At 47.5% G+C, this 142,470-nt stretch overlaps 1 protein-coding gene across 1 annotated transcript; it reads left to right on the forward strand.

Moving 5' to 3' along the window:
• The first annotated feature begins 45,104 nt into the window (after positions 1-45,104).
• TSPAN9 (tetraspanin 9) lies at positions 45,105-118,851 on the forward strand. Its single transcript, XM_056855600.1, has 7 exons — positions 45,105-45,489; positions 109,650-109,841; positions 111,463-111,537; positions 114,219-114,320; positions 115,085-115,222; positions 117,034-117,117; positions 118,715-118,851. Exons 1-7 carry the CDS (start codon positions 45,130-45,132, stop codon positions 118,784-118,786), a joined length of 1,023 nt encoding a protein of 340 aa, XP_056711578.1. The 5' UTR covers positions 45,105-45,129; the 3' UTR covers positions 118,787-118,851.
• Positions 118,852-142,470: the final 23,619 nt, after the last annotated feature.

Genomic DNA, 142,470 nt, shown 5'->3' on the forward strand with positions numbered 1-142,470 from the left:
GCCTCCGACTGAGTCCCATTCGGAGACCAGGTCTACCCATTGGCTTTCTTGGCAGTAGACCTGGCCTCTGGAGGCCCATAGAAGCCAATTGGTAGACCTGGCCTCTGAAGGGGGACTTTTCCCCCTCCTCGGAGTCCAGGTCTACCGCCAAGAAAGCCAGTGGGTAGACATGGCCTCCCAATGGGACTCAGCCGGAGGCCAGGTCTACCAAAGGAAGCCCGCCCCGCCCAACAGCTGATAGGCGGGGGGGCCAGGAACTGCCGAGCCACCCGCCCATCAATCGCGCTGCTAGAGGGGAGGGGAGGCTTTAGCCTCCCAACCATTGAGGGCAAGGAAAAGGGGGACCCGGCCATTGTCCACGGCGGGGGTGGGGGGAGAGAGACAGCTCGCCCACTCTCTCTCTCTCTCTCTCTCTCAGGTGCGCCGGCTCCGCAGCCTGGCTGCCGGCGCGAGCGGGCGCAAGAGCAGGGGCTCCGAACCAAGTTCGGAGAGCCGCACTCAACGGGCCAAAGAGCCGCATGCGGCTCTGGAGCCGCAGTTTTGAGACCCCTGCTCTAGGGAGTGCAAACTGGAGCTCCGGAGGAGGAGGAGTTCTCTGAAGCCTCCTTGCTTGAGAGTGGCTGCAGTTCCCCTCCAGAATGGACAAGGACCAAAGGCTTGAATTTCCCAGACAGGAAGAGTGAGGACTGGAAGGAAAGGAGTGCCGCCTTCTCCCCGAAGAAAATGCTCCTTTAAACACACGACCCCTGTCAAAGAGCCCAAGAGGGAGAGAAGCTGTTCTGACTGCCCTAAAAGGTACCCCAATGAAAGAAAAGCTGCAGGGGGCCAGGGAACAGAACAGAAAAAATCACACATTCTTGGCACCCAAACCCCACGATTCATTGCAAGAGTGCATCATGTTAAGCCCAACGTCATCAGGCCGTAAAAAATTGCAGCCAGGTCTTTCCTTTCCAAAGCTGATGGAAAGCACTGGATTCTATGATCCAAGACAAGGCCAAATCTAAAAGTTCCTCCAAACTATGCTTGTGATCCTCTCAGGAGATCTCTCGGGAAGGGCCGTAGCTCAGTGGTGGAGCACCTGCTTGGCATGCAGAAGGTCCCAGGTTCCATCCCCGGCATCTCCAGTTAAAAGGACTAGGCAAGTAGGTGATGTGAAAGACCCCTGCCTGAGACCCTGGAGAGCCGCTGCCGGTCTGAGTAGACAATACTGACTTTGATGGACCCAGGAGGGTCTGATTCAGTATAAGGCAGCTTCATGTGTTCATGTGAGATCACTACCCTGTCGAGGACAGGTGACGAGAGCACTTCTTGGTTGGAAGAGCACCTCGCTAATAGCACTTCCATCTTGTCTGGATTAAGTTTGATCATTCCACCCTCTAGTACGTTCAGGCATCTGCTTAGTACTTCCGTCATCTCATTTGACTGAAGTAGAGTAGACTTGAGTAGATACTGATGGCATATTGCCCCACATCTCTGGATAACCTTAGCCAGTTGTTCATCATCATGGTACCTGTACACATGGGTACTGCGCAAACACAGGCCTAAAACAGAGAGGTTTTGAAGCTCAACAACTCCTGACAGCGCTCTGCCCCCTTCCTCCACAATGTTTCCCCACCTGTTGCAGCATGATAAGGGGGCAGAGCGCCCTTCCCTCAGTTCTGTCTCTGCCACCCATTCTTCGACAATTGGCAGCTAGTGGCTGATAGCAAGGCAAAACTTCAGACACATGTATGCCTCAGATTGCGAGTACTGGAAGCACTATACAGGATTCCCAACTAGGGCAAAAGCAGCAAAGAAGAAATTTTGCCACATTATGTCCATCGTTAGATTCTCTGTGCCAGATTTAATACTCTTATTGTTACGATTACGAGAATTTCCTGTGTGTATAATGATAAATTGGTAAAACAACAAGATCTCTATTGCTTTACTTATTAATGCTTCCAGTTACTAATTCTGTTTTCCCCACACCTCTCTACACAAAGAGGTTATATGAGACCAAGCCTGGGAGGAAGCTGGGTGCGGCGCCTCTCGGAGATCCGCCATGCCCCCCACCTTTTGTCTTTTGGAAGTGGCAGAAATAGAAAGGAAAATGTGCCAGCAGATTTTGTCCGGAGTCTTGGGGAAGGACGGGGAAACTTGCAGGAAGCTGTAGCTGAATTGGTTTTCCCTTCCCGACGGCTTCATTCTCTTCTGCTCTGTTCCATCACCTTTTCTCCCCGGGCCTCTTGGATCTTTCTTGATTTTATATGTCCTCCTCAGTAGTATTGGTACTATTTTGGCCTTGCCTCATCTGTTTGCAGTGCAAAAGGTGCCTCAGCGATGGGGGGGGGGGTTATGGGAGGGGGATAGGAGCAGAAAAATGAATGCCTAGCTTCACCCAGCCTGGTGTCTGGTTTTAATCATTAATTGCAAACCACCTTGTAACTTGCCTGTGTGAAGAAATGCATGCTTTTGAGCATGTGTAGAAAGCCTTTGATTAACCACTGTCAAGCTCCTATCACTCCCCCCTCCCCCCACAACAAATCTGAGATTAGAGCTAAAGGATTGAAGAGGCATAATGCTCAGGCAGGTTTACGGCCCATTCCTGAGGTTCTGGGCTGAAAGTCCTCAGGAGGCACGCAAGTGGCTGCGCCAGTGTCTGTATCACTTGCGCCAGTGCCCGTGCCACTTCTGTCGCCAAGACTGGCACGGACACCGGCGTTGGAGCGCTCATGCCCACCTCCCTGGACTGCCATGGTAGCGTGGCCCTGGGACACCGGCTTGGCCTCCTGCCAGCATCCCATCGGCACAAGTCCATGTGCCAGCATCCCGGGGGTGTTCTGTGGGGTGGAGATGCTGGCAGGCAGCTTCCTGACCCCTTTCAGGCTGGGAACGCCCCCTCACGCCTCAGCCGTGTTGCGCCAGGTTTTTGCTTTTTTCTAGGTGGCTGTTTTCCCCATTTTCTATTTTTTGTTTTAAAAAAGGCTTTTTAAAGCCTTGCAGCGGCCATGAAACCTCTGTGGAGGCGCCATGGCGGCGCCTCAGCTACTCTATTCCCGACTGCCACAAGGCTCAGGAATGGGCTGTCAAACCCAGAACTTAAAAAAAGAAGTACTTCAGAAGGCCAAAGAGCAGAGGGAGCAATAATACCCAGGCAGTCATAAGTGCCACTGCACAAAAATACGGCACAGGGTGGGAAGCTGCAGTACTGCTCTGCTCAAGACCTGAGTTCGATCACGATGGAAACCGGCTCAAGGTTCTCAGCCTTCCATCCTTCTGAGGTTGGTAAAATGAGTACCCAGCCTACTGGGGTTAAAGTGTAGACGGCTGGGGAAGGCACAGGCAAACTGCCCCGTAAACAGAGTCTGCCTAGGAAACGTTGTGATGTGAGGTCACCCCATGGGTCAGGAATGACCCGGAACTTGGAATAACTACCTGTGGTAATCTAGCCAACTAGTCAAAATAAATACTAGTCAAAATGATTATTAGTCAGGATGCACACGTATCCTTTCCAGTATTAGAGGAGCATGCCTATCATATGAGGTGTTGTGGAGCACAGGCAGGATGCTGCTGCAGTCGTCTTGTTTGTGGCCTTCCTGGTTGGCCACTGTGTGAACAGACTGCTGGACTTGATGGACCTGGGTCTGACCCAGCAGGGCTTTTCGGATGTTTCCGTGTTCTTTACCTTTAAGAATACTCCGTCCTATGAAGGCTGAGACAGCAAGCGCTATGCACATGTGCAGCGTGCTTTTACTACACACACCTATCTACTTGTTATTAGGGGATGAATTTCTAGGTTGGAGGAAGTGATTTGCAGGCAGGTGTGGATTTGGGGGCCGTGTGTGTTCCCGCTTACCCCACTCCTGCCTCCTTCCCATACCTGAGGAATTTCTTAGAGTCAGCACAGGCTCCAGCAGAGGAGAAGCCCAAGGGCTCGCTGGAAAGCAGCAGCAGGGAAAGATGGAGGCCAGCTGGTACATTTTTAAAAGTAATTACCATGCAGAGTATCCCAGAACTACCTGCATTATTCTTAAAGTATTGTAGTATAAAAATTCTTTCAAGTCTTTTATTTTGAATGCCACTTCTCTATTTAAACATATCTAGTAGGGTGTGCTGACTTTGCTGCACACTTCAATAGCACGAATGCCTGAATATGTGTGTTGTCTTTTGTTCAAGGGAGAACTTTGGTTCTTAAAAGAATTCAAAAAGCTTTTATCCGGCCTACGAGCTAGCGGGGGCAGCCACCCCCCAGTCCCGATCTGGGCTGGCAAGACCGCTGTGGACTCCCCAGCAGGGGCAGAGCCGCCGCCCAGACACACCGCCTGAGAACACACAGACTGGAGGGTGGGGCTGGGACAGGGCGGTCACTCACCTTGCGGTGGACCGTCAGCTCCCTTGATTGAGTCAGTCCATCTCACGTTGGGTCTTCCTCTTTTCCTACTGCCTTTAACTTTTGCTAGCATTATTGCCTTCTCAATGTCGTCATTATTGAGTCTTGTCTTCTCATGATGTAACCAACGTATGATAGCCTCAGCTTCTAGGGAGAATTCAGTCTTGATCTGATCTAGTATTCACTTACTTGTCTTTTTGGCAGTCTGTGGTATTCAACAACACATTTGAAATGAATCATTTTCTTCCTGTCAGCTTTCTTCATTGTCCAACTTCCACACTCCAGACATAGTGATGGGGGATACCAAAGTATGAAATATCTTGATCTTGATTTCTTTCAACACCTTCTTACACTTGAAGATCTTTTCTAGTTCCCTCATGGGTTTGGTCTCCTGATTTCTTGGTTGCAGTCTTTCTTTTGGTTGATGATTGAGCCAAGGAATGGAAAATCTTAATTGGTGGAGTGTGGTTTGCCTCCTCCTTGAAAGGGCTGGCAGTGGATGAGAACTGTTTTTCTTTGAACAGCTGGATTCTAGTCCAGGAGTACCCTAGAGACCAACAAGATTTTTAGGGTGAAGCTGCTCAAGCTACTGTGATCAGTGACTAAAATTGTAGGATTTATACCTCACTGAAAGGTATGGTTCCTTATTAATGATGGTCACCCCAAGTAGTGATGCAACCTAATTGAATTAGTTTAATTCTTTTTATTGCTATGCTTTGTCAGGCATGGGTCTGAGAAAGGAATGTTGTGGTTTCCCCAGGTGCAGGCCAAGGCCAGCTCCATGCCTTGTAAATAGTGTGTTTAGACTCCCAGTGTCTGGGAACTCTCCTAACGCCTCCTGACACCTCCTGACAGCTCCAAGGAGGGGGGTTGCCATGGTAACCAGATCTCCCCGATTTGCCCTTTTGCTTTTCTATATATGCTCTATGCTGTACCCATAGCTTTTACTAGTGTCCATTTGACTCCTGGCCTCTGTTACCTGTGGATTTTCTAATAAATCAAGCTTTCTTTGGATTGTTTGTCTGCTGAAGTCTGTTTATGGGATTATCACGGGACTAGAGCTTACATGCTTCAGAATTATTAGTATAAAATCAGTATATATGCAATAAATGTAAGAAAAGCAAAACAAGCTAGTTTACAAAGTTTCACACATCTAAATATCACAATAAAAAATATAACAGTTTTACATACCCATGAAGAACATACTGCACGGGAAGCTCGGACTGAGACTTCCAATGTCTTACAGTTTTTACCCCCTTATATACTCTTTCTCCATGAGAACTTAAATCTGTTCCCATCTATTACAACTTTCTAATCAAATCTTTCCCAAGGATCAAAGACATTCTCATATATTAAAAATACAAATCAGACAAAATTTTCCCCAATAAGCATTCATTCTGATTTTCCCATCCGTTGTAACCCTTCTCAGATTAATTATGTTGTGTAGAAATTTGATAAGAGTGTGCAGTTTCAAAGTATGTTCTCAAAATCTAAAATTTCATCTTCAGCAGTTTCACACAGTAACTCAGATAATTTGATCTGAATGTTAACCACAAGACATAAACATCTATTATAATAATGTAGTTAAGAATACTTTGATTTACACTTGAAAGACTAAGAAATATGTTTATATGCTGAAATAATGCAACCCAATTCCCCCCCCACCCCCAGAATGTAAAACGACATGAATTTTTCGCTGTTATCTCTTCTGTTGGGGTTTACAGAATTCTGTTTGGCCGCATTCCTGGATTTTAGCTGACTCCACTGTTGCAAATCTCTTTAGCCTTCCACCAGTGATAACAACTTGCCCTTACCAAGTTTCAGCCAGGAGTTAGCCTTAATACCTTAATTGTCGCAATTTGCAACTGAATTTGATGTTTTTCTTAACCTAAAATTTGCATAAAACCATAACAGGGGCATCAGTTTTTGAGAGTCCAAGCTCCCTTTGTCAGACTTGAATCTGCCATTTTTCCACTGCAGACCACCATGGCCCTACCCTCTGAATGTGCTTTTCTACGGATGGGCACAGTCTGGGCTGGTGGATCAGGAAGGGAGTGGGGCACGGGGAGCCCTCTTGCAGGGCAGGGCAGGCTTTGGACATGGAGGTCTGCATCACGGCCCTCGGCTCCCTAACTGCACCTTCTCCTCATTCCATCTCTACATGAGGTAGAAGTTCTAAGCTGTAATTATTCTAGAATCCAGTTCAAGGGATGTCTTTGATTTTGCTGCATTGTGGGCATTTTGATTTTTTTCTTTAAAAACAACAACATTGTTTGTGGTTGTTTGGTTTCCAGGATAGAACAACTGAGATATAAGCAGATGATGTGCATCTCTAGTGGCTAACCTTTGGAAGAAAACAACTTTGGAAGAGCCAGGGTGACTGTCAAAAGTAAGAATTTCTTCTTTGCTGCTTTTGTCCTAGTTGTCTGGTGGGTGAACCTGAAAGATGTTCTTAATAGACAATTGTGTTGATTTTATCATTTAAAAAGCCTAAGCAATTTAATAAAAAGAAGAGGGAATAAAAAAGAGTGTTACTTCATTCATAATTGGAGATTTTTGTTTTGATTTTAAAGCAGCCGTACAAAGTTGACCATCAGGGTAAGTGCAGGAGTGGCTGTCTTTGGCTGTCCCTCCCCCTGTAGCCTTTTCCTGATTCCTTTTGCTGCACGTCTGTTTATTTGTATTCACGTAGAATATTTACATTCAGCTTTTCTCCCCAGTGGGGACCCAATTTTGCCAACAGTACACAGAGAAGGAAATGCAGTAACGAACAAGAAAGGGAAGGGAGGCTTCTGACTGCCCAGCGGGTTTTTTCTCTTTCCACTCACCGATCTTCTGCCCAGTTCTAGGCCCTGACAATCAGGCTAAGGGCTGAAGGACCAGAGCGTCTTTGCCAGGCATCTCTGGGCACACTCAGGCCTCGAATATCACTGTGCAGAAAGGAAAGGAAACTCAGCTGCTGCCAACTTCCCCAGTTCCTCCCCTGCCGGTCTACTGGTGCGAAGGGGAGTGAAGTAGATTGGGAAAAACTACGTGAAGAGGAGGTGAAATACCCCTTCCCCAAGCACCATAGCTCTGAGTAAACATGGAATCACCCAGGTATGTTTTACAATACAAACATAAACACTGGAAGAACCAGCCAGCAGTGTGTCCCTTTTTGTAAATCATGTCACCCCCCCTCCCCCATTATTCATTCTCTAGTGGTGAGGATTGGCTTGACCAGCCAAAAGGATTCTTGTCAAATATTTGCCAGTAATTCTCAAGTATCTAAAGCATTAATTTATTAGAAGAGCAAGTGAGAAGAGAAAGAACCATTCCTCTGGAAACCAGAAGAAGCCCCATTGAGCCAGTGTGACGGACAGGGTAGGCTCCGCCTCTCTCTGGGAGCAACCAATGAGAGCAGAGGGAATGTTGGTGAGTGGACTGTTGGAAAACAGCATTTGGGATTTGGCAGCCAGCGGGCGAGAGGGTCAACAGTAGGGCTGGCTGAGTGAAGCAAAGATCGGCCTAAAGCAGGACTTTTTTCAAAGAAGAGCCTTTGGGGACTTCAGACATGCTAGAGAAGCTCAAAACAAGCAGCAAACATTCGTTCCGTGGCACAATCACTTCTGAAAATGGGCTCTTGTCCTTAAGCTAGAATTGCATGCAGTTATTCTTGCAACAGAATCCTTGATCACAAAGCCTGTAGTGAACTTTTGGGTGTCTTTTGCAAAAGTTCCATTTGTCCAGAAGTTAATTAGTTTATTTTTTTAAAAAACAACAAACAAACAAAGACAGGAGGGTTTTTTTAGCTACCAAACCCAGCTTGTGGGACTCCCTGACAAGGTGAAATCGATGCTGTCTCTGATAGTTGCAGGGGAGTATATGGGGGCTGTGCCCCTCCAGAAATATGTCATGGCTCCCCTCTGAATTCTTAGCCTTCATTTAAAAAGTAAAATATCTGGCCCTTTTCATTGTGGAGACAAAAGGGGGAACATGCAAGCAGTTTTTTTCTGCATTGCTTGGGAAGGAGTAGAGGAGGGGAAGCTGCAGGAGGTGGGACCTAATCCGGTTAACCCCTTCCTAACCAAATCCATCCCTTCCTGGGCCCTTTACCTCTTTCTTGTTTGTGTTGGCCCTTTTCAATGTCCACAGGTAAGAACCATGGGCAGAAAAATAGTATAAAATAGTATTATACTATTTTGGGGTTGCCTTACATGTTTGCAGTGGGAAATTTGCCTCAGATGTAGGTAGTGCGATTGGAGCAGAAAACAATGAATGCTTGGTATCTGGCTTTAATAATTAATTGCAAGCCACCGTGCTGTTATACGGTATTAGAGAAGAGCCATCTTCAGGCAGGTTTAAGCACCAGAATCTCTTTCTACAGAAAAAGAAATATGTGAGGATCTAAGTAAATTTGTGCCAAGAATAATCAATTCTCTGAATGCCAAGATTGCCAACGTTCTGCATGTTTGCAAAGTAATTTTCCCTTGGAACCACACACAGCTACCTGTGTGATGTTAGGGGATAATTGCTTAGTTGCAGGAAATGATTTACAGATAGGTGTAACTTAGGAACACCCCCGTTTTTAAATTAAGGAAATGATTAATTTCTATCCCCTCCCCCACATCACTGTTTCAACACAATTTTGAATCTTACCCCACACTCCATTTTTTTTTTCAGTCTTCAAAACAACATTTGTGACTAAACACAGGTTCGGTACTTACCTGGTGTCATAATCTATTTCTGTGGAGTTGAGGGTGGAGTGAGGCCAGGGCAGAGGAGAAACAAGGCCAGAGAAGTCCCTCGGTAGCAAGAGCAGTTCTCCTCGTAGCTCAGACCGTGCAGCAAGCCCCAGGGTCTCTGAGTTTAGTGCCGCTGCTATTAAAATCCAGCAAAATTTTCTATTAAAATCCAGCAAAAACTTAACGATAGACTAAAAACAGATTTTTCATAGCAAGTGTTTTAAGGCACAATTGGTGTAGCATTGTTGTAGGATCACTCTTGTTTTATTACATTTTTATTTGTTTGAGCTGTTGGAAATTGTGTTTTGTATATGCTTTTGTATATGTATTTTTTTAAATAAAAAAGAAACCCGTAAGTTGAGCCAATAAGAATTCTTTGTGAGCATCCTACCTACCTAGCTGTTGAGAGGTGGATTCAGTTCTTTTCAAATTTTGCTGGTTATGATAGGAATCAAATGGGTGGGGCTGGCACTGCTTTATCAAGTCACACAACAAAGACAAGAGTGTGTGTGTGGAGCTTGGCTGTGGTGGTTGGAAGCTTATTTAATTAGAAACTCTGTGTGTATGTAAAGTGCTGTCAAGTTGCAGCCAACTTATGGTGACCCTTTACCAGGCATAGAATCATAGAGTTGGGCCATAACAGGCCATCTAGTCCAACCCCCCTGTTCAGTGCAGGATCATCCTAGATCATCCCTGACAAGTGTTTGTCCAGCCTCTGCTTGAAGACCGCCAGTGAGGGGGAGCTCACCACCTCCCTAGGCAGCAGATTCCATGGCTGAACTACTCTTAGTGTAAAACAAATCCTAATTTCCAGCCGGTATTTTTCTGCCCTTTTGGGGTTTTCAAGGCAAGAGACTAACAGGTGGTTTGGCCACTGCCTCCCTCTGCACAGCCACCCTGGCATTCCTTGGTGGTCTCCCATCCAAATACTAACCAGGGCTGACCCTGCTTAGCTTCCAAGATCTGACGAGATCGGGCTCTGCTGTGCTGCCTTCCCTCCTGGCCTTAAATATACCTTGACTACGCGGAGGCGTATTGCCATAGAGTCCACCTTCCAAACTTGCTATTCCCTCCATCGTGACTGATTGCTACAGTCTGAAGATCAGTTGTAGTTCTCTGGGGGAACTCTAGCTCCCACCGGGAGGTCGGCAGTCTCAGGCCTGATGGAGAGGCACAGATGTGAAGGAAACGATCTGAGGCCCTCAGCAGAAGCTGACTGGACAAAACACTCTCATAATCGGGTGGGATGGGGGGAGCTGACTGTGGAGGGGGGAAATGCTGGCATTTAATGAAAAGTAGAACTGAACCAAACGGGTACGGGAGAGTTTGTGCTGGAAACTCCTGTGGTTTTGGTTATTAGCTGAATGCCTCTCATGGACAGGCAAGATTGGAGGGAGGGGCTCCCCTTCCTGACCCCAACGAGAAGGCATGCCGCTCAAGGGCAGGGGGCACCTTTAGGCTTCACCGCCGGTTTCCCCCCAGGGTATCTTTCCCCCAGGTGCCTTTTCACAGAGCAGTGTGTCTCACGCGTTCCCGTGGTGTTTGGAGCTGATCCTTAGCTGTCCTGCCAGCATCTCTCTGCTCCTGCTTATTCCTGGGTTCTCTCTCTTTTCCTCAGAGGCATATGAGGGAACGTTTGGGAAGGGGACAGAATGTGCAGACCTGACCTTTTGTACAACAAAATGCTGTTTCTATGTTTTTGATATTTTATTGTTAAATGTGAGGTTACATTTAGAAATTTATAAGCCACATTTATTTACTTGATTTATAGTTTGCCTTTCACACTGAGACTTAAGGTAGATTACAAAATGTTTTTAAGAAATACGGTGGGTAGCCGTGTTTGTCTGTAGTAGTAGAAAAGAGCCAAGAGTCCACTGGACTCTTTAGCACCTTAAAGACTAACCAAATTTCTGGCAGAATATGAGCTTTTGTGAGTCACAGCTCACATCTTTAGGTTCCTCACTTCTTCAGGAATCTGAAGAAGTGAGCTGTGACTCACAAAAGCTCATAACCCTGCTCCTTTCAAAAACACTCAGACAGCATAAGACGTCCAATGAATCAGAGTTGGAAAGGACCATAAAGGCTATCTAGTCCATCCCCCTGATCAATGGCAGGATTAGCCTAAGGCAACCCTGAGAAGTGCTTGTATTTAACTTATGGTCCACCTGTACCCCAAGATCCTATTCACACACCCTGCTCCCCAGAAGTGTATCCCCCCTATCCAGTATATGTGTTCCTCATGCTTGTTACCCAGATGTAGAACTCGGCACTTATCCTTGTTGAACTGCATCTTGCTCACATCTGCCCACTTTTCCAGTGTGTTCAGATCTCATTGAATTCTATCTCCGGAGAGGCCAGTAGAGCTAGTAAAGTGGACGGGTCAGATTTTTTTGTATCCTTCCTCTTGTCTGTTCTGCTGCTGTCTCTTTGATTACCCAGAATGCTAATCTCAGGGACTTCCTTCTGTTTCTGTGCTTGTGCTTTTTCTCTTTCTGCAGCCCCTAAGGGTGCTGTCAGAACCTCTCTCCATCAGGACTACCAGGTCTTCTGCCTCCACCGCCTCTGTCCACTGCCACTCAGCTGGGTGGAGGGAGGAAAATGCTGCATGAAATGGGGTGACCAGGATCACCTTGGCACAATGATGTCACTTCCTGCATGATCCGGAAGTGACATCATCGCATTGGCCAGTGCTCTAGCAGTCGCCCTTGTGTGAGGGCCATCTGGTTTTGGCTCTTATCTGTTTCTATCTCTACCCCTTTGAACTCGTACAAGCAGTTCGCACCTCTATGTGTCTTCCTGAGTCTTGCCCAGGTGCCACCTCTCCTCCCCTGCTGTGCTTTCTGCCTTCACTCCCTCGGGCCGAGTCCGGCCTTGAAATGCAGATAGCCCTCACTGTCTCTCTGGGACTGTTTGATGTTTTATGCTGCACCGGTTTGCCTTGTACCCTCCCATGCCTCCCATGCGTGTGAACCTTCGTGCCCTGTAGTAGATAAATACTGTAACCCCGATAAGCTAGTCACTCGCAACTTTGAATCCATGAGCCTGTCTTCTCTATCTGAAGCCTTCAATAAATCTTTTGTTTCTGCATCCAAGTCTGAGCAATTGATTTGGCGAAGTTTGCCCAGCTAGGTTGGGGACTCTCACATTAAGTTGCGAGTCTTTGCCTCTTCGTTCTGCACCTGTACCCTACGGGACAGCCATGTCAGCCGACGAGGAAAAAACTACCCCTCCGGCCTCGCCGGATGGAAGCGGTGCACCGGACAAGCCGGCCCCGAAGGACAAACCGGACCAGAAGGTGCCAGGCATGCCCCACCCGGGACCGGGTCCGGGCACGCGTCCCAAGACCACCTTTAACACTTGGCTGGATTCGCCGAAAGGTTGGTCGCTTTCCCGGACTGAGGCAAAGCACCGCCGCTTGGCCTTAACTGGTACGGGGTTCGAGGACGACCCCGCTCGTCGGGACGCTCTGATGGATGAGGAGCGGAGACAGTGGCAGGAGGAACGCCAAGCGATGGTGGAGCGCATAGATGCCATGCAGCTTGTGATGGAGGAGATGGCCGCTGCCATGGACGCGCTGAAGGTACAGCCCCCGCCGGGTAACCCTCCAGGTGGGACACCGGCGGCTCCCCCCGCGCCTCCTCCCAGCACCCCGGCCCGCCGGGACTTGAAAATCACGTATGATGGGTCGGGGGACCAGTTGACCTTTTTCATGGTCCAAGTGGACATTTTTATGCGGGAACAGGGCCGGACCTTTACCTCCGAGGAGTCCCAGGTCCAGTATGTGGCCTCCCTCCTGCAAGGCGAAGCGGCCGCGTGGATGGTGTTACAGTACGAGCTCCGCTCCCCTGTGCTACGGAGTTTGGATGACTTTATGATCGCACTCCGAAACCGGTTCGAGGACCCGAATCTGGGGGAGCGGGCCAAAGCCGCTCTGATGCAACTGCGCCAAGGGACCAAGTCGGTGGCGCAGTATGCGAGCGAGTTCCAGTCCTTATCGAGTCGGATTCTGGACTGGAGTGAGGCTACCCGGGTGCAGTTGTTCAGGGAAGGCCTAAACCCGGACCTGCAGCATTGGGCCTTTATGCAAGGTAACCCCCCTGACGTTGAGGGTTGGGTGCGCCATGCCGCTGATATCGAAAATAGGAAGCAGCTCCTGAACCTGTCCAAGCAACGTTCCGGCCGCGACTTTAAACCGAGAGGAGACAAGTCAAGTGGAGTCCGTGACCCTCGTACCCCAGGCGGTGGCGGCCCCACGTCAGCGGAGCGCCGCAAGCGCTTCGAGGCAGGGGTGTGCCTGGTCTGCGGAGGGAAGGGTCACTTCGCCTCCCAATGCCCATCCCGCTCCGGATGCCCGGCTTCCGTTCGTCCCGTTCCGAGCGAACCTGAGAGAGCCCCTGCAGAGGGTCAGCCGCGACGCAGAAGCAGCGCGCCAGGACAACGGAGCACTCCCTCGGCACTACACGCGCACGCCCTGGATGGGACCGCCAACTCGACCGGTCCATCGGGACCCCGGATTACCAGTGCAACCTCTGACTCTGCCGAGTCACGGATTACAAATACCTCGTCCCCCTCGTCCAGCGAGGAGGAAGAGTGGGATGTGCCGGCAAAAAACGCCGTCGGTCTGCTGTAAGGGGGGCTCCTCAGCAGACCGCACCGTCCGATGTGCAAGGAGCTCCACCGATGGTAAGCGCCCAGGAAGATAATGTTTATATCCGGGTTCACCTCTCCCTACCCAAGGGGGGCCCGGTTTTAGAGTTCCCCGCGCTCGTGGACTCGGGGTGCGCCCGCACTTTAATTAGTGAGGAGGCGGCCCGGAGATTGCAAGTCCGCCGCAAGCGCCTCCCGGGTCCCCTCCGCTTCTCCCAGATGGACGGGAGTGACTTTAAAAAGGGGCCGGTCACTCACCGAACTACCGCGGTAGTCATGACTGTAGGGGAGCATTGGGAACAGCTGTACTTTACCATTGCCCCCATAGTTGCCCCTGTAGTTCTGGGGATGAACTGGCTGTGGGGCCACAACCCTTCCATTGATTGGGTCAAGCGGACCCTTACCTTCCCTGAGGACCCCTGCGCCATGCATGACAGGGACCGCATGACCGGCACCCCGGCGGCCGCACTAGTGGGTTCCCCAGGACCCGTTTCCAATACCCCCAACCTGCCCTCGGAATACTCCCAATATTCGGATGTTTTTGATGTGCGGGAGTGTGACGAACTGCCACCGCACCGGGAGACCGACTGTGCGATTGAAATTGTTGGAGACGGCAAGTTGTCCAAGGGAAAGGTGTACCCCATGAGCCCCAGTGAAAAGGCAGTATTGCGGGACTATTTGGACACCAACCTGGCGAGGGGCTTCATCCGCCCCTCCAAAGCTCCGTACTCCGCCCCCGCCTTTTTTGTCAAAAAGAAAACGGGTGACTTAAGACTGTGTATTGACTTTCGGAGACTTAACGCTGTCACGCAGTCTAACGCTTACCCCCTCCCTCTCATTCCAGACCTACTAGCACAATTGAAGGAGGGCCGGATTTTCACCAAACTGGATTTGGTGGAAGCCTATCACCGCATCCGTATAAAAGAGGGGGACGAACCTAAGACGGCTTTTTCGAGCTGTTTTGGCATGTTTGAGTATTTAGTAATGCTGTTCGGACTTTCTGGGGCTCCGAGTGTGTTTATGCAGTTAATCAACGAAGTGTTACATGATTTGTTGTTTCGGGGGGTGGTGGTATTTTTGGACGATATACTCATTTATTCTGAAACCATGGAAGAGCATGTCCGGCTAGTGCGGGAGGTCCTTCAGCGGTTACGGGACCACAAGTTATATGCCAAAGTGTCCAAGTGTGAATTCCACCAGCCTTCCATTACCTTTTTAGGCTATGTAATCTCCCACCAGGGGTTGGAAATGGATCCCGGGAAAGTTCAGGCAGTGCGGGATTGGGAACCCCCTACTACGCGCAAGCAACTGCAGCAGTTCCTGGGGTTTGCCAATTTTTACCGCAACTTCATTCCCAACTTTGCGCAAGTGGCCCTTCCTCTCACTTCCCTCCTGCGCACTAAGGGAAAGGGTGCCAATGCCGCCTTGCCTTCGGCCCGGTTGCAGTGGTCCCCTCCCTGCCAACAGGCTTTTGAGGACTTGAAGCTGCTCTTCTCGTCCGAGCCGGTCCTGGCCCACCCGGACTGCACCAAACCGTTTGTGGTCCAGGTAGACGCCTCCGATGTGGCTATGGGTGGGGCCCTCCTGCAGCGGGACGAAAGCGGCGCTTTAAGGCCATGCGCCTATTTCTCCAAGAAGTTTACCCAGTCCGAAATCAACTGGGCCATCTGGGAGAAAGAAGCCGCGGCAGTTAAGCACGCCCTCACCGTGTGGAGGCATTTTCTAGAGGGGGCAGAATTCCCTTTTGAGGTGTGTACCGATCACAAGAATCTGGAGGCCCTCAAAGGGGCTAGAAAGCTCAACGCCAAGCAAATACGTTGGGCTCAATTCTTTGCCAAATTCCGGTTCACCCTCAAACACGTGCCCGGCAAGGAAAACGCCCTAGCGGACGCTCTATCCCGACTGCCCCAGTACCGCAACGATTTTGACCGTCCTGTGGACTCTCTATTCACTCCTGAACAAAGGGGAGAGATCCCTGGTTTGGCGGTCTCCACCCGGTCTCAAACCCGCCACCCCAGTGGTCCCTCGCTCAAGGGAATCCCGGAGGCTTTTCAGCAACGCCTCCGGGAAGCGTCCCTACAGGAAGCGGAGCAGCAGACGCTCCCATCCGGTATGGAACAGCAAGAGTCCTGGTGGATGCAGGGAGGGAAATTCTATGTCCCAGCCTCCCTTCGCAAGGAGGTTTTGGGACTGGTCCACGGAGCCAAGCTGGCCGGTCACTTTGGGTTTGTCAAGACGTTGCATTTGGTAAGACGGCAGTTCTGGTGGCCGGGCATGAGAGGGGATGTGGAATTGTACGTTCGCAGTTGTCCCATATGCGCCGCCGCCAAAAACAGGGGGGGCAAAACCCCAGGGCTTCTAAAACCTCTGGAGACCCCCACCCGGCCATGGGAGGTGATCGCCATGGATTTCATCACCGACCTATCCCCCAGCAGGGGCAAAACTGTACTGTGGGTTGTTACAGATCTCTTTTCCAAGCAGGTCCACTTTGTCCCCTGCACTGGACTCCCGTCAGCGCAGGGATTGGCCAAAATGTTTGTCACCCATGTCCTCAGGCTTCACTCGATCCCTAGGAAGGTCCTCTCCGACAGAGGGGCCCAGTTCGTTGCCAAATTCTGGCGGGCCTTCCTGAAACTTATGGGGGTGGGGGAACAGGGTCTCTCATCTGCCTACCACCCTCAAACTGATGGTCAAACCGAACGGGTGAATGCCGTGGTCGAGTGCTACCTCCGATGCTATGTTAATTACCATCAGGATGACTGGGTGGACCTGTTACCTTTCGCCGAATACGCATACAACAATGCCCCCCACTCCTCCACTGGGTTTAGTCCTTTTCGAGTGGTATACGGGACCGATTTCGGCCCTTTCGGTGCCGCCCCCGTCACTCCCGAACTCGAGGCAGTGCCCGAGATGCAGGAATGGGTACAAGCGGTCAGTTCCACTTGGCCCTGGCTACAGAAGAACCTTGAACGGGCCAAGCAGAAATACAAGGAACAAGCTGACAAACACCGGTCGCAGGGATGGGAACTCCGGGTGGGAGAACAGGTTTACCTTTCCACGAAAAACCTGCGTTCCCTCCGACCCTGTAAAAAACTCAATGACCGTTATGTGGGTCCCTTCCCCATTACCCGAGTGATAAACGAGGTAACTGCGGAGCTGGATCTGCCCAAAACTCTTCGGGGAGTACACCCCGTGTTTCACATTAGTTTACTCAAACCGTTCGTCTCCGCTCCCCAGTTCCACCCCCCCTCCAAGCCAGAAGTGCCCACTGTGGTGGGAGGGGATACCCACATGGAGGTGTCCAAGGTCTTGGACTCCAAGTGGAAAAAGGGAAAGCTGTTTTACTTTGTACGGTGGAAACATCTGGGTGCTGCACACGATGAATGGGTCGCGGCCCCCCATATGGCAGCCCCCCGGCTCGTACACGAATTCCATTGCGCTTATCCCGAGAAGCCTTGACCTCCCGAACTCGCGGGAGGGGGGCCTTAAGGGGGGCAGAATGTGAGGGCCATCTGGTTTTGGCTCTTATCTGTTTCTATCTCTACCCCTTTGAACTCGTACAAGCAGTTCGCACCTCTGTGTGTCTTCCTGAGTCTTGCCCAGGTGCCACCTCTCCTCCCCTGCTGTGCTTTCTGCCTTCACTCCCTCGGGCCGAGTCCGGCCTTGAAATGCAGATAGCCCTCACTGTCTCTCTGGGACTGTTTGATGTTTTATGCTGCACCGGTTTGCCTTGTACCCTCCCATGCCTCCCATGCGTGTGAACCTTCGTGCCCTGTAGTAGATAAATACTGTAACCCCGATAAGCTAGTCACTCGCAACTTTGAATCCATGAGCCTGTCTTCTCTATCTGAAGCCTTCAATAAATCTTTTGTTTCTGCATCCAAGTCTGAGCAATTGATTTGGCGAAGTTTGCCCAGCTAGGTTGGGGACTCTCACACCTTGGTTAAACCATGAAGTTTTGGGGTGAATCCCAGAGTGTTCCCCCTAGTGCAGTGATGTACTTCCAGTGCAACCCAGAAGTGACATCATTGCAGTAGGGATAATGCTGACGGCATAAGACCCTGCCTCCCCCATTTCCTGCCGCTGGCTCTTAAGCCTGTAGTTAGACAGATAGCTGGAATGCCTATATTGATTTTCCTATCACAGTATAGATTTATGTAACAAAGAACATCCATTTCTTTCTTAGGCTAACAAGCCTCCTGTAGACTTTATTCTAAGAGCAGAGCCTCTCCCTCCTGCTAGCATAGAGCCATCTCCTGCTAGTACAATAAAACCCCAAATTCTTTACATTATCTGTTACAGAGCACTGAACCATATCTAAACTAAGGAACAAATCCTCCTCAAAACCAGACACCTTTCTTTCTCAACCAGCATCTCATCAGAATTCACTTTTACTCAAACTTGAATGGAATTATTATTAGTATTAGTATTAATAGAAAAGTGGATCTCAACCAAAAAGAGCAACAAAAAAGAAGTTAATCTGTATTTGTGAAAGTGATTAAAAAAACCCCTGTTATTCTAAGACAACATCTGCAGTATGAATATGTATGTATATAAAGAGAAGGATAGCTTTATAGTCGTAATCACTGAGACAGAGGTGCTATGATGAAAACGAATTCTGTTAGTTTGTTAATCGTGGATGGCATATGGATGGATGAGCCTTCTTAGGGGTGGAGAGCTGGCTTTGCCTCCAGGTGGCCCCAGATTGATTCCTGTTGACATCCATTTAAAGGATTTCAGGCAGCAGTGATAACACACAAAGAGGAAACCTTCTAGACATCTTGGAGAGCGCCGGCCAATCAGAGCAGGCAGCTCGGAGCTACTTGATGGACCGATGGTGTAGGGCTGGTTGAGATGCATACTGGACCACAGTCCCATTTCACTCTATACCAGTGTGAGAGATCCCCCTCTCTGAGTTTGCTTCTCCAAATCAGTTGCTCAGACGTTGATACAGAAACAATAGATTTATTGAAGCCTTCAGGAGATGAGACAGGCACAGGTAGAAAGTTGCAAGTGAGGGGCTATACGGGTTTACAGAATATATTGACTCCAGGGCACTGGGGCACTGGGGTTCACACTTATTGTTATGGGAAGTTACAAGCTTGGCATAATACAAAACATCAGACGGATCCCAGGAAGTCTGGTGCGGCTATCACACTTCCAAGGCCGCACCGGCCTGAGGGAGTACTGGCAGGAAGAACAGCGGGGGGGAAGATACATGGGCCATCAGGCCTGGCGCCTGAGACCAGAAGGTGTGAACTGCTTTTACGAGTTCACTGATAACACCGCAGGTGATGGAAAGCAGAGACACAAAGACAGAGACCCTCACATTCTGCCCCCCTTAAGGCCCCCCTCCGAGAGGACGAGGCTTATCGGGATAAGCGAGGTGGAATTCTCGGACCAAGCGAGGAGCTGCCATGTGGGGTGCGGCCACCCATTCGTCATGAGCGGAGCCAAGGTTTTTCCAGCGAACAAAGTAAAACAGTTTCCCTTTCTTCCATTTGGAATCTAAAACCTTGGATATTTCCAAATGGGTATCCCCTCCTACTACGGTAGGAATCTCATGAGCGGGAGGGGGGTGGAACTGGGGAGCTGCTACATAAGGTTTGAGGAGGCTTATATGGAAGACTGGATGAACTCCCTTGAGGGTCTTAGGGAGACTCAGTTCCACGGTAACCTCGTTGATTACTCTGGTAATGGGGAAAGGTCCTACATAACGGTCGCTCAGTTTTTTGCAGGGGCGAAGAGAGCGGAGGTTTTTGGTGGACAGATAGACTTGCTCCCCCACCTTGAGTTCCCATCCCGGAGACCGGTGTTTGTCTGCTTGTTCCTTGTACTTGCTTTTTGCCCTTTCCAGATTTTTGAGCAACCATGGCCAGGTGGATTTAACCACCTGAATCCACTCCTGAAGATCAGGGGTAGACTGGAGCTCTGGCGAGACGGGGGCAGAACCGAAAGGGCCAAAATCCGTCCCGTATATAACTTGGAAGGGACTAAAGCCGGTAGAGGAATGAGGCGCATTGTTGTACGCATATTCGGCAAATGGCAGCAGGTCGACCCAGTCGTCCTGGTGGAAATTTACATAGCAACGCAAATAACATTCTACTACCGCATTTACTCGTTCCGTTTGACCATCCGTTTGGGGGTGATAGGCGGAAGAAAGGCCCTGTTCCTCCACTCCCATTAACTTTAGGAAAGCCCGCCAGAATTTGGCAACAAACTGGACCCCCCGGTCGGAGAGGACCTTCCTCGGGATCGAGTGTAGCCTGAGGACGTGCGTGACGAACAGTTTAGCTAACCCCTGGGCTGAAGGAAGACCTGCACATGGAACGAAATGAACCTGTTTGGAAAAGAGGTCTGTGATAACCCAGAGAACCGTTTTCCCCCGACTTGGAGGTAGGTCGGTGATAAAATCCATGGCGATGACTTCCCAGGGACGGGAGGGGTTCTCAAGCGGTTTGAGAAGCCCCGGGGGTTTTCCCATCCGTTTCTTGGCTGTGGCGCAGGTGGGGCAGCTGCGCACATACAACTCTACATCAGATCTCATACCGGGCCACCAGAATTGCCTTCGAACCAGGTGAAGCGTTTTTATGAAACCAAAATGACCCGCTAGCCTGGCTCCATGTACAAGTCCCAATACTTCTTTGCGAAGGGAAGATGGGACATAAAGTTTCCCCCCTTGCACCCACCAAGTGTTGGTTCGTTCCAAGCCAGTGGGGAGGAGATGGTGCTCCTCCTCCTGTAAGGAGGCGTTCCGGAGTCGCTGTTGGAACGCTTCCGGGATACCTTTGAGCGTAGGGGGGGTCTCCGGTTGGCGGGCTTGGGATCGGGTGGTGACGGCCAGGCCAGGGACTTCCCCTCGCTGTTCGGGAGTGAACAGGGAGTCGACGGGGCGATCGAAATCGTTGCGATACTGGGGAAGTCGTGACAAAGCATCAGCTAGGGCATTTTCTTTGCCAGGGACATGTTTGAGGGTGAACCGGAATTTTGCAAAAAATTGGGCCCACCGAATTTGTTTGGCATTGAGTTTTCTAGCTCCCTTGAGAGCCTCAAGATTCTTGTGATCTGTGCACACTTCGAACGGCAGCTCGGCCCCCTCCAAGAAGTGTCTCCATATGGTAAGGGCATGTTTGACCGCTGCTGCCTCCTTCTCCCAAATGGCCCAGTTGATTTCGGACTGGGAAAACTTCTTGGAGAAGTAGGCGCATGGCCTCAACCGTCCCCCCTCATCCCTCTGCAATAGGGCCCCGCCCATGGCTACATCCGAGGCATCCACCTGCACCACGAAGGGCTTGGTGCAATCCGGGTGAGCCAAAACGGGTTCGGATGAAAAAAGTAGCTTTAAACGTTCAAAAGCTTGCTGGCACTGGGGAGACCATTGCAGGCGGGCTGAGGGGAGTGCGGCGCTAGCCCCCCTGTCCTTGGTACGCAACAGGGCAGTGAGGGGAAGCGCAACTTGGGCAAAGTTGGGAATGAAATTCCGGTAAAAGTTGGCAAACCCCAAAAACTGTTGAAGTTGGCGGCGGGTAGTGGGGGTTTCCCAGTCCCGCACCGCCTGGACCTTGGCGGGGTCCATTTCCAACCCTTGGTGGGAAATCACATACCCCAGAAATGTAATAGAAGGTTGGTGGAATTCACACTTGGACACCTTAGCATACAGTTTGTGCTCCCGCAGCCGCTGGAGCACTTCTCGCACTAGGCGCACATGTTCTTCCATGGTCTCAGAGTAAATAAGAATGTCATCGAGAAATACCACCACCCCCCGAAACAGTAAATCATGCAAAACTTCATTAATTAATTGCATAAAGACACTCGGAGCCCCCGAAAGTCCGAACGGCATGACCAGGTACTCAAACATCCCAAAACAACTGGAAAATGCCGTTTTGGGTTCGTCTCCTTCTTTGATGCGAATGCGGTGGTAGGCTTCTACCAAGTCCAGTTTGGTGAAGATTCGGCCCTCCTTTAATTGTGCTAGAAGGTCAGGAATAAGAGGGAGGGGGTAAGCATTAGACTGGGTGACTGCGTTCAGTCTGCGAAAGTCAATACACAGTCTTAAATCTCCCGTCTTTTTCTTTACAAAGAAAGCTGGGGCTGAATAAGGAGCCTTGGAGGGGCGTATGAAACCCCTCGCCAGATTGACATCCAGATAGTCTCGCAATACAGTCTTTTCACTAGGGCTCATGGGGTAAACCTTTCCCTTAGACAGTTTGCCTTCCCCTACAATCTCGATGGCACAGTCCGTTTCTCTGTGGGGAGGCAGTTCGTCGCACTCTCTAACATCGAAAACATCAGTAAACTGCGAGTACTCAGAGGGTAATTGAGGAGAGACTGGGGCGGGGGACCCTACCAGTGCGGCGGCTGGAGTTCTGAGTACCCGTTCCTTGTCATGCAACCCACAGGGGTTTTCGGGGAAGGAAAGCACCCGTTTAACCCAATCAATGGAGGGATTGTGTCCCCTTAACCAGTTCATCCCTAACACCACAGGGGTTACAATAGGGGCGATGGTGAAATACAACCGTTCCCAATGTTCCCCCACGGACATAATCACGGCTGCAGTTCTGTGGGTCACAGGGCCCCGTTTAAAGTCACTCCCGTCCATTTGGGAAAAACGGAGGGGTCCCGGAAGCCGCTTGCGCCGGACACCCAACTTCTTGGCAGTTTCCTCATTTATCATGGTGCGGGCACACCCCGAGTCGACCAACGCGGGGACCTCTAACGGGGGACCCCCTTTGGGTAGGGACAGATGAACACGCACAAATACATTGTCCTCTTGGGCGCTTACCATCGGTGGAGCTCCTTGCACAACGATAGGGACGGTCTGCTGCGGAGCCCCCTCTACAGCAGACCGACGGCGTTTTTTGCCGGCTGTTCCCACTCTTCCTCCTCGCTGGAAGAGGGGGACGGGGTGGTGGCTTCCGGGGAGCCGTCCGAATCAAAGACGGTATTTGTAATCCGGGACCCCGATGGGACCGTAGAGTCGGATGCCCCATCCTGGGGGCGCGCGTGGAGAGCGGAGGGTGCGCCGGAGCGCCGGCTCAGTGGTCCACTTCTGCGGCGAGGCTGGCTGTCGGCGGCCGGTTTCGTCGGCTCGGCCTGGGTTTGGCGGGGGGGGGTCGGACGGCCTGAGCGAGAGGGGCATTGCGATGCAAAGTGACCCTTTCCCCCGCAAATCAGGCAGACGCCGGCCTCGAACCGCTTGCGGCGTTCCGCGGCCGAGAGACCCCCGCCACCCCCTTGCCGGAGTTCCCGGCCACGGTCACCTCGGGGCCTGGGGTCTCGCCCTAGCCGTTGCTTGGACAAGTTCAGGAGTTGTTTGCGATTCTCGATGTCAGCAGCATGGCGAACCCAACCTTCCACATCCGGGGGGTTCCCTTGCATGAAGGCCCAATGTTGGAGGTCTGGGTTGAGACCCTCCCTGAAACATTGTACCAAGGTAGCTTCACTCCAGTCCAGAATTCGGCTAGCCAGTGACTGGAACTCACTTGCATACTGCGCCACCGACTTAGTCCCTTGGCGCAGTTGCATCAGGGAGGCTTTAGCCCGCTCACCCAGAGTCGGGTCCTCAAAACGGTTTCGGAGTGCTACCATGAACTCGTCCAGGGTTCGCAGCACCGGCGAGCGGAGTTCATACTGCAACACCATCCAGGCAGCCGCCTCCCCTTGCAGTAAGGAAGCCACGTACTGCACCCGGGACTCCTCAGAAACGAAGGTTCGGCCTTGTTCCCGCATAAAAATGTCTACTTGGACCATAAAAAAGGTCAACTGGTCTCCCGACCCGTCATACGTGACTTTCAGGTCCCGACGGGCCGGGGGGGCAGGGGTTGCGGGCGGAACTACCGGCGCCCCGTCTGGGGGAGCACCGGCTGGAGGTTGCAACTTCAGCGCATCTAGGGTCGTGGCCATCTCACCCATTACGCGTTGCATGATCTCCATCTGCTCCTGCATAGCCCGGCGGTCTTCCTGCCACTGCTTTCGTTCTTCCTCCATGAGGGCCTCTTTGCGGGCCGGGTCCCCTTCGAGTCCCGTGCTGGGGAAGGCCAACCGGCGATCCTTCGCCGCAGTCCGCGAGAGCGACCAGCCCTTGGGAGAGTCCAGCCAATAAGTAAGCCCCCGGGGACGTTCGTCCCGATCTTGGTCGGGGGCGCGACCCTTCGGTTTCTTTGGCTTGGCTCCTTCCTCCTTCGGGTCCGGCTTCTCCGGCTCGTCCGGTTCCTTGGGGGCATCGGGGTTAGGGGTGGTGTCCTCGTCGGCTGACATTCTGTCCAAAGCGGTACAGCTGCAGTCCGAGAGGCAAGGACTTGCAACTTAATGTGAGAGATCCCCCTCTCTGAGTTTGCTTCTCCAAATCAGTTGCTCAGACGTTGATACAGAAACAATAGATTTATTGAAGCCTTCAGGAGATGAGACAGGCACAGGTAGAAAGTTGCAAGTGAGGGGCTATACGGGTTTACAGAATATATTGACTCCAGGGCACTGGGGCACTGGGGTTCACACTTATTGTTATGGGAAGTTACAAGCTTGGCATAATACAAAACATCAGACGGATCCCAGGAAGTCTGGTGCGGCTATCACACTTCCAAGGCCGCACCGGCCTGAGGGAGTACTGGCAGGAAGAACAGCGGGGGGGAAGATACATGGGCCATCAGGCCTGGCGCCTGAGACCAGAAGGTGTGAACTGCTTTTACGAGTTCACTGATAACACCGCAGGTGATGGAAAGCAGAGACACAAAGACAGAGACCCTCACAACCAGCAGTTCCCTGCCTTTTTGGTATGGTGACCCACAAGTCCAAATTTACTTGGTGTGGTGACCCATCCAGGGCTGGCCCAAGGTCTTTTGGCACCCAAGGCAAACTGTCATGCTGGCCTCCAACCTAGTTCAGCATTCCATTTTCTACAGTGGGTAACCGAATGTTTTTGAGAAACCAACAAACGTCACACCAAGGGTGCAGCTGCCCCCACTATGAACCTACACCAGCCGTGGCGCGTGGAGGTTACCCTCCAGCCTTTGACCCTCCCTCTCCTTCTCCATCGCTCCTTCTAACTCCCCCTTTAAGATTCTGAGAAACTCACTCTAGTCACCGTCAGGATGTGTTTTACTTAATCAATATGTATATGTAGTGAAGAGAAAAATACCAGCGAGTGTATGGCACGGAAGAGACTGCTTCCAGGGCCAGATCTTGGTTTCCAAAATACAAAAGAGAGCCATTAGGTAGGGATGGCCCTGTGACCCACTTTCAGAGACTGCGCGAACCACACTTTGGAAACTCTGCTCTATGCGCTTCTGTTCCCCAATAGCCTATTTATTTGCTTGCAACAGTAAAGGGAATACTATTTAATTATCCCTTTCCTGTATCTGTTCTTGCTGGATGCTTGTTAGAGCTTTGCTGTGCCCCCCCCCTCATCTGCCCTGTCTGCTAAGCCTCCTGGGCCAGATGGATTGCCCAAAGAATTTAGTAAAGCTTCTAATTACTAATCCCTATTTTGTTTTGCTGGGTTTCTTGGGGGGTGGCTGTGGGAGTGGTGGTTTGTTTTTGCAAATATGTTAGATTTATCCATTGAGGATAAGGTCCTGCATTTGTCTTGATTCCTTCCATCTTTCCTGGGTCTATTCTGTTGTAGTTAAGAGGATGGGAGTTTTATGCATACAGTTGGTTCATTCTCTGATTCTATTCCTTTTGTTAAATGCAAAACTGAAAATCCGGGGCAAGATTGCTGTTATCAGATTAGGAAGAATCATTACCAAATTAATTCACCAGATCAAATAGATTGTTGTTTAGGTGCTTACTTAAGAAGATAAAGAGGTTACTAATAACATTTCTGGTATGAGTCACCACTAAACATTTATTTTATTTTCCTAAAACCGTCTTGCTTGCGCTGCCTGCCACGGTGCCCTCTGTCTAATAAAACGGGGCCACGTGTGCCCTGCATTAAACTGGCATCTGCCTCCCTGATCCATCCTGCAAATCTCTTCAACTGCAGGGAATTACTGGCTGGCTCTTCAAGTAGGGGATGCTTTGATTCTTTCTGTTCCTAATTCTGAAAATGTGAAGGGCCTGGTTAATAATGAGGAGAGCTAGTATGAGTAATGGTTAGGGTTAGGGTGTTGTATTCCTAGCTGCTGCTTTGTTTCTGTTACATTGTTCAAGAAAAAAGACAGTCCTGAAAATGTCTGATGCGCTGATTTTAGCTCACCTAAAGACCTGCGTGTGGCACGTCATGGATGTGGTCATCTACTTATGCTTACCTCTCCTGCAGAGACCACAGAGGTACCACCACCACCACTGTCTGTGGCATCACTTGGCATTATTTACTAGCTCCCTGCCAAATTGCTTATTCCAATATCCCTTCCACCACGTGAGAGGAGACATATAAATAAGAATTCTAGCATTAGAATTTTGATTTGATCTGCTCAGCCAATCAGGTGAACTTGATTTTTTAAAATGTGGGTTATTATACTGTGCTTTTATTCCTCCCTCCACAACAGTGAAACATACATGCACTCTTGCGCACAATTTCTAGGTCTAATGACCTGAAAAACATTTAACTATAACTTTGAACTGGCCAAGCTTGACTGATATTGTGTTTGTGGTGGCGTCCATTCGTTTTCATGAATTTTATCAAACAAATGAATCTTTAGACATTGAAAACTTCCCACAAAAGAGTGAATCTCCGGGAAATGTTCTGCCCCACTTCTCTGCTACTGAAATGGGGCTCTGGCTCCATAGCAGATCCTACTTGACAAACTGTGATATATAGTAATCATTCTCAAACATCTTCAGCAAACATGAATGCCGTCCCCTACCCCCCCTCCTCCTCTGTGCGGAATGCAGGGCCCTGGCCAGGGGCATCTGTGCTGCTTCCCATGGAGCCAGAGGTGGGGAGGCTCGGAGACCTGTTCCTCTGTACAAAGCCCTGGGATGGGGTCTGGTGTCCTAGGATGACAACAAGCTGAGCTACTGCTGGGAGGCTTTGGGGATAGTGAGTGTTTAAGCTGCACTGTGTGGCAACCAACCGGAAAGAAGGGTGCATTGCGAGAAGAACGGGAGGGTGGCTAGCCCTCCTTGGGCCCAGAGCAGAGTGGGCCAACTTCTGCTACAAGGCCCCTGCCGTCTGCCAGAGTGAGGACCCGGATGAAAGAGGGAAAGGGGCTCCAGTTGAAGCAGGAGGCAGAGAACCCTAGGATGACGAAAGCTTTATAAGAGGACTGAGAGAAGATGTTGATAAGTCGGTAGTAATGTCATATGTTCAGTTATTAAAGGCATATTAATTAAAAGGGTAACTATGTTAGAGTAAATGGTAAATAGCAATAGTGATATGAGCAGTGCCTATAGATGGGAATCAGTGCCAGTTGCTTATAGAATAAATAAGTACCCCTGAGAAATAAGAATGATGGCTATGGCTGTTTCTGCTTTGAGTGTTCCCCTAAATATTATGTCTTGTATGTGAATGTTGATTTTTATATGTCAGTGATTTATGATGATGACAATGATTTATTTTATATATTAAATGGATCACATATAGGTTATTTCATTGAATGTAAATTGAATAAACAGCCCAATTAAACATAGGATTATGACTAATAACATAAAAAACTACATCCCAGTATAGCAATGTTGCAAGAGACATGTAATGATATAGATTGAAATAATGACTTCTAAATTAAATTAAATTTGTTTCTATGCTTCTAGCACAGATGTGAAGCAATTTTATGAGGCTTTCTTCAGTGACCTGCATGATTTTGTTGAATGAGAAATAGTATTCAGGGGAGATTTTAATGGAATACTTGGCCCCAATTTGGATTGAAATAGAATAGATAGGAAGCCATCTAATTTGATGCCAAAATTTTTATTGAAATTCAGTCCTTACATTTAATATAGTTAAAGGTATTTTCATTAAGATTATAAAGTATTCTTTCTATTCAAATCCGATTGAGGTGGGCAAATGTTGTCCCCATCTTCAAGAAGGGGAAAAAGGAGGATCCGAGTAATACCGACCCATCAGCTTGACGTCTATACCGGGAAAGGTTTTTGAACAACTCTGATCAAACAGTCAGTCCTTGAGCATTTAGAAAGGATGGATCTGATCACTAAGAGCCAGCACGGGTTTCTCAAGAACAAGTCATGTCAGACTAATCTTATCTCCTTTTTTGACAAAGTTACTACCTTGCTGGATCAGGGGAATGCTGTAGACATAGTTTATCTAGATTTCAGTAAGGCTTTTGATAAGGTTCCACGTAGTATTCTAGTTGACAAATTGGGAAAATGTGGTTTAGATCCTATTATTGTTAGGTGGATCTGCAACTGGTTAACAGATCATACCCAAAGAGTGCTAGGTAATGGTTCCTTATCCACTTGGAGAGAAGTGACTAGTGGAGTGCCTCAGGGATCTGTGCTGGGCCCTGTGTTGTTCAATATCTTTATAAATGGATGAAGGAATAGAGGGATGCTTATTAAATCTGCAGATGATACTAAATTGGGAGGGGTAGCAAATACGGTAGAAGACAGAGCCAAGATGCAGGATGATCTTGACAGGCTGGAGAACTGGGCTAAAACTAATAAAATGTACTTCAACAAAGACAGATGTAAAGTTCTGCATTTAGGTAGGAAAAATCAAATGCATAATTATAGGGTGGGGGAGGCTTGTCTTGGCAGTAGTGTGTGTGAAAAGGATCTTGGGGTCTTAGTAGACCAAACACTGAACATGAGTCAGCAGTGTGATGCAGTAACTAAAAAGGCAAATGCAGTCTTGGGCTGCATCAACAGAAGTATAGTGTCCGGATCACACGAAGTGATGGTATCGCTTTACTCTGCTCTGGTTAGACCTCACTTGGAGTACTGTGTTCAGTTTTGGGCACCACAGTTTAAGAAAGATGTAGACAAGCTGGAGCGTGTCCAGAGGAGGAAGGCAACACGCTCAAATTGATCTGATCTTTTTGTCCCAAGAAGATTCAGTAAAGATCTTAGATCATTGTTTGGTTGCATGTATTATAAATTTAGCATGGAATAAAAGTAAAACATCAATATTGACCTTAAATAATAATAATTCATTGAAATGAAAAACAAATGTGGTTCAACTGAAACAAAAACATAGGGATTTTTTTTAATCAATGACATCCCTGTTCTTAAGCAGCGTTGAAAGCACACATGAAGAGTCCGTTGATACAGCCAGACATTAATGTAAAAAGGACATATATGCAATCTAGAAGCCGAGGCACACGCTAATGGTTGGCTCACCTCACCAATCCCGTCAGCAGACTTGAGCGGCCTTAAGTTTGGATTCTAGAAAGAAATGGCAGGTAAGAAAGGGTGTACCAATTCTGGTCTTCTCTCCAAAGAAAGGAGCTTAATTTGGTTACTGGTCATAGGACTCTGGGGACAATCCTCTTCTGCAAAGGAAAATAGTCAGTCCGTTTTGGAGAAAATTCCTTTCCAGCTGTGGGGTTTGTCAGATCTGTTGCCAAGCGCCCGCAGTCATCCCAGACCCAGAGCTCCGTGGTCTTGGGTTTTACCTCCAAATAGGAGGATTTCTGATATTTCAGAGGAGAGAAAACACACTGTCCTGCAAATCCTTCCTGGCCTTTGCAGATAATTAATGAGGGATTCTAACCTATGTGTCAGTGAAAAATTATGCTGCTCAGTGGCTCCCAGGCCTTTGACCTCCGCCTGAGGGGAAGTGCGCCCGGCCCTGTCTGGAAATGCCCTCTCCCGTTCAAACTATTCTGTGCTGCTGCCCCAAGCGCCAAAGCTGTGTTCATGCTGGGCTCAGTAGGTCTGACTCTGTAGAAGACAACTTTCCATGTTCCCAGAAGAGGACTGAAGGGTCACTTGGAAAATTAAGACACCCTTTTTCGTGGGCCTGGGTGCCAATAGTTGCAGTGAGGATGCCCTGCTTGGTGTTCAGCAAGCTGCTGCTGCTAGCTCTCATTGTAATGCAGATTTCCCAACATATTGAAAGTTTGGGACACAGTGGGTTAACTAGCTTTAAAAGTACTTGCATTACCCTCCAAATTGTATTATTTGTATTTCTAATGGGCATCATGGGTGTCCCCCCCCCCACTTATGCTACAGTTGATGATAGATGTGTTTTAAAATGTCCAGCTGGAGTTCATTGACGATTGAGAGCGCCCTGGCTCCAGGCAGCCAGTGCCTCAGCTGGAGACTAAACTGTGGCATCAGTGTGGATTTGGCTAGAACTCCAGTGTGGGTGCTACCAGCACGGAGTGCTGCCCGTGAGGCCCGAGTGGGGTGGGTGATAAGCGGCAGGGAATGTTTTGCAGGGCCGATTGCAGCAGTATGCAAAGTAAGCTAGGAGACAGTGTGGTGTGAAAGAATGGCTCGTCAGTAAGACCTTTCTACTAGGGAGCATCACGGAATCGTAACAGGGTGTATTTTTTGATCAAATCTTTGCCTGTTTATTAGATCAGTACCTGCTGAGGACGCAGGGGCTGTTTCCACATGGATGATTTGCTCCACCCTGGCTTCCTTGCAGCCGCGGTGTTTTGGGAGGATCCGCATGACGTTGTCCTCGATTGGTCCTGTTTCCATGTTTCTTTGCTGCAATTCCCGCATGGTTTATCTGCCCCGGGCTCAATGCTGTGAAGAAGCTGGGGCGGGGGAGGCTGCTTCCATACCGCATCCTGCTTTCCCAGGCTTTGCTCTGATCTTTCTGAAACCTGCTGTGCTCTAAAGTTTTGGGAAAGATTGCAGTAAATCCTGGATGGCTGCTGTGTTGGTGGGAAAATTGGCAGCCATTTTCCGCGCAGCCTGTCTGCGCAGCAGCCATTTTTTCCCCCTGCTCCCACGGGGATTTTTTGTTTTGTTTAAATTGGCACTAGAATATCATTATATTGATATACTATTGTAACTATAGGTGTAATATTTGCTGCTACCCTCAAGATCTGCACTCACGGTGGCTCCACCCAGGCCCCCACACCCTAGGCTTCAAGGCCCGTGGCAGCGGCCCTCCTACTCGTTGCAGCGTAGCCCCCCGCGGCCTGCATCACCGCTGACAGCCGGGTGTGGGGCCTCCGGTGCTCCATCGCCATCCATTTTCAGGGCTGGTTGATTAGGGTGTAAATAGGGGGCTCTCTGAATTCACAGCTTTCATTCAAAAATTGTAAAGTCTCCGTCTAGCCCCCATATTCCCTTGCAGCCATGTAAAGATCTCTGTCATGTCTTTTAGTGCTTTTCAGTTGGCCGGTCAACATTCGCTTGGCCCTTTGAGCAAAAGGGCTGGCTTAGTCAGACTGTGACTAAGAAAAAAATCCTCCCTGTTGGATTGGAAAAAATGTCACTCAACTTTCTCCACTCCATCGAGACACATTACAAATTGACATAGGTAGCAGCATGACCCATAGTCTGGCATTCAAGATTTAATTGTCCTTTTTCAATGGTTTTGCTGGGTCCTATGCTAAAGATCCCTTTTTCAGACCAACTTTGTTTTAACAAATGGTCCACATCTTCTCAAGCACCTGGGAGCAAAAGGTTCAGTTCCTCTTAAGAGGACTCTGACATGCAGCGTACTTGTTTTGTTGCTCGGTTTTTGGAGGCTGCAGAGAAGAGAGGAAGGGAGGTGTTTTAAGAGATGGGTCATTTAAGTTTTATGGCTTTATTGTTCAAGGCCTCTGTCTAAGAACAGGGGGAAAGGAAAGGAAGACCCATAGTCTGGCCCATCATAAGAGCCTATCAAGGGTAGTTTTTAAAAAAACTTTTGCAAACTAACTGGAATGTTCCCATTCTTGTGTAGTACCATAAGTAGAAGATGCATGAAGGACCCAAACTAAAGGTTGTTCTTTCAACGTTTTCAAACTAGGGACTCCTCCCCTTTAGCCCCAGTTGTGCACTCTGTACATTATTGTACATTCACTTCCTCTGCCCGCCCCTCGTTTTCCAGTGTTCTATTTGTCTTGCCTGCTTTCCACATTCTTTCATTCCTTTTCATTTATGTTCTAAGGCGATCCCTGTGTAAAACAATTGTTGTGCTGTTGTGGCCCACTGCAGGGCGTATTCTGAGTCAGGAGGAAGATCCAGACTTTTTAAAGACTATCCAAGGCTGAAACAGCCACAGTCACAAACTTGTGGGTGGTTAATGGGTCACACGCAAAGACACAGAAGTGTACAAGCGAACCAAGGTCACAGTGAGAATACTTTGTACAGAGTGAGAGAATTACTGTACATTCCTCATCCCTCTCAGTGGTGAGAAGTTCCAGGGGAGATGCTGACCTGAACTGGTTCTCTCTGGATGGGGCAGCTCTTGAGACTTAAGGTGTTTAGATAATACCTGCTTTATTGAAAATGTACTCAAGAAGAACACAGGTAGAGGCAATGTTTCAGCCAGCATCCTCAAAACGTGGGCAAAACGCGCAGAAACGCACGGGGAGAGCGAGGTGACCCACTGACGGTCGGAAAAGGCATGCATAATCAAAGCAAAGCCCTGAAGCCGTGGGGTGTGTGTGTGACTGCGAGGTGAGTGGCAGAGTTGCAGGCCATCCCAGACAATAATATCTTTAAGGAGATATGCTTATTTGTGCTGAGCTCTCTTGTCTGAAGCTCCTGAGCAAAACTTCTTATGTTCATGCAGGGGAAGTTTGGGAAGAAGAATGAAGCAGGCGAGGGAGAGCTTTGGGTGAGACTAAACCTATATAAGGAAAGCTGGATTGGATTTAGATGAAGGTGGAGTGAAAATTTGTGGAAGCAACATTAACAGTTTGAGATATGCAGATGACACCACAACACTGGCAGAAAATAGCAAAGACTTGGAATGACTAATGATGGTTAAAGCAGAAATCTTGACAGACATTAGATTTTGCTGACTTCTAACAATTTGCACATTTCATCACACCATGGCTGGAATTTTATATCTTGGTCCTTTAAATAATAAATGTAAAATACTTATAAACCACTTTTCTAGGATTCCCTCCTCCTCTCCCAACATTCTGTCACAGTTCTGAGTGACCAAGAAACAAAAATCAGAATGGGGCTAAAGGTTGGGGGTCAGTTAGGTAGGGATCAGGTTTGCAAGTGTGCGCACAGAGGCACAAAGTAAAAACAAGAAAGTGAGACAACTTTCTGGACCCCCAGGGCTCCTCAGTGACCAGATCCAACTTGCCCGCTCTCAATCCCCGCAGTGTTGCTGTGCATAACTTGTCCAAGACAGTAGAGACAAAGGGGTGTGAATCCTAAGAAACAGGAGTAGAAATCACTCACGTAAAGCATTTCCCACCTCCCCCCGCTTTCTCCGGCCACCTCCAGAGACCCTCTCCAAAGCTGGTGCTGGAGCTGGTGGGACTCTGCTGAGCTGGAACTCGTGGGTTCGGCCACCATTTCTGGCTTTTCAGAGCCAGGCTTCCTTGAGCGGAAGTAAGAATTGCTGAGTCATATCTGAGCTGCCCGGTCCAAGTCCCCTTCAGCCCGAGTGGCCCCGTGGCCCTCAAAATGCTGCCCCCAGCATGCAGAAAGACAGTCGCCACTTTACCAAACCCCTCTTTATCTCTGCTCCCAGGACATTCATTCTCTGGGCCGCTTTAGCAGTCCTGCTGCAGATTAGGGATGTAAAACACTAAACGTTTAAACAATTAAGCAATAAGGATTAGTTTGCAGTTTACATATTGCTCTGGGCAAAATTGCTTTGTGGCCAGGCATTTCTCCCTTGGGCGCCCAGCCTGTAGGCCTCTGCGTGTTTCCTACTATGGAGATGCCGTTTCCAAATATCTCAGCAGCCGGCCTGACCGCGGTGTGAAGGTGGGTTCCACAGAGCCTGATGTGCTGCTGCTGTTGCGGCAGCCCAATAAAACCCCCAGTGCGAGACCGGCAAATAGGATGCTGTGAAACTGACACCACACTCTAGTAAGGCAGTTATGAATTATGTATTTTTATGCTGTTAAGGCAGTAAAGTTAGTTTATGCTTGATAAGAAAGAATTGCATTAATTTCCCCCCCCCCCAATATTTTTACTCACTCTCTTGGTTGCTTCAATCCCGTTGGTCTGTGGGAAGATGGGCGGCGTGTCTCAGCAGAGTTTGAGGAGGGGAGGGGGATCAGCAAGGGATGTGATGCACCCTAAGGTCCCCACACACACACACGCACACTGCCATTCTCTCCAGGGAAACTGCTCTCCATCATCTGGAGGTCAGTTGTAATCCGGAGAGATTTCCAGGCCCCACCTGGAGGTCGGAAACCTGGAGGCACCACGCTTTGTGTAGGGGAAGGAAAAACCTGGCCTTGTCTGAGCACCTCCAAATAGACTTGTATGGCGCTCTCAAGTAGCACTTGCAAATACACACACACTCCTCCGAATGATGGTCATTTTGCTAGAAATGAACTGTGTAACTCTTTGGAAAAGCAATGTTTTCACATTCAATCCCTGTGCGGAGTTTTAAAATGCAATTAACTGTCATTGAAAAGGTCCAAATACAGGACCAGAAACTTTTATGAACAGAAAATGAAAATATCTCAAGGCAGTTATCTGAAATAAGCCATGAAGATGTTTGAACCTTTTTTTAAAGGTGCCTTGTGCAGGCCACACGCATAACTGGCAGCAACTGAAAATCCATATTTAGGCACCTGCTTAGGTTTGCAGATTCTCTGGATCTCTGGGAGCCCTCTCATACCCAAATATGGGTGTAGGAGCCAATCTTCACGTTGCTCTTTTTAAAACAGAGTGACAGCTGCCGTGAAAACAGATGTCTGGTACTCAAATTTATATGGCAAAATTAAAAAGCTGTTATAAATTTTGAGGAGTTTACAATTAGTAGAGTGTTTTGGAAATAATTCAAAATATGATTCCAACATGCTGTCTAGTCTTTTCTACCCTCATGAGGGGATGGATCCAGTCTAGAACAGATCTGGCCCCTTTTCTGCCCCCCCCCGGGCTTCAGGACCTTTGCACCATCTCTGAGGGTCCGTGTCTGGGGATGGCCAGGGGTGGAGACCAGCATCAAGGGGACGGTGTGACACAGAGACAAATGGCTTGATACGTTTCATTGCTCATTTACACTCGTTTGCTGCGCTGCAGCTGCAGGGAACTCCTTCTTTTTAAGAGAGCCCAAGCAGCCCCCCCCCCGCAGGCAGTTTTCTTGTGCAAGAACTGCGCTGAGGGGGAGTTATTTTGCTGCTCCGTGTGGGGCATGGGGGGCCTGTGGAGCAGCAAAACTGGTGAAATAAGTCCCCCCCTCCGTGGAGCTTTTGCACAAGAAAACTGCCTGGGGGGAGGCAGGAGGCTTTCCTCCTCTCTGCAGCGCCATTCCAGTCCTATTTGGAGGTGGGGGAGGAGGTTATTTGTTTGTTTTTAGAAGCCATTCCCTGCAGCTGCTGTGTTGCTGCAGGGAGCAAGGGGGTGGGAAACTAGTATAAACAAGTGAGGAATGTATTGTGTACTTTGCCTCTCAGGGATGTGCTTGACTGGCATGGCATGGCATGGCATGCCACTCCACCTGAATACTGAGCCCATGCCACACAGCCCTAGGTGGGACTGGATTCAACTCTTCCTCGCTCTTCCATTATCCCGAAGGGCATTTCACTGGTATTTTAATATGACGGGTTGTACTAGAATGAAATAAAGATAACCTGATTAGCTAGAAAGCTGGTGCAGAAGTAATGCTAACCCAAATTACCTCTGAAAATGAGAGGGAGGGGCAAGTTTGCATACTGAAGAGGAGGAGGAAGGGTGAAGGAGTATGCCACTCCGTTTCCAGGTGCACTTTTTTGTTTGTGCGGGGCAGGGATGCTAAAAGGAATGCTGTTCTTTCCTGCCCTCTGCAGTCAGGCCCCGTAAGGTTACTGAATTAGGAGGGGTAGCAAATACAGTAGAAGACGGAGCCAGAATACAGGATGATCTTGACAGGCTGGAGAATTGGGCTACAACCAATACAATGCACTTCAACGAAGACAAATGTAAAGTTCTACATTTAGGTAGGAAAAATCAAATGCATAATTATAGGATGGGGGAGACTTGTCTGAGCAGTAGTGTGTGTGAAAAGGATCTTGGGGTCTTAGTAGACCAAACACTGAACATGAGTCAGCAGTGTGATGCGATAGCATCAAATGCGATCTTGGGCTGCATCAACAGAAGTATAGTGCCAGATCACGCGAAGTGCTGGTATCACTTTACTCTGCTCTGGTTAGACCTCACCTAGAGTACTGTGTTCAGTTTTGGGCACCATAATTTTAAAAAGATGTAGACAAGCTGGAACGTGTCCAGAGGAGGGCAGCAAAGATAGTGAGGGCTCTGGAGGCCAAATCCTATGAGGAAAGGTTGAAGGTGCTGGGTATGTTTAGCCTGAAGAGGAGAAGACTGAGAGGGGATAAGATAACCATCTTCAAGTACTTGAAGGGCTGTCATATAGAGGATGTGGTGCCGAGTTTTCTGTTGCACCAGAAGGTCGGACCAGAACCAATGGGATAGACAAGGAAAACAATGGCTGCAGCCCACCTCAGGTGGGGGAAGACTTGTGAACTTTGCCGGAGTCTGGAATCTTGCCCAACCAGATGCCTGGGTCTCATAAGTAAACCATGGCTACTCAATAGAATTCAGGTTCCTTCCACCAGACCGTTTTTTAGGCCATCCCCAGTCTCAACAAATCGGAAAAATGTCTTCGCAAATAATCAGCTATTCACCACCTGCTGGAAATCTAAGCCATAGAACCTTATACCATTACAGAGCGGCATGCCGGAGCGTACTCCAATTTCTTTACTGTTCCAAAAGGAAATGGAGACTGTTGAGCAATATTGGATCTGAAGTACATGAACCGCTTTGTAAGACAAAAAACAAAAACAAACGGTTCAGGAAGGAGGCACCCCAACCCATTGTCGAAGCTCTGAGCCCTCAGTCATTTCTAACGTCAATAGACCTGACTGAGGCTTATCTGCACATACCGATAAACCCATTGCACAGAGAGTATCTGCGGTTCACCCACGGTCAACGCCACTACCAATTCAGAGTGCCTCCCTTCGGACTTCATCAGCCCTGGTGTCTTTACAAAGATACTCATCCCACAGGTGGTGATATTAAGGGAATAGGGAATCCACATCTTCCCTTGTTTGACCGATATAATGGTAAGCGCTCCCTCGCAGCAGTCAGCATTCCAACATACACTAAAAGTTCCAAACCTTTTGGAACAACATGGCTTCCCTGTGAACTAAGCCAAAAGCAAGTTGACTCCATCACAGACCATCCTGCATCTGAGGGTGATGCTAGACACCGCACGGAACACGTTATCCCTGCCCCAAGGCATTGCCGGACATGTCAGTGAAGCCAAATCAGCTGGCTTCACGACCCTAGCCCATTTTTAAGGCCTGATGGTGTATTGTATAGGAACTGTTCCCTGGGCAAGACTGCATGCAAGACAACTTCAGTGGTTCCTGAAGCCACATCACCTACACATCATTCAAAAGAAAAATACTCAAATTACTCTGAACAACCAAGTCCAAAACAGTCTTCTTGGTGGACCAGACTAACCAATCTCCCCAAATGACAGACTTACTTCCAGACATCTACAACACATTAACAAGCTGGAACTGCGTGCCATCCAGAAAGCCTTTCAGAAGTTTCAATCAATAATAAACCATCATATGCGGATCAGGACAGACAACATCTCAGCAAAAACACTCGTAAACAAGCAAGGAGGAGCTCTCTCGCATTGTCCCTGCACGCAGAAGCAGAAACAATACTAAACTGAGCCAAAATACATCTGACCCCATTGAGGGCGGAACACATAAAGATCACTCTAAATTCACAGACTGACTGACTGAGCTGTCATCAGGTGGATGCAAGGGAGTGGTCCTTAAACCAGGAAGTATTCCAGCAAACCTATTGTTAAGTCCGTGGGGGGGGGGGAACACACGAGGTCACAGACGGAGTTCCAACAGCAACCGCTTTATTAGGTGAACAGGAACAGAACTAACTACAGTGCCCAGACCCCTGCTTATAAGCCTGCTTGGCCGCCTGCGGCCACTCCCCCCACGACCTTGATTGAGGGGGTAAACCCCAGTAGCCAATTGGAACATACCGGTCAGGAGCCTTGGGGAACTCCAAGCTGCCCAGGGTTTCCCCTGATGCAATTACAAGGAGCTCCTTCCCTTGATTCAATCACCCACACCCACATGCATACATAACACCTATAGTGGACCTTTTGCGTCTCCAAAGAACCACCAAACTCAGAGGTTCTTCTCGAGATTGGTCCATCCAACAGCAGAAAGGTGGATGCTCTGTTATCCCCATGGCCAAAGGAACTCTTATATGCATTCCTTCAGCTTCCAGTAATTCCAAAGGCCCTACGGAAGATAAGGATGGAGAAAGCCAGTGTCATCTTCATAGCTCCTCACTGGCCACAGAGACCTCGGTTTTTCAACACTACGAGAGTTGTCTGTCCGAGAACCACTACGTCTACCAGTATCAGCAGAACCTACTACCCCAGGGCCCTCTATTTCACCCGGACCCAGGATGGCTGCATCTGAACGCTTGGGCCTTGAGAGACAACGGATGTTAGACATGGGATACTCACCAGACACGGTGAACACCGTTCAGGAAGGGAAACCAAAAGGCCAGTGCCATGGGGCAGTCCCTGGAGAATGGGTCTTCCTCAGAGGAGTAACTCTACTAGGAGAATTCAGTCCCACTGGAACTGCCTCTGACCTCGCAGCCTGAAGTGGGGCCTGACTCAGCACAGCCTTGCAAGGAGGCTGACAGCCCTGAAGCTGGTGGCTCTCCAGAGCATGCACAGGACCTGCAGTCAGAAGTCATGGCAGAACCACCTCTGTCCTGCTCAGAGCCTGGACCCAGTGGCCCAGCTGTGAGCCCTCAAGCTACTGAGGCAGCATCAAAGGCTGACAAGTGGAGGCAACAGCAGAGAAAGGCACTGATGGCTAAAAGACATAGTGCCTGGTTGGAAGCCTACTGGCGTGTGCTGGAACAGCAGCAGAATAGCGAGTCCTTGCAGGAGGAGGACTGACGTGGAATCAATATGTCAGAAAAGCCGCAGCTGAACAACCCAGAGATGAGGAAGCAATGCAGTGCATACCTGGGTAATGTGCTGACTCCTATGCCTGAACGAATCTCTGTGATCTGAGACCTTGGACTGGCTACTTGGACCTCCGACTCTCCATGACCCTTGACCTTGGATGTACAACGAAGTGTGACGCTGATTTGGCAAGTACTGGACTCTGATTTGTGGCTTTGACGAACAGACCTAATTTCTGACGCTGCTCTAAACTCTCCCTGCTGCTTGTAGCTGTAATTCAGAGAGACTGTGGGCTGATACCCGGGAGTTGGCATCTAGCCAGCACAGCTCCCCACTAGGCGAATCTATACTTCACCTGGAAAACGTTTGTATGGTGGTACAAAGGAATTAGCTGGATCCAACTAACATGTCTAGGAGAATCCTGCTGGAGTTCCTACAGGTCGGTCTGAAACAAGATCTAAAGTCATCCACCCCACGTCATCAAGTGGCTGCTATAGCAACTGTAATACCACAAATGGAAGGCTACTCCACTACTAGACTTCCACATGTAATATCCTTTCTAAAGGGAGTCTCTGACCTGTCTCCACCAGTGATACGTAGATTCCCTACCTGACGACTTCACATGGTTCTGAACGGCTTGTCAAAACATCCACCATCAGATTACCTTCTGATGAAGGTTTTATTCTTTACGGAAGTTACTTCAGCCAGAAGGGTATCGGAGCTTGGGATGCTGTCAGCAAGAAAGGGTATATGTATATTCCATTGTGACAAAGTAGTACTCCACCTCAATCCACAGAAAACAGGAATTGAGCCTACCTACGTTGTGTCCTCAACCGGCGTATGCCAAGGGAAAAGACTGGCATACTCTAGACGTCAAGCGAGTGTCACATGTGTATCTGAAAAGAATGATTCCGTTCCGTTGTACAGATGCCCTATTCATATCAGCCTCCCCACCCAATAAGGGTGGCAAGATGTCCAATGAGATGATAAGCAAATGCATCCAACAGTGCATACAGATGGTGTACCAGCACAGCAACATTCCCATTCCAACAGGAATCACAACACATTCGGTAGGCAGTGTGGCCACACCGGCAGCATTCAACAAGAATGCCTCGATTGAAGAAATCCGTAAGGTGGCAGCATGGTCGTCCACATCTGCCTTTGTGCATCACTATGAACTCAACACCTACGCACTCGCCGATGCAGGCTTGGCAGAAGAGTGTTGCAGCAAGTGGTGAGCGACAACTGAGCCCACCCAAGAACAACAGCTTTTAAAAATCCCGCTGCTGAAGATGTCCTCCGCCCTCAGAGTGAGAACCGACCCTTGACTTACCTGTGAGGGGTCCTTCTACTCTAAGGAAGGAGGACATCTTGCCCACCCAGGGCGAAATACTCAATGTGAAAGTAAGAATACAGCACCAGAAGTGATAAAAGGTCACTAAGTGTTCAAGAGATTATGGAAGAATCCAGTTTCCCCCCTGTCTTAAAGTGGTTGTCGGGTTAGACTATGTTCAGTTAACACTAACAATTGTTACCCCCTTTATACGTGCACGTTACCTGTGTTATCTCTATTTGTTGTTCTTTCTGTCCAAGTTAGCTAGGGAAGTCCTCAAACTGGAACAGAGAGGGGACAGGGGACAGGAAGAGGAAGTTTTGAATCCTGCCTTCCTGAGCATGAGAAGGAAACCACCCGCTGCTGAAGATGTCCTCCTTCCTCAGAGTAGAAGGACCCCTCACAGGTAAGCCAGGGGTCCCTTTTCACATCTGACTTATTATTTTGTATACCCTTAAAAAAAGAGGAAGACCCAACAAGAGATGGATTGACTCTATAAAGGAAGCCACAGCCCTCAATTTGCAAGATCTGAGCAAGGCTGTGAAAGATAGGACATTTTGGAGGACTTTAATTCATAGAGTCGCCATGAGTCGGAGGCGACTTGTCGGCACTTAACATACATACACACACACATACCCTTAAAAGTTGCATCTTTACCGAGTCACTTCCTCCCCCTTTATTACGGTGTATTGTGTGTGTGTGTGTGTTAAGTGCTGTCAAGTTGTTTCTGACTCATGGCGACCCTATGGATCAACATCCTCCAAAACGTCCTATAGTTAACAGCCTTGCTCAGATCTTGCAAACTGACTGTATAAAGGAAGCCACAGCCCGCATAAGAACATAAGAAAGGCCCTGCTGGATCAGACCAAGGTCCATCAAGGCTAGCAGTCTGTTCACACAGTGACCAACCAGGTGCCTCTGGGAAGCCCACATACAAGACAGCTGCACTGCATCACATTTTGGGATTTCCACTTTTCCTGCTGCCTTCAACTTTTCCTAGCTTTGTTGTCTTTCCCAGTGACTCCAGCTTTCATACCCATACCTAGTAATAGGAAATACTATGGCATGAATTAACTTGTTCTTGGTTGCCAGTGACACATCCTTACACTTAAGAATCTTTTCTAGCTCCTTCATGGCTGTCCTGCCCAGTCTCAAATCTCCTTCTGATTTCTTGGTTGTAGTCTCCCTTTGGGTTGATGATGAAGCCAAATAATATAAAATCTTTTAACAATTGCAATTTCTTCATTGTCAGCCTTAAAGTTGTGTAATTCCCCAGTAGTCATTATATTCATTTTCTTGATATTGAGCTGTAGTCCTGCTTTGGCACTTTCTCTTTTAACCTTCATCAGTGGTCATTTCAGTAGTTGCTATTTTCTGCTAGTAATGTGGTATCGTTGGCATAGCTAAAATTGTTCATGTTCCTTCCATCAATTTTCACTCTGCCTTTTTTTTTTATAAATTTTATTGCATTTTTCATAATGAAAAACATACAAAGAAAACATAAAAGAAAAGAAAAAAAACATTTAATACAAAGTAAACAAAAAGAAAAAATACATATACAAAGCACTGATTAACTACTGTTACATTATTCAATATAAAACCCTATTAGTGCTTTGACTCCAAAACCCTTCCCCCACCATAGTGCCCTTCACCAAGGGACTTCCGATGGAGTGTTGTGGCAATATATAAAAATTCTATTATTATATATTAATTAAGAATCACTTTATACTATAATTCGTTAATAATATTTTTAAAATCCGTTTTTACCAATTTGTCCCAATATGCGGCAGCCTTTGACCATGTAGATTTAAATTCTTGCATATCTTTACCATGTAAAGAAACTGTAATTTTGGCCAATTTTCACTCTGCCTTCATCTAAATCTAATCCATCTTTCCTTTATATGTTCTGCATACAGATTGAAGAGATAGGGAGATGAAATGCATTCTTGTCTGAGACCTCTGCCAATTAGAAACCATTCTATTTCTGCCTATTCTGTCCTAACAGAAGCCTCTTGTCCAGAGTACAGATTGCACATCAAAACAATCAGATGCTGCACGTCCATGTCCTTTAAAACTAGCCGTAGCTTTTCATGATCCATACAGTAAAAAGCTTTGCTGTAATCTATGAAACACAAGCTGATTTTCTTCTGAAATTCTCTCGTATGCTCCAGTAACCAACATAAATTTGCAATATGAGCTCTAGTGCCTCTTCCTTTTCTGAATCCAGCTTGAATATCAGGCATTTCTCGTTCCATATAGCGTAACAGTCTTTGTTGTAAGATTTTGAGCGTCACTTTACTCACATGTTAAATTAATGCCTTGGTCCAATAGTTGCTGTAATCTTTGATGTCTCCTTTTTTGAGAATTTGAATGTAAATTGACCGTTTCCAGTCTGTGGGCCATTGTTTTATTTTCTGTATTTTTGGCATAGTCTTCTCAAGATTTTGATGGACGCTGTTTCTTCTGTGGCCTGGAATAGCTCTATTGATATCCCATCTGCTCCTGGTAATTTGTTTCTCCCAGTTCCTCTCAATGCAGTATTCACTTCACTTTCTAAAACTGTAGGTTCTTCTTCAAAAGATTCTCCTTGGAAGGAAACTGTCATCCTTTCACCTCTGTTCTTCAGTGTGTTGTTCCCATCTTTTCTTTATTTTGTCCTGTATTAGTAGTTTTACATTTATGGCTTTTCATCTGTGTTTTCACTGAAGATACGCAGAGGGGAGTGGTGCATCACTCCCACCAGCCCCACTCTCACATGTCCAGCTGAACATCTGCAGTGAGCCTGTGGTGCCGGCAAGAGTACACCAAGAGGCTGCTTCACTGGACCGGGAACGCTCCAGATAGCAGGGTTCTGATCACATGAAGGGGCTTAGGCATGTCCAGATGTGTGTGCAGAAGGGCTCACTGCAAACATTCACCTGAATGTGTGGTCATCTGGAGTGGGGCCGAGAGGCGCTGTCTCACTGTCTTCGCCGCATGTAAACACACAGGTAAATAGCTGAAGAGGTTCCCGGTCTTCACTTGATGTGGTGGTCCTCAAATAATGAACATGAATGTGTAAACCAGGCTGGTATATTCATGATTGCAAACATACGTTTGTCTACTACTTTCCATTTTCGAGTGTTCATTCTAAACATCTTGGGTGTATATCTTTAAAAAATGTGGTGCCTTCCATGGAGATAGATCACGATGGGTAGCTGAGTTAGTCTGTCACTAGCAGTAGAAAAGCGCAGGAGTCCAGTAGCACCTTAAAGACTAACAAAATTTCTGGCAGGGCATGAGCTTTCGTGAGCCACAGCTCACTTCTTCAGATACAGCTAGAATATGATTCCATCTGTCCTTAAGTAGAGATGAGTGAATTAAACACACAATGGCAATGTAAATATCAAAAGCAAGCAAATGACATTAGCAGGCATGATTGGATTAGGTGTGCTATGCAGAGGGGTAGTAGGTGTGGACAAATCAGCCTTGGTAATGAGACAGGAATCCCAGATCTCTATTAAGTCCCAGAGAATGCATAGTCTTGAGCTTCATTATTACTAGTTGTAATTCAGCAGTCTCTCTTTCTAATCTCCCTTTGAAACAGAACTGCTACTCTTAAATCAGTAACTGAATGTCCTGGAAGGTTAAAATGTTCCCCCACTGGTTTCTGATGTCAGACTTATGTCCATTCTGTGTCTCAGGGACTGGCCTGTTTGTCCAATGTAGAGGGTGGGAAGGGCATGGCTGGCTTGTGAAGGCATAAATCACGTTAGAAGATGAACAGGAGTGTGAACCTGAGATAGTATGGCTGAATTTCTGCTTTTAAAAAGTGTCAGCAGTCCTGCTTGTGTCCTGCTGCATTCTCTGATACACCCATCCAAGTGTGTAAATACTGATTGCTTGGTTTCTGTATGGGTTGTCGATCAGCATTTAAAATATGCGTGTTCGTGTGCATCCTTTATGCTTCATTGTGCTGTGCTGGATGGTGTCATTTCAGCAAGCACGGCAATCTGAAAACTGTTCCGCCTGCAAGCTCCACAGCTCCGGGTGAGCCTGCCTGCGGTCCCAGGTTCCTTGGTGTTTGTGTTAAGTGGCAAGAAATTTGAAAGGATGGGGTTACTGCCCGTTTGGTTTGGGTGTGGGTCAGAAGAATGCTTTGGTATCCGTTGCTGATTTTTACACTCATTCTTTTTTTACAGCAGAAGAATACAGGGTCACCCACCTTGTAGTTCAAATGCTTGAACAGCTAACAGCACTTGACATTTAAAAGAGATTTTCTTGTTATGTACTTGTATAGTCAAAAGAGTAACACTAATCCTATTAAAGATCTTATGTCATAGAGGAGGGGGGAAATCCTCTGTATGTGCCTGGGTGTGTGTGAGAAAGAGGGGGGGGGAAGGTTTCTCCTGATTGGCAGGATGCAATGCAGGAGGGGAGGGGCTTGTGAAAGGGGGGAGGATTTATGACCTGATATACCGTAGTTAGATCGAGGATTTCTGTGGGAAATGCCAGCGGTGGCTGCTGCTGATGATTTCACACTGGCGGCTGGCAGCAGCAGTGCGGTGCTGAGAGAGGGAGGGTGACCTAATAGCTGAATGAGATACAGCCGGGCAGGGGGTGGGGTGGGGGGGCGGCAGCGGCAGTCAGTGTTCAGAGGCGAGGAGAGAGAAGGGAAAGTGCGTGCCTTAAAGGCGTCCTCAGAAAAAATCAGGACCCCCGTGGAAATGGAGGCAAGGGCCAGCTGCTGCCTGTAGATCAGGGCTTGCAGACAGGGCAGGCAAAGGAACCTAATGGCTCTTCTGAATGAAACACTGAGTTATGCGTAACTGATTTGGCCAGGCGACTGGTGGGATGGTGCTGCGTGGAACTTGGGCATGTAGATCCCAGGCGCTGATGCCTCCTGGACAGGCTGCTGTGGCGTGAGGGTGGTGAAAGAGAGGCAATGCAGAGAGGAATATTGCAGTCGATGCCTGGTTTGGGTTGCCTGATCAAATAATTAGGTGAAGCCCAGAGAAGCCTGCCTGCCAGCCTCTCATGAGTGGCGGAGTTGACCCACAGTGTTGTGTTGAATGCAGAGAGATGCTAAACCTTCCACCTGACCACTGTGCAAATAGAGACCATGGAGAAATCAAGTAGCGAGGATTCCTCCATTCACCAGAGTCCATCTTTGGATAGCAAGGACTCCGACTTCGCAAAGCCTTCTACCTCGAGCAGGCAGTTCGGCCGAGGCTTCACTGCCGGAGCTTTCTACGGTACTGCTGGATCGCGCAAGCAGAGCCCCAATGCAGCCGGAGCTGGGACTGCCGCCGGGACTGGCGTAAAAAGTGGCAAGTGCCGTGCACCCAAAGGCAGCAAATACGTGGTCTTTTACCTGGATCTATCCTTTGTTTTCCTTCTAGAATTTCAGAAGTGCAGCATGGCAAGAGGCTGCTTGTGTTGTTTGAAATACATGATGTTCCTTTTCAATTTAATATTTTGGGTGAGTACTGCATTTTCTATTGTCTTCCTCCTTCCCTGCGGCATTCGTGAGCAGAGGGTCTCTTTTCAGCATGACGTTTAAGACACATGCAGGCCCACCACTGCTCCCGCTTGCTGTTTCTACCTGCATGGGATAAATGACGGGGCTAGATGGATGCTGGCGCGTGGGCCCCCGTCTCCCCCGCCTTTTGGCTCTCTCTGGCTGTACTTTGGCAAAAGACGAGGGGGGGGGGCGGCGCTGGGCCGGCTGCATTGAAGGAAACTCCCCTTTGGAGTGGCCAGAGTGCCCCTCATTAGTTCTGTGTTCTGCATTCCCTCTCCATCCCTCAGGAGCCGCATTCTCTGTTTTCGTCTCTCAGCTGTCCCTCTTAATCTGGCTGACTTGCCTAGAAAAGAAAAGAAAAAAGTGACAAGTGACTTTTCAGGTTTCAATTTTTCACCTGTATCAGTTGTTCTTAAACTAACCAGTCCCTTCCTATTGTCAGCCCAGATGACGGATGGTTTACCTCCATGGCTCGTGTTACCGTGTCGGGTTGGCAGGCAAGGGGGCTTGCTTTTCTGGGTGCGGGAGGGTCGCCATTGATTCAGCCAGTCAGGATGCTCCGGGGAGCAGAATTGGAAGCTCGGGAGACCACAATGACAAAATTAGGTAACATGCGCATGAAAAACCAGGCTGCCAATGTCAGTCAGCGAATGGTTGTAATTAAAAAAACACAAGGAAATTAATTTAAAATTTGCATGCTTGATGTATGGGTGCAACTGGCTGTTTTGTTGATTCAGAGCAAAAGCCAGCAGGTTTGAATGAACGGTGGAGGCTGTTCCTTCAAGGTCACCAGCAAGACATTAAAAATCCAAGTGGCCAATGATTATTTTCTTGTTTGTCGCGTGACCGTACAGTAGAGTTGCATCACTTACGCTTAAGTCAGCATTCAGAAGATACTTTATTCCTTGGTAGCTGCCTTTTTCTGTCTTTGAGGGGGGGGGACTTGATATGAGGGCAGAAGGATCTCTTCATTTTCAAAGCTAAGAGTGGCCGTGGGACGGAGGAGACAAACCCAAGCAGGTCTGTCGCATTTAAGGGGGTTCGGAGTCCCTGCACACTATTTCTGTGATTTAAATCTTGCCCCCTGGAGCTCTGTTTGCCCCCACAGGAAAAAACATGGAGGTGCCTTGTGGGGCACAAGCGTCCTCCTGCACTCGAGAGGCGAAATACTTCATGGACGGGAAGGAGGTGCAGAGATTTGCCTGACAGAGAATTCTCCAGATGGAGTTTTTTTTGTTTTTTTGTTTTACTCAGAACTGAACTCTGTCCGTGCGCATCAAGGGTGGTGTTTTCACAATCAGCAGAAATTTCTGCCACTTGCTCCTGGAGTAATTTCATAGTATAATCATTTTGGAGCCCTGATTTTACATGCTGACTGCATGAGTTTACCGTTACCCCTGTTAGCAGTTTCTGGCTGTTGTGTTTCACACTGCACGGGGCACACAGAGATCCAAGAAGGTCTCTGAACTGGAAGAGATTTTAAAATGGTTGGATCTAGTAATTTTCAATACTTTCTGAAGGACAGATGTTCCCCCTTCATGCTGTTTGGGGACAGCCAGGATTACTTACTTTATAGCCATCACGGGGCAGGCATGGGGGTGGGGTGAGAGGTGACATTTAAAATTTAAAATGCAGTTAGGGTGGGTGGGGCCCCACCCATGTGCAGAGCTTGAGCCACTTGCTCGGTTTGAATAAAAGGGGGGGGGCTTCTTCTTCCTTGGAACTTCTGCTTGTTTAGAATTTTCCTCTCCACCCAGCCCCAGTGTGGCTTCAGGGCCTGTGCCAGAGCTCCAAGGGCCGTGGGGGGGGGGCGTGCATCTCAGCTTAAGCATGACTGGTATAGACCAGCTATTTGAATTGGGGTTTATGCTGTATGCTCCAGATAGGTTAGTTTGGCTCATGGCAGCAATAATTTAAGAATCTCACAATCAGAATGCAGAATCTCATTGAAGAATCTCACAAACAGAATGCAGGCGCAAAGACCCCCAGGGAATGCTGCGGAGGAATAACCTCCCCCACCGCCATGCGTCTCTGGGGTCCCAGCAGCCCCTCTGACCCTAGACCACGCATGAACAGCAGTTTGCAAGAATTTTAACAGCTGGCTATATATTATGTAGACTGTCACAATGTTAAATATTTTATATTCTAATTTTTTTAAGTACACTCTGGATAAAGAGAAGAGGTAAGATGAAGGCACATGGCAATCATTCATTCTTTCATTCCAATATGGAAATATTGCATTAAAGGCAGTCAAATGTTTACTTCTGTGCCAGGAGAGCAATGCTGGCAGAGCACAGTTATGCATTTTGAGCTGGTGTCCATTATGGCATAGTCGCTCCTCTGACCATGTCCATTTGGTTCCCCCTCTCCATATTGGCATTGCTGTTGTAGCCATTCCTTCCAACGGACAGGCTATGTTAATAGTTTCAGGGTGGATCAGCTGGCTTAAACATTTACAAAGCGCTAAGGCTATGTTCACTATTGCACCCTCAACCTCCCAAGGGAGACAGTGGGGGGGGGGGACTGAGCAAACAAGTGAACGCGTAGGAGCGCAAGGCTTTACTCCTCATGCGGCTGGCACGAAACTGCCCCCTAGACAGCATCTGTACTGCTTACCAAATGACTCTCGGCTGGGCTCCGGGGCTCCTTCTCAGGTGTCCGGCCAGCAGGCTCAAATGGCAGGTGTCAGGATTTGTAGATCGTTGTCCTAGAATGTGCTTGCTCAGACTTCCTGAAGTCCTTGCTGTGAGATGAAGGTGTCCACTAACTTCACAAATGCATCCCAACTCGGGGGAAGGGGTGTTAGTTCTGTAGCTTCAAGCGAGCTGAACTCGCATCTCCCTGCCTTTCCTACAGCAGGGCATCTCTGGACAGAAGATCCGTTTTGCAGATCTCATTTACTTGTTTATTCTGTACCTCTGTGGAGCTGCGTTGCAGCCTGGGTGGCAAGAGTTGGCAGCTGACCAGGACGGCTTCTTAAAAATGCTCTCTGGGCTTTGGACTGAGGTTCTCCATCTTTCATAGCTGTTTTATGGCTTTGCCTCTAGCCTAAGAATTGCTTTATGGACATCATTGCAGGCTGCTGAATGTTGTCTTATGCTGTTTTTCTGCCCCTGGCTTTTTTTAATGGTGTGTTTTATCCTCGATAATTCTTGTATTGTTGTTTTTAGAATTTTATTGTATTTTTGTTTTCTTTGTGAGGTGCCTCAAATAGATTTCTGTATAGGCTACATATACATGTCCTAAACCAGTAAAAAAATAACCTTTCAGTGTACCACCATGGAGTCTACCTCAAAGAATCCCAGTCTAGAAATGTATGTGCCGTTTCCGTAAGCTCCACAGTTCCAGTGTGCTTTCGGGAATGTCGCAGATTTTTCTGAAAAGCAATTTGTTTTCCCAGGTTTTTGGTTGTACCCTTTTGGGTAGAGATCTTAGTTATAAAGGCTACAAGAGTTCACTGTGCTATTACGTTGCTGTTAACAAACCTAAAACTGTATTTTGTTCCATGCCAACTTGGACAAAAGATCTTATTTCAGAAATCTGCAGATACATCTTGGGTTTTGACAGAGTTACTTTCACCAAAACCCTGATCAGCACACGTTGCAAGCTCTCCCGTTGGGGAATCCCTGGAGATTTGGGCGTGGACCCTGGGAAGGCGCAGGGTTTGGGGAGGGGGGCAGCTCAGCAGGGATGTGATGCTGTGGAATCTGCCCTCTGAAGCTGCCGTTTCCTCCAGGGGATCCGAGCTCTGTAGTCTGGAGATCAGTTGTAATTCTGGGTGATCTCCGGGTTCCGCCTGGAGGCTGGCAAACCTAACTTCCACTCCTGCCTTGCAGTTTGGAGACAGCATATGGAATTCCGAGTCCACACCCCAAATGCACACTCTTCACTTGGAAGGTCTTGTGTAAAAAATGGGCTCCTCTTATCCTCCCTCTGATACAGTTGGTAGATAACTCACTTTGTCTTTTAATAATTCAGACACATACAAACAATATCAAAACGGGGAATCCGATTGTCTGGAAGTTCTCTTTCTGACCGAGAGAGCACATAGGGCAAGAGAGTTGCTCATTCCCTGAGGTTCCCGGCTTTGTGTGGGTTTGGATTCACTAATTGTCTTGTAGTTTTGCTCAGATATTTGTGTAATGATCTTCTGCTTCTGCTTGTATGCACGCTTTGTTTGGTGGCAGGGGACTTTTATTATTTATTTATTTGCTTGTCCTGCCTTTCCTCCAAGGAACTCAGGATAATATATGTTGTTCTCCCCTCTTCCGATTTATTCTCACAACAACCCTGTAAGGCAGGTCAGTGACTGGTCCAGGCTCACCCAGCAATGTTCCTGGCAGAATGAGAATTTGGATCTGGGTCTCCCTAATTCTAGACTGACTCTTTACCCCAGGGTTCCCCAGGGTAGCACCCGTGGTTGCCACGGTGCTCACCATTGCTTCTCCTGGCACCTGCCAAGCTTGTCAAAAAGCGGGCAGGGCCATTGACGGCAGGGCTTGCGGCTGGCAGACCTCATTCAAAGGAAGGGACCAGTCAGCACCTGGGCCTATGTTCCCCTCCCCCCTTCCATCCTTTTCGTTCTCTCTTTCCTTTCTCCCTTTCTTCCCTCCCGGACTTCCCCCCTTCCATTTCTTTTTATTCCTGCATCTCTTTCTCCCTCCTCTTTCCTCTCCTCAGGCTTTCCTTTATTGCAACTTTCTGCAAAGCGGTGAAGGAGATATAATATTTGGGCTCCACCTCCTGCAGAAGCCATTTTTGAGGGGTGTGGCCACACTCACCATCCTTTCTCCAAATTCCAAGATGACCACAGGCTCAAAAATGTTGGAAACCCCTGCTGTAACCACTTAATCAGCACCTGTTGGATGAACAATGCCTACTGCTGTGCCCCCTCCCCCCTTTACTGTAGCGTATTATAGAATCATATAGAGTTGGAAGGGACCACCAGGGTCATCTAGTCCAACCCCCTGCACAATGCAGGAAATTCACAACTACTTCTCCACCACGCCCCCGGTGACCCCTACTACATGCCCAGAAGATGGCCAAGATGCCCTCCCTCTTATCATCTGCCTAAGGTCATAGAATCAGCATTTCTGAAAGATGGCCATCTAGCCTCTGCTTAAAACCTCCAGGGAAGGAGCGCTCACCACCTCCCGAGGAAGCCTGTTCCATTGAGGAACCACTCTAACTGTTAGAAAATTCTTCCTAATGTCTAGATGGAAACTCTTGATTTAATTTCAACCCGTTGGTTCTGGTCCGACCCTCTGGGGCAACAGAAAACAACTCGGCACCCTCCTCTATGTGACAGCCCTTCAAGTACTTGGCGATGGTTATCCTATCCCCTCTCGGTCTTCTCCTCTTCAGGCTAAACATACCCAGCTCCTTCAACCTTTCCTCGTAGGACTTGGTCTCCAGACCCCTCACCATCTTTGTTGCCCTCCTCTGGACACGTTCCAGCTTGTCTAACCCCAGAGTATTACTTGTTGCCAAAATTAATTATATTTGGGGGGAAAACTTGTGTAGTATAAGAATTTTTTTTCCAGTGCTCCCCAAAAATTTCTGACATTTTCCATTGGAGAAATTGAGAAAGTCTTCAAACTGTTTCAGGCTGTGGATTTGGAATGAGTGAAATGCTTTGTAAGTCAAAAATTTTCTTAGTCAAAAAGAAAATATTTCATAGGAGGTTTGGTACAGGATTCCCCCAAATTCCCCACTTTTCCATTGGAAAAACTGAAAAAGCTGACAGACTAAAATATTTTGAATATGAAAAACGCTGCCTTAAGAAACATTTTACTCATTCTAGAAGAGAAAATGTTTCATAAGAGTGTTTTTTCAGTGTTCCCAAAAAATTTCTTTTAAGATTTTTCCCACTGAAAAAATTGGAAAAATCTTGACAGAAAATTTTTCCCATTCCCCAACCCCCACCCCCCCGAGCTCTCACTACGTCCCAGAACTGAACAAGAACTTAGGATTTCTTCATCACTATTGGAGTTAATTACCCTAGCAAAATCTTGGATTCCTCACCCTTTACAAGAAAAAGTAGTAAATGTACTTTTCTTTGTTAGATGTGAATTCTACACAATTACGTGTCACTCTGAGCTTCCTGTATTTCATGGCTCCTTTACCCTGTTGTTCTTTTTTTCCATTCAGATCTCCTACATAACAAGTCTGCATAGTGAGGAGGTAAAGATGTGGGCTCTAGTTCACAAAAGATTTTGCTGGAATGAAATTGCATTTGCCTTTAAGGAACTGCTAAACCCCTGTTTATTTTCGCTGCAGCGGACCCACACGACTACCCATATGGAACCATGCGGTAGATCAGGATTTGAGCCAAACTCCATGATGTTTTTTAAAGGAGTCTGATAAAGATTTCCCGTAATCAACTCCTTCCCCCAAGCATCACAGTGCCCAATTCAGATCAGGATCAGGGCATAGGGAAGGAGGGACCGTTCTCTTCCCCCCCCCCGCCTCCTCAGCCATTTTCCCAAGCCAAAACATGCAGCCCCACAACCAGGCAAGTAACAGCCCCTGAGACGACTCGTTCAAAGCCAGATTTGGCTCGCTGTGGGCCACGGGCCCCCTGGCCAAGGCAAAACAAACCAACAAACAAATCCTGAAGCTTAATCCAGACCATATGGAGATGAACTGGTTGGCAAGGCTGCTGGATATTTTGCTGCTTGTCCTCAAAGGGGGTAGTTTATAATTGATTCAGCTTAGGTGTTTTGTTGGACCTCGCAGTTCTGTTTGAAAAACAGTGAGTCTGATGGGTAAGGCTGATTTTTCCAGCTTTCCATCCTGGGGGAGGGGGTGCAGGGCTCTCGGCCTCTGTGTCCTGTTGTTGGCCCTCCAGAGGAACTGGTTGACCACTGTGTGAGGCAGGATGCTGGACTGGGTCGACCACGGCTCTCATCCAGCAGGGCTCTTCTGATGTAATAATGGGTATAAATCATTTGTACCCAATAACAAGAATAAATTATGGGCAGAAAGGTACCGGCTGGACATTAGGAAATTTTTTTTACAGTAAGAGTTCTCCGACAGTGGAATCTGCTGCCTAGGTAGGTGGTGAGCTCCCCCTCACCGGCAGTCCTTAAGCAGAGGCTGGACAAGCACTTGTCAAGGGTGCTCTAGGCTGATCCTGCATTGAGCAGGGGGTTGGACTAGATGGCCTCTATGGCCCCTTCCGACTCTATGATTCTATCTCACGCTGACTTAGCTGAGCTAGTGTCACTAGGCTGGTTAAATATGCCACTGCCCATCTCAAGCCTTCTAAGTTGTGGCGCCTGCATTGTAGAACGGCCTTCCTGAATGTGCCAGGATGGTAGCATTGTAAGGCCAAACAGTTCAAGAGGGCATTTGTTGTGCAGTTTCTGCCTGTGGCTGGCGTTGCATCTGTTTTTGAAGTGATGTGCATCTGCGATGTACTTTGTCAGTCATCATTAGGCACCCTTGAGTTCTTGCTGGGAGAAAGATGGTCTAAAATGACCACAATGAAACAAAAGGATGAAGGGATGGACTCTCTTGGATCCCGGTCACTCTCTTAACTTAGCTACCTGTATCTGCTGCCCGGGTGTAGTGTAGCGGTTAAAGTGTCGGACTGGGATCTGGGGAAACCAGGTTTGAATCCTCATTCTGCTATGGAAACTTGGTGGGTGACCTTGGGTTAGTCACACACTCTCAGCCTAACTTACCTCACAGGACTGATGTGAAGATAAAACTGAGGAACGGTGTATAGCCGCTTTGGGTCCCCACTGGTGAGAAAGGCGGAATTTAGATTAAAAAACCAAAACAAAATAGATAAATTAGCTGCTGTTCATTGCCTCAGCAAACCATTTGGCTTCATGCTCCTCACAACCCCATTTCTGGTTAGATGTTGTGTAAGTCTTGCTTAAAATTACCACCCTGCAAATCAAAGGAACAAGATAACATAACAACTGCAGCGTTCCCCAAACCCTGCCGTCTTTGGAGTCCTTTTGTTACCTAGATTGGGTGTGACAGCGGCATGTTACAGTGGGCATTACATTTTGTGGAAGTGTTTTTGTAAACTAGGGCCCAGTGAAGCCCCTCGCCGCCAGTTAGACCAACCCCCGTAACGCTGCGTTGCCGAGGCATTGCTTTCTTGAAGGGATTAGACACATCTGAGCTGAGGGGATAAGGAAGCGGGGAGGGGCGTATTGACTTGTGTACCTGTGGTGGTGATATACGTGGCATTGAGATGAAGCAGGTGAAAAGTTTTGAGCAGACAAAAAACCCAGCCCTCTTCCACTGCGTTCAGCTTGGTTTTAAGGCACTTTTTAGTCACGAAGCCAAAACTGCAATATCTCCAGGATTAAATTCTGCTTATGTATCTACCAACATTAACCTGACAATAGGAAACGGCTACCCTGTTAACACAGGGCCCTCCCCCTTCTGCCAGGCACATCCTGTTGTGTGCCCTACAACTAACCTCCAGTTGTGCGGCGATTCCATCTGTGCCCCCACCCCCCACCCCGCTTCATTTGTGAAGCGGAGACATAATACGAGAGAGGTTTCCATGTGGTTCGACTCCAGTGTGGATCCTTTGGTGTGAGGGGGACACACCACACCCCGGTTACCTTGACTGAGCCCTGGCCATGGGGAAAGTATGGACCAGGGGTCATCCAGTGGCTGTGGGTATGCAAGAATTTTTTCTGCAAAGAGGTGTGGGAAAAATACAATGTTGTTACCTGTTAACTGAGAGCTGGTGTAGCATAGGAACGGGCAAACCAGGAAATCTCCTCTTTGTCTCACCTTTGCCAACTCACCAGGTGGGCTTAGGGTCATGCTGCACGTCTGGTTTGCTCACAAATCCGGGGTCACTTTTCCCGCAGCCACACAGCTGCAGGGCCACGATTCAGTCCAGGGCTGCAGCAGGCGGGTGGGGAGGGCTCTCACCACCTCCCGAGGAAGCCTGTTCCACTGAGGAACCGCTCTAACTGTTAGGAAATTCTTCCTAATGTCTAGACGGAAACTCTTTTGAGTTCATTTCAACCCGTTGGTTCTGGTCCGACCTTCTGGGGCAACAGAAAACAACTCGGCACCACCCTCCATATGACAGCCCTTCAAGTACTCGAAGATAGTTCTCATGTCCCCTCCTCAGTCTTCTCTTCAGGCTGAACATAGCCATCTCCTTCAACTGGTTTGGGACTACGGGGCTGAGGGGTGCAGCCAGGCTGGGGTCTGGAGTCTCTGGCCCTTCTCTACCTGCTTGCAAGAGTCAGAGTTGGTTTCCTTCCTTCTCCCCCCTTGGCTGTTGGGGTGCGAGAGAAGGCCTGATCTCCAGGTGCAGTCCTGGCCTCATCCCAGCTACGGTCCTGGGAAGCGGCTAACAATCCCAGGCCCCTGGCAGGGCTGAAGGAGTCGGGGAACTGCTGACTCTGGAGCGGCCTGCCCGACAAGGAAGGGGACCAGACCCCCTGAGGTGACATCTCATATTTTTCTCATGTCTTTACTTGTTTTTATATTATTGATGTACAAAAAATATAAACACAACTATAACATCCATCAATTATCTCTGTTCTTCAGCATTTGGCAGCCACCTCTCAAACCGCTGTCCATATTTCTGTTGCTGAGAGCACATCAGGTTAACCATTTTGACAATGTCTCAAATCTTTAATAACCAGAGCAAAACTGCCTGTTGAGCAGGATTTTATCTCTCTTCTTTTCTGGGACTGTGATTCGAAGGGCATGACAAGCGCAGAAGGAGAAGGGCTATTTAACCTAAGAGCCCTGCTGGATCCAATCAGGGCTGTAACTATCTCCTTTTGCATGGGGGTGCAGAGCAGTGAAACCCCCACACCCCTTCACTGAACAATAGCCAGACTCACTGTTCAGTAAACAGAAATTGTTCTTGATGAAGCTGCTTCTTAATTTGAAAATTACAAATACTCTTATCTGTATATAATCTAGAACCACAAAGCAACAACTTTCATTAATGATCTTTAATAAAAAGCCGACAGGGAGAGACAGGCAAAAAGATCATTGAACTTTAGAGAAATGCATAGGGAGGGAAGCACAATTTTTGTTGTGCTCCTCCCTTGATTATCTGCCATCGTTCCAATTAAAGGAGCCACAGCTATGGTAAAATTTGGCTTCTGACAGAAGCATTTTCCCCACTTTTTGTTCACTGCGTGTGAGCAAGTGAGAAAAAAATTAGAATTCCCAAGCAAAATTAAGATTTTTATGTACCTTTCCTCCAAGGAGCTCAAGAAAGGTATACATGATTATCCTTTTACCATTTGATTCCAGCAACAACCCCATCAGAAAGGTTAAGTCGAGAGGTAGTGACTGGTTCAAAATAACCCAGTACGCGTCACGCTGAGTAGTTAAACTCGGGTTTCCCCCTCCTCCATTTGGCACCACATCCTATGGGCAATGGGCGAGGGGTGCATAGCCTACAATATGGAAACCTAGAGCTGAAAGGGACCTCAAGGGTCATCTAGTCCAACCCCCTGCACAACACATGAAATTCACAACTGCTTTCCCCCCACCCCCACTCTCTACCCAGAGGAACACAAAAAACTCCAGGATCCCTGGCCAATCTGGCCTGGAGAAAAACGCCTTCCTGACCCCAAAATGGCGATTGACATTACCCTGAGCATGTAAGAAAGGGCCATGAGAGCTGAGTAAGGACTCCTCCCTTCCTGCCCTCCCTCTCATGATCTGCCTAAGTTCACACAGAATAAGCTTTGCTTTGCAGTGGCCGTCTAGCCAATGGGCCCATCAGCCTTATTATAAGCCTTCCAGCACCATCAATCTCCTCCTCCTAGGACTCGCTGAAAGTGAAACGGAAATTGGGTTCACCTTCCTAACGCTGCCCTCCCCACTCCAGCTCATTTCCCCTAGCTTGGACTTTGGACCACTTTCAAAAGAACTGGAGTGTAAAATTCATCACTGAAAAAAATCAGTTTTTTTTAAACTCCCCAAATTCAAAGATTCTGAACTAGTGCCAGCTCCAGAAGAAGATTTGGGAAGTTTTTTAAAAAACGAAAATCGTTTTTTTCCGAATGATGAATGTTGCCCCCCTCCCCGGTCCTCTTCCTGGAGGCGCCCTTGCACCCCCTCCACCCCCTTATTTATGGCCACTGGTTAGTCCAGCGTCTTGTTTTGCACAACACCCAAATCAGTTGCTGTGGAGGGCCAGCAAGCAGGGCAGAGAGTCCTTCCTCTGATGTTGCCCAGCCACTGGCACCACACAGCCGGGCCCAGTCAGCAGTACTGTGTAGCTCAACCTGGACAGCACTCTGTAACTAGGCCAGTACTGGGCAGCAGGGCCTGGCCTGGCCGCTGCCCCTGGTTTCTGTCATTTGCCAGCTTTATAATATTTGTTAAAAATTTGCTTGGGCAATGCTGAAGCCCAACTAGAATTGGCAGTTGGCCAATTTTCTACTGGCATAACTGATTTTTCTGCCCTCTGGTCAACGGCCATTTGATTTTTAATGGTTTGGTGTCTTTTAACACAACGGAATTTGCTTTACTTTTAAAACCTTTTCAAGACTAGGCCTGCAGCTGATTTTAACATCCATTTTATATTCATTTTTTTAGTAGATAGATTGTTTATTTACGGCCCTTAGCCAGATGAAACAAGAAACATTTTTTTTAGTATCAAAAGCAGCTTGCCTGAACACCATCACACTGTCTCTGGTTGGCTTTTCTGATCCCCTTTACCCCTAGACTTCTGACCACTTATTTTCATCCTTTGATTCACAACTCCTGACCCTAAGTGGATACGCTCTGAGGTGGTCTCTACTCCTTGACAGATTTGTGCCTTCCATGGAGTTGGTTGGCTTGGCTAGGAGAAAAAGTTGTCAACAGCCAGACCGGTCCATTCAAAATCCGAAAACAAGCACAAAATCTTTATAAAGATGGAGGGATGGCTAATTTTTCATGCTGTGATGTTAGGACCTGATCTAACAAGCATCCTCTCTGAGATGCACACAGCTTAGCTTTGTCTGATAGTGTTTACTCTTTGTTCATTCACTGAAAATACAGAGATCAGCTGAAGTCCATCCAAAATCGGATCAAGTGCCAATTAAGATACACAGTTCCTTTGCATGCTGAGAGAAAAGGAAGCACCTGGTAGTGTTTTTATTAACAGTATTTGGGATAAATTTGAGGAGAGACACTTTCCTCTGCTTTGTGGTCAGTCTCCTTTCCCTGTGCTGGTGATGAGCACGGGCCACGAAAAGGGATGGGAATGTTGCAGCGGGGTGCGGGGGGGAGGGAGCTTGAATGGCTACCTCAGGCTACCCGGTGAATTCATGGCAGGAGTGAGATTCAAGCTGGTGGACTCCCTGACGTGCATTCCCTCTGTCAGCATCAAATGTGATGTTGAGGCGTTCTTGCTTGCTTGCTTGTGAATTCAGATCAGCGATGGCGTTTAGGGAGCAGAAGCGGATCCTGCTCCCACTTTATTCTCCTCTTCTCGCCCACCCACTCACCCACAGGCCCCGCCCCACTCTGGAGCAGAGGGGCCGAGTTGCCGTGGGTGCCCTCTTGGTCTGTGCATGTGTGAGACCCTCGGCAGAATTTAAAAACACAACAAATGTCATCTAAGGAAATGAAACCTCGGCTCTTCAGGGGCTGCCTCTTTCCAAGTTGTTCATCTGTTCTGACACGTGCCCTACTTTCAGCTCCTTTGTAGGCTTTAGCAGAATCGCTTGTCCCTGACATGGTGAATTAAGCCTGAGCCGGCATTGCTGCTGGGGAAGGGAGCCCGCTGCGCCTTCTCTGCTTTGGGGCGGTCAAAGCACCAGCCAGCTCTTTGGTCCGTCAGATGCCCCATGGGGCCTTTGTCCCCCCCCCGGGGGGGCTGAGATGCCCAGCTGTACTTGAGCCACACGAGGCAAGAGGGCAGAAGCCGCCAGGGGACCCTCGGGTGGGGCAGGTGCCCGGCCCCTCTTGCCCCTCGGTCATTGTGCTGTTGGCTGACCCGATCCTGCCTGACAACTTGTCGGGCGGATGGACGCAGACTCCGGAGAAACAGCTCTTTGCTGCCTCATGGATTCACGTCCCAACTCAGCATTCATGTGGGGTGAATAATAAATGAGCGAGTTAATGAATCTGCCTCTCCCCCCCTCCCCCAGCCCCTTCGAAACTGCGCACCCTGATTGGAGGAGAGCAGCTCTACAGAATGCAGGCAGGGAATTTGCTCAGCCATCAATCCAAGTTAGACTTGACTTCAGGGTATTTCTCATTTGTTCTGCAAATAGAAATCTCAGGGGAATTTGTGGGTGTTATTTTCTTTTGGCTGTTCCTGAGAACATGTTTCTGTACTGGACCTTTAGTCTTCAGATGTGTGTGTGTGTTTCACTGCCACTACGAGAGTCACGGGTTCAATGCAATAGAAATCTTCCACATTAGCAAAGGCTTTCTGACCCGCGATTTGGCACTCTTCTCCCCCCTTTCTTCTCTCTGCTTATTTCTCCTGTTCCCCCCCCTCTCCCCTCCCCCCCATCTCACATTAGTCAGAATGAGGCCAAGGACAGATCATCCAGGATGGGCAGATTCACCCACTTAATGTCCGGTGACCATTTTGCCAAACAGGTTACCCAGCTTCCACTCAGCCCTCACCTGTCTGCCCCCCTCGGCCAGAGGGCCATAGTCTTCTTCCTCTGGGCTGAGGGCTGCCTGGCCGCTTCAGGGCCGCCTTCCGATCACCTTGGCGGTGACCTTTGCAAGCTGGGGGGGGAGTGAGTGAGGGGGGGCTCTGCGGGAGCAGTGTCCAGGCAAGAGAGGCTGGGCCTGGTGGTTGCCTCCCTCCCATCTGGCATCCGACCACTGCAGTGTCCATCTGAAATGCAGCCCAGCAGATGCCATCTGCCTTCGTAGAGAACTCAGCGGAATACCTGGCCGTGGTCTTAGTTATCAAAAGAGGAATGAACGTGATAGTCATTATTACATTCTTATCCTGCTTTTCCCCAAAGGGTGCAGGGTGGTGCACACAGCTGTTCCTTCCTCCCGTTTTATCTTCACAACAACTCACAACAAGGTAGCTTAAAAAGAGAGAGAATGACTGGACTGAGCGCTGCCCCCCCCATGAGGTTCGTGGCAAATTGAAGCCTGATGCCCCTACAGTCCAATTCCAGCTACCCCACATTATTATGAACAACAATCTGTATAATATTCAGTTTTAATAACAAACATAATATTCAGTTTTAATATCAAAACTTGTCCCATTTACAAAACATTTACAGAAGACCATTTTAAAGTTCTTGAGAAAGTCTATTAAGATGGTATATAACCAATCGTAACATTACAGTAATTCTCAACAATGCAGGCTAAAACTGCACACCCGGATATTTCACCAGCCTCTTTGTCAAGTGATACCATAATGTTGGGCAGTCAGACTTTTAATGAGAGCCAGCGTGGTGAAGTGGTTAAGAGCATGGAGTAGTGGTTAAGAGCGGTGGTTTGGAGCGGTGGACTCTAATCTGGAGAACTGGGTTTGATTCCCCACTCCTCCACATGAGCGGCGGAGGCTAATCTGGTGAACTGGATTTGTTTTCCCACTTCTATACACGAAGCCAGCTGGGTGACCTTGGGCTAGTCACTCTCTCTCTGCACCACCTACTTCACAGGGTGGCTGTTGTGGGAAGAGAAAGGGAAGGTGATTTTAAGCTGGTTTGATTCTTCCTTAAGTGGTAGAGAAAGTGGGCATATATAAACCTTCTTCTAATATGTACATCTAAATTAATACCCCCATTTGTTCTATATTCAGAAAGGTCCACATATTTTGGAATATTTTAAATATTTTTTGTAAAGGACTCTCGGAACTCATGAGAGTAAGTAGCATGTCGTCAGCACAAAGTATAATTTTCATTACAATATTCTATTTTTATTACATTAATTTTATCATACATAGTAATTAAAATTGCTATAGACTTTATGAAAATTGCAAAGAGCAAAGCATAAAGGAGCCGATCCTGCCTTATATTCACCAGTGCAGGTGCAGTTTCTTCACAGTGTTGTCCATAAGACCATTGGTGATGGCTGCACACATGGTCTTTACAGGTAGTGATGCTTAGTGACCACTTTTACTTGACACATAAGTCCACATTTTCAAATCACGTTGAAATTTGATGGGGAAATTGCTTGTTATTTGGGGAGGGGTGTGTAGCTTAATTTTTTTAAAATATAAAGCTGCTGCTGCTGCCACACTGGCCTAGATGGTCCAGACTAGCCTGATCTCATCAGATCTCAGAAGCTAAGCAGGGTCGGCCCTGGTTAGTAATTGGATGGGAGACCACCAAGGAATGCCAGGGTTGTTGTGCAGAGGAAGGCAATGACAAACCACCTCTGATAGTCTCTTGCCTTGAAAACTCTGTGGGGTTGCAATAAGTCAGCTGTGACTTGAAGGCACTTTACAGACACACACAGCTGCTGCCTGACCATTCCTTTGTGTGGCATAGTGGTTAGGAGCGGTGAACTCTAAACTGGTGAAGTGGGTTGGTTTCGCCACTCCTACACTTGAAGCCAGCTGGGTGACCTTGGGCTAGTCACAGTTCTCTTAGAGCAGTGATGGCGAACCTTTTAGAGACCGAGTGCCCAAACTGCAACCCAAAACCCACTTATTTATCGCAAAGTGTCAACATGGCAATTTAACCTGAATACTGGGGTTTTAGTTTAGAAAAAACAACTCATACGTTAACATCTTTTGCCTTAAAAGAAAAACAAAATAACAGAGCTTTCAATGATACAAACAACTTTTTATTGAAAGGCATGCTTTTGAACAATTACTGTGATTTTTGCTGTTGTGTGCATGCTGATAATTTGTCTACCCTTGGCTCATACTTTGTAAGTTTGAGAGCAACACATGCAGCACTCAAGTCATCTGTTAGTCTGTTTCTGGTGTCAGGTTTGATATAATTCAAAGCTGAAAACAGCTGCTCACAAGCATAAGATGATCCAAACAAAGTAAGGAAAGCAATCCCAAGTGCTTTCATTGACTTAAAATTATTTGGCAGAGAATTCCACACTTTTAAGGATTTCATTTTCAGAACTAACTGTGCTATCCTTTGTCATCCATAAAATTAAATCATGACAATGACTGACAAACACTGTACATTTTCCCCATCTGCATTCTCAAAACTCTGCAGGGGGCTTATTGTTGAGTTGTGCATCTGAGTGGCAAATCCAAGGCAAAACCTCAATGGCCAATAACCCCCCATGCAGAGTTTTGAGAATCTAGATGGGGAAAATGTGCATCTGAGTGGCAAATCCAAGGCAAAACCTCCCATTCACAAATGGCCAATAACCCCCCAAAACCCGGCAGCGCTGTGAGGGAAGGGAAAGGGGGGGAGGAGGAGGGCACTTTACCTCACACACTGTCCTGCGACCGGCCCTTCCCGGGGCGGCGCAGGCTTTTCCCCGGTCCCACCTCTCACCTGGAAACCGGGAGAACCAGGAGGCGGCTGCAATGACCTGCAAAGAGGGAACGGGGGTGGGGCGTGGCGGCCAGGAGGGCGGCGGCGAAGGAAAAGGGCGCCGTAAGCCCACGGGAGCCGGGTTGGCGCACCTCCTCCTCAGGGGACCCTCCTCTTCCCTCTGCATGCTGGCGACCGGACCTGGGATCGGGCAGAGGTCCCGAGGAGACGCACCGCGCAGGGCCCAACAGCCCCCAAGAACGCAGCGGACCGCTGTAGGGGCGGGTGCCAGGAACCAGGCGCCGAGGGGGAGGCGAGGGGAGGTGGAGACACGCGCCACCAGCTTCTGAGCGGCCAGCTGGGCGTCGGACGAGCGCTGGCGGGGCAGAAGGCGAAGGGTCGGACTTCCCGGCCGTTTGTGGGGAGGTCCCTCGTTGTGCTCCTCTCTCGTGCCGGCCGCAGCTCAGCTGAGAGAGGGAGAGAGCTGCGTGCCGGCAGAGATGGCTATGCGTGCCGGAGTCGGCATGCATGCCATAGGTTCGCCAACACGGTCTTAGAGCTCTCTCAGCCCCACCTATTTCACAGGGTGTCTGTTGTGGGGAGGGGAAGGGAAAGGTGATTGTAAGCCAGTTTGATTCTCCTTAAAAGGTAGAGGAAATCAGCATATAAAAACCAACTCTTCTTCTTCTACTGCTGCTTCTTCTGTGTTGATGACTCAGAATGCTTGGCTGATGTTTCCTAGAGGAGTAGGTTAACTGTTGATCCCTGAGAACTTGGAGAAGGTGATCTCCCCCTACTGAATGGAGGGGACAGATGTGTGTGTGGAGAAACAGTTGAATGGACCCAAGACTGGGAAAGAGACATACAGCAACAGCTGTGAACATAAACATAAAAAAAAACATGGGGAGAACCCTGTTGGATCAGACCAGTTGAGGGTCCCTCTTGTCCTGCATCCTGTTTCACACAGTGGCCAAACAGATGCCACGGAGGGCCAGCAAACAAGGCATAGATATTATTGGCCACCACCTGATGCTTCCTCCCAGCACTGGTATTCAGAGGTTTGCCGCCTCTGTATATGGCGGTTCCCTTTAGTCACCATGGCTAGGGGCAATTGATAGACCTCCCTCCTCCATGAATCTAAATCCCTCTTAAAGCCATCTATGCTTGTGGTTGTCACTAAATCCACTGGCAGTGAATTCCACTTTTTAATTACTGAGTCAAGAAGTGTTTCCTTTTGTCTGTCCTGAAAGTATTACCCATCAATTTCATTGGGTGTCCCAAATTCTAGTATTGTGAAAGAAGGCAAAAAGTTTTATTTTACATTTCTCCACCCCATGTATAATTTTATATACCTCTATCATGTTCCCCCTTAGTCACCTTTTTTCCCCTAATGGCTAATTCCCAGACTCTTTAGCCTTTCCTCATACAAAAGATGCTCCGACCTCATACAAAAGGTGCTCCGAGGGTTTTTATACCTTGCTTTTCTCTCCCTTTAAAAAGGCTCAAAGCGGCTTACAATCGCCTTCCCCTCCCCACAGCAGACACCCAGTGAGGTAAGTGAGGCTGAGATAGTTCAGAGAGAACTGTGACTAGCCCAAGGTCACCCAGCAGGCTGCATTTGGAGGAGTGGTGAATCCAACCCAGCTCTCCAGATTAGAATCCACCAGCATGGTGTAGTGGTTAAGAGCGGTGGTTTGGAGCGGTGGACTCTAATGTGGAGAACTGGGTTGGATTCCCCACTCTTCCACAGGAGCAGTGGACACTAATCTGGTGAACCAGGTTGGTTCCCCCACTCCTACACATGAAACCAGCTGGGTGACCTTGGGCTAGTCACAGCTCTCTTAGAGCTCTCTCAGCCCCACCCACCTGAAAGGATGTCTGTTGGAAGGGGAAGGGAAGGTGATTGTTAGCTAGTTTGATTCTTCCTTAAGTGGTAGAGAAAGTTGGCATATAAAAACCAACTCCTCCTCCTCCTCTTCTCCTCCTCCTCTACGCCACCCAGATCAACAATTTCACCCCTGAGTTCCTTCCTCAAATGTATGCCATCTGAACTCAGAGGCTTCAGTTTGCTAGCCACCTTGAGCCATATGGAATGGTAGGGCATAAATGTTTTAATAGACAGACAGATAGTTAGCAGTCCTAGAACTTAATCTCTTGTTACCTCAGTTTGATTCTGTTTGTATATTTCTAATAAAACCAACATTGCACAAACACCATAAGAGTCCAGCGCTCTCTCTTCTTCCAAAGGGATCCACCTCCTGGTAAGTAGCCTTGCATATTTGGCTTCAGAAAGCCACGTTTTAGAGCTTCAAAGACAAAGCATATGTCATCTTTTTTGGAGCAAGGTACTAGTTGAGGTGACACAGAGGTTTGAATATTAAGAGTAATTGGATAAGAACAATAATAGGCAAAAGGAAAAAAAATCATAATTTGTCATTGATAAAATAATAAAACCTTACTCAGGTAGAAAGAATATGGACTTCCCAAATATGAAAGAAATCTAGAAGAACTGAAAATTAACACATTCGTATGTCTCTAAATTCACCTGAAGAAGGAATCCCCACAGTGATACTGTTCTAACAAAATTGAACAAAATTCCAGGGTCCAGACATTTGCTATATTGTGAGCATTAATTATACCTTTTCCACTCACAGCTTAGTTGATGAATTTGTAGTATTACTGAAGTCACACCTCTCCATTCATTGTTTAGAGAATTAAATCACACAAGGTTTTCCCATTGATTGCAGTCGTGGTCCTTAAGTGGCTGGTGTTTACTCCTTCCGTAGACTTGCCTGCCCAGCTCAGCCAAGGGAGCAGCCCTCCGTCCCTCCCTCCCTCGGCCACAGAAATCACCTGCAGTTTGTACTGCACCTGAGAGAGCCCGTGGAACCTTTTCTCTCTTGTTGGAACAAGGATGGTGTAAACTATGGGGTGAGGGACTGTTTGGCTACTGGGGGTGCTTAGGTTGACAGTTACTGCTCTGGGGGCAACTGGATGAAGTTTAGGCAGAACATCTGCTGTAGCAATAAAAGTACTGCTGAAACCCTGGCTCAGTCATGGCTTTGTTTCCCTGCTACCCAACACAATACCAGGAATGACCCTAAGTTGAGGGGTGTGTGTGTGAGAGAGACAGACAGACAAAGACAGACAGAAAGAGACCTTCTTGCTCATTGTTGGCCTGTTGGTACAGGAAGAAAGTCTAAGCCAAGAGTCATGGATAAGACACATTTTGAAAACAGCGTCATATGTGTGTATGGCAGCCTTTTGTGTTACATCTTTTCATCTGGGTGCCCTCAAAATATATCCTGTTTAGCTGACATCACTGTCTCTTAGCCGATAATGTGTGGGAAGGCAAATTATTCAGATGGTTCTATTGTTCAAGGAAGCACATTATCTGCTCGAGTGACTGCCTTTGTGAGTTCAGTTGTATTTCAGGTGGAGTACAAAAGGTATAATTATAGTTATGTTCAAATGCTGAATTCTGAAATCAAGTGTGTCAGTTTCTACTGGTGGGTGCATCCCAAAATGTTTCTTAATTTAATCTGACCTTGTATTCCGCTCCTCTGGGAGCCAGTCTCTGGAGGGAGGGTTTCAGCAGACATCATGTGCCATTCTACCATTGGGTTGGATCCAACCAGCTTTTTTTTTTGTTCATGAAAAGGGGAGGAGGAGGGTCCCCCTTAATCTCCAAAAAAAAGCTATGGTGGGGCTCACAGGATCTGCATAGACAAAAGACTTGGGGCTTGATGAAGATGCCTACTCAGTATGAGGCCACAGTGAAAGGCAAATTGCATGCTGTGCATTATTAGGATAGGGACTGAAAACTAGACAGCTTATATTATAATGCCCTTAGATAGATCTATGGTGTGGCTGTACTTGTAATCCTGTGTACAGTTCTCCTGTCCTCTTGAGAGGGAAGCAGGAGGTAGAGACACAAGTATCGCATCAAATGGAGGATCACCCAGCGCAGGAGGACGGCGCATGGAAGAATGTAAACCACAGGAGCAGGAAAATCAGGAGATATTCTGAGCCTCTGTTGCTAACCAGTCGGTTCCAGGATCTCCCCATAGATATTGATCCTGGACCACTGGAACAAGGGGTACCCCCCCCCCCAGCCTTCCCGTAGCTTGAAGGAAATTTCTCAGGCCTCTATGGATAAGAGGAATCGAGCCTCCGCTCCCCAATTTAGGAAGAGGCGTGTGCTGGTAATTGGGGATTCCCTACTGAGAGGAGTAGAGGCAGGAAAGAGCTACGCCTCCCTGAAGCATGCCCATCTCCCCCCAGGTGGAGCATGGGAATCAGAGTGTGTGTCCCCTTCCCCCATGTGAGCCAAGAAAGAAAGGGGGACACTTTTGCTGGGTGCCCCCCACCAATGGGGGGGGGCTTCTGCGCCTCCAAATTAGAAGCAGCCAGTGTGTGGCAGTTGGACGTTGGCTAAGAATGTCCCTGAGCACCAACCAGCCTTCGAGTAGCTGAGGCTGGTCGCTGAATCCCTTGGAACGTGCAGAATTTTTACAATATTGCCAGGGCCGAGAAAGGAATGAAACAGGAGGGAGGGGGGGGGAGTGCACGGAAGGATCATATTGTTTAGCCAGTATGTGGTACAAGCTAAAATCTAACTTTAGCCCATGCTTGTCGCCTCGAACATACATGTTTTGTAAGGAGCAATTATAAGGTATGTCACACTTGGGTAATGTTCCAAGATGGGTTGCTTCTGGATTACATATGATGAAAATCTGCTTAAAGAGCTAATTCTGACAGTGAATGGCTCTAACCCTCCTTTTTTCCAAACCCTCCAAATCAGACATAGGGTTGGATCTAAAAAGGAAGTAGAGGGGTCCCCTTTACTAAAAGGGCTCTTCTGAGATGATGGGGACTGCATGGACAAAAGCCACATGAAGTACGGTCTACAGTAAGAAAGGGAACTGAGTGAGATTGAGTAAAATAGCTTGCTGGATACAACCCATAATATCCATTAAAATCTGTAATAATATAAAGATGTCATAAGAAATTTAAGGAAATATTTTATAATAGCAATTTGCATGGAAACAGCACTTTTTATGCTCTGTGCTTCGATAAGGAAAGATCATCCTTACATTTTATTATAAAATGAAAATTTCATTGGAGAAACTATTGGATTTGGTGGTTTAAGATTCTTGTCGATATGATATTATCAGAGTTGAGGGAGAATTTTGTTGAAATTGTGTACCATTGGTAACTAGCAACACCAAATAAATTAATGAAATCAACTCACATTTATCATCCATTTCTCATACCCGTTGGACATATGACTCTTTAAGAGACGATTTATTGCATATATTCTGGTTTTGCCCACAAGAGTCAAAATCTGGGATGTCAGATTTAGGAAATGGTATGTGAAATGGGTATTATGTTTCCTGTAACCAGGTTAATACCCTTCTGTGTTTTTTAAAAGATACCTTTAAAGCCAAGTCCTCTCTGAAAGTCCTCAGGAGGCACACAAGGGTCCACACCGGCCTCCGTGTACTGTTGCAGCAGCATGGCCCTGGGACGTCAGCTCGGCCTCCCACTGTTGTCTGAGGGGGCCTTCCCTAGTCGTTCCAGGGGCAGAGCTGCCTTTAGGCCGCTTCCTAACCCCCTTCAGACTGGGAATGTCCCCTTTGCCCTTACCTCGATTTATGCCCCCTTTTTAGATGGCATAGCCTGGTGGAACGCTGTTGAGTGGTTCCACAGGGCTCAAAGGTAAGGGCAGAGCTCTGGCTTCAGTGTGTGGCGGGGGGCTGTCCTCCTTTTAGGGATGAGCAATTGGTATTTTATTTCATTTATCATATCTGATCCAAACAACATTTGAATCCCTCCACATTTGGAGAAACATCTTCCCTGTATGTCTCTGACCCCACTGTGTGAATTTTTAAATCTGCATTCTGGAACCAGGTTCAGAATTAGATATAGAAATATCCTAATAGTAAGAGCAGTTCAACAACAGAACCAGTTGGCCAGGGAGTGGGCAGGGGCTGCCCCTCGCCAGGGGTCCTGCAGTCTTTCTTTGATGAATCCTTCCATGCTTTTGTCTTCTCATGTTCTAACAACCTGACTGGCCAGATTCCCATTCCAAATATATTTTGAAAATGGATACCGTATTTTTCGCTCCATAGGACGCACCACTCCATAAGACGCACCTAGTTTTTAGAGGAGGAAAACAAGAAAAAATCTTGTTTTCCTCCTCTAAAAACTTGTCTTATGGAGCGATTGCCGGCTGGGCGCGTGCACGTGGGGATGGCGCAAGCCGGCGTTCCCCTTTCCTACGGCCAACTGGGAGGTGGGCGGGGCCCCACAGAGCCGGCTGGGCACGTGCGCGTCGGGACGGCGCAAGCTGGCACACGCACCCAGCCGGCTCTGTACTGCCCCGCCCGCCTCCCAGCTGGCTGTCGGGGCGGGGAACGCCAGCTTGAGCCATCCACGCATGCGCCCAGCCAGCTCTGTGCCGCCCGCCCGCCTCCCAGCTGGCTGTCGGGAAGGGAGCGGTGGGTCTTTAAAGTGCTCTGCGCTGCCTGCCCAGGCGGGTCCCGCCCAACAGCTGAGCATCGGACTGCCTGCCCAGGCAGCGCGGAGCATTCCCCCCCCCAGCTCAGCTGTTGGGCGGGAGCATCGGGACGGGAAGGGGGGGAAAGTGCTCCGCGCTGCCTGGGCAGGCAGCGCAGAGGAGTTTAAAGACCCACCGCCCCCGTCCCGGGAAGGGGGGCGGTGGGTCTTTAATTTACTCTGCGCTGCGCTGGGCGGCTGGGAGGGGCCTCCCGCCCCCAGCTGGCTGGCGGCATCCCAGCCGGCTCTCGGGGTGGCCCGGCTCCGCGCCCTTCTGCCACTGCATTCGCTCTATAACACGCACTGACATTTTTCCTCACTTTTGAGGAGGAAAAAAGTGCGTGTTATAGAGCGAAAAATACGGTACTTTTTAATCTTAATATTTTTAGCAGCATACTCTTCCAGTTCTCATTTTGCTTGCCTTAACGTCAACTTAAATTTGTTCTGCTAGAGCCTGCGCATCTTCTAATTCTCACCACAAAACCTTTTTAAGATGAGGCCTTCAGACTTTTAGTGGCTTCCTTGCCTTTGGGGATGAACCATGGAGGTGTCGCCGTAGTCTTGGTGGCTCCCCTTGCTATGTATGGTGGACGGGGTCTGGCTCAGCTTCCACCATAGTAGATGAAAACCATTTCCAAGCAGCCCAGACATCTCTTTGCATTTCTTCTGCCTAATCCCTTCAGTTTTGAGAGGTTTTCTCTTCTGGAACCCAGTGTGGACATTTTGGACAAATTTCCATTTATATGAATATTGAGCTCAACAGCATGGTGGTCACAATTCCCAGCGGAGCAAATGACACTGACTTCGTGTCCCGGATCCTGAGCTGCACTCCAGCCAAGTCCAGGGCTACCTCTGGGGAGGCTGTTTCTACAGCTCACTGTTCCAAGGAACAATCATTTATGGCCACTAGAAATTTACCGCTTTGATCACATTCCTTATTTTCTATCCTGCTGTGGAGGCTTGCTGGGTGACCTTGGGCCAGTCACACCTAACCTACATCACAGGATTGTTGTGAGGATAAAATGGAGGAGAGGAAAATGTTATCAGCTGCTTTAGGTCCTCATTAGGGAGAAAGGTGAGGTATAAATGAAGTCAATAAATAAGCATCTTTCTCCATCTCAAGATCACACTCAGAGGGATAGATTGCTTCCAGTTTTTTGGGCATGGTATCTATGTGTGTGCGTTAAGTGCCGTCAAGTCGCTTCTGACTCATGGTGACCCTATGAATCAATGTCCTCCAAAACGTCCTATCTTTAACAGCCTTGCTCAGGTCTTGCAAATTGAGGGCTGTGGCTTCCTTAAAAGAGTCAATCCATCTCTTGTTGCGCCTTCCTCTTTTCCTGCTGCCTTCAACTTTTCCTAGCATGACTGTCTTTTCCAGTGACTCTTGTCTTCTCATAATGTGACCAAAGTACGACAGTCTCAGTTTAGTCATTTTAGCTTCTAGGGTCAGTTCAGGCTTGATTTGATCTATATCCCACTGATTTGTTTTTTGGGCAGTCCACAGTATCCGCATTACTCTCCTCTAACACCACATTTCAAAGGAATCTACTTTCTTCCTATCAGCTTTCTTCATTGTCCAGCTTTCACTCCAGTACATAGTAATAGGGAATACGATGGCATGAGTTAACTTGATCTTGGTGGCCAGTGACACACCCTTACACTTCAGAATCTTTTCTAGCTCCTTCATGGCTGCCCTTCCCAGCCCCATCTCTTTCTGATTTCTTGACTGCAGTCTCCCTTTTGGTTGATGATGGAGCCAAGGAATAGAAAGTCTTGAACAATTTAAATTTCCTCATTGTCAACCTTAAAATTGAGTACTCCTGTAGTCATTACTTTTGTCTTTTTGATGTTCAGCTGTAGTCCTGCTTTGGCACTTTCTTTTTGAACTTTCAGCAGGAGTCGTTTCTTCTCTATTTTCTGCCACTAATGTAGTATCATCTGCATATCTCAAATTGTTAATGTTCCTTCCACCAGTTGTCATTCCACCTTCATCTAAATCTAATCCAGTTTTCCTAATTATATGTTCTACATACAGATTGAAGAGAGAGTGAGATAAAATGCATCCTTGTCTAACACCTTTGCCAATTGGAAACCATTCCGTTTCTCCATATTCTGTTCTAACTGTGGCCTCTTGTCCAGAGTACAGGTTGCGCATCAAAATGATCAGATGTTGTGGCACACTCATTTCCTTTAAAACCAGCCATAGCTTTTCGTGATCCACATAGTCAAAAGCTTTGCTGTAATCTATGAAACACAAGCTGGTTTCCTTCTGAAATTATCTCGTATGCTCCAGTAACCAACGTAAATTTGCAATATGATCTCCAGCGCCTCTTCCTTTTCTGAATCCAGTTTGAACATCAGGCATTTCTTGTTCCATATATGGTAATAGTTTCATAGCATACTCATAGCAATTCCAAGTGGGAGGTTCTTGTCATATTTTCTTGCTTATTTGACTTTGTGCCGCACCCCTTTCCTGCAGGTAATTTCCTAAAGCCTGGCCTTCCCAGAGAAGGGAACCTTTGGTATGAGCTGAAGGACAGGTGCCAACGGGCCTTTGTCTCTTAGCTTGTGGCCCTGCCATCCAATAGCGACCAAGAGATGTCCTGTCTTAAGAGGCTGCCTGAGGAGGAAGCCGTCGAGGCTGAGCAGACTGGTCCAACCCCCTCCTCCCAAACTTGGTTTTTTTCTCCTGATGGCTTCCTGTGATTGGGTTGTGAGACCTTGATGGCAACATTGCTTTTTGTGTCGCTGTGCCGGTCAGTCAGTGCTTACTGATGAGTAACAGCATTGGAGTGCAGCTGGCCATGGGAGGTGTGGCGGTGGGAGGAATGTGAACATTGAGAGCCAGGCAGAGAGATGGAATCGCGTTCGCAGTGAGTCCAGGCTACATCTATTCTTGGGAGATGAGGGCAGCTGATACCAATGTTTCCCACACTCTGACCTCGATGTTGTACAGTGCAGGATCAGTAAGAAACAAGGCCTCTTTGATCTGCTCTTCTTTTGGAGGAGATTGGAGAACATAGACCCGGCTTGCTTGATGTGGAAGATTCAGATTATGCCACGCTGATTCCAGCCTGGTATGTTGTCCTTCACAAGCCCTGATAGGTGGGGGTTCCTGTGACACATGACGAGTTTTCTCCTTGTTCAGAGTCCCAGTGCTCACTGCTGCTGGTCCTGACTCTGTGTAACCAAGGACAGCTGGGCCCAGTTGAACGGCTAACTGTTCCATGTCCGCGTTGGTGCTGGTGCTGGAGACCCCTTGAGTGCTGGCTCTGAGGGGCTTCCTCATCCATGGGGAAGGGGTGCTCTTGTCACATCCGGCTTAGAGAAATGAAGGCCCAAAAAGAGGTCTAGAGAAATTCAGGGGAAAGTGTTTTTGTCCAGTTTTTCCAATTAAAAAAAAAAACTTGGAAACTTTGGTGAGCCACTAAAAAAAAAACATATGAAATACTTTTTTTCATAGAATCATAGAGTTGGAAGGGGCCATATAGGCCTTTTCTTTGAAAGGAGTTAAAATGTATTTTAAAACAAGGAAATTATTCACTCAAAATGTATAGCATTCATTTTTTCTGATGAAAAGATTTGGAAATTTTGGGAGAACCTTGTAAAAAATCCCTATGGATTTTTTTTTTTTTTAGAATGAGTGAAATGCTTTCCAATGTGACATTTTACTATCTCAAAGTGTACAGCATTAAAAGATCTAACGATTTTTTTTTTCAATTTTCTTGGTGGAAACATTGGGAAATTTTGGGAAGACCTTAAAACAACTATGATTTTTTTCCCTTTTGTAAATGAGTGAAATGTGCTCAGTTAACAGGGTGCAACAGTTTGCAAACTCTGTTTTGCTTTAGTAGTGGATGTATTTATAAGGCATTTATACTTCTAAATCCCATAAATACAAGTGGGGACCCACAAGACTTGCAGGGGGGGATGCCTTCTTTCCCCTCCCCCAGGTTTTGCTAGCTTGGCCATCCATCATACTTTTGCAAAGATCTGACCCCCCCCCCCCCCATTTGTCCCCTTTGGAAGGGAGGTTCACGTTAAGGGTGGAATCCTACCCTATTTCTGTGGATTCAAATTTTAGCTGGTTTTAATGACATAAGGTGCTTTGAGTCCTGTTGATTTGGAGAAATCTTTCAAATAAATATAAGTAAATACCCTTTTGATGTACCAAACATCCACTACCCACAGTACATCCTTCCCTGTCCATTCCATAGGGTTTATATCCAAGGATAACCCTTTCCAAAGACTGTCCTCATTTCACCAGGTTTCTGAACAGCCCACTAAACTAGTTTTCTCATCGGTCCTTTATGCATGGGTACTTGGACTCATGCTCGCCTGTAAGCACTTGTCCCGTGACAATCCCATAAACAACATCCACAGATGAGGAGTCTAAAATAAGAGTTGATTTATTGGAAAAAATCTACAGGTTTACAGCAGCTATAGGTAAGTTAGCACGAATGAGAACTAAAGGCACGGCCTACGGCCTATATGGAAGAGCATTAGATAGCGGTGGCAGCCTTGGCAACCACCCTCCCCTACGAGGGCAGTTCCCACAGAGTTAGCGAGAGGAATTTGACAATTAACAGGCCCGACCTTGGGCCGCACCTGGCAAAATCAAAACATGCATAGTCTGGCTGTCTCAGCAATGAGCAGGCCTGACATCCTGCTCCCCTTAAGGCCCCCCTCCCACTGTCCTGTGCATGGGCGCTGGTTTGTGAGGGTAAGCCGTATGGAATTGACGGAGCAAACGAGGTGCAGAAATATCACGTACGCATACCCGTTCATCATGCGCAGAACTGAAGTGTTTCCAACGAACAAGATATTGGAGAGAACCATGACGGAAACGTGAGTCCAAGATTTTTGCAATTTCAAAATGTTCTCCCCCCCCCCCCCTACCATCACTGGTGGTTCAGGGAGAGGCCCAGGATGCCATTCCGGGGAAGGAACATGTGGCTTCAGCAAACTGATATGAAATACGGGGTGGATATCTAATGATTTCGGGAGCAAGAGTTCCATAGTTACTGGGTTGATGACTCGAGAAATGGGAAAAGGCCCCACGTATTTGGCACTGAGTTTGTTACACGGGCGGTTGGAACGTAGATTCTTGGTGGACAAATAAACCATGTCCCCCACTGTATAGTCCTTCCCAGGTGAGCAATGTTTGTCAGCTTGAGCCTTGTATTTACGTTTGGCTCGTTCCAAGTTCTTTACCAGCCAAGGCCAGGTTGTTTGAATTGTGTGAGCCCAGTCAGCAACATCTTCACCTCCCTCCACCCTGGAGACATCAGTATGGCCAATGGGGCCGAAGTCTTGACCATACACTGCCTGGAAGGGGCTATACCCTGTGGACTGATGTACAGCATTATTGTATGCATATTTAGCAAAGGGCAACAATTCAACCCAATCATCTTGATGATAGTTAACATAACAACGTAAGTAGCACTCTAATACAGCATTTACCCGTTCCGTTTGGCCGTCGGTTTGGGGATGGAAAGCACTTGGAAGACCTTGTTCCACCCCCACCAGTTTGAGGAAAGCTTTCCAGAACTTGGCTACATAGCTACTTCCGCGGTCACTGACCACCTTGCGCGGAAAGCTATGGAGTCGAAAGACATGTGACACAAAGAGGCGGGCCAGTTTTGGGGCGGACGGGATACCTGCGCAAGGGACGAGATGCACCTGTTTAGAGAACAGGTCAGTGATTACCCAGAGTACAGTTTTCCCTTCACTGAGGGGGAGATGAGTCATGAAATCCATTGCAATTACTTCCCAGGGTGTAGTGGGGGTCTCTAACGGTTGTAATAACCCGGGAGGTTTACCCTGGGACCTTTTGACAGTAGCACATACTGGGCAACTGCGGATGAACAAATCCACGTCGGTTCGCATGCCCGCCCACCAAAACTGTCTCCGTAACAAATGCAACATTTTTAGAAATCCAAAGTGCCCCGCGGTCATGGCTCCATGGACTAGCTGCAGAACTTCCCTTCGCAGTCCCTTAGGCACATACAGCTTAGAGTCTTTGTACCAGTAACCCCCATGTTCAATCAGAGAAGCGGGGAGGGTTTGCGCAGAGAGTTCGGCTTGGCATCTGGAACGAAGAGAGTTCATAAAGGAGTCTGTTAGACCCACCCCATCCGGCGTCGTGGGTACCGTGCTGGCGGGCTTCACTGCGGGAGGGGAAGCTGGTGTCTCTGAGGGGGGTTGGACAGCTGGATCACCCGGGCGGCCGGGCACAGGCAAAGCTGGCGAAGGAGGCAAGGGGGGTGGAACGGTCGGGTCGACCGACGTGGTCCGGCTTGGAGTCCCCCCCCCCACATGAAGACTGTGGCGGGAGCCAGGCTTGTGATCGGGTTTGAACCGCCAGAGTGGGCAGTAAACCTCTTTGAGCAGGAGTGAACAGGGACTCTGTGGGGCGCTCAACCTTGGTAGGGTATTGGGGTAGTCTGGATAGAGCATCCGCCAGGACATTCTGCTTCCCTGGTACATGTCTTAATACGAAGCGGAACTGAGCAAAGTCCACCCAGCGTACCTGTTTCGCGGACAGTTTACGGGCTCCCGGGACGGCGGCCACTTCTTTTCCCCAGATCGGCCAGTTGAGCTGAGACTGCACGAACTTCTTAGAGAAGTAAGCGCACGGATGCAGAAGACCGTCCCTCCCCCGCTGTAAAAGTGCACCCCCCATTGCCACGTCCAAGGCGTCAACCTGGACTATAAACATTTGCTCAGGATCAGGGTGTTTCAACACCGGTTTGGAGGTAAATAGTCACTTGAGAGTATCAAAAGCGGTTTGGCACTGGGGGGTCCAATTGATTTTAGTTGAAGGCAACGTGGCTGCACTTCCCTTTCCCTTAGTTTTAAGGAGATCAGTGATGGGGAGTGCGACTTGAGCGAAGTTGGGGATGAACCCTCTGTAGAAGTTAGCGAATCCAAGAAATTGTTGAATCTGTTTGCGAGTTGAGGGTGGCTCCCAACTGGTTACAGACTGCACCTTCTCAGGGTCCATAGTGAGACCGTGGTGTGAAATTATATAGCCCAAGAAAGTCAACTGTTTTTGGTGAAATTCGCACTTGGACACCTTAGCATAGAGCTGATTGTCTCCGAGACGTTGCAATACTTCCCTCACCAGGGCAACGTGTTCGTCCATAGTTTTAGAGTAAACGAGAATATCATCTAAATAAACCACCATTCCTTTATATAACAAGTCATGTAGGATCTCATTAATGAATTGCATGAAGACCCCCGGGGCCCCTTTTAATCCAAACAGCATCACTTAGAATTCATACATGCCAAAGCAACTGGAAAAGGCTGTTAGGGGTACATCCCCATCCCGGATCCTGATTCTGTAATAAGCTTCCACCAAATCTAATTTAGTAAAGATACGCCCCTCCTTTAGTTGCCCCAAGAGATCAGAGGAATGGGATAGGCATTGGACTGGGTGACTGCATTGCGTTTCCGAAAGTCAATGCATAACCGCAAGTCACCTGTCTTCTTGCGCACAAAGAAAGCAGGGGCCGAAGAAGGGGCGGTAGATGGTTGGATGAAACCTCGAGCCAAGTTCTTGTCCAAGAATTCACGTAGCGCTGTACGTTCGGAAGCGCTCGTGGGGTAAATCTTACTCTTAGGCAGTTTCACATCCCCCACCACCTGAATAGCACAGTCGGTTTTGCGGTATGTGTGTGGGGGTAGTACATCACATTCCTGTACGTCAAAAATGTCTGCAAAGTCCTGATATTCAGCAGGCAGTGGAGAGGAAGAGGGGGTGTTTGAGACTAAAGCCGAGGTTGATGGAGGTACAACAGCTACCTCGTGACGGTGTTGGTCGCAATCAGGACCAGAGAACTTTATAGTCCCAGCCCCCCAGTCAATATACGAGCTGTGTCCCTTGAGCCAGTTTATTCCCAACACCACTTCGTATTTGATAGGGGCTATGGTGAAGTTTATTTGCTCCCAATGGTGGCCAATGCCCATCGTGACCCCGCGAGTACGACGATCTACTGGCCCACCCTTAAAGTCACTGCCATCCATTTGGGCAAATTGAATGGGAGCTGACAGAGTCTCTGACTTGACTTTGAGCACTTTGAAAGTGGCCTCATTGATTGGGGAGCGGGCACACCCGGAATCTATTAGTGCTTTGACTTGTAATTGGGGGCCCTTTTTGTAGTGTTGTAACACTACGTCCACATACAGTATCTTCAATCTCACTCACCATTACAGGAGCCTTGGGTTTTTCAGGAACAGCTGCGAGGCTCCGCGGTGTCACTCCACTCACCGCAGATCCTGCCCGTTTTTTGACAGGTCAAAAGGAGACTCTAGATTTAAAGCTGGGGGGTCCCAGCTCCTGTCCTCATCCGAAGAAGGTGAGCTGTCCCCTCCCGGGGCACTTGTAATCCTGGACCCCGGTGGGTCCATCGATGCAGGCTCCCTGGGTGCATCTCCGCCGCGAAGCGCTGATGGCGCAGTCCGTTCCAGTGCAGCACTACAGTTGGCCACGGTGCCTCTTCGCTAAGTTCGCCCCCTATTCTGGGGCGGCCCATCAGGTCGAGGGGATTAACCGATCCGGTCGAAGCAGACAGGCGGCAGCAAAATGGCCCATGGCACCGCAAACGAGACAGGCTCCCCTTTGAAATCGAGACTCTCGGTCTTGGGGGGGTTGAGCCGGTCTCCGCGGAGTAGGAGCTGCAGCCTTAGATGGGGGTTTTGGGTGGCCCCCCTCCTTGGCTCGACGTCGGGCCAGCGAAATGAATTGGCTGCGGCTTTCCACTTCTTCAGCTAGTAAGATCTATTCTTCTAGAGTGTCTGGATCTCGTTGCATATAAGCCCAGTTCAATATTTCAGGGTGTAAGGCATCCCGGAAATAATGTATTCGGGTAGCTTCAGTCCAATCCACTATTTTACTGGCAAGTCTTTGAAATTCGTCTGCGAACTCTCGCACAGGTGTAGAGCCTTGTCGGAGCTGCAGAAGAGCTGCTTTGGCCTTCTCGCCCAGGAAGGGGTCCTCAAAACGTCGCCGCAATGCTCGCATAAAATCGTTGAGCGAGCGTATGGATCGGACCCGAGTGTCGAACTGGAGAACCATCCAGTCGGCGGCTTTTCCGATCATTAGTGAGGCAACGAAATGTACCCGGCTGTCTTCAGTGGGGAAGTGCTGCCCCTGTTCTCTCATGTAACTGTCCACTTGGTGTAGGAAGCAGGGCAAAGCCTCAATTGAGCCATCGTAAGTCACCCTTAACCGTGGTTGCTTCCACTGCATAAGAGGGGCGCTGGGGGTAGTGCTGGCGATTGCCCTAGGGGCGGCAGAACTGGTTGCCTAGGGGGTGGCAGAACTGGTGCTCCTGGGACCGGCTGGGCCGGATGTCCCAGAGGCGGTTGGCCTGGTTGGCCCGGAGGGGGCAGAATTGGCGGTCTCAGCGGTGGAAACTGTGGTTGTGGAGCCGGCTGAGTTGGACGCCCTGGCATCTGTTGAACTGGGGGAGTTTGAGCTCGCTGTAAATGTTCGTTTTCTCGCATTAGGAGCTCCATTTAGTCCTGCAGACGGGCCACAAGATCAGACAAGTCCAGGTTCAGGCCCCGTAAGGGACGCATTTCATCCCCAGTTCCCCCAGTGCGTTGGGCCTGGCTGACTCGGAGGCCAGTAGCCCAGTGAGACTTCTCACAGTACAATTCCTCCTCATCCGAGTAATCCGGTTCGATCAAGCGACCAGCGAGCCGACATGCGCGTTGCACGTCTCGAGGCGGGCCATAGGTCGGGGGAAATGAGGGGAACGATCCAAACCCTGTGCCTTCTTTGGGACGCACGTCTGCTGCCGTCGTTGCGCTGCTTCGAGCAGCGGCCGCTTTAGCCAAATGTATCTCCTCAGCCTTGTTTAGATCGGCCAGCGCCTGAGCTGCAGCCGCATCTGCAGCTCGCAACTGTTCTTCGGCTCGCTTCCAATCGGCGAGCACTTGGTCGGCCTCGAGCTTAACGGCGATCGCCGTTGTGACGATCGGGAGGGCCTCTTGCTCCAGAAGGAGCTCAGGAATTTTGGTCCAACAACGGTTGAACCCGGACTGCCAGAGCAACTGCGTCTGGTCCAAACTCCGGGGTTAATCATTTCGCGATCTCGGCCACCGTGGCCGTGGCCGAGGTCAGTCCCACAAATTGTAAAGCCGTCCGGGCCGCCACATCCTGTGCCTCCTTCAGGCACACGTTAGGATTGGGAACGGTTGACATCGGGACCTCCTCCTCCCATAATCCAGCCATGGGAGAGTCACACACGGGGTGGATCGGGTCTGCCGCCGGTTCCTGTTGCGCCTCACGTACTGTTAACCCCGCTAACAGGCGGGTCAACGTTGCTAAATCCTCCTGCGCCAGCCGAATTTCCTCCAACAGCCTGTCCAGTGTCCGGAGGTCGTGCTGGGCACTCTGATCAGCGTCGTGGGTCGTCCAGGGGGTCGTTTCAGCAAGGCGACACCACTGAACCCGAATAAGTACAACTAGGCGATTGATCTCCGCATCAGTCCGCAGCGCCTCAGTAAGAATGTCACTCAACAGGGTAGGGTCGTCGGGGAACTTGTCCGACGGTCCCAATGGAAGGTACCAATGTTCAGGACCCTCCAGGGCTCCAGCCAGGAACCCTCTCCCCGGGGAGCACTTTCCTTGTTCCCACCCGGGACTCAGGCGAACCCTCCGGGGCTCCAGCCACAGGCAACTCACTCGGAGAGCACGTCATCTGCTCCAATCCAAGATCCCGGCGATCCCTCCAGGGCTCCAGCCAGGCAGGTAAAAAATAGAGAGGGATTCGTGCCGAAATGTAAGCACTTGTCCCGTGACAATCCCATAAACAACATCCATAGGCAAGGAGTCTAAAATAGAGTTGATTTATTGGAAAAAATCTACAGGTTTACAGCAGCTATAGGTAAGTTGGCACAAATGAGAACTAAAGGCACGGCCTACGGCCTATATGGAAGAGCATTGGTCACATCAGATAGCGGTGGCAGCCATGGCAACCACCCTCCCCTACGAGGGCAGTTCCCACAGAGTTAGCGAGAGGAATTTGACAATTAATAGGCCCGACCTTGGGCCGCACCTGGCGAAACCAAAACATGCATAGTCTAGCTGTCTCAGCAACGAGCAGGCCTGACATCGCCCCAGGACTGACTTGGTTGTTCCTTGGAGTTATGCATGCGTTTTCAGTCTCTCAGAGATGACCTTGCAGCCAGCCCTCGCAAATCCCGGGTTTTCCTGTTGCTGTTAAATCCCGATTCTTCGATCTCCTGAGATCAGCCCAGGTCTCCATACATAAGCCAAAGCGCAGGATAGGGGAGCTGGGGGGGGTTTACAGTAAGTACTACAGCCAATTACAAAGTAGCATTTCAAGGGGCAGGGACTCAAAATGCTTCCTGATTTTTCATCTCCCAGCCAGAGTTCTTTTTGAGTAGATTTGTCACCCAAAAGTGGGTTTGAAAACAATGCTTGGGCTCCCCCCCCTGTTCTGTTCCTTTAAAATAGCTCCTTTTTGTGAAATGGTTTTTAACAAGGCAGTTGGATTTCTGCGGTGGAGGGGGAAGAGGGGAAGTGGACTTTTTCTCACAGTAAGCACTACAGCCAATTACTAAACAGTGTTTTCAAGGGGCGGGGTCTCGCGCTTCCGGAACTGAACTGGTGATTGTGCAGGTACATAGCATTTTTAGCATTTGCAACAGAAAAGTGTGGGACGAGCGAGCATTGAGCCCCAGGTAAAACTCCCATTCATCAACGATCATTGAGTGCCTGAGCACTCCAGCTTCCCCATCCATTAAAACTGGTCCCACATTACAATAAAGCTGTGAGACCTCAGTGCCCCCCGGTGACTTTTGGATTACAGAAAGGCCCAATTGCTGTATCCCCAACAATTACTAAAGGTTCTTCACATAGTTTACATACCATTGGATCTTTTATGACTTGAAAGTTACAATTTGAAAGTTACAACTATCCTTTGTATGGGTTATATGTGAGTTAACACTAAATGCTCTGTAGACATTCACATCTTCCAAAAAGTCAAAGCCTGGGACCCCTGAAAAAAATATTCTCTAGATATACATCTAAGTTACTTCCTTACTCTTTTCCTCCATCCTCCCTCCCTTCCTCCGTCCTTCCTCCTTCCTCCAGCATGGTATAGTGGTTAAGAGAGGTGGACTCTGATCCGGTGATCTGGGTTGGTTTTCCCACTCCTCCACTTGAAGCCTGCTGGGTGACCTTGGGCTAATCACAGTTCTCGCAGTAATCTCTCAGCCCCACCTACCTCACAAGGTGCCAGTTATGATTGTAAGCCATGTTGAGACTCCTTACAGTAAAGAAAAGCAGAATGTAAAAACCAACTCCTCCTCCTCCTCCCCTTTTATTTCTCTAATTTTTAATCTTGGTTGACTACTTTTATTATCAAGGTCCTTTATTTTTTCTTCTTGTTCCCTGGACATGTGGGTTGGACCAGCCAAGGGACAAGAAGGGCCTGAGCAGTGAAGGCCCCACCCAGCCAGGGGGGGCACGTGGCACCCAACCCATTCAATTCTGATCAGGCCCCCAGCATGCCTCACAGCATTTTTAAGTGACTTTAAAATAGCAGCATCCTTGTGGCAGCCACAAGGACTCCATCACGTCTAGTTTGGCCCTTAGTGCCAATTTGAACTGGATTTCCCTCATCCTGATACTCTAAATACTAAGTTTTACTGGATCTCAAATTCCTACAAGATTTACTTGATGTCAGGCAGCGCAATCTGGAGGGGGGGGGGGTTGCACTGCAGCTGGGGATGGCACAGCCACAGAGCAGCCAAGCCATCTCCTAAGCGGCTTGCTGCGCTGCAGCCAGCTTGCCAACAGGGATGCTCTCCTGACCCTATGGAACTGCTGTATGCAGCTCCATGGGGCTGTGCCAACTATTTTGCTGGAGTAAGTTTGTGCTGGCAAATGTGGGCATTCCTGGGGTGAGAGGGCTCAGGGATCCAAATAACTTTCACCCCTGCCCCTGGGAACACTCCATTTGGTGCCAGTGCGAGCCCCTGCATTGGAGGTGTGCTCTTGCTTCGCTCACTGGCATAAGTGCCTTGGTGCCGGTGCAAGTGGCATTTTTGCTGGCACCAGGGTCATGCTGCCTCCTCACCCCTTTGCCCCCCCCTTGTGGATTGTGCTATTAGAATAGGGAGATAACCATATTGTAAAAATCACTTTAGCTGATCCTAATGGATTTTGTGGCTGATGTCTTGTAGTAATGGATAGAATTTTTCGTTCGATTAATCTCACTGTCAGCTAACATATTCAAACGTAGTTTAGTTGATTTTATGAAGGTTTAGTATTTGACTGCTCATTCTCCTCCTTGCTGATTGTCAGTCAGTGCAAGTGGGATTTCACTGTTTGATATAGTGCGGATTATGTGCTGCAGGGTCAGGGTGCCTATTATTTGATTCCTAATCTCAAATTAATGTTGAAATTAATTTTGAAATGTCAAATTTTATTCTAACACAATGAAGCAATTGAGGTGGAAATGCATTAAAAACACCCAACTACTGTGAAGCACCCCTTGAGGCTGCCGTTGAAAATACCCTTTGTGATTCTTCCCTATGGCGATGTATTCTGTGAGGGTAAGAGTGTGCGACAGTCCTGTCACCTCAAAGGAAACAGAACATGAATTGAGGCTTGCATGTCTGTTCTGACATTTTCCAAAGTCCCTAGAGACTTGACAGAAACAAAGTGGGGATATTTCCTTGACCACGTCACCTTGTGTTTAACCTTTCTCAGGGACCAATAGTTCTTGTGGTCCCTGTGGCCTTCCTGACTTCAGAAACAACCCCCACCCCCGTGCAGAGGAAGCTTTCCTCTAGCTGGGCCTGCTTTGACGAAGGGAATGCCTTCCCCCCCTCAGGTCAACTCTCATCACCACACCAGTAGCCGCTTGGGAAGGCTCGCACCATTCATGCTCCTCTTGAACGGGAGTTTTGGCAAAGAGCGAAACCCTTTAGTGGAGCCCAGTATGATGCTGTCCCTCTTTGTTTCTCTTCTTGTCATCATCCCCCCCCCATGTGCTCATGGTGCAGCAGGTTCCTTTCTAAATGCCACGTGGTGCTTAGAGGGGAGAGCTTCCAAGCGCAGACAGTCAGCATCACTGTTTGATTTGCTTTTCAAGAACAGACATCGGACGTGGCGAGGCTTTGCACTCCCTGCGGCAGAAGACATAGATGGTTGGCATTTTGGACCAACTTAATGAAATCTAGTACTATGAAATCAACTTGACCATAATTCCAACATCAACATGCCCACTGTTGCCACGAGCACCTCAGGAACAACGTCTGTTGCCTCAGTTGGATTCCATCTCTAACCTCTAGGGTAAGTAGTTTGTGTTCCCAAGCAAATTTCTAAGAAGCAACCTAAGGATTTTCAGTCCTTTTGACCCCTAGTAAAGATATTGCCTAGACATCTGGGGGAAAGGCACAGAAACATCACCCTAGAACCGAGTCTCCCACGGTGCCTTCCACACTGCCCTCTGTGACTTCCGGTAGTCCTGTAGCTATGTCCACACCTCAGGCTCCAATCCCAACATCATTTGTCTCCACAGGCTTCACTGCTGGATTCTGGCATTTGTTCCCATTGAAACCATCATGCTAGAACCAGTCTTTGCTGGGATGAAGTAACTTCCTTGCCTGGAAGCAAGGAATGTCCTTCTTTGATGGTGTTATAAATATCACAGTCTTCTCTTATCAGTATGCTTGAAATCTTTATAGTGTGATTATGAATGACTCGCATATCTTTTTGTGGTGATCCCTCCAAATCCTTCATCTCTAGACTGGGCCAGAACACTTTGAATTGAGTGTTCTCTTGGGATCCAGCGGTGAATTGATCTGTGCTGACTCGGTGGTGCTCTGTGGGCTTCAGTGGTGAACCCCTTGGGCCTTATTGGAACAGACTTTCACGCTTTGCTGTTTCATAATCCCTTTCTGGGATTTGTTCTTAACTGATGGAGCCGCCACTGGCCGTATCACTCAGACAGATATTTGGATCATCGTCACCGACTGCGGGAGACCCAGAATTTCTCAGCCGTTACCTTTTGTCGCCTTTCCCCCCCTCCCCATGTTCAACCACTTCAACTACATCACATCTCATGACCCAAAGTCTTATGTCTTACAACCTCTTGGGGAGAAAATAGCAGCTTAAGGACTCTGTGGTATTACACCCCCTGAACTCCCTCCCCCATCCCCCAAGCCCTGCTGTCCCCGGGGTCTCCTGGAATTTTCCAGCATGAATGTGACAACCCTGAGTATGCCTAATAATATTAAAACTGGTCTATCATACAAGGCTGATGTAAAGCTATGAAGGGCTTTCAGCGCTTCAGAATGCTACGTGAATGCTATTATAGAACCACCGTTAGATTACTTTTCCACGCATGCTTCTTTCTCACCAATGAGAGGACGTGTCAGTTTCCTTTGGGGAAAAAAATGACAGTTATGATTTAAAAAACAACACCTTCAGTTTAGGGGGGGTCACGAAGGGGGGGGGGCTTTCTACCCCAGCCGCACAAAAGATTCTGTTCACCTGAACACCCACCCCCGCAAACCATCAATGGATGCCCAGGTCGTGATTTCCGTGCTCTGTAGGCGGTCACCTTTTTCTGCCGCCTCGCTGGTTGTGCCCCTGCTCCCAGCATTGCCTCCATGCAACTCCAGGCTTTCAGATCTGATCCTTTTCTTGTTGTCTGCCATATCTTAAAGGATCCACTTACTCTTGTGTGCTTAATCTCATCCCATTACTCAGACATACACTGCACATTTTCAATGCTTATCAAAGCCAGATGGTGTCTCCTGAGCGCTCGTTCTACAGAGGGCCATCTGGCTGAGGCTGGGACTGAGGTCTGCAGCTGTACATTAATATTACCAGGGGAAAATATTGCAAAAGAAGGAAGAGCATGAGCGCGTGCGTGCACTCTAGATGAACAGAATCTCTTGTGCGCCTGGCGTGGAAAGCCCTCCCCCTTTGTGGTAGGCCCTCGTCAAGAAACCTGCTGCCATTCATTGTTTGTCAGGAGGTGGTGGATAATCTGCAAAAGACTAACTTGGTTGCCTTTGCCCTGGCGTAATCGTGGCAGATTCACAAGAAGTTCTAGATTTCTCCACATGAATCATGTCATGAAAACTGTCACCGGGCCTCTTAAGACGCCCTCTAAGGACTAGAACCCAAACCTCATTGTTATAAAGCAAGTGTGGCCCCAGAAGGAATCGCAGGAGTGGGGGGGACCTCAGCTCCCTTTTACTTCTTCCTCCTCCTCTTCCTCCTCCTGCCCACGGCTGCCTCTGCTCCCTCTTCACTTTGCCTTTCCTGTCTGGCCCTCTCCTGGCCCCTCCTCCCAAGCCCTGGTGAAATCTTGCAGTGGTTGCCTCACTGGGCATCGTGGTTGTTACAGCTGAACTCCAGTTCTGCGTCGTCGTCTTCCCCCAACATCTGAGTGTGTACAGATTCACAGGTATATTTGGGGAAGGGTTTAAAAGGTTAGATTTACTTTCTGCAAGTCATAGGTTCTGCACGGGTGGGGGGGGCAGCCCTTTGGAATGAGATGTAGTGATATTATTAAAGTATCTGTGATAATGTTTGAAATGCTGCCGCTTAACTACACTTGTGATGTGCACATGTGCTGTTCTGTGCAAGAAGAGCTTCTGCTCTCTGTGTTTGTGTGTGTCTGAGAGAGACAGACAGACAGAGATGCAGAGATGTAGCAGGAGATGTACATGAGAGGGAAACATTTCCATGCTGGTCTGAGCGTGCACATTCAAGGAAAGTATGTTTTCCTGTGAAGAGCTGCTCCTCCTGTGTATTTGTGTGGGATGTACTACTTGCGTGGGAGGGGGGGAGGCAGTGGCCCACGCACACTGAAGCACTGGGGTTTGTGCTGGAGAGAATGAAAAATTCATATTTGTCACATCATCTCTGTGCTCCATATCTGTAACATGCAGAGATGTTTTTGGTGCAGCTGATGTTTTGACTATATTGTCCGTGTTTCGCCAGGCTGTTGCCTGGGCTTCCGCTCACTGGCTGAAGTGAGAAGTTCTCTCTTTTCTCTCTTGATTGGTAGCCTGCAATAGCAACAGGGGACTGGAACTCCCCAGGTTGTTCCGTAGCTTGGATTTAGCCCTTCGAGGGATATGTAGGAGTGCGGATACTGAGACTGTGGAATGGGCTGACTGCTTATATAGTGATATACTTTATACAGTTAAGGTGGCACCTTAACTGACAATTTCCAAGCATTTTTGTGCATTAGTGAATTTTTAAGTAGGGGTTTTCTCTTAAACTAAAAAGGTCTGCTGCTGCAACTGTCTTGTTTGTGGGCTTCCTAGAGGCACCTGGTTGGCCACTGTGTGAACAGACTGCTGGACTTGGTGGGCCTGGGTCTGATCCCGCATGGTCTTATGTTCTTATGTTCTGAATCCCATATGAATTAAATAGCTGTAGAATTAAGCATCTAGAAAACATTTGTATATTTTATAGGTAGAATTACTGGATAGATTACTTGGTGGATATATTCCACATACTCAGCAAGCCCTCACAAGCAGCCTCACACACACACACCCGCAGAGCAGCACTTGACAGACAGACAGACAGACAGACAGACAGATGCCGCAGCCTGTTTCAGACACACCCAGCAACAACATGCGCAGCAAACACAGAGAAGCACTTCACATGTATGCAGGCGGAGACAGGCCTTTCGCCAACAGTCCCGCGGAGGGCTCAAAAAAGAGATGGGGGGAAAAATTAAATGTCTGTTGGGCTGACAGTATGACTTCACTTCTGGGCCTCCCCATAGTTTCTGGTGATTCCTAGAGAGGTGTAATGTCACTTTTGGGTTTTCCCAGAAGCGATGTAATGCCACTGGCGATGGCCACACACACCCCACCCCCACCGCATGTATTCCCCCCCACCTGCTCTCCTGCCAGTTGCCAGGCTGTGCTTGCAACACCCTGTCAGTTCACTCCTGTGACCACCACTTTTTGAGGGAAGGGGGAACATAAGAAAGGCCCTTAGAAAGGTTGACAGCTACTCGGTGGGAGTCACTTTTTCACCTGAGCTCCGCAATGCCAGGTCACACATCTTCTGGAGCCCCCCCCCAACTGGGGTCTTCTGCGCTCTCTTTGTAATGAGCCCCCCTCTGCTCTTTGCAGCTCCCGTGAAAATGCTTCCTGATTCCAACAAAGTGGCCTTTTGCATGAAATGGCAGACCGTTATGTTTATTTTACATGTACACAAGATTGGAGGGGGGGCGGTCATTTGGGGTTTCAAATGGTGATGATTTTAATTAATTATAATTTGTAAACTGCTCTGAGCCAATAGGAAAAGTGGGATATAAATATTTAAATAAATAAATAAATAAATAAAATTATCAGGAAAGCAATATTGAGGCCCTGTTAATAACTCAATGAAACTGCCATCTTGGTGTGTACTGGTAGTGGAAAAGGGCAAGTTTTATGTTAAGGTTTATTAGAAAAAGGATCAAATTTTTTAAAAGCAAGTATCATCATGCCCCTTTTGTATAATATGATTCAGTTGTATTTGGAAATAGAGGATATGATTGAACTAGAAAAAGTGCTTAAAAGGACAACCAAAATGGTCAAGGGGTTTGAGCATCTTCCGTACAAGGAAAAAACAAAGCATTTAGGAACGTTACCATGTTGTCCCACAGGGGTCTATTGGTGAGAACTTGTGCGGGGGGGGGTTTCCCATTTTTCTTTCCCCTTGCTGGCCCCTCCCCCTTCTTGGGAACCCCTACTTGTTCTACCTTCATCCTTGCACCTGCTTCCCCCAATGTTTGCCGCCCTCACTGGCTCTGTCCGCCTCTCTTCCCTCTCTTCTTTCCCCTCCCCCTTCTTTCTTTGCAAAGAAAGGCAAACACTGCATAAATCTAACATGCAGGTTCATGGTACACAACTGTCCTGTAATATTAATTTGTAATGCAGCTTTAATGTAACCCTTGTGAAGGTAAAGATGGCTGAATCTACCAGGCATAAAGGGGGCATCGGATAACCTGCTGAAGCCCACAGAACAGCCCATCGGTTCTCCTTCGTGGTCTCCACACTGGTGTCGTTCTCACAGATAGTTTTGTGCCCATTCATTGTGTAAGAATACAAAGGGGTTGCATAAGGGCCAAAGGCTGCTGTACGTCTCTGCTGAGCTCTAGAGACTGGAGGAGAATACCGGCCTCGGTTCCAAGCTGGCCTCTGGGGAAGCAGAGGAAACCTGACACCAGTTGCCTTTGGCCCATACATAGCAGTTCCTTGTGACTAGAGAGGTGCTCGGCTGGACTCGAGCTGACCTTTCTCTTGGAGGGCCTGCATGAGGCAGATATCTTTACTGTGTGACCAGTTCGAAGAAGCCTGCATGAAATGCTTAATGAAAGGGATATTGCAGGCTTAGGCAGAGCAACCACATGGGAAGAGGATCAGAACTAATAACGTTGGTTCAGTAAAAACTCAGCTGTTCCCAGTCTTCAGTGCCAAGCATTACAGAAGCTGTTTTAGAAAGATTTCATCCGTCCGCCAAGAATTCCAGATCAGCGTGGCAACGTTTCCCAGTCTAATTTTAAACTCTGCAAGGTGAAATTTCTGCCGGATTGTCTGCACTGCAACATCAGTACGTGTCTGTGGGCAGCAGAGGAGGAATCCTGCTCTTGAGACTCTCATAACTCAGTGAAGAGGGCCAAACAGAAAGGGCCACGGAAGTGGAGCCAGGGTGGGTTGTTCCTGTGCCAGAGCTGCTGCCTTTGGACTCTGTCAGGCATGGTCCGTTGGGGGGGGGGGGAAGCTGGTTTCTCCACGGGGGGTGGGGGTGGTTAGAGTGCAAAGGATGCAGCAGTCTTAGTGAAGTTAAGCAGAGATGGACCCGGTCGATCTCTGGGAACCCTGGGAGGGGAGGGGGCATGGCTCAGCGGGAGAGCATCTGCTCGGCATGCAGAAGGCCCTCGGTCCAGTTCCTGGCATCTCCAGTTAAAGGGTCTGGCAGTAAGCGATGTGGAAGACCTTTCTTCCTGAGGCCCTGGAGAGCTGCTGCCAGTCTGAGTAGACAGTACCGACCTTGATAGACCAATGGTTAGATCCAATATAAGGCAGCTTCATGTGTGTTCATGTGTGAAGGAAGAAAGGCTGAGTAAAAATGCAATAGATACATTGATTAATAAGACAAAGCATTCCCATGTCATTAACCCATTTCTCACGTATCCATTTTTACAAGAGGGAAGAAGGCAAACAGGCCGGCCTGTAACTTCCTGTCATCTTCATTGAGCTGCACTGCTGATTCCTGCTGCTGCTGCCCACTTGGTGGAGGGTCCTCCCGCCTGTCCCTTTGGCCGTCCACTTCACAAGCCTACGAAACTCGCGGGATTCATAAAGTATCACAAAGGAGAGGGAAAGTTTCTGTGGAGACTGTGTTGAGGTCCTGAACTCAGCCTCTCCCTTGGGCAGTAGGAGTTCTGCTGGGTGAAGGAGGATGAGGCTGGGGAAGCATTTCCAATTATTAGGGGCCAGTAGCCAGCATGTGGCCGGTAGCCCAGCACAAGACCAACTCTTAAAAACAATGGAGAGATGCGTAAATGTTTCAGTGATTGAGTACCTGTTCCCACTCTGAGGGTAAGGGCATCTTGCAGCTCGGGTTATTCACTCCCATTGCTAGTGGAGGCAGAACTAATCTTCAACTTCCTGTATCCTAGGGCGGGAATAGCCCCAGCTTCCAGTTTCCCTCCTGCCTTGCTGGGGAGAGCACGTATACAGCAGAGCCGCTGTAAACTTTTAGCTAGTGTAGGGAGATTTCTACTCCCTTCTATCTATCTATCCTACTTACCTATCTTTATCTACTATTTTAAAAAAAATCCTTTCCCTGCCTGTGGTTCCCCTTTCTTCTGTGAACCTTCTTCCTTCCTTGTGTCTCCCACACTTTTGCTGTGAGATCGGAGGGCATGGCTGCTAACACCATCCCGAGAGGCCGGGAGGAGGAGGATTATCTCTCTGAGGCTGACCATAACCGTGCTCTACGCGCACACCAATGCGCGACCTCACCGGTTCAGGATCGAGATCCGAACACTCAACAAACCGCCAATTCAAAGGAGCCTCCCGATTGCCGCTCCTGTGGACATTTGGAGAGACAAGATCAGATAGAGCCGCCTGCGGAGCATGCCGTTAATCGGCCTGTCTCTAAGAAGGCCACCCAGAAGAGATATCATGGTGGCCAGAGCAAAAAGGGTGGGAAGAAGCTGTGGCCTCTGAAGGAAAATTCTGGTGCCACAGCAGCAGCAGCGTGCAGCCTTCCCAGTGAAAAAGCTTCTGAGGAAGAGCTGCAACCGAGACCCTTGCATGCCGTCCCCTCTCTGCATCCCATTTCATCGCAGGGTAAAGTACCTGCGGGGGGACGGGGGTAAGAACCTTGACTAGTTACCAGGGTATTCAGATCTTTTAATTCTTCCTGCCCTAGCTGGATGAAAGTCCCTTATCCAATCCTGAGTGGGATCCTAGAACTCCTTCCCCAGTCAATGCAGGTTTCTCACAGGTTTTATTGCCCAGCTCATGTTTTGCAATAGCCATCCATCTTGCCCCTTCCTTACAGTTGGGCAAATGATTATCTCTTTTCAGGAAACTCACCAGCACAGATTGGGACTGGGGGGCGGGGTACCTGCCTCGGTTGGCGAGTCCCAGGGCGTACATCGACCTCCCTGGCTGCCCCCAACTTGATCCAAGTGCTGGGCTGAAGCCCAGCATTTACATCCCCCCCAGCAGCCCCCAACTTTGGGGGTGGTGGGGAAAGGCAGTCTACACACAGGGTTGGAGCCCCCGCCTTCCAATCCCTGCTGCCACATGGAGGTCTAAGCTGGCGAGTGCTGGATGGTGCTGCTGGATGGTGCTGCTGCAGTCGTCTTGTTTGTGGCTTCCTAAAGGCACCTGGTTGGCCACTGTGTGAACAGACTGCTGGACTTGATGGGCCTTGGTCTGATCCAGCAGGGCCTTTCTTATGTTCTTATGAGTGGTGTGGATCCGAAGGCCCCCGCAGCCCAGAATTGGGGGGAGCAGGGAGGGTGGCTGCCTCGACTCGGCTCGTGAGCCAGATAATGGCATTCAAAGGGCTGGATCCGCCCCACGGGCCTTATTTTGAACACCCTTGCTCTAGGCTGATCCTGCATTGAGCAGGGGGTTGGACTAGATGCCTCGTCTGGCCCCTTCCAAGTCTATGGCCATTTTTGCATGGTAATTAGCAGTGTGTTCCAGCTGAATTACCCCGCATATTTTTTTGAATTTTGCCCGCTGAACTGTCATTCCGGAAGTGACTGGGAAGTCGGCGCATACCTGCTTCACATTACTTAAGAGCCCATTTAACCCGACCTTTGGGGTTTGCTGCGAAGAAGCTCCCACAAGGAACAATGCAAAACAACAGAGGCGTGTTAGCTATGCATATGCTAATGGATATGCATACTGGAACAAAGGAGCAGGTGCGGGGAGTGGAATTTCTCCTTTTGCATCGGGACCATGAAAAGGCATTTTTAAAGTTGCATTTTAAAAAGAGCTTTGAGCGAGCATCAAAATTGATCCTGCAAAAATGGCCCTAGGATTCCATGATTCTGTCTCCCTCCTTGCACACCGAGGCCTCATTTACGCTGACTGCTCCTATTCAGCCAACAGTCTTTCAGGTTCGCATCCTGACCCTTCGTTTCACAAGTTCCATGGCCTATCAGACACTAGTAGTGATACGGGGGAGTGTGCAACCTGGAGACCCTCCCCCTCACCAAAGCATACCTGTGAACCCTTCATCCCCCCCTCGGCCCCCTCCCCCACATGATCCGCATGCTGAAGGTGGCTGAAATTGGGAATGAGGAGGGGGTGGAAACTGATACTAATCTGTCAAATGCTAATCAAACAGAAACACAACTGTTGAGCAGTCAACACATTTATTAAACAGCATCAGGAAGACTATAAGTAAGTCGGATGAGTGGGCTGCCATCTCTCATTGTACTAGGGACTGACGGTATTACTGAGATCTTTTTCTCAAGTTTTATTTGTTTCCTGGTGTTCTATATTTGGATTTTAGGCAGCTGGCTTTTCAGAACCGATTACACAGTAACTAAATCCTTCAGCTGAGAGGTAGGAAATAGTAAATTCTAATAGCAATGGTGGTATTTCATATAAGAGTATGACAGGGAGTCTTCCAAGGTGGCTGCCGCCTCGCTGTTCAGTTTGTCCTCGCTGACAGCTACAAACCCTTACGTGGGTCTCCTAGCAAGAGCTCAAGTCGGCCTCGCTGGGCTAAGCAGACAGCCGCAGCTACAGTGCGATGCCTACCGGCAGGGAAATACCTGCTTCATTTCTGTCTCTGGGCAGCCAGGTGTTCAGCGAGCAAGGGAGAGACAGGGGTGGTGGGCGACGGGGAAGGGTTTGCGTTAGGATTGTTCTGGATAGTCTCTCGCTTTGATATTTGCTGCAGAAGTAACCCATAGTACACAGCCAAAAGCTCCTTGAAAAGACTCGCCTTCCTTCATCGTATTTCGATGCTGTTCGGTCCCTCTTGTTGCAACTGGCCGCTCACAAGATCAACAGAGGTTTGCTGCTGTAGCGCTACTGAACGCCTGCTGCCCTCTTTGCTGCGCTCCTGCCTCCCTTGTGCCCCCAAGTGGCTTCAATCGGAACTGCATTAGAAAAAAATTAAATGCATTCTGTGAACGCAGCAGGATTCTGGCTTCAGGGGTCCTCCGGCTGACTCAGGCCCCTAAATTTTAGTCCCCAGCCTACCCCAGCAGCTCTGACCAAGGGTCGCCAAGAAAGGCAGCACAGGAAAAACATGCACCTGCTTGTAATAAGTACCAACACAAGGGAGCGTTCTTACACATGACAATGAAGATTTGCTTCAGTTTTATGTAGCACTTCTGCTAAAATAATCTTCAGTATCCACAGAGCAGATAGAAGCTGCTCACTCCCACCTCCGGCCAGAATTATAAAGCCAACGTTCCAGTTACTAATTGGCCAGTATTTCTCTTGCTGTAACTCTTCATTGGTAATAAAGTTGATCATGGAGTTGGGGTTCAGTCTACTCAAAACAAGGCTGTACTCCCTTAAGGGACAGGTGTTTGCCCCCCTGGGGATTGTCTGGGTCTATAGCTCTACTGATGGGCCACTCAGGTGTCCTCCTCTGCATCACACAGCCGTAGCAGCTGGGGGGTCCTTCCGTCAGGGGGCACCGTCCACTTTCTGCAGGACGCTCTCTCTCCATAGGAGGCTACTTCTGAAGCCAATTCAGAAATTTAAATTGGTCCAAATGCTGCTGCTCAGACTGTGGGCAGGTATAGATTATACACAGGGTATTTTTTAAAATTCTGCATTGGCTGGCTGTGTTTCTGAACCCAATTTCAAAGAGCTTTTCCAGAAAACCATAGATGGAGTGGAACCCACCTTTCAGAGGGTCCACCTGCTTCCAAGCGTTTTTGCCGGTTGTTAATGTCTTTTGCGCCAACATTTCTGAGTTTGGGATGCCGGTGGAAGGTGTCTTCTTCACTCAGGCATTTGGGGCTGCTTTGGTTGCTTTGCTTCTTCATTCTCACAGATGGTTGCACCTGTTGGTCCCTGAAAAGCTTTTTGATTTTAAGGCAGTTTTTTGGGCTTCTGTCACAAATTGTTTGGCTGATCAGTTTCTCCTAATTCATGATTTTATAATATGGTTGGTTGATGGGCGGGGGTCTTCTGTTTTTATGCTACATTTTTATTATTTTTACTCCTAGTTAAATTGTGGAACTCCCTGCCCCAGGATGTGGTGATGGCTGCCAACTTGGAAGGCTTTAAGAGGGGAGAGGGCATGTTCTTGGGGGGGGGGGGATATCCATGGCTACTAGTCAAAATGGATACTAGTCATCTTGCATCCCTATTCTCTCCAGTATGAAAGGAGCATGCCTATTATATTAGGTGCTTTGGAACACAGGCAGGATAAATGCTTCTGCAGTCATCTTGTTTGTGGGCTTCCTAGAGGCACCCGGTTGGCCACTGAGTGAATAGACTGTTGGACTTGATGGATGTTGGTCTGATCCAGCAGGGCTTTTCTTAGGTTTTTATCTCTCCTATTTTATTAACTCAGTTTTATTGGTGCAATTTTTAATGATTGGTGTAAACCACTTTGGACAATACTCTTTCAAACAACCAGCGTGCATTTATGTAGATCTATACAGGAATCAAAATTTAGCTTTGGCATCCCTGCTCTTCCCTGTGGTTCATAAATGTTTCGCAGAGTACCCAGCACTGAAAGGGTTTTGTTGCCTGAGACCCTTCTGTTAATTCGACACTCTCCACATTTGAGTTACCCGCCCACAACCCGACAGACACACTGAGTGGATACCCGATTTGCCTCAACAAGTCTAAAGTAACTCTCCAGAACCTGGAGACATTTCAAAACTTGTGGACATTATATAAAAGAGACTCTAGATGGTGCTCTGCATGTCTTTCCTTCATGATTCCCAGTGGTTTTCCTTTGGTTCTGGCAGCCCTTGTTTCAAGTGTATTGAAGTCTCAGCTTTACACCCACCAACCAGCAGGCGCTTGGCTCACGACTAATTCTTCCTGGTCTGCAAATGGTTGGGATGTTCAGGAGGGCCTGGCCAGCTTTCTGGTTTCAGTCCGGGAGGGTCAGGCTGAGCATGGTGCTGGAGGGGCTCAGAGCTGGGGGCTTTAGCACAGAGTGTGCTGGCCTCAGCTTGGGCAGGGGCCGCTTGACAGTGTGGGGCGTGTGTCCGCTTGACCAGGCCCTCATGGTGAATGGCAGAGGGGTGCTCAGAAGCCCTTGGAACAGCCCCTTCCACCTCAGCTCCAGGCAGTTTTTCTGGAATGCCATGATGAGTATCCATCCTCACAGGGGCAGGAGGAGCAGCTTCTCTCACTCACCTGAGAAGGGAGAGACTTAAACACATTAGTTAGCCCCTTATAGTAGCTAAGCACAGTGTCATGTAACTGAGACAGGCCCTGTGGCAATGGTAAGGATGCAGGAACGTTCACTGGGCAGTCCGAGGCCCTTTCCAAAGGTGCCAAGTCAGAGCCACCGATTTTGTACAGCACCAGAGGGGAGGAGTGCTTTGGGCCACTTTAGATGAGTTCCAGAACACAGTTTAGAGAGTCTTCGTTTGATGTCAGAGTTCATTTGTTCCACTTGGGCACTTTGATGATGGTATGGGATGTGGAAGTTATACTGGATCTGGGGCACTCTGCAGACCTCTTGGAGTCCTTGGCCCACAAAGTGTCAATCGAGATCTGGGTAGATAGTCAGAGGCAAACCCCACCAAGGTACCAAGTCAGTCAGGAGTTTCTTTGCCACCACACCCACTGGCTATCCGGGAAATTGGCCTACCTTTACCATGCTGAAAATCCTGTGATGAAGGCAAGTCAATGAAGTGCATCTGGAGATGGGAAAAGGGATGGCGGCTTATAGGGTGGTGAAACTGAGGAACTTCCCCAGGTTGTCCAGGATTCTACCACTGGCATGTTGTGCATGTCATGCAGAAGTGGGCCACAACAGATGCAACGCCAGGAGCCCACCAGGGCCAACGGACGTCTGCTGCCATCCCCCCTTTCACTGAATGAGCCATACCGTGAGCCATTTTGGCAGAGAGGTGCAAAACAGTGCAGGGATCCAAGGGGCGGCCATCAGGGTATCTCTAGAGAGCATCAATGCCCAGTGCGCATCCTGCGTGTTGCCAGATGAGCTTCTCAGATTCCGACACGTGGCCCTGTAAAACAGCTCGGTCAAGGGAATGGGGGAGGAAGGGGTAGCAGAGGGGGTATCCTCACCGGCTATTGCCACAGGTTCAGCCAATGTGGCGTTTTTGGACACAGAATCCACACAGCCATTTTCAACACTGACCTCGTCAGAAATGACAGAATGGGCTTTACACCAGACAATAGAGAGAGTGGAAGGTAGAAGAAGAGCAGCTGGTAGATCAGTCATGAGAGCATGTTGACTGACCGGAGAGCCTGAAACTGTACGGAATCCCCGCTGCCGTCGGATTGTGCCAAAAGCGACAAACTCCAAAAACATAAAGGCTGTCTGCATGAATGTTAGCAGAAAGTGAGGCTGCTAGTCGACAGGCACGGGTGAGGACAATTAAGTCAGCAGCTTGGGCACTGCAGACAGGAATGGGTGCTGCCTCGATAACTCCCCGGTTGTTGCAAATGGCCTGTCCAGCACAAAGCCAACCAGTTGAATAGTGGAGGCAGGAGCCGTCTACGTAGGGTGAGACAGAGGCATCGGAGAGATCAGGACGAACAGAAAAAGTCTGAGAGATAAGTTCAGAGTAGCCATGAGGGTTGATGTCGTGGGGTTCCCCATCAGAGGAAAGTGGGAGTAAAGAAGTAGGGTTAAGGCCATTATAATGAATGTGGTTGTGTAAGCTCTAGTCCTGCGGCCCCAATAACAGTTCAGCAGACAACCAATCCACAAAAGCAGTTTTATTGGGTAGATCGACAGGTTTCAGAAGCCATATTCAAAAGGACACTAGTAAGGGTCAAAGGCAAGGTACACAGCATATATGGAAGAGCAAAAGGAGATAACTGGTTACCCAGGCAACCCCCCCCCCCTCCAGGAGGCAGGAAAGAGTACTTGGTGATTCCCACAGTATGGGAATCTATGAAGACTAAACACGGGACATAGACTGGCCTTGGACAGAATAGCACAACAGCACCTGGAAGCAGCACAATCGCACTACCGCATACCATCCTCATGGCCTGCTTCTGACAGGTTGATATTATCAGATGCTAAAAGCTGCTTATCATAGTGGGTTCAGTGAGTGGAGGAGAGGTGTTGGGTTTTGCTTTGCTCAAGGAGAGCTAGTACAGCATGGGGAATGGCGACAGGTAAGGGATGTCCCAGAACACTATTGTGAGCTTTCTCAGTGAGCAGGCCAGGGGCTGCCAAGGCCCTTAGGTGGGAGGGCAGCCAGGGGCCACAGAGTCTAAAGCAGAGCCGAAATGAGCAACGGGGCAGTAAGCATCGCCAGACAGCTGAGCTAGTACTCCAGTTGCCACACCTGACAATTCATGACGAAAAAAAACCAATGGCAGACCCTGAGCGGAGGAGGAAGCCAGAGCAACTTTCAGGGCAGAAAAGCAGAGGTGTGCTCATCCCCCCCATTGGTAATGGGTCCAGAGAGGAGTTGCAGGTAAGGAGGAGGAGGGGCTTGGCAATTTCAGCATGACAGTAGTTGGCTGCCCCCAGAAAACTGCAAAGCTGTCACTTGCTGTGGGGCAAAAACATCTCTCTTCTGAGAAGGTGCTCAGAAGAGAGATTTTTTGCCCCGTAGAAATGTTGTGACCTAAGTAGAGAACTGAAGCCTGACAACTTTAATTTCACCCGAGAACCCCTATGAACTCGTGCATGTAGGGCCTGCAGCACATAAACAGTATCAGTAACACATGCTTCTCTGGTGTGAGATCCAATATATTAGATCAAAACAGCCTTTGCAGGTAATACAAGATCATCTAGGTCTTTCTTTTAACATTGGGCATTAATTCATAGAATCATAGAGTTGGAAGTGACCACCAGGGTCATCTAGTCCAACCCCCTGCACAATGCAGGAAATTCACAACTACCCCCGCACACCCCCAGTGACCCCTACCCTGTGCCCAGAAGATGGCCAAGATTCCCTCCTTCTCATGATCTGCCTAAGGTCATAGAATCAGCATTGCTGACAGATGGCCATCTAGCCTCTGCTTAAAAACCTCCTGACAAGGAGAGCTCACCACCTCCCAAGGAAGCCTGTTCCGCTGAGGAATCTCAGAAATCCCAGGGGAGGTGAGTGGAAGTATACTGTTAACCTTTGGAAACAAAAGCAAACAAGTGGTAACCATCAGAGTGCAGAGTCTAATTGTAAAGAAGGTATCAGAAAGATCAAGGCATGAGAAACATTTGTCTGTGGGAGGGATCAAAGTAAGTATAGTTGCCAGATTGGAAACAAGGGCGTGCCAAGGAATTACACGGTCATTGATTTCCCAAAGATCTTGAACAAGACGATATAGAGGCTTTCCATCCTCAGAAACCTTACCAGGTTTTTAGACAGGCAGAAGAGGAGTGTTACAAGGAGAGTGAGTTTCCTTTAGGACCCCTTGATTCTACTTCAGGAGCGATGTCCTCTTCTGCCTCCCAAGGAAATTGTTACTGAGGCTCTGAAGCCTCCATCTGGGGGCCAATAAAATTAGACCTCCTGACGCAATCTTTACCAAACTCCGGTTGGTGTAAGGAGAGGCACCAGCAGCTGCACTGCAAATTCGGTGTCTGTACCTGAATCCCCCTCAAGCCCCGCAAAAAATTTCCATAGGGTTCAATTAATATATGTCAGACCAGAGAATCTCATGAGAGAAATTTCCTACAATAGCAAATAAGGGGAGAGTGTGGGAAAATATTTAGTTGCATTGAAACCTATGGGAAATCTTTTTTTAAACAAAACTTGTTTTATTATTATTTAATAATAGAAATAGAAAAAATATAGAAAATACAGAATAGAAAACATAATGTGCCTAAAAAGATACAAATTAACATACAATTGTCAAATATTGATACCTTAATGGAATTTGCTACAAAATATACTTTTAAGCTGAAATATTATAGCTACTTTCATGCATTCGTTTACTCTAAACTAACCCTGCATAACTTAACATCACTTCCTGTATGTTTTTAGATAGTTTTATATTTCAAAAAAAATACCTCATATATTCTATCTTTCTGTGGTTAACTCTAATCCTATATGTTAATTAATTCTAAATATTAAAAATTGTATAGAATATATAGGTTTAATTACACACAATTATAACTAATTCAATCAATTTAATCATATCTTAATTATGCTAGTTTACATAAAACTTCTACATTCATTATTCTTGATTAAAATTATTCGTATTAGCCCTGATATTTTGGCATAGAAATCATGTTCTCACCATATGCATGCACCCTCACACCAGATTTTGAGAAGTATATAAAAAAATGTAATCTCCATTTGTCTTGAAATTCTTTGCTTGGCCTTCTGTTCACGTATTCCGTCATTTTCACCATCCCCACATATTCTGCTATCTCGTCCTTCCATTCCTCTATTCCAGGACATTTCTCAGATTGCCTTGGTATCTCCTGTGTTCTGCATCCATTTCACCAGGCATGGCTTGTTCAAATTTGGTATCGTACTAAGTAACAATTTGTAAATCCTTCCCATGAGGAGCTCCTTGGGTTTCCCGATCAGATTTTCAAATTCAGTCTTCACTTATTCATTCTCTTGTTGGTGGGCAATCTTTTTTGAGTCTTGAGACTAATTTGGAAATATATTTGCCACTGCATTGAAAGTTTCTGGCTGCATTGAAACCTATGGGAAATCTTTGATGGGCTGGTGGGGGGGTTTAAGGTAGAGGCAATAAATTTGCAGTGGAAATGGCTTCAGGGTCAGAATTACCAGAAAATCTTTTAAAAGGAAGAAGAAGAAAAACTGGTTTTTATATGCCGACTATGACTTCAACCCCTTCAATATCCCACTCTCTCAGCCCGTCTGTATACGCTGAGGGAAAAGCGTTGGCCTGAGTGTATTTGCGAGGAGATTTATTTTCCTTCTCCTCCAGTCCCACACCAGTATTTACCTCAGAGAGAAATAGGACACAAGAGGCTTTTTAACTTAAACAGACAAAACAGGGAAGTTTATTGAACAGAACTCACAGAGATTGATTTGTAGGGAAAAGGCAGAATTGGAGGGAAAACTCAAAGTCAGATTTATATACACAAGATTACTTCAGAGAGATAGCTTAGAAGTTTTCTTCAATCAAGTTCCTTTCGTTCTTAGTTTCACGCTTAGTTCTGTCCCTCAGACTCTCAGACTCTGTCCCCGGCCCAGCTCACAGGAGCGAAGGAAGTCTGAGTCCCTCTCCCTCCTCAGAGAACTCACAGAAGTCTGGGGAAATATCCAAAATCCCTCTTCCAGTTCTCTCTGACTACCCCACCTCAGTGGCTGTGATCCTCCACACCTCCCTGCTACCGGAACGGCTCTACCTCAGAGACTCATTCCCCTTTGTGACCTGAGAATGGGCCCTCAGACTCGAACCCAGTTCTCACTTCTGTCACTCCCACAGGGGTTGTGTGTGTTTCAATAGCTTCGGCTTTAACAGAACCCCCTCGGGTTGACAGAGTACAGTCTGGCTTCTGCTCCGTTTCGCTACCAAGCTCAGAATCTATCACAGCCTCCTCCTCTCAGGCTGGGTCCCAAGCTTAGGACTCCTTTCACAGCCTCCTCCTACCCAGGCTGGATCCCAACCAAGCTTCGAATGCTTTCTCTGTCTCTCAGAGCTCAGGGTGTCAGCAGCTCTCTCTGGCTCCCCCCACTCTTGGTCTGTCAGCTCTTGCTGCAGATCAACCCCTTATCTGTCACACCAACTTTCTCTACCACTTAAGGAAGAATCAAACCGGCTTACAATCACCTTCCCTGTAACTGATATGCATGTTTTTAGTGACATTTGCCGTATTAATAAAAGAATCTGAATCACCTTCCCTTCCCACAACAGACACCCTGTGTGGTAGATGGGGCTGAGAGAACTCTAAAAGAACTGTGACTAGCCCAAGGTCACCCAGCTGACATCATGTGTAGGAACGGGGAAACCAACCCAGTTCACCAAATTAGCATCCGCTGCTCATGTGGAGGAGTCGGGAATCAAACCTGGTTCTCCAGATTAGAGTCCACTGCTTCAACAAGGCAATGGCTGTAATCCTGGAGGTGTTCTAGCTTTTGTTTACAAGCAGTTACTTCAGGACACTTTTTTTGGGGGGGCGGGGGGAACTGTTTTTACAGCTTCTGAAAGTTTTTCATGAATGTTAACATTTCCCCTTCCAGCATCTGCTTGGGGCCAGGCTGCCTGGGTAGTGGGAGCCTTCCGCTGGGCGGCTCCCACTACCTCCTAGAATTCCTCCTAGAATAATGTTAATGTCAGTCCATGCAGGATTATAAACAGAAAAATTTGCTGTAGGTTGTCATGGAATCCAGTAGTATTGTCCTGAAGCTTGGGGAACCTATTTGACCAATTAACTATGTCTCCAAAAGACCAGGGAACTTGAATTTGAATAGGACTCCCACCCTGATGGTTGGGATATTAACGGAGGGGGAAAGTAGAAATGGGGCTGCATTGCCATTCCGGAGCTCTTCCCAGGTCCTGAACTTGAATCCTAGAAGTGGGCATTGTCTGTTGTGCAAGTTTCTTGGTCTGTTTATTACTGAGAATTATGTTGAGGGGTCATCTTCTTCAGAACTAAATTTACCTTTTACAACCTCCCATTCATCAGATAGTGCAGGGTTAAAAACTTCATACTAGTTCCCTTTTACATCACTGACACAGATCTAGCTGGAAGCAGAAGAGGAGGTAGAGGGGGGAGGGGTGCTGGAAGACTTTCTCTGTGTCAGATACTTCTTCCAGGGTTGGGGGCAGTGGCCGTGGAGACTACAAGACTGCCTGAAGGGCTGGTGTTTGGAGAGCTCGAATATGTGCCCCTTGGAAGGCGCATACTCAGCCTGTGCTCCGCCAGCTGCACAGGCCCCAGATTGAGTACCGGATCAAGTTCAAGGTTCTGGTGCTTACCTTTAAACCAGGGGTGGGGAACCTTTTTTCTGTCAAGGGCCATTTGCAAATTTATAACATCGTTCGGGGGCCATACCAGGCGTAGATCTCCTGGTGGTGGTGGGGGGGGGGAGAAGCTAGGGTTGCCAGGTCCTCTTTGGGGGTGGAGCCTGAGGAGGGTGGGGTTTGGGGAGGAAGACTGCATAGCCATAGAGCCCAATGGCCAAAGTGGCCATTTTCTCCAGGGGAACTGATCTCTATTGGCTGGAGATCAGTTGTAATAGCAGGAGATCTGCAGCCGCCACCTGGAGGTTGGCAACCCTAGGGGAGGCTATGCAGAGAAGGGTACCTCTGCTCCCCCAGGTCTTCCCCCTCCTCCCAGGTGGGAGGACAGCCAGCGGTGGGCCCAGGCAACCGAGGTGCCAGGGGGGCGCAGCTTGTAGCTCCTTCTTCTAAAAGGAAGGAAGGAAGCAGGGAAAGCAGGAAAGAAAGAAGGAAAGAGAAAGAAAAGGGAAGAAGAGAAAAATAGAGAGGGGGAGAAAGAAAGAGACAGAAAAAGAGGAGAGAAAGAATAGGAGAGAGAGTGACAGAAAAAGGAAGAAAAGAGAGAAAACTGTTGTGCTTCGCCTTCCCCGCTTGGGGGAAACGTCTTTCTCCCTCTCCCCTCCTCTTGCCGATTGACAGGTGACAGTCGGGGAGAGGGGGTTTAAAGGGACCGCAGCGTTCCTGCACACTGTGGCTTCAGGGAGGGCCATGCTGAGCTGTGTTTCTGTGGCAGGGCCCTGGAGCCGAGAATGGCCGGACGTTCCCCATCCCTGCTCTAAACAGTCTGGGATCTCTGTATCTTCGGGGCCGCTTTCTCCAATATACCCCCAGAGAACTTCCTGCTCCTCAGGAAACCACTTACTAGTGGTCCCTGGCCCCAAGATTATCTGGCTGCCCTCGCCTGCCCTGACTCTCTGCCTAACGAGGTCCAGGTTCTGCGGGGCTTGACTCAGTTCTGCAGGCCCTGTGAGACAGAGATGCTCCACCAGGCATAGGGTTGAGGCAGCAACAGTTTAGTAGATCATCTGGCCTCCCCTTTTCCCCCTTCCCCTCCTCTCCTTTTTTCCTCCCCCCTTCTCTTTCCCTTCCCCCTTTTCCCTTCCCCCCCCCCGCTGGCTCTTTTCCTCTTTTCCTTCTCCTGGATCTCTTCTTGTCTTCTTGTCTAGTTATATATTGATCATTGGAAGCTGCCATGAGCCCAGCTTGGTTGGAAAAGGGCAGGGCATAAATTAAATTAAAATAAAATAAAAAAAATGAGTCTGCTCAGGAGGGAGGGGTGGTGAGCTAAGTCTGTGGGCCCCAGAGATCCAGAAGATCCTCTGTTTCGGATCCAGGAACAGGGAGGCAAGGGTACATAGGATTAAAAGGTGGGGGCTTTTTTTCCTTATCAAACTGAATACAAACATAAATGGATTTTTACAAACTGCCCCAGTTAATCTGGCTGCCAATACTTAAAAAAAAAAACTACCTTTAATACCAGCACTTTCTTAATCTGCTTCTGGCAGGAATAATCTCTGAAGAGGCCTCATCTCTGTGCAAGAGATGGAGGAACACCTCTTCCAAGGTGGTGGCTTTTCTTCTCTCTGGGAGAGACCCCAAACTACAGTTCCAGTGAGGGTCACAGTGGGACCGAGGCACAGGAGGCTCCTATAACCTACTGACAAGGTTGCCTTTCCCTCAAGATGGAATCCGTGGAGCTGGGGTGACTTAAAAAGGGCTGGGAGATGTCTAAGGCAGCATTGGCCAAAGCGTATTAAGTTGGTAAGCTGCCCGTACCTGAGCATTCTCTGCTGTGCCTCCCACCTGGTAGAATGGCCGGCCTGACAAGATCAAGAAAGCGCCCCACACTCCTGTCAGTCCGAAGAGTGTGCAAAACAGACATTTTCAGGAGGGCATTTTTATGAAGGGAAGAGTGATGTGGTGAAACAAAATCTTGCAAGTGTCTGGGTAGGGCTGTCGGGAAAAAAAATCGGTACAGTTCAGATTCGGCCGAATTCGGCCCTTGTGGGTTTGGTACGTGCCGAAGTCCGAACTCCCCCACTTCGGATCCGTTCAATTCGGCGGGAATTCAAAGTTCGGAAAAAAAATTCGGCCGAATAAAGCCATTAAAAACACAATCGCGCCTTTCCGCGGCTCTGGGGGGGCATTTTTGGGGTTAGAGGTCCCAAACTTTCAGCAGAGCTTCAAAGGACGTTTATTGAAAGACTCCCCAAGTTTTGTAAAGATTGGGTCAGGGGGGGCTGAGATATGGGCCCTGAAAGGGGTCCCCCCCACCCTTAATGTGCATCTCTCAGCAGAGCTTGCCGCCCACGCACAAAGCTCCCAGTCCCGACAACAGTTTGCAAAGCAACTCAACCTTGTAAAACAACACCTTTGCAACAGGGAAAAACCAGAAGACACACAACTGAAACCTCCCCCCTCAAACCAGGGAGCGAGAGACTCGAGGGGGAACACACACTCCAGGCAGAACCGACGACAGCCCCCTTTGGCTTCCCCCCCACCCACAGAAACTGCTCCCTCCCCACACACACACAGACTCTGCTTTCCCCCACACACACACACACACACATACACAGGAGAAAAATTATAGATTAAAGCCCCCAAAGGGGTCTTACTGTGGCTGTCTTCTGTTCCATCAAGAGGGGCTGAAGAGGACTTGTAATCCAAGATGATTCCAATTAGGCATGGCACATTTTGCTCTGGAGAGGCACAGGATCGGCTGATCCATTCATCCCAATAGGGGAAAGGGGAAAGGGGAAAGCCCATATCTCGAGACCCCCTGACCCAATGTTCACAAAACTTGGGGGGTATCTTAAGAACACTGGTCTGAAACTCAGCTCAAAGTTTGGGATCTGCACCCCCAAAAATGCGCCCCCTGCAGCCATGGAAAGAGAAAAGGGGGAGGCGATATTTCCGCCCCCACTGAACCCATCTTTACAAAACTTGGGTAGTATCTTAAGAATAATTGACTGAAGCTATGCTAAAAGTTTGGGGGCTATATCCCCAAAAAAGCGCCCCCTGCAGCCACATAAATGGAAAAGGGGGGGAGGGAAAAGGGGGAGAGCCCATATCTCGAGACCCCCTGACCCAATGTTTACAAAACTTGGGGGGTATCTTAAGAACACTGGTCTGAAACTCCGCTCAAAGTTTTGGATCTGTACCCCCAAAAATGCGCCCCCTGCAGCCATGGAAAGAAAAAGGGGGGAGCCCATATCTCGGGACCCCCTGACCCAATGTTTACAAAACTTGGGGGGTATCTTAAGAAGCTTCATCTGAAGCTCCAGTGAAAGTTTTGTGTCTGTACCCCCAAAAATACGCCCCCTGCAGCCACAGAAAGGAGCGAATGTGCACAAGCACCCCACACACACACACGAGGATTTCGCTCTCTCTCTCTCTCTCTCTCTCCCTGGCCGGGCCGCACATCAGCTGATTCCTCCAGTACTCAATCCTGACTGATTGGCCAGAAGAAGACCCAGCTTGGCCACCGATTGGCCGGGGGAGGAGAATGCTGCTTACTGACGGTTATGCTGCTTACTGACGGCCCCGAATTTGCCGAATTTATTCGCGAACTCCTGAACTCGCTGAATTCGGCCTCCCTGGTTGCCCGCCAGTTTTGAGTTTGGTTCCCCCCGAACTAAAAACCACCGAATCGGGAAATTCGGCTGATTTTCAGTTCGGGCCGAACCGAATTGACAGCCCTATGTCTGGGTGCATTTTAGGCAGCCCCCCCCCAATACTTTATTGTCTATTTGTAATCCTGTGTATTACAGCTGTGTAATCCTGTTTGTATTTCTCTGTTTTCTAACTGTAATCCAGTTTTATTGCATTATTTATTTATGTATTTACTGGTCTTTATTACATTGTTCTATCATTTAGACTTCTTTAATGAGATGCGAGCATTAAAATTGGCAGCTCTTGTATTGATTAGCGTAGTAGAATGCAATGCCGCAGAAGGATGACCGAGGCTCTTTCCCGAGGGGGGTGAGGAACCGCACCTTCTCTCCATCCTGCTTCATGTCTGGGGAGAGCCCAGGGGGACTCGAGGGTTCGGCCACCAGAGCCCACCATCACGCTTGTTGGTGCCGGGGTGCAGCCTCCGGTCCTGCCTCCCTAATCTCTTGTGGCAGAATGCTGGCGTGATGACCATCCGGGAGGAGCACGAGGTGGTCTCACTCTCTTCCTTAATCATTAGGCATCCCTGTGTTCTCCCAGGGGGATAAAAGAGAATGGCAGGTGGTCTTTTGTTCTGGAGCCCCCTGCCCTGCTCATGTCTTCCATCACATCCTCTCCAGTAATTCCTTCCAAGCACAATAATCCTGGACTCTTCCTACCATGTGTCAGTCCAGGCATTCCTTTCACCATCTGTCTTGCCCCATCTCATTAGAATTTGCTTGGGTTGAAATGAACATGCGGTGCTGTTGCTCAGTGTAACATCCCAGTACTGTCCCCTAGTAGAGTCTTTCCTGTTTCTCTTGTCAAGTGCAGCAGGATACCCTTATTTGCAGCTTAGGTGGTTGCTGCAACCAAAGAAGAAACAGCCTGTCCTGCCATCCTCAGAGATCTTTCTCAGTTTATATGACAAATAGCAGCACCTCTTTTCTCAAATAAACTTCCATTGATGCAAGAATAAAAAAATAGTTTGCTGCTATTTTGCAGACAGACTGTTTTGGAAGTAGATTCAAGTATCATAACTAAATAAAACCGGTTTGCTCTTTTGCTGCCCTTGACCCCAAGCTCTTTACTGCACGTTGTGGAGATGCATGCTTCTTCCCTCTACCCTATATCAAATACTTGCACAAGCTTGCTGGATACAAATTCTGCTAATGGCTTGCGCAAATGCAAACATGGGCTTCCAGTTGTACAAGGCTACGTGCATGAAACGAACGACACCTTTGAATACTCAGTTGGCCAGGTTGCAGGTCAGAATACAGATGGACCAGAATCCCTTAATGGCATGGTTGGGCTCAGATGCAAAGATTTCCAGGCATGCCAGCTGGAACCCTCACCATGTTCAGTGGAGTGGAGAAGCCAAGAGGGCTTCTGGCCTTCACAAAAACCTCCAGGCTGTATATTGCGGAAAGTCCACATGAAGAGGTCTGAAGAAACTGGGCCCATCTTCAGTACCTCATGATTCAGTTAGCAGAGGCATCCAGTACCAGAAGAATCCCAGTCCAACAGTGTCTCCGTTCCAGAAAAGTGAACCCAGGAAAAGTTTTCTGATCTGGAGTAATAGAGACTTATAAACCCATCTTAAGCCTCAGGTCAAAAAGGGTTTAGGGTGAGGACTAAAGCGTTATGCCAAGTCTGTCTCTGAGCTACACTGGTGTATCTGGAGATTTGATGGTAGCAAGTTGTGCTGGATTCACACCAGTTGAATGGGTCCACCAGCATAGCGGTGGGTAATACCGAGGGTGTAGTGTGGGCTGAACAGGACTTGGTTGTCCTCCTAACCCCCTGCTGCCATGTATTCGCCCATGACACAGGCATACTGTTACGTCAGTCAAAACCCTGGCAAAGCCTATAGAAGAAGAAGAGTTGGTTTTTATATGCTGACTTTCTCTACCACTTAAGGGAGAATCAAACCAGCTTACAATCACCTTCCCTTCCCACAACAGACACCCTGTGAGGTAGGTGGGCTTGAGAGTGTGTGAGTAGCCCAGAGTCACCCAGCTGGCTTCCTTCATGTTCACCAGATTAGGCTCCGCCGCTCATGTGGAGGAGTGGGGATTCAAACCCGGTTCTCCAGATCAGAGTCCACCGCTCCAAACCACTGCTCTTAACCACTACACCATGCTGGCTCTATAGAAGCCCACTATAGTGACAAATCAAATCCACCCGTGCCCATCCTCAAGGTCCAGCACAATTCAGGATGCTAACTAAATGAGCAACTAGTCACAGCCCTCTCTGGCAGCCAGTCACACAATACTCATAGCATCCATTCCCAGTCCTCTTAGCAGGATATAAACCCCAGCCAGGACACCCATAGCTCAGACAGGGCACACAACATGGGGCCCTGCTCTTGGGGGAATAGGAAACACACCTTTCTTGCTGCCTTCCACTTTTCCTAGCGTTATTGTCTTTTCCAGGGACTGTTGTCTTATCATAATGTGACCAAAGTATGATAGTCTCCGTTTAATCATTTTAGCTTCTAGGGAGAGTTCAGGCTTTATTTAATCTAGAACCCACTGATTTGTCTTTTTGGTGGTCCACAGCATCTGTAAAACTCTCCTCCAACACCACATTTCAGAGGGATCTACTTTCTTCCTTTCAACTTTCTTCATTGTCCAGCTTTCACACCCATACAAAGAAATGGGAAATACTATGGTATGAATGATCTTGATCTTGGTGGCCATTGACACATCCTTACACTTAAGAATCTTTTCTAGCTCCTTCATGGCTGCCCTCCCGAGTCTCCATCTCCTTCTGATTTCTTGGCTGCAGGTCTCCCTTTTGGTTGATGATGGAGCCAAGGAACAGAAATTATTGAACAATTTCAATTTCCTCAAGGTCCACCTTGAGTAATACTACAATAGTCATTACTTTTGACTTCTTGATGTTCAGCTGTGGCACTTTCTGTTTTAACCTTCATCAGTAGTCCTCTCAAGTCTTCTCTGTTTTCTGCCAGTAATGTGGTTTCATCTGCATATCTCAAATAGTTAATGTTCCCTCCACCAGTTGTCATTCCACCTTCACCTAAATCTAATCCAGTTTTCCTTATGATATGTTCTGCACACAGCTGGAGAGATAAGGAGATAAAATACATCCTTGACTGATACTTTTGCCAATTAGAAACCATTCTGTTTCTCCATATTCTGTTCTAACTGTAGCTTCGTGTCCAAAGTATAGGTTGCACATCAAAACAGTCAGATGCTGGGGGGGGCACACCCCCATTCCTTTTAAAACCAACCACAGCTTTTCATGATTCACACAGTCAAAAGCTGTAATCTGTGAAACACAAGCCGATTTTCTGAAATTCTCTCGTATGCTGCAATATTCATTGTAAATATGCAATATGAGCTCTAGTGCCTCTTCCTTTTCCGAATCCAGCTGGAACATCTGGCATTTCTTGTTCCATATATGGTAACAGTCTTTGTTGTAGGATTTTGAGCATCACTTTACTCACTTTAATGCAATGGCCTGATAGCTATTGCAGTCTTTGACATCTCCTGTTTTCAGAATTGGGATGTAAATTGACCATTTCCACCCTGTGGGCCCAGTGTTTTGTTTTCCATATTTGTTGGCATATTTTTGTTAAGAATTTGATGAATTCTGATTCTGTGGCTTGGAATAGCTCTGTTGATACTCCATTTACTCCTGGTGATTTGTTTCTCCAGATTGCTCTCAGTGCAGTGTTCACTTTCTAAAACGGTAGGTTCTTCTTCAAAATATTCTTCTTGAAAGGAATCTGTCATCTTTTCACCTCTTCTGTATAGTTCTTCAGTGTGTTGTTCCCATCTTTTCTTTATTTTGTCCTGTTCAGTTAATGTATTTCTGTGTTGATCTTTACGCCTGCCTAACCTTGTTTTACATTTCCCTTTGATTTCTTGGGTCTTGTGGAACAGATTTGGCAAAGCCCTCCTCAGTCTCTAGTATCCGGGATCCAAATATATCCTTCCTCTGTACGTGGAGACTCAGTGGAGCTCTCTTGGCTTATCCTTTATGAATTCGCCTAAATAAAGCCCTTAAACTGGTGGCTGTCACTGCTTTTTGTGAAAAAATATTGATATAAATTAATGATGTATTGCAAGACATACTGTCATCTGTCTGGAATCAACTTCAATCCAACTGGCTCCGAGCTCTAATGCTGAATACAGCAAGTGGCCCTGATCCCACCGTATTTATTTCTTCTTGGTTTTTGTGCGTTTGTCAATGGTTTTGTTTTACCACATTTTTGCTTCTCTCATTGTTGATTCTTTTGTATCACTTGCTCCATTAATATGCCATTTGTATGTCATTCCTCAACATTTCTGTGCTATTTTACACTATATTTCAGAACTTAGGGACCTGAAGGGATTTGGGGAGGGAGCGGGGGAGAATGCCATTCCCACCAAAGACTCCCTCTGGGGGTTTTAGTTTCTCACCAGGGAGAAACTCCATTGGATAAAACCAAACTGATTTAAAAATGCAGCTTCATCTCTATGGCTGAGATGCTTTTACCCCTTTTTCCCCTTCCCCTGACTCCTCCATGCTCTTCAGATGCTTACATGTATCAACCTTTCCTCTGCCCTACGCAGTTATCTTGAGTTGTACCAACCTTGAATGACCGGAGACTGACATTTGCGCACTCCTGCACGTGCTCTTCTGTTCAACACTGTCTCTGGATGGGCAGTTGTCGTGCTGCCTCCCTACAGATGATCATTTGAAACACGAGAGCTGGTGTGATCCCTCTCGCCTGACTAGGGGTGGGGGTGGGAATCAAGGATTTCCAGTTCCGGGTTCCAATCACCTGTCAACCAGAGAGCTAAACGCTTGCCACTTTCATTTCTACCCCTGCCCAGGCTGCCAAAGACGAGCCCTATCCTGTTTGTTAATGGTGTCTTTCCTCTCTGTCTTTCTTTTCAGCTATGTGGCTGTGGCCTCCTGGGGGTCGGAATATGGCTGTCGGTGTCGCAAGGAAACTTTGCCACGTTCTCTCCCAGCTTCCCGTCACTGTCAGCGGCCAACCTGGTCATTGCTCTTGGTGCTATCATCATGGTGACGGGCTTCTTGGGCTGTTTGGGTGCTATCAAGGAAAACAAGTGCCTCCTCCTCAGTGTAAGTTGGCCAAGCAGGCAACATGGGTTGCTCCAGCAGGCTTCCTGCAAGGCCCTTGTGACGTATTTTTCTCTCAGGCCCCTGCCTTTCAAGCTCTGTCCCCCTGCCAAGCCGGCCGTGGCAAAGGCCCGCTGGCCTTCCCTTAGAGCTTGGAACCCTGGAGGAGACAGGTTTCCCGGGACTATTTATGTCTCACTCACCCACAGAGGATTTTTATGATGAATTGAAGGCGTCAGAGTTATTCTGTCTGCTGGGGAGTATATGCCGCTGTCTTGCAGTGTTTGTTTTCCCATTGTCAGGGGTGGCTGGACTTAGTCCAGAGGACATGCCGGGAAGCACACCAGGATTTTTGCTATTCCATTTTGGTTTTGCTTGCCCAGGGCATTGAAGGGCCAACCACTGGGAACCTTACGAAACACTACGCTTACATTGCTGCAGGAAGTACCGATGAAACAAGTCACATCCTGAGCACCTGAAGTCTTGAAATACGTGCATGTGGGAAACCTGATGGGCCCAAGGCGTCTCCAACACACATACACGGTGCCCAATGTGTATGTCACTTCCAGATGGTATTTGCTGCCCCAAACAACCATGTTTCTTGCAGCAATCCTAAAATACATATTTAGCCATTCCACTAACCACTGTGGATTCAGCAGACACCTCTCACATATATTTCAGGCATAATCCATCAATTGTAAGAGCTAGAAACCTGCCTTTTGAAAGAAAGTTGGGATTCTCAGGAGATTAAATTCTGTGCCTACGATCACATTTTTCTTGCCTTCGCAAGAAACAGTGGTAGACAATGCAGAATATACACCCCGTAGAGAAGGTGAAAGGGCAAAAGCACCAGAGCTACTCAGACGTGGTCCCACATGCATAGCCAAGGGGCAGCCACCGGCAGTCTCTCTTGTGGCAAAATAAAACAGAGCCAAGCAGCCCCTGAAAGACAAACAACGTTTATTCCAATATGAGATATTGTGGGTCACAGCCCACTTCTTCAGATAGATAAATTGTACTGGGGAATCCTATGGGGAAGGTTGATTTATGATGGGGCTCACCACCCCCACCACCACCCCCAGCCTTCCTACAGTAGCTCCTCCTCCCCACCCCACACATCACTCGAGAGACTCATGATATCACTCATACCAAGCCTTGACCTCCCCACCTTCCCCATAAGATAGCCCAGTACAGTTTCCCTTCACACACTCGTCTGAAGAAGTGAACTGTGGCTCAAGAAAGCTCATATTGAAATAAATGTTGTTAGTCTTTAAGATGCTACAGGGCTTTTATTTTATATGTTTAGGTCTTCATTAAGTAAAAAAAAAATCATAAATCAGATAAAATTAAAAACCCAAAACATTCACATAATGGCAAAAGAACAGTGTTTGGGAATTTATACAGAAAATGTCAGAAGACACGAGAAAGGGGCAATATGTCAGCTGCTGCAGACATAAATTTTACTCAAAAGGATCTTTTCAGTGTCACGTGATGTTTTCATTGCTGTTTTTATTGCAATGGCTCACAATTCCTTATTCCGTGCTGCTGCCATTTAAGTGAGGCGCCCTCCGGCCTCTCTCTCCTTCTCGGATTGTAATCTTTGTCCCTTGCCCTTTTCTTCCAGTTCTTCATTGTTTTGCTGATCATCCTCCTGGCTGAGCTAATATTGCTCATTTTGTTCTTCGTTTATATGGACAAGGTAAGCCTGTGTGCAGGAGGTCAGAAGGGAAGCTGTTTCTTTCACTCCCATCCCAAGGAAAAAAACTGCTTATTTCCCCCACCAACCACTGGCACCAGGTCAAGGAAGATATGGAAGGCAGGCAGATGAGAAAGGCAGCTTCAGTGGAAGAGGCAAGCCTGTCAGCGGATACTGTACGGTATACTAAAATACGATATAGCCTTTGAGTTAGCCAAGAGCAAGGCGGGAGGGAAACTTACAACTACCTAAAGACCTTCTCTGTCCAGCCTGCGAACCCTGGGGGGTGGGGGGGCTTTTTTTCCAGGTGCGCATCCTATTTTGCATCACTTCCTACCTGATCCTTCTAACTGAACAAGCCGGGGACTAAACCCAGAGACTTCTGCGTGTCCAGGAGAGGCTGTGCCTCCGAGCCACGGCCCCGCAGTGCAATGGCTCCCTCGTTGCACTGTGCAGACTTGCCCTGTGTGGAAGACAATGACCGCTCCCACCATACAAGTTATTTGCCCTGGGATCAATGCTGTTGGGAAGGTCCCCCCCACCTCCAAGCACCCTCATGGCATTGTGGTGTGTTCGTGCACCCGCTGGATTTTCCTGAGCTTTTCTGTGATCATTCTGAACCCAGTATTGCAGCCAAGTTTTGGGAAAGATGATAGCAAAGCCTGGACAAAGGCCTGTTGTATGTGCAGGAAAATTTACGTTTTCCAGGTCCCACCAACATGGCTGCCCCAGTCCCTCGTGGTGTCTGTTTCCCCCCTGACAGCAAGGGGGCTTTGTATTTTTTTTAATATTGTTGTATCACTATAATGTTATAACAGTCTGTGCATCAGGTTCTCTGAACTCCCAGCTTTCATTTAAAATAAAAGCAAGTCCCCTTTCATTGCGAAGATGTCTTTCCCCCTTACATCTCTGCAGCAAAAGGAACTAGATACTTACTTTTTAAAAATCAAAACTGGGAATTCAGAGAACCCAAGATACTGAGTGTATGAAGATTACAAATAATATAACGCTATTAAATTGCCAGTTTTTTTAAAAAAAAACCTGAAAAGGCCTTCGTAGTGCGGAGGGGAACAACTGGGAGTGGGGGCTGCCAGAGACGAGGGCAGAGGGATGCATGGAAGCCTGGCAGGTGGAAGCCTGGCAGGTAGTCACCACACGCCGTCAGCCCCCACGGCAGCAACAAGGAAATCTGCAGACCTGCCCCCCATGTGGAAAACGCCAATGCCAGCAACAGCTGAGGAGGAAAATTTGTTAAGCCGATACCCTGTAACAAAGTACGGCAGGGGGGAGGAAAGTAGACATCTGTAACAGTAACCTTTCAGGCATGAAGTCTCTCCCCCCCTTCCTTACCTGTGTGGGGTGCACTGCCCATTCCTACTGGGGTTTCATGTCCTGAGCTGGAGTCCCTGGGAGGGTCCCGAGAAGAAGAGCGTTTGCGGGCTGATCTTCCTACGCATGTTATGAGCCCAAAGGTGAGCCCTTTTTGTGAAAGGCATCTCCAGGGTGTCCGTATTCCTGCTTGCGTGTCCTCCCTTGGCGCATCACAATGCCAGAGAGAGAGAGAGAGAGCAAGGGAGAGCGCTCCGTGCCGTGCATCCTGTCCTGGGGGATTCCATCATGGGTTTTTTTGTGTGCTGCAGTGGGTGAGCTGGACTCCTCTGCTGCTCCTGTGTGGCTGGGTGGGTAGGCAGGACAGGCAGGCCATTTATGCATGGGGGGGGGGGGTTATGCCGTTCAACAGCGGTAAATCGAAGGCAAAACCTCCCATGCATCAGAAAGCTCCGTTTCCCCTCCCACTGAGTTTTCCTCCCATTTCTGCTTATTCCATCTCTTCTGCGACACCACGCCAGCACTAGACGTGGGACTCTGAGCCAACAATACTCATGACCCCAACTAAAGCCCCAGTCCTCTCCTGACATACCACTGACAAACCACAGTGGATGCACGTGCAATCCATTTTGATTTTTCTCCATACATACGTTGAGTGATTCTCATGTTGCATTCATTGCATGTAAAGTGAGGCTGGGTTGGCTCTTCCTTACCAGCTGGTGTCTGCACATTGTGCATGTGTTCACTGTGACATATGAGCAGGGCTGGTGCATTGTGGCTACACTGGTGAGACATCATTCTGGTCTGGCGATGATGTCACATGCACATCGGCCGCTGTATCTTCACGTTTCCCCAGTAAGGGGGATTTATTTGAAATCAGAGATTTCTTTACCTTTTATGGGAGGCACATTTTTATTTGTTGCATTTTTTCATCCCACTCACATATTGAGCTAACACCTAGTGAGAGACCAGCCCCAATAAGCCAAGTAAAAGTATAAATGTGGCCCTCCCCAGTGTAGGTAACACTGCATACACAGCACTGCTGGTTCCTGGAAGGATGCTGGTAAACATACGGGCAACACCTCTCTTTATCGAAATGTACGTTGAAGGAGTTGTTTTCTTCGATGCTTATAGCCGTGAGAATTGTGTGACCCTCTCCCCCCTCCCCTGCCAGTATGTGATCAGCTTTCAGAATGACTGCCAATATGTGGCAGGCGTTTGTTTCCTATAAATGTCCCTCAGTTTCCAGAACGGAGAGGAGATATATTTCCCCAAAAACTGTAGCAAAGCAGAGCATCTATCAGTATTTAAAACTGTAACATAACCTTACTAACCTTGTTTATCTGTATGAACAGGTCAGTGAAAATGCAAAGGAGGATTTGAAAGAAGGGCTCAAGCTGTATAACACAGACAATAATGTTGGACTGAAGAATGCTTGGAATATCATTCAGGCAGAGGTAAAGACACTGGCGTATTATTTTTGTAAAGTCTGGAACAAAAAAAAGTTCTGTCCCATGAAATGTGCTTATGGGCTCTCCCCCTCCCCTAATGTTCCACAGAAAGGTCCCTGCTCACCATCACACAGCCTCACTGGAGCTGTTTGAGTGAACTTCCCCTTCCATGAACTTGGAGCCTTTCTGCTTACTATGTACTTTAAAAGGAAATGGAACAATCTTTTGGAATAAATGCTGTTCCTTCACATTGTATACCACGACATGTCTTTCTTTAATGTGGGAGCCAATGAAAACCTTGTATGATGTTTCCACACATTTCTGAACTCTCAAGCAACACTAATATGAGCAACATCAGAACAACGTCATTTGCCTTGACGTGGCCTCTGTACAGGGGAATAGGTGATACAGCTGTCAACACACAGCTGGCAGGAAAGAAGGCAGGAGAACGCTGCTGCCGTCGTCTTGTTGTGGGCTTCCTGGAGGCACCTGGTTGGCCACTGTGTGAACAGACTGCTGGATTTGGTGGGCCTTGGTCTGATCCAGCAGGGATTCTCTTATGTTCTTAAATGGAATAAACTGAAATGGGTAGCAGGTTTCAGAGTTTAAGTGTACGTGTACTGCTACTCCTTAATGTCTCAGGTTCTTCAGTCATATGGCTGCTTTTGAAATGGATAGGCTAATACGGTCATACATCTGATTTATTAGCAGGAACATTCTAAAACATGCTTTAAATCTGTGTACGTTCTTTTCTTGTCTTTGTCCCACAGATGCACTGCTGTGGTGTTACTAGTTATACAGACTGGTACCCAGTGCTGGGGGAGAACACCGTCCCTGACAGATGCTGTATGGAAAATTCCCAAGACTGCGGTCGGAATTCTACCAACACAAACTTAGTGTGGAAAATGGTAAACTCTAGTTTATGTATAATCTTAATTTTGTCTTTAGTGTCACTCAGGAAATTACTTCCATTAACTTCAGTTTCTTTCCTGTTTGTTCAAGAATATCATTATTGAGCATGATTGCAAATACAGAGAAGCAGAAATGTCCACATTTAATAGATGGCAAAAGCTGACTCCCAAAGTAAGGATATGGGCCAAAGTAAATTCGAATGCGGTCCGCCCTGGACACGGGCCCGAACAAAGAGGCTGAAGGCCAAGGAGGCGACTCTGGGCCCACCCCAGAAGGATGCCGGACAGAACAGAGGGAGGAAACGACTCAAGCTCGAAACAGAGTTGGGTACCCAAAAGGGTGGGAGAAACCAAATCAAATTGAACAATGAAAAATATTTATTACAAAGTGCACGTGCGCATATATATATAAAAAACAAGGACACCTTTAGCCCTTATGGCAGCAAATACAGGGCTGATAATCTAAAACCACGTGCCAAAAGCATTTTGGCCCCCAGGCCTTCTTCAGTGGTCTAATAACAACATATTATGCATACATACACATAGATTAAACAAATAAATTGATTTGCATTTTGTATCAGTCCGGGTATGTATATTCCAAATGGGCTATGTGCCTATGTAATAGGATTGTTAATAAAGTATGTTTAGACTTGTGCAGGTGCACATCTGAGGAATGCGGCCTTAATGTTTCCTTTTGATATGGGCTGACATTACATTCAAAGTGTGCATATCACTGTCAACCAAACTGTTCTGTTTGGTACATAATACGTGCACGATATGTTGTTATTAGACCACTGAAGAAGGCCTGGGGGCCGAAACGTGTTTGGCATGCGGTTTTAGATTATCAGCCCGGTATTTGCTGCCATAAGGGCTAAAGGTGTCCTTGTTTTATTTATTTATTTATTTATTTATTTATTTATTTATTTATTTATTTATTTATTTATTTATTTATTTAGATAGATAGATAGATAGATAGATAGATAGATAGATAGATAGAGATAGAGATAGAGATACACTTTGTAATAAATATATTTCATTGTTTAATTCGATTTTGTTTCACCCAACCTTGTGGTATCTGAGATGCCTCTAGGAGCCCCTTGGAGGACCGAAAGGATTCCCCTAGAGAGTGGGTTTAACTCTCTCGCCTTGGGATAAGCCTTGCCTTCCTTCATGAACTCGGGCCCTGACCCGAACCCAAAAGTTCAGTGGAGCAGCCGCCCAATGCCAAGAACCACCCCAACCCTTCAACCAGGGGGCGGTGCCTGTGCGAGGGGAGCAAAGCTTTTGCCTCTCCGCTTTCTGGCATGAGTATTTGCCCCCACCCACCTCGCTTGCACAGTCGCAGCGACTGCTGCCTTCACTTGCCTGAATAAATGATATGAGTTCAGGGCTGCCCCAAAGGCTTTGGGGGCCCCTGGTGAACCACGGACTTAGAAGAGAGTGACTCTGTTTGGGATCGCACTGATAATCCTACTCGATTGCTCAAAAACAACCTCCCCCATGATGCTTTTGGGCAATAAAATAGCAATTAAATGTGCACTGTACAAAAACCACATTGACATTTTTCCGGCAGTCTTCCTACTATGTTTGGGAATACAGCTCATGTTTTCAGTATAGATATATTTTCAGATATTCTTATTTTAAATGGGCAAGTAGAAAGGCCAGTGATTTATAATCATGTTTAGCAGGGAGAGAACCAGCAGATGCTGTGCTTTTCCAGCTTTTGTTATCAGTACAATCTGAACTTTCTTCCATGTTTATGATGCTTCTTCAATCAATATGTTGTTTCAAAATCCTTTTTCCCCCAGGGCTGTTTTGAAAAAGTTAAGATGTGGTTTGATGATAATAAGCACATTTTTGGGACCGTTGGGATGTGTATCCTCATAATGCAGGTAGGTGGTACCCCTAAGTGACCCGCATGACCATTGTTGCACATTGTGGAGCAGCAGGGGCAGCCCGGAAGGAAAAGCAGCCGCCCATCGCTGCCGTGCCTGAATATCCCTCTTCCTTGCAAACTTCGGCAGGCAGTCCCTGCCATCCCTCTGGAATCTGGCTCTGAGAACCTGCCTGGCAAAGGGGTATATTCTGGCCCAAATACCAGTTAGAGCCCTGGAAAAACAGTTGAATCACAGCTATTTAAAACGTTTTCTTTGAAGCAGAGGTTGCACGTGTTTGCTATTTCCCCCCCTGCTCATTTTGAACATACCATGAATCTTTTCCAGTTTCAGTTACTGCAAAAAATCTGAACTATGCCTGGGGTTGTGCTTTTAGTTCTCCTTTTAAAAGCTATTTCCACATTAATAAAGTTGAGAGGCTTCATTTTCAAGAACAGAGCTCACTAAGTATAGTTTAGACATGGGCACACATCTTCCAATCCAGTGTTCATCTTATAGGGCTAATGGAAAGGTTCTGAGTGATATGAGGAACTGGACATGCTTGATTTGAGGATGGTTCAGCTTTCCATAATCCCCTGGGCATCACCCGTTGTTCTGGTGTCTGAGCCAGATGGTTCCAACTAATTTTGTGTGGATTATCAAAAAAATAATGCCAGCACAAAGCCAGATGGATATTACGTGCCCAGGATGGATGTTTTTCTAGACATGTTGGGTTCTGCTAAGGTGATTCTAACAGTACATTTGTGTAAGGGATTTTGGCAGATGGTTCTAGACGAAGGGGGCCAAAGCTATTTTATCACACCTTGTACCTTTATGAGTCCAGAGTACTCCCATGCGGATTCTAGGACTCATCAACGTCCTTCCAGAGAGTGCTGAATAGTTAGTTGGATGGGATGGGGAAATTTGCTGCTGTTTCTATCGATGTTGCTGCAATTTGTAGTTGGCAGCCCCTTTGGACTAAGACAGGCCGGGGCATTCCAGGGATTGGTGCACGATGACTCTGGATCTGTGCTGAAGCTTTGGACTATCGCAACTTCCCTCCTAGTTCTCAGAAAAGAAAGCCCCACAGTGTGGTTTGGACTCCAAAGTGCCAAACTGCATTTGACCTGTTTAAGGGGGCTTTGATTACTTTGCTAGTATTGAAATCTCCTGACTATGGCAAATACTTGTAATTGGCAACTGATGTCTCAGATACGGGTATGGAAACTGTCCTGCTATAGGAATATAAGGGCATGAAAGGCCCAGGGGCCTACCTGAACAGGGTACTCATCTCAAAGCAGCCTTCTCTTCAGAAGGAGTTTTGCTGCTCTCATCTCAACTTGCTTGGCTTCCCTCAAAGTTCCTAATCTGATGATGACCCCCCACCACCACATTTGTGTTTAATTTTGCCTTATGTATAATTTGCATGGAATTTACAATTCTCCTCAGCCTCCTGTCCATGACTTGTGATATTTGGTTAATCATACTAGTCTACCTGATGGTTGTTATAAGAATTAGTGTGCACGTGAAAGCCTTTGAACAGGAAAAAATGGTAAACATGATGTGCTAAGAGGGTGTTTTTATTTTTTTTGCTCTCTCTCTCTCTCTCTCTCAGATACTTGGCATGGCCTTTTCCATGATTCTCTTCCAGCAGATTCACAGAACTGGTAAAAAATATGATGCCTAAAACATCATATTATTAACTGCAACAACACTTCTCTCTTGCCGTTAAAAAGGAAGCGGTGAACAAGAGAATCCAGAGCGTTGCCCTGTTTGGGGCCTCCACCTCACCGATCAGTCTACAGCATGTGGCTGGTAGGACCTGAGCACAACATGGGACTGGATTTACTTGTTTATTTTCATTCACCATTTTTTGCCAAAGAAGAAGGGAAATTTAAAAAAGCAAATCAGTTTTCTGCACTAATTCAAAGGTCTGTGGTTAAAACTTTTCTCTAACACCATTTAAGGAACAAACTTTACTGTACTAATCGCTTTTAAGACTTGTGAAGGTAACCCCACTGATGTGTGTTTCGCTTCCTGAGAGAATCCTCTTAAAAGTCTTCTAGTACGTCAATAAACTGCTTGTGCCCCAACACCACACCATACTGGGAGACTTGGAAAAGCCACTAAGCTGCTCGGATGCAGATTTTTTGTACCTTACTGTGTATACTAGAATTTAGTAACCTGATTTATAACTTTTTACTGTTTTCCCTCTTTTCCTAAGGCTATTCTCAGAGTAACTTCATGCAGTCTTTGAAGGATGCTATTTTTAAACTTTGCAATTTAAATGCAGAAAGAAAAAATGCAGCCTGTTTCGCGACATCCGTCTCATGGGAGTCCACCAGGGAAGTCCAGGATTGCTACACAGTGGCAGGCTATGGCAAACCACCTTTGACTATCTCTTGCCTTGATAACCGCACGTGGTCACCATAAGCCAGCTGTGACTTGACGGCAAAACCCCCACAACCTGTTAGTATGCCTTATCTGCCATGAGACAAGGACTCCCATTTCATTTCCTGCAAGAATTGGAGTAGAAAGAGCTAAACCGCCACAGGGAGCAGCATCACCCCCCGCCCCCCCGCAGCCATTAGACCAACATTTCCCAGAATGGTGTGTGAAGCCATGTCAATTAGAGAAGTACAGCTGTGCTAGAAGAAATTAATGAAGTAATTCGAAATTCCTTTGAACTCCTTCGGATCAGGTTACACTGGTGGTAGAAAGTTCTGTCAAGTCACACCTGATTCATGGCGACCCCCTCGTGGGGTTTTCAAGGGCAGAGACGAACAGAGGTGGCTTGCCCTTGCTTGCCTCTGCGTAGCCACCCTGGACTTCCTTGGTGGTCTCCCATCCAAGTACTAACCAGGGCCGACCCTGCTTAGCTTCCAAAATCTGAGGAAATCGGGCTAGCCTGGGCCATCCAGGTCAGGGCCAGGTTATACTTGGGGCATTTATTCCACATTGTTTTTGCATTGGATGCGTTTGGATCCTTCGGTCGCTCCTGAGTGGCAGTTAGCCATCTGAAATCTACCTGTTTGGATCATGGCCTTTTTCCTGTTAGAAAGCATGTCCAGAAACCACCTGTAACTTTTATACACTATAAAACATTCTGGAATGGAAGGATGAAATATATATTCAATTTTAATTCAGAAAAAGTGTGCCTCTGCTATTAGACGTTTGTGAAACACTGCATTAAGCCCATCTAATTTTCTACACAGACTGTAGGTGCCGCCTTTCTTCCAAGCCTTTGAGTCCAAAGCACCAGACTAGTCCTAGGGAGAACATTACCTTCTTCTTTGTGCAGTCAAAGGCTGGTGGGGCTCAGGTTCCCCTCTGTCTAAGGTTAGCCTTTCTCCTTACCTCCAAACCAAGTTCAAGGCAGGCTTCTTCTCAAGGTTCACTTCTGCACATGCTGAATAATGCCCTTTCAATCCACTTTCAATGCACTTTAACGATAGTTTGCAAGTTGATTTTGCCGTTCCGCACAGTAAAATCCAGCTTCAAAGTGCATTGAAACCGGATTGAAAATGCATTATTCGGCATGTGCGGAAGTGACCAAGGTTAGAGAGAACCAAGAAACCTGGCTTGACCGTGGTCTGGAAGCCTTGATGTCCAGACTAGAACCATTAGACAAGTCCTTGAAAAATATTTAGCAAAATTCACTCTAGATGAGCTTTGCATCCTAGTGCTCAGCCATGAGACAGATGAATTCTCCTTGAAACATGACATATTTAACACCACCCCTACAAGCCAGAGATTTTTTTCTTTGTTTGTAGTAGAGAATATGGGGGAGCCATCGGTTACAATAAGTAATTGAAATGTGGCTTTTGAAAGTGTGAAATGATTTTCAGCGTCAGTAAGAGATGGCAAACCACCCTGCAGACGCTGTCTGCCTCACAGACATGGGGCTCTCCTGCCTCCCCCACTGGGAAGTAGCTTCACGCCCAAGCTGGTCAATCGCTGCACCTGTGGCCCAAAGAAGACCTTATACCTCTGTCCGTATTTTTGATGACCTAATCCCGCATTCTCCTCTATTACCCCATCTTGCCTTTCCAAAGAAGAAATAGCGTATGAAAGAGGGTGCCCTGCTAAGCCATTCATACTGACCTGCTGTAGGAAATCCTCCCCCCCCCCCCCGGGAGACTTCAGTGATTCAGATCTGTAATCTGAAGCAGCACCATGGAAGGAAAAAATTACTGCTGGATCCATTTAATTGTATAAGCTGTCCTATCAGTGACCAGCCCATGTTGTGAATTAAGAGTTCACACTGTGATCCTTAAGAGGTTCCTGCTGGATCAGTCCAGCACCCTGGCACACACCAGTGGGCAACAAAGAAGGCACGGGGGCCAAGACTTCATAAGAACACAGAGGCCGAGGTCTTCATTAGAACATAAGAAGAAGATTTATGCCCTGCTGGATTAGGCCAGTGAGGGTCCATCTAGTCCAGCATCCCATCCCACCACAGTGGCCAACCAGTTCTTCTGGAGGGCCAGTGACAGGTTACAGAGGCCAAGACCAGTGCTGCTTCCTAGAGTTGGTACTTAGAGGTTTGCTGCTTCTGACTGTGTGGGTTCCCTTTAACTAGTAGCCATGACTAGTAGCCACTGATGGAAGTATCCTCCATGAATTTCCCTAATCCACTTTTATAGCCATTGACGATTGTGGCCATCGCCTTGGCCACATTTGGCAGTGACTTCCACACACTAATTACTCATTGAATGAAGTTTCAGAGGTCAGCCGTGATGGCCGGCAGTAGAACAGCTAGGTTAGAGTCCAGTGGCACCTTAGAGACCAACATGATTTTTGGGGTGTCAGCTTTCAAAACTCAAAGTTCCCTCAAGAGTCAAAGTATCAGATGAAGGGAGTTTTGACTCTCGAGAGCTTATACAACCAAAAATCTTATTGGTCTTTAAGCTGCTGCTGGAGTTGAATCTCATTGAATAAAGAACTAGCTCCTTTCATCCATCCTGAATCTATTTCCCATCAACTTCATGGGGTACCCCCAATGTCCAGCATTTTGGGAGAGGGAGAAAACATTCTCTTTGTCCACATTCTCTGCTTGGTGCATAATTTTATAAACCTCTATCATGTCCTCCCCTTAGTCGTCTTTTTTAACAACTGAAACGTCCCAGATCCTTCTGTCTTTCTGTGTAGGAAAGGGGCTCCAACCCCTAAATTGTCTTGGTTGCCTTCTTCCCCACTTCTTCCATCTCTGCAGTGTCCTTTTTGAGATACAGCAACCAAAAACTGCACAACTGTATTCCAAAGAAGGCCGGCACCATGGATCTGTCCAGGGGCATTATAATATTGGCAGTTCTGTTTTCATTACCTTTCCTAATTCTCCCCGGCATGGAGTATTCGACACTGCTGCACACTCAGTCAGCACTGTCATTGAACTATTCACTGTGACCTCAAGGTGACCCCAAGTATCCACTGTGACCCCTTTCAGTTTTAGCAAGTTCGGGACTCATCAGTATATACTGGAATTTGTGTTCCAATGTGCATCACCTTCCCCTTCTTTTGCTACATCGTTGCCCAGTTTAGATAGATCCTCATGTAACCTGTTCTGTTTTTCATCATCCAGAATAATTTTGTGTCATCAGCAAACTTCCCCCAAGTCCAGATCATTTATGAACAAATTAAAAAGCACCAGCCCCAATACCGAGCCTTATGCGATTCCACTGCCCACTTCCCTCCATTGCAAGAACTGTCCATTTATTCTTACCCTTCGCTTCATGTTGTCTGAGCAGTTTTTATTCCATAAGAGGACCTGTCCTCTTATCCCCGACTGCACGCCTTCATCAGGAGGCTTTTGTGAGGTCCCTTTTGGAAGTCCAAGTATATAATGCCTACTAGATCACCATTATCTACATGCTTATTCCCTTTTTCGAAAAACTCCAAAAGATTGGTGAGGGGGGACTTCCCTTTGCAGAAGACATGTTGATTTTCCCCTCAGCAGACTTTCTTCCTCTATGTGCTTATTAATTTTGTCTTTGACTACATTTTCTAATAATTTGCCTGGGACACACATTAAGCTGTAATTTCCTGGCTCCTCTTTGAACCCTTTTTAAAAATTGCTGTAACTTTTGCTACTCTGCAGTCCTCTGCTACAGAGGCTGATTTTAATGGCAAATTATATACAGTTCGTAGATCCACAGTTTCACATTTGAGTTCCCTAAGAACCTCTGGGTATATGCCATCAGGACCTGGAGACCTACGGTTTTTTAATTTGTTGTTACCTCAGTTTGACTCATCTCTTTAGACTCCCTTCCTGCAAACAGTGGGGGTCCTGGTGTGGGTACACGTGCCCCTGATCCTTTCGTTCCTATGTCAACTAATTGCCCTACTGTTTCCCTGGCCTGTTTGCTGTTCCTGGTGTATTTAAAGAAATGGTTGCTTGTGTTTGTGCTTTTAGCAATCTGCTCTTCAAATTCTCTTTTTGCATTGTAACTGTTAATTTACGTTACTTCTGCCATATCCTGTACTAGCTGGAGATCTCCTGCTATTACAATGGATCTCCAGCCGATAGGGATCCGTTCACCTGGAGAAAATGGCTGCTTTGGCAATTAGACTGAAGTCCCTCCCCAAACCCCGCCCTTCTCAGACTCCAGCGCCAAAACCTCCGGCGGGTGGCAAAGAGGGACCTGGCAACCCTATTCCCAACATGCACTTCTCGCACTAGGTCCTGAGGCCCTCTCAGAACCAAGTTGAAGATGACTAACCCTCTGGTCTGCTCTGTGACAGACGGTTCTAGTAGTGCCCGGTCATTTGTGATGTATAAGAACCACCTCATTCTTACAAGTACACATTTAACCAATCAATGTCAGGGAAGTTGAAGTCACCCTGTATGGCAACAATTTTCTGCTTTAGCCATCTCCCTTATCTCCCTCTTCATCTCGAGATCAACTGGGGAAAGGGGAAGGAACCTTGAGGGCCCAGTTTGTCTCCACCCACAGTGAGTCTGTGGGTGAGTTCATTTCCCAAATGTTTTCTAGTTTGTGTGACTCTTTGTGTGTGCTTTGATACACAAACCAACACCTCCCTGAACACCCTCCCGTTTTGTCCTGTCCAGAGAGTTCATATCCAGAGACAACAGTGTCCCTTTGATTTTCCCCATTTCATCGTGTTCCTGATAAAGGTAAAGGTCCCCTGTGCAAGCACCGGGTCATTCCTGACCCATGGGGTTACGTCACATCCCAACGTTTCCAAGGCAGACTTTGTTTGCGGGATGGTTTGCCAGTGCCTTCCCCAGTCATCTTCCCTTTACCCCCAGCAAGCTGGGTACTCATTCCTGATACCACCACTATATCCAAACGGTCATTTGGCACCAAGAATTCCAGCTCCCCCATCTTGGCTTCTGGGACTGGCATGCACGGGCCTCTCGTGTGCCTTCATCTCCACCCACCCTCGCTTCCCACAGCCCCTTTGTCCTCACACGTGCCCCTCCTCCACACTGCTCTCACTCCCAGGTGCTGGTGTGCTCCTACCAGCATTCAATATAGTGGGTTGCGACACTCCCCCCCCCCCCACCAATTTGGGCTGAGTTGTCGTGAACCCTCCTGTCAGCTTTCCCCCTGACCTTAGTTTAGCAGTTGCTCTACCACCATTTTGAGATTAAGTGCCAGCCAACTTGTTCCCTTTCAGTTCAGATGAGTTTCTGTCTCTTTTGCCTGTCCCAAAAAGTTCCCCGTGCCTAACAAGTCAAAACCCTTCCTCCCAGCACCCCTTTCTCATTCACACACTGAGACCCCTGATCTGTGCCTGTCTAGCTAGTCTCGTGTATGGAACAGGTAGCAATTCTGAGAATGTTACCTTTGAGATCCTGACCTTTGACCTTCTGCCTAGTAACCTAGTTTTTTTTCCCTCCAGGGGCACAGAGCTTCCCTGATATTGACTCTTAGCAACGGTATTCCGTGATGCGCTGCCTCTGAATGTGAGGGTTCCCTTTCATCGCTATGAATAATAGCTACGGATAGACCTGTCCCTCTCTTAATCTGTCTAATCTCCTTTTATAGCCAACCAACAGCTGTGGATTTCACTCTTTGACTACTTGCTTGCTAAAGAAGTGTGCTTCCTTTTGTCTGTTCTGAATCTGTCACCCATCAGCTTCATTGGGTGACCCAATTTCTTATATTTTGAGAGAGGGAGAAAAAATTATCTTTGTCCACTGAAGTAAAATCCAGGCAGTAGGACTGACATGTACACAACTGTGAGGAACCTGGGTGGTTTGTGTAAACTGTATTTGTGCTGCTTCAGATAGGGAGTCCTGCCATCTTGCTAGGAGACTAATTGCCAACTTTCCTGAAAAAACAATTTCCTTGGTGATGTCTTCAAGTATTCCAAACATTGAACTCTCAAAAAGTATGAGGGGTAGGTGACGATGGGTAAAGAAAAATAGGAGAACGATCTGTGGCAGGCTTTTGTGGAAATTGTGAGGAGAAGCTGAACTGAGTGTTTGCTCAGTAATCACCAGTAAAACACTTTGAGTCTGTTTGGTTCAAACGCAGCTAGATCTTTGCAGACAAAAGACATGCAAATGTCTGACTTCAGTTTTTGGAGTTTGTTCAACATTTCCTTTTAAGAATACCATACCTTTTTGCTGACATTCCTGTAGTTTGCAAACTTAAATATATACCTCTCTTGGATGATTGCTGCTCCTCTCAATGAGTCCCTTGTTAATATCTTTTGACCAAGGGTTTGATGCTGCTTCAAAAGTGGAAGATACAAACGGAAATGAAAACAGAGCAGTTTCTCTGCATTCATTTCATTCTGCTTTGCTTACATGCAGAACTTACTATGGGGAACTAGGCCTGGTCCTCTTTCCCTCAGGGCCCAAAATTCAGTCTAGAATCTCAAGAGAATGTCGGGAATTCCTCATGGTTCTGTTGAATGACCAGAAATACAGGCAGAGGCCAGTAAATACAGGCAGTTGCCTCACGGTCACTGTCAACATTCACTTGTACGATTCCCCGATCTCGAACATTCAGCAGGTGTGAACTGGATTATCAGCCTGCTCCTGTGATTGTCGATGGTTCTGAACCATATCCATATCTGGAAGCAGAAGGGCAAAATTCCTCAGCATTCCCTCAGGGTGCAGCGCGGATCTGATTCAGAAGTTCCACGGGGTATCTGGAGGCACCCAACGACATAAGCAAATGCTCTCCTAGTCACTGGTGTGGCTCCAAATTGAGGGTTTCTTTGGGATTCATTTTGTGTTTTGTTTTTGTATATTCATTTTGTCTTGTACATAAATATTGCCATTCAATTTTTGCTTTCATTATTACCCATATCAGTTTTCATTGTTAAATTTTGTATTCGTTTCTGTCGGATTCATTTCCACGTTTGTTTGTGTTGTTGTTTTTTAATTTGTTCATTTCCTATCAAGGTGGAATTTTCAGACTGTACTCATTAGTACAAGGATCCTCCTTGCCAAATTTCAGATAGACAACAAACATTCTGACTTGCAGGGTGGGCACATGGAAATGGCACCACATTTGACAGGCAAAGGTGTTCTCCTTTCCTCACGCAGGTGTTTGCAGGAGTCTCTTCTGAAACAAAGCAGAGCGAGGAGGTCCAGATGCCGCTCCCCATCGCCTGACTTCACAGCACTCTGTGTCTGTTGCCGTTTCCCTCCAGCCCAGCTCCCTCCCAGGGGCAAAGCTGGCCTGGGAGAAAAATGCAGCTGAGAGCCAAGTGAGGTCAGGGGGCAGGAGGGGCAGGGGTGTGGTTGCTCTTGCCTACCAGGGGAGGGGGGGCGCTCCCTTTTGCTTTCAGCATAGAGCCCCTCACTCCCAGCCCCGGCTTCTTTTGCAGATGAACTCATGCAGATGAGACCCTTGCCATTGGGGCCTAAACTAGAGATGTAAAATTTTCAGACATTTTGAAGCCATGGGGGGGGGGGACCCATTTGGGGTGTGTGTGTGGAAATGTTGGGGAAAACTGAAATGCATCATTTATTACTCACTTAGCATTTAAAATTGCAATATTTGAAATATTTATGGAATTTAGAAGTTATAAATGCCTTAGTTTTCTACAAGCAAAATTGCAAATATACCCAATGCTTAAGAGAAAACCTCAAGCCGGTGTGCCCTATGCTACCTTAGCACATGTACCTTAATTTTTGCTATCTGAAAAGTAGAAAAAGAAGAAAAGTAGTAAAATAGGAGTTAAACAGAAAAGACAAGCTTTGTGCTAAATAACAGTGTGGTGTAGTGGTTAAGAGTGGCAGACTAATCTGGTGAACTGACTCTAATCCGGGTTTGATTCCCCACTCCTGCACATGAGCAATGGACTCTAATCTGGTGAACTGGGTTTGTTTCCCTGCTTCTCCACATGAAGCCTGCTGGGTGACTTCGGGCTAGTCACAATTCTCTCAGAACTCTTTCATCCCCACCTACCTCACAAGGTATCTGTTGTGGGGAGGGGGAGGGAAGGCAACTGTAAGCCATTTTGAGACTCCTTATGGTCGAGAAATGCAGAGTGTAAAAACCAACTCTTCTTCTTGGTCAGAAAAGAGGGTTACACAAAAGAACAATAATAATATTTGCACCGCTAGATATGGTTCCTGCTAGATGTTGCCTTCTTCCTTCTGTAAATACTGATTAGGGAGGAGGTCTCCGCTCTCAGTGTAACTTTTAGAGTTTTCCTCTGAGGCTTTGGTGCCGTTTCTGCCCCCACCTCCTCTGGGGTTTGTCCCCCTCCAGCAATGTAGGGGCGATAAGCTACTTGCTACCCAATCTGTGGGTATGTGTGTCACAGTGGTTTGAGGAAGAGGTGAAAACCGATCTTGGTTGGGAAAGGGCTGGTTAAAAATCCAATACATACATACATGCATACAGGTCAACCACAAGGGAAGAGTCATGTCAAAAGGGCCACACAGAAGCAACGAGAGCCCTGCATGCGGCCCTCATGGAAATCAGGTAGCCTTCTAGGTGCAGAAAAGCATCTCACATTTGAGAGCTGCCTGTGTCTCTAGCATGTGCTGCTCACCTTGTCTTTGAAAGCATGTCATTCATTCTAAATGGCAAAATATTTTGTAGGAGTTTTTTTTCAGTACTCTCTGATATTAACATTTTTTTTGTTCAAAAAATTGAAAAAAGGCCTCAGAGCAAAAGAAAAAAAAAGGACCCCCTCCCCGAATTGTCCCACTTTTCCCCCTGACCTTCGCACCTGTAGCCTAAACAAGGCAGCCCTGTGTCCCCGCCTCCGTCCTACTGCCACAACTGACTCCCCAGTGCTGCTTGGAAACAGCATTAAACATCGTGATTTTCATAAGATTGTTCTTCAGATCTCTTGCATATCTTCTGGTTCGGCACCACTTTTCATGGGAGGGGGAGTGTTTGCCTCTACTTCCCCCAACCCTTCATGGCACAGCAGCAACCAGCCAGCCTGTATTCCAGAGGGCACAAAACAGCATCTTTGTTATCTCCATTCAGCCTAAGAAGCTGGGAGATACAACCTAGTCTTTGTTGTTCCCCCCTTCCACTGCCCCCTTCAGCATCTGCCTTCCGGACAGTACAAGAAAAGTTTCTACCTACAGTCAAGCTGCTTATCATGATGTGGATGTAGCATCTGCCTTGTACCTCAGGTCTTTAGCATTTGCCTTCAGAAATACAAACAAAAAGTTTTCCGCATATATAGAAGCAAGAAAGCTCTCTTCAAGACAGAAGTAACATTACAATGACTCGAGGAAGTTGGAAGCATAGTGCGCACACTGTTTTTACAGGGATGATCCTCGTTGGTGGGGATCATCTGTTAGCACTTCCACTTGGATAAAGCATCTGACGTTTGCAAGACCCTCTCCCACTTTTTGCTGCTAGCAAGCAGATAGCACAGGTGCCATAAGGTACAATGGGCATACCTGGGTAGTAGTGCCTCAGAATATTACTATTTAACCAGCACACGATATCTAATAAGCCCTTCTTCCAATTAATGGTATTGGGAGATATATGCAGGCACTTGTATGAGAGTGTTCACATTTTCAAAAGGGGGATTAATTTTTAAACTTTGTTTTTAAATCTTATGACACGTTATCTTCTCATTTTAGTAGAGTTTTCTTCCATCAAATCAAGTTTACCAAAATATTCTCATTCTTTCTAGAGTCACGTAAAATGTTTTTATTTTTTTAAAGCCATTAAAAAGGATTGCATTACTTTTCTTCTTGGAATAACACACTCAATAGCTAAAGTCTCATGAGACTTGCTGCAGAAACGTCTATCAATGTCAATTATAAATGAGTAATTAACGCAGTTGGGATTGATGGGATGTGGCCATTGATGTGTTTTCCCCAGCATGTGAAAGTGACCGGTGACATCACAGTACAGCTCCAGAGGACCAATGAATGTGAAGCTGTGCCGTGAGGGTTTCTGAGGTGTGGAGGCTTTTCTTCAGGGTTGGGTTTGGCCGTGGCCATGGTGCCAACACCCACGTCGAGTCTTCTCCTCCCTTCGAAAGTGGGGTGATGGAAACATGTCCTTCTTTGCCATGCGTCTTCCTGCTGCCATCCCACCTTGCTGGCTGTCAGGGGTGGCCTGACTGCACAATGTGGCGGCGGCGCTTCACATGTTTCTATTACTACACGTGAGCAAGGGGGATTTCACAATATAGTTCTGGTTTTGATGCAAATCTCATGCTCTTCGTCATGCCTTATGCTACCTTTGTACCACTGAACTTAATTTGTGTTAGCATGTGTATTGCCTGAGCAAACCATTCACATGCGGGCACTGTTGGTTTGTTGGTAACAAGCTTAAGAATCACTCCAGAGGAGTTAAATGTTTCTCCATAAGCCAACGTTTGGACCCAAGAAATTAAGTACTAGTAAAAGATTTTTCTAAGCTGCACAGTGACACCTGCTAAATCATCACATTGTCATCTGTGGATTCTTTTGTTTAGAAAATGAAATGCATTCCTACACGTCAACTTGAAGGCAAAAACAATCTTGTCCTGCTGTTAAGCAGCAGCTCTGCTTTTTGCCTGATAAAATCTGGTACTTTGGTGTTTGCTGCAGCAAACACATAAAGTGTGAACAACAGATATGTATCCTTAAACATCCCGGTACATCTGTTGGAGAACCCCGGCCCCCATATCTGTGGAAAACATGGTGCAGTGCTGCTCTCCACCCTGGTTCTCATGGTCCCCCCCCCCAATGTCTGCTTGCAATGCTTGGATCATATCATGTGCAGGTAGCATTTGCACATCCCCCCCCCGAAGAATTCCATTCTGAGTTTGCACTCTTCTCCTTCCAGCTGCCAGTGCAGCCTCCCATTACTGAATGTCTCTTCACATATTCCCAAAGTCCAAGTAAAAACGGGATGCCAGGGTGAGGGGGGTGCCGTCCCCCTGAGCCCCCAGTTGCAGCCCGAAGTGGTTCGGGGCTCCTGTGCGCGCTTCCCCTTCAGTCAGAAATGGCCAGGATCAGACAGCTCTCTTTGCCTCCTCTGAAACCTTTTTTTAATGGAGAGATCACTACAATTGCATAGCTATTTCCTGAAGCGTTTCAATATATTGAGCAGTATTAAATATCACCCGCTGAATCCAACCAGTGCTGCTGATCAAGAGGGAATAAGACCAGCGCTCCCTTCAGCCCACTCTTTCCACGGCCACCACAGTGGCCCAGCAGTGGAAGGCATCATCTGGCTGTGTGGCTCTGTTCCTGGGGAAGCCAAGGGAAGAGGGGAGGGGAAAGCCAAGGTTTGGGGAAGGGGGGACTTCCCGCTGTCATTGCAAACGGGACAAACAGTTGTAGACACGACGGCAAGGAGAACAAAACCATTACACTGGATGAGATGATATATAGCAAAGCCAATACTAATTGCGCTAATTGAAACTGTTCGGTAGAAGAGATACAGATCTTGTTTTAAGAGGGTGGTTATATGTTTTGCATTTAGTGGACGGGGCTGTTGGCGCATTTTATTTCCTTTTGCCTCCCCATCACTTTGGTTACTTTCTTAGCATGTTTTTAAATAAAATCCAATATTGAATAAAAATATTTTAAACATACAAAATGTTGTGTTGTGTTGTTTATATATATTGATAGATAGCAGTGGTTCTTTTCTGATATCTGTTTCCTTTGGGGATAGAGACATGAGTAAAACTGAAATGCTCTTGCATATTTGGTGATTGCCCTTTGTATGATCCCACAGATGTCAAATTGAGATGATTTCTTAGGAACAGGGTGTGCAACACACAGGGGGGAATTTAACATTGTCCATCTTAACAATTGCATATCACTCTACTTGTTGCCTGGCCTGATTCTCTGAACTTAGTCCCCTTTCAGAACAGAAAACAGAAAACAGAACCTTTATTGGCATTAACAATAACAAAACAAACATGTAAAGCAGCTAGATATGGATCTAAAAAAGAATAAATACACAGTTCATCGGTAAATATTATAATACAATTAAATGAGGGTTCTCCTCCTTCTTTCTCCCTCCTTTAGGACCTTGGCCAGGAACTCGGCTACTTGAGTGGTAACTTCAAAGCTTTTGTCATCCAATAAATGGGCTATGTTTCCAGTAGTCATTGCAATAATAAATTGAGGAAGGGAGCTAATTAAGCTGCATCGAAGCTGTGTGAAAAATGGACAGTACAAGAGAATATGTTGTATTGTGTCAGGTTCTTTGCATTGACACCTACAATATCTTGCTTCGCGTGGTATTCCCTTGTATCTACCACTAACAACAGCTGAAGGGAATATATTAAATCTGGCCAACAAAAATGCTCTACGGTGAGAGGGTATAGTTAAGTTAAAAAAATACTGGGCCATAGAGTTTGTTTGATAAGAAAGGCCTAAAAAATGAGGGGAGCAGATACCTTCAGCACCGGCTTTTATTATTTGGGAATCACTGTCCCATATCCTTTTTTGGATTGACCTAAAAATATATAATTCACTGGAATTGGACAAGGAATCAAGATCAATCCCGAGTGATCTGATCCTATTTAAGATAAGCCGAGACCATCTAGAAACAGTTGAGTCAGTATGTAAAGCTGCCAATAAACTACTTGGGGGGGATCGAAAATGAGAGCGTAACCAGTATTTGATAGTAGTGATCCAAGCACCAGATTCTATCGTGTGCAGTCCCAGCTCAGCGCACAGAGAGAAATAACAAACAGAGTTTGTGACGCCAAGGATGCGTCTCAAAAAAACTGCCCTGAGACGCTCCACTTCTTTATTAAAACCCTGGATCCAAACTGGGATTCCATACAAAAGTTGCGGAATCACAGTGGCTTGGAAAATCTGTAAGACGGCCGGAACAAAATGGTTACCCTTCTTATAGTAAAAACGAGTTATTGCAGCCATCTTATTTTTGGCCAAGGTTAGGGACTGATTACGGTGTGCAATCCATTTTAAATTATAATGAAAAGAGACCCCCAAATATTTGAACGTTTTCACTTGTTCGATTTCTCTTCCCTCAATTTTCCAAACTGATTGCTTCCAAGTCTTAGAAAAGATCAGGATCTTGGTCTTATCAAAATTAATAGATAGAGAATTCCGTTTACAGAATAGGATAAAAGAAGCTAATAAACGTTTAAGACCCATCTTTGAAAGGGATAGGACTGCTGCGTCATCCGCATATAACAGAATAGGGACTTTCTCAGAGCTTAGCTTAGGTGCATGACCATCAGTATTAGCTAAAAAAGCAGGGAGATCTGAAATAAATAAATTAAATAAGGATGGTGCCAGTACACAGCCTTGCTTTACGCCCTTTGTCACCGGGATTTTTTGGGTTAAAAGGCTCCCCTCATCGAATCTAACTTGACAGGTATTGGATGTATGGAGGTTACGTAATAAAAACAAAAGGCGTTGGTCAAGGCCCATATGGCATAGTTTCTCCCATAAAATCTGTCTATCGACTGTGTCAAACACTCTTTGAAGGTCGATAAAAGCAACATATAACTTTCCTCTAGGGAACTTAAGATATTTTTCTGCCAAAAATGCAAGAACTGTGCAATGATCTGTTGTAGAATGGTTAGGTAAAAATCCAATTTGCTCTTTCCCTGGGAGATTATGAAGGGCCATCCATTCAGATAATTTCTTGAGGAGATGCTTGGCATAGAGCTTTCCTATAATAGACAAAAGACTAATTGGTCTGTAATTTTCTGGTTTAGTCCCCTTTCAAACTGTTGGCATCCCGGGGCTCTCAGCTGTTGTTGCTGTTTTTTTAAAATGAAAGCTGCTTTCTCCCCCGTTTTCAGTTTTTTCCATTGCACTTCTGACTTGCTGCAGCGTGCTGTTTAAAATGTCTGGAACGCTTCCGTAAAGGACCGCTTCTCCCCCCCCCCCCCCCCGGCCTTTTTCCACAGCACGTTCTTTTAAGGCTTTTTCTTTTTCTTTCGGACGTTCTGATATAGCACTATTGTGCCATCGTAATCCAAGGCATCCCAATGCTGGTAATGTAGCAATTCAGTATAAGGAAGCTTCATGTTTTCATGTTCTGATGTTTTTATGTTGACCGCCTTGGGGACCCTGATCAGATGAAAACGTGTTGTAAAAATGTTTTGATGCTTTAAGGACCGTTGAGAGGCCAGAATCAAGTGCTTGTGTGTGGGGGGAGGGGGGTGTCTCGGGATACAGTCTGGCCTCAGGATACACTCTGGATTCCTTAGAAGAGGTTAGTGGAAGGGTCCAATTTTGACATTTCTCGTTCGGCATAGAAGTAAAATACCTTTACTGTATGTTAAGGAGACTGTTGTCAGACTTTATGAAGACCGCATAGAGCACTTGTGGGATTGTAACGTCAGGAGTGTTACGTAACTGCTTGTGGCAGAACAGCCCCCCCTTAGTGGATGGGAACATATGGCAGGCTCTATAACTTGAAAGGCTACAGTTGTTCTGCAGGGTTCCTGTTACCTTGGTGCCTCTGCTCAGGCCTGCAGTCCTTCACGGGGCGATGGCCGCCCTGGCCAGCCCCCACGGAGAGTTCTGCTTGCATCCATGGAATTGACCCCAAAGACTGCCGCCTCCTTGTGCCCAGGGGTTTTATAGCATCTCCCTTTCTCTTCCCACTGGCCAGGTCAGGCCAGGGCAAAGAAGTTTTTTCTGAAGTCTCCAGGAAAAGACTTCTCTAGGGTTTTGATCCTCCAAAACTGTTCCCTGCAAGATGGTCCCTGTCTAACCGGAGGAGTCTGTCTGTGCAATTTGACCATCTCGTTGTGCCTAGCCTTCTGTTGGCTGGCAAGCAATTAACACCCCCCCTGTATTTTCCTAAAAGAGAGAAAAACGTTTTAAAACTCAAGGTGAAAGTTTTGCTCAGTTCAGATTTCCAAAGAAAAATGCATTTCTCCACCTCCCCCCTTCCAAGATTCTAGCAAAATCGCACCCTCAGGACTCGCCTTCTTGCCTGCAGTGCCCGACTGGCTTCTAGCTGCTGTGGGAGACGCGCTACGCTGAGCCCCCTTGCCGCCATCCTCTTCACCACCGTCTGCCATCTCAGCATATCTCCTCAGCCCAGTGGCCTCCATGGGCACCTCCTCGAACTCCAACTCTGGCCCAGCTGGCAGAGGAAGAGGAGGGGAACCCCCCGCAAAGGGGGCAGCCCTGCACCCCCCCCTTTGTGTCACGGCTGCTGGTTTTTCAAAAGCATCTCATTGGACCCTTCTAGAAAACGGAATGCAGATGGGGTGCCCCAAGATCATAGTTTTGTCTAGGATGCCCAAAAAAAACAACCTTGGGCCAGCCCTGGCTAGGGCTGTACAAAGTGCATTTGGACTTCTGGGTCACCATATCAAAAAGAGTAGGAACCCCTGCATGAGGCTGTTTTCTTGTAAGTGGCTCCCTGCTCCCTGAAGCGCTTTCTTGTTCTGTTGGTACCGGTGTTATTTCTGACCATTCCCCTGTTTCATTGAGAGTTAGTCTGGGAGATGCTGAAAAGAATGTCCGGGTCTGGGGGCCCTGGTGCCACCCTCCAGGGTCGTTTTTCTTCCTCACATGGTCTCTTGGAGCACCTCAGACAAGCAAGAGGGGAAGGGGGGGATCACAGTCACCCAGTCACCTTTCCCCTCCTCTCCTCAGCTTTCATCCACCCACGCCAGGGATGGGGCCTGGCTCTTCCTCCATGGCTCTCCCTCAATGCCCTCAAAAAGCTTCCCAGGGAAGGGGCAACCCCCTGGCCTCCTCCACTCCCTTGTCAGAAAGGGAGGGGTCCTCCCAATTGTCAGGGCCCCAAGCCAACAGGAAGTTTCTCACCTGGCCTCTGTTCTCCCCTCATCTTGAAGGGTTGGCATCTAAGGCCTTATTAGGCCTGGGTAGGGTAGGGTCATCCCTTCTCGTCCTGCTCCTCCTTCCTGCCCACCCCCTGCCTCTCTGTTCCAGAGGTTGTCCTGCAAGCCGTAGCCATGGCTTCACCGCAGGTTGCTGTCTGCCAGCCTCTGCTTCCCTCCCCTCAAGATGGGCAGTGGCGCTTTAGGACATGAAGGCGGTGGCACCTGCACAAGCCACCACATTGCCTTCTGCTGTGGCTCTGGGCCCTGCTGTGTCTCGATGGCCTCTTCTTCCTCTGGCTGGGTCTTTGCCATCTCCCTTGCCTGCCCACAACAGTAGCCGCCAGCATCTATGCAGGTCCTGTCTATCCGTCCTCCCTGAACGGTAAGTGTGTGTGTGTCTGGGGGGCACCCCTGACAAAGTTTAAACACATCTCTGTTCCTTGACAAGTCCTTTAAAAAGGGAGTGGAGCTTCATGTTAGACTCCCTATCTGCCAATGTTACACGTAGGTCACTCGGCCCATTTTGTGGGACAGTCTTAAAGCATACCGAAGGGGCTTTATCATTGCTTATGCCTTTCACCAAAAAAGCCAATGCGCTGAAGAGCTGAATAAACCAGAAACTAAACGGCAAGAGTCCATAGCTGCCAGCTTTGAACAAGCAGTATTGGGAGTTTCTGGCAGTTGCTTTAAACTTGCAATAACTATCAGAAGTAGGAAAAGTGGTATGGCTCCTGGGCCAGATGGGTGCCCTGTGGAATGGCATAAGGGCTCTGAGCGGTGAGCCGGCATCCCTCTTGGTTCAGATTGCAGGAGAGGCACAGGATTCTGGTGTTTTGCCAAAATCAGTTTATGACACATCGATTACAGTTCTGCCTAAGCCAGGGAAAGACCTGCTTATCTGTTTTAAGTACAGGCCAGTATCCCTCATAAATGTTGATTAAAAATCCTTGCAATAGCACTGTGTGTGTGTAAAGTGCTGTCAAGTCACAGCCGACTTATGGTGACTTGGGGTTTTCATGGCAAGAGACTAATAGAGGTGGTTTGCCAGTGCCTTCCTCTGCACAGCAACCCTGGATTTCCTTGGTGGTCTCCCATCCAAATACTAACCAGGGCTGACCCTGCTTAGCTTCTGAGATCTGACAAGATCAGGCTAGTCTGGGCCATCCAGGTCAGGTTTGCAATAGCACTCATACACCTTAAATGTGTGTTACCTGTGTTGTGCCATCTGAATCAAGTAGGTTTTGTCTCAAAGAGACCAAGTGCTGATAATCCCAGACTCCTGATAGAGACTATTTGTTGGAAAATATGCCCTTCTTTACGGTGTCACTTGCCTCCACATTCAGAGGGGGGAACTGACCAGAGAGTCAGATAGAGACAGGACAGAGAGGGTCGTCTGTAGTTACACCTCACCCTCATTTCCTGTCCCCTTTGATGTTTAGAGTTATATTGTCAGGGAAACTTCTCTCTCTCTCTCTCTCTTCCCTTTGTCCCCTCATCCAAGCAAGACGGTAGGAGCCGTGCGCTCTGCGCATAGACCTCCCTCCCCCAATGGGAGGAAGGAAGGTGGAACCTTTCTATCTAGAGAATTAGCAAGATAGATTAGGATAGCGGACTTGTATTGTGTCTTTCCTATCCAAAATGTGTTTCACCAATAAATGAGTTCAGTTTGATTAGAAACAAAAGCTGCTTCCCTTTTGATTTCTCACTCACATGCACACGTGGGCTTTCACTGTTTGCTAAGCTTAAAAAGCACTCTGCTAACGGATCAGAAAATATCAGAACCAATAGATATATTTTTCAACCCTATTGCTGCTACAGATCCTTTGTTGGCCTCGTCACTGGATACAGAGAAGGTGTCAGGCCTTTGCTTCTTTTGAAGTAGAGGTTTGCAGGCCAGAGGCTGGCTCTCTGTCAAGGCCGGGTTCTGGCTGCTGGTCAAGGTTTTGTTTTCATGCTGCGAATCCTGTTTATCCCATCTCCATGTTATGTCTTTGATTCTATAGGAACTCACAGTGGGTAGCCGTGTTAGTCTGTTTGCAGTAGTCAAAAAGGGCAAGAGTCCAGTAGCACCTTAAAGACTAACAAAAATATTTTCTGGTAGGGTATGAGCTTTCGTGAGCCACAGCTCACTTCTTCAGATACAGCTAGAATGTGAATCCATCGGTCTTTAAGTAGAGGAACAGTATGTAAATGTCAATAGCAGGCTTGATTGGATTAGGTGTGATATGCAGAAGAGTCTGTGATGTCCAGGGGAGAGATGGGTGTGGAGAAATCAGCATTGGTAATGGGCCATGAATGCAAGGTCTTTATTCAGCCCAGGTAAATGCATTGACTTTAGTTTGAATATCAACTGTAATTCAGCAGTTTCTCTTTCCAATCTCCCTTTAAAATTCCTTTGTAAGAGAACTGCTACTCTTAAATCTGCAACAGAATGTCCTGGAAGGTTCTATAGGAACTGTTATCTCTTAGTATGGCACTGCGATTTCACTTTGTATTGCTTTTTTGCCTTGAATGCTTTTAAACTGTAACCCGTCTGCATTGACTCCATTAACACCCTCTCCTGCGTGAGAGGCAGTCAACTTCTGTAAATCTGACTTTTTGCTCCTAATAAATTAGCATTGCTAAGGTTCACCTGCCTGAGCGTGTCTGTTTATGGGACTCTAGGGATAGACACCTGAGCTGACAGAAAGCCTTTGATAGGTTGAACTGGGAGCTTCTGTATTCTGTGGTACAATCCTTTGTCACCCCTTCTGAATTTATGAACTGAGTAAAGATCTTGTCGAAGGCTTTCACTGTCAGAGTTCATTGGTTCTTGTGGGTTATCCGGGCTGTGTAACTGTGGTCTTGGTATTTTCTTTTCTGACGTTTTGCCAGCAGCTGTGGCAGGCATCTTCAGAGGAGTAACACTGAAGGACAGTGTCTCTCAGTGTCAAGGGTGTAGGAAGAGTAATATATAGTCAGAAAGGGGTTGGGTTGAGCTGAATCATTGTCCTGCAAAAAGTATCAAAGGTAATGTGCTAATCATTGTCCTGAAAGTATCAAGATAATGTGCTAATGAGGGTGTTGTATGTTAATATGGAACCATTGTATCCTGAAGTGATCTGATAATGTGTGCAATCCAAAGCTAATCTGCATGGCTATTGTTGACTGTAGTCTTTGTTAGTCTGGAGGTTTTCAGGACAGGAAGCCAAGCCCTATTCATTCTTAAACTCTCTTCTTTTCTGTTAAAGTTGTGCTGATGTTTATGAATTTCAATGGCTTCTCTGTGCAATCTGACAAAATAGTTGGTAGAATTGTCCAGTCTTTCAGTGTCTTGGAATAAGACCCTGTGTCCTGTTTGTGTCAGTCCATGTTCAGCCTGCTGATTTCCCAGGTTGGCCAAGTCTGCAGTATCTTTCATGTTCTTTTATCCTTGTTTGTATGCTGCGTTTTGTTGTCCCGATGTAAACTTGTCCACAGCTGCAAGGTATACGATATACTCCTGCAGAGGTTAAGGGGTCTCTTTTGTCTTTTGCTGATCGTAGCATCTGTTGTATTTTCTTGGTGGGTTTAAACACTTGTAGGTTAAAATACCAACCCCTACGGTTCCGTCAAATGGATGGGAGTGATCCCACCTGGTGTTGTTGGGGGTGGGGGATCACTGGGAACAGATCGGCCTTACGATAGCCCCTGGGATCGCCTATCCGGTGGTCCTTGGGAGTAACTGGCTGGCGGGGCACAATCCGAGCATCGACTGGATGCAGCGCCAGGTGGTGTTTGATTCCCCCAATGCGAGCAACACTGCAGGGAGGACATGCCTGAGGGGGGGGGAGAGTGCCACGGCGGCGGAACCCACAACACTGCCCTCGGAATATAGCGATTTCGCGGACATGTTTGAGGGGAAGGACTATGATTTACTACCCCCTCACCACACTACGGACTGTGCCATCAAGTTGACCAAGGACATTAAACCCTCCAAAGCCCGGGTCTATCCCATGAGCCCCCAAGAAAAGACTGTATTGCGGGAGTTCCTTGATAAGAACTTGGCCCTGGGGTTCATATGATCTTCCAAGGCTGTGTTTTCGTCACCCTGCTTCTTCGTGAAGAAGGGAACTTCGGACCTCAGGTCGTGTGTGGACTATAGAGGGCTTAACGCTGTTACTGAAACAAACGCTTACCCCATTCCCCTCATCCCTGACCTCAGTCAACTCCAAGAAGGCAGAGTGTTCTCGAAACTGGACCTGGCAGAAGCCTATTACCGGGTTCGGATAAAGGAGGGGGATGAGGCGAAAACAGCCTTCTTGTGTTGTTATGGTCTGTTTAAATTTTTGGTGATGGAGCTCCATCATGCTTCATGCAACTGATTAATGAGATCTTGCGCGATCTCTTGTTTAAGGGGGTTATTGTTTATTTAGATGATATCCTAATTTATTCTAGGGACCCGGAAGAACACCAGGAGCTTGTAAGGGAGGTACTGCTCCGATTGCGAGAACACCACTTATATGCAAAGTTGTCTAAGTGTGCGTTCAACCAGGACCAACTGTCCTTCCTCGGTTATGTCGTGTCCCCTAACGGGTTGCTCATGGACCCCAAGAAGGTTCAGGCGGTCCGGGACTGGGAACCCCCCAGGACTCGCAAGCACATCCAACAGTTTCTGGGCTTTGCGAACTTTTATCGTACTTTGATCCCCGACTTTGCCAAGATAGCCCTCCCTATCATGGACCTCCTAAAAACTAAGGGGAAGGGACAGGCAGCTACAGCTGCAAACTGGGATGACCGCTGTCAGGCGGCGTTTGACTTACTGAAAAGCTGCTTCACCTCAGAACCCATTCTGGCCCACCCTGACTGTTCTCGCCCGTTCACGCTCCAGGTGGACGCCTCTGTTAAGGCCATGGGGGGAGCGCTCCTTCAGAGGGACGCGCAGGGGACGCTCAAACCCTGCGCTTACTTTTCTAAAAAATTCTCTGGGCCCGAGCTTAACTGGCCGCCTGATTGAAAGGCGGCTCCCTGCTCCCTCATAAAGCCATCCACTTGGATCAAAAAATAGGAGAGCTTATCTACAGAGCCATCAAAGAACGCCTGCAATTCTCTCCAGAAAGCAGGCGGCTGGGGTTGGGGTGGGGTGGTGGCGGTGCCGGGAGCACCGGAGGTACAGGTGCCCGTGGCAGCTGAGGCTGTTGGGGTACGAGAGGAGGCAATGGTGTCACGGTTCGTGCCGTTCAAGTAACCAAGCTCTTAGAATCGACCCCTTCCTGAAAAGGGATATGTTATCTTATTCACCCTGTTACCCACTAAGCAGGAATCAACACTTTCCACCTCTTTCAAAATAGACTTTCTCTTGAAATGTTCCAGTAAAAATATGAAAAGAATATATGAGTAAAATACTATTTATTTCACATAAAATATATGCATGTAAATGGTTACAGAAATAAAAACTATATTGTTTAGTTCAATAGTATATAGGCATTCTTATAAATGCTATCATATGTATGCAAGCAATATTAGCAATATCAGCAATCTCTATGACTCTATATGAGAGTTTTCCAAGTATATAATTCATTTAGAAATTAATACAGTTTACAGAAATCTTGTAAAATAATGGTTAGTGCATTGAATAGGTATCCTACTTCACTTTATGTAAATATAAGACATACTTTACCCAGTCATGTCATTGCAGAGTTTCTGTAAGGTTTCTATAAGTTCACTTAGAATAGTTAGATTCCCTTCAGGTATTCTCTAAGTATTACTCTGTTATTTCAATGCCTTTAGTAGTTTTAAAGGTAGGAGAGATCTCTTTGGTTCCATAGTTTCATGTTAGAGCTGATAATATAGCTCTCCCAGCAGTCTGTTTGTGACTGAAGGCATGAGACCATAGAGTCTCTATATGTTTGAGGTTTATGGGTCTGAAGCCCATGTTCAGATTAGAAAAGGCTATGTGAAAGCCATCTTTGAGTATGCTTTGCTATAAGCATTGCTGTATAGCTAAGAGCATCTTGATGGTTTTGGCTGTACTGTAATTAATCAGTATTTGAAGCTATGTGTAAAGCTATTATGTTTAGAGTATAAACTCTATTCTACAATATCTCTGGCAGTGCCAAACTTAGAGAGTACTGAGTATAGTTCAGTTTAAGAGCTTAAGGCTCCATGGATCTCCATCCATATATTCCAATTATATGTATTCCAACTGGAGTAATTCTGTGTTAGCCATTGTTGGCTGTGATGCATGTTTGTATGCATATGTATGTCAGACAGTTCTGTATGAGACCTTAGTCTTAGAACTGACTGCAGAGTATATTCAATGCTTCCTCCTTGTGTAGAGAAACCCCTGTAATATGCTCTGGTAGTGGGCTTCTTAGAGAAGCTTCTTAGGTAGGCTTCTTAGAGAAGCTGCATTTACATCTTCTCTGTCAGAACTAGGAAGTCCATACATAAGATAGATCTTGTGAGGACTTATATTTGGCCAATGGCTTCTATACGTTCTCAGTGACACCATACTCAAGTATGATAAGATCCATACCCTTATGATCCTTAGATTAAAGGCCTTCGTCACATATTTAGGATGAAGCATTGTGCAGACAGTTATTGCAGACAATCAGTCTCAGAGAGACAAACTGTGTGGTATAATATCTCTCTCTGTAAGAGTTCTCCAGACAGAGACAAGTATAAATGATTGTTCCTAATTCATGCAAGAATCAGGTTCCTAATTCACGCAAGAATTAGGCTGCCAAGGTTTTACATCTTTGGTAGATGGAGGAAGTCCATAGGTCAATAGGTTTTGACCATCAGGAACTTCTCTAACCTGTAGTCAGAGAAAGGTCTCTATTTATACCTTTTCAGAGCCGTTATCTTGTAGATGTGCTGGAATAGTTCCAGTCACCTTTGGTTCTAGAATCCTTTGGCTAAAGCATTCTATAAATAAACAGTAACTTAGTCAGTAGTTAGTCAGTAGGCCTTATTCATAAGCAGTACTATGTACTTGACTGCCATCTGCAGTAGTCAGTAGATATGACCTTGTCTATCATTCCTTGTCAAGCAGTATGTTTTGCTTAATCAGATGAGCATATCTGCAGCTGTGACCTTCAGCTGTGACAGCTGTATTATATGACTATAGCAGCAGAATCTGGGTTTGGATTCTACAGCATAGCAAGTAAGCCTTGAGCTTATTCAGTCAAAGGTACACTATACACTTTGCAA

This window comes from Euleptes europaea, chromosome 9, assembly GCF_029931775.1.
Source record: "Euleptes europaea isolate rEulEur1 chromosome 9, rEulEur1.hap1, whole genome shotgun sequence".
NCBI classification, from domain to species: Eukaryota; Metazoa; Chordata; class Lepidosauria; order Squamata; family Sphaerodactylidae; genus Euleptes; species Euleptes europaea.

What these genes read in the sequence shown, in the direction of transcription:
- TSPAN9 (XM_056855600.1), top strand. Translation starts at nt 45,130, where the DNA reads ATGGAGAAATCAAGTAGCGAGGATTCCTCCATTCACCAGAGTCCATCT. An exon ending in TCTTCGTTTATATGGACAAG is followed by an intron (nt 111,538 to 114,218) that starts GTAAGCCTGTGT and finishes CTGTATGAACAG; the next exon opens with GTCAGTGAAAATGCAAAGGA. An exon ending in TGTGTATCCTCATAATGCAG is followed by an intron (nt 117,118 to 118,714) that starts GTAGGTGGTACC and finishes TCTCTCTCTCAG; the next exon opens with ATACTTGGCATGGCCTTTTC.